A 144,179-nucleotide genomic window follows, 5' to 3' on the forward strand; every position below is an offset into this window, starting at 1 on the left:
CCACACACTAGAGAACATTCAACCCACGCCAACTTGTCAGAGGCACGTGAACCAGAGCAACTCCATCTTCAATGGGGGCTGGGTAAAGGGAGGCTGAGACCTGCTGGGCCGCATTTCCAGGAGGCTAGGCATTCTTAGTCACAGGATGAGATAGGAGGTCGGCACAAGATACAGGTTATAAAGACCTTGCTGATAAAGCAGGTTGCAGTACAGAAGCCAGCCAAAGCCCACCAAACCCAAGATGACCACGAGAGTGGCCTCTGATTGTCCTCATGGCTCATTATGTGTTAATTATAATGCATTAGCTGCTAAAAGACACTCCCACCAGCGCCATCAGTTTACAGATGCCATGGCAACATCTGGAGGTTACCCTACATGGTCTAAAAAGGAAAGGACAGAAACTCTCAGTTCTGGGAATTACTGGAACCCCTTTCCTGGAACACTCATGAATAGTCCAACCCTTGTTTAGCGTATGATCAAGAAATAACCATGAAAATGGGCAACCAGCAGCCTTTGGGGCCACTCTGCCTATGGAGCAACCATTCTTTTTTTTTTTTTTTTTGGAGGTTGCCCAGACTGGAATGCAGTGGCGTGATCTTGGCTTACTACCACCTCCGCCTCCTGGGTTCAAGCGATTCTCCTGCCTCAGCCTTCCTAGTAGCTGGGACTACAAGCACCTGCCACCACACCCAGCTAATCTTTTGTATTTTAGTGGAGACAGGGTTTTGCCATGTTGGACCAGGCTGGTCTCGAAGTTCTCACCTCAGATGATCCACCTGCCTCGGCATCCCAAAGTTATGGGGTTACAGGAGTAAGCCACTGCACCCGACCAGAGTAGCCATGCTTTTAATTCTTTTCTTTCCTAATAAACTTGCTTTCACTTTATGAACTTGCCCCGAATTCTTTCTTCTGTGAGATCCAAGAACCCTCTCTTGGGGTCTGGATCGGGACCCCTTTCCAGTAACTTACTTAACCTCTCAGACCCTTCATCTCTTCATCTGTAACCAAAGACAAAGCCTCCCCCGAGGTTCCAACAGTGAGGAGAGAACGCCTGGGAAACGAGGGGCACGGAGTTGGTGTGCAGAACCAATGTCACAGACTGGCTGTCAGGCCACTGTCATATTGGAAGTAATATCATGCTCTCGCCCACAAGTTACGAGGAACAGTATCACAGGGGGGTATGTACCTTCTCTGGTAGTGGGAGTAGCATCATCATCTCTTCCTTTACATGACAGGAACAATATCACAGGGTGGGTGTACACACCGTGTTTTTGGAAGCAATGTCATTCTCTCTTCTAGGTTTTACGATGCATACCACAGGCGGGGTGTACACCCCTTGTTATATTGGATGGAATCTCAACCTCTTTCAACCTGTATCTTTAGAACAATATCCCATGGGGGTTGTACATCTCTTCAATATTGGTAGTAACGCCATCTTCTCCTTTCCTGGATATAAGAAACAGTACCACAGGAGGGGTGTACACCCCTTGTAATATTGGTAGTAATATCACCTCCCCCCTGTGGATATTAAGGACAAAATCCCAGGGTGGCTGTAAGGTTCCTACTTTATTGGGAGTAATATCGTCCACTCACCCCCTGGATAAGAGGAACCATATCACAGAAGAATTGTCCACCCCCTTCGATATTGTCAGCTGTGTCATCTTCTTCCCGCCTGGATATTAGGAACGATGCCCCAGGGTTGGGGGCGGTGTACACCCACTGCGATATCGAAAGTAAAATCAGCCTCTTTCCCGCTGGATATTAGGAACTCTATCACAGGTGTGTGTGCACCTTCTGGGATATTGGGAGTACTATCAGCCTCCACTCCGCTGCATATTAGGAACAATATTCGGGGGCCAGTGTGGTTACACCCCCTGCGATACTGAGAGCAATATTCTTTCTCCTGTACAGTAGGAACTACATCACAGGGGTCTGTACACCTTCTGCGATATTGGGATTAATGTCATCCTCTCCCCCACTGAATGTCAAAAACAACATCCCAGAAGGGTGTACACCCCCTGCGATATGGCCAGTAATATCATCGTCTCTACCTTTGGATACTAGGAACATCATCACAGAGGGTGTGTACACTGCCCTGCAATATTGGGCATAATGTTATCCTGTCTTCCCCTGGATATTAAGAACGATATCCCTGGTGGTGGGGGGTGGATTACATTAAGAACAATATCACTGGGTGGGGGTACACCCCCTGCGATATTGGGTGTAGTATAATCCTCTCTTCCCTAGGATATTAACAATATCACAGGAGGGGTGTAGAGCCACGGCCCCTGCGATATTGGGAGTAACAGCCTCTTCGACCTGTGGCCTTTCTATGGAATCTCCTATGACGGCCTGATAAACAGTGTCTGAGCAAAAAATTGGCTGGCCGGGGTAATGCTGCACCACGTGCGGGGTGCGAGGGTGGAAGCACGTGTGGACATCTACAAGGTGCTGAAGGAGAGTGAAGCCAGTGATGACCGGACCCTAATGGCATTCAACGGACAGGAGTCAAGCGTGGGGCCCAAGGAAGTCCAGGAAACGAGCCGGTGCCAGCCTCGGCAAGGCCAGCATAGCACTAGGGAACGCAACAGGGAAAAGCCCAGGAGAGAGATGGCCCTCAGCTCAAGTGGGAGGCACAGGAGGCTTCAGCTGACCTCATGGCCCCTCTGCTCTCTTCCCTGCACTGGAACTCAGTTCTGAAGGAAGAACCCGGAGCAGAACTACTGTTTTCCGAGGTTCTGTGCCACGCTGAACTAAGGAGTCTTCAACAGGGCTGGGAGTTTTCACCGCAAACTCTGGAGGCCTTTTGGATGTGAACATCTAAGGTAAAGGCCAGCGGCTGCTCTCCAGGAGGCACCAGGCGACCAAGCCACTGATGTGACCCCAACGTGCCAAGGTGGCCGCCATCCCGTCTGCAGCTGAGTGAGGACCCTCTCTGCAGCAAAGGCCTGTGGAACTACCTGACCATAGAGGTGGATCAGCTTATCAGGGACTGGAGGGGCCACCATGCGGGTGTCAGCACCACACCCATGACCGGCAGAATCCACTCCCCCAACAGCACATGTTGGTGAAGCTGCCTGCCGAGGAGGGCATGATTTCAGCTCTCTAAAGAACCTCTCATCTCACCAGGAAGGCTATGGTTCCAGGCAGCGGCCCCCAGTGGGCACGGCTCTGTCCCAGAGCTCGTAGGTACCAGGCACTCAAACCCCTTCCTGCAGGCTCCCGCAGCTGGCCCTGCAGCCTCGCTCGTCAACGCAGGCAGGAGAGGCCGGCTCCACAGAAATGGTGCTAACGCTCCCCTCGTCTAGGTGGCATAGAAACAGGACCCCAAGGACTGGATATATCATCTCACTTTCAATCAATAAAGACAGGCTCTCCCTAAGGCAGAGAAGCTAAAAATTTACCCTGTTCTGGCCAGTATGACCGACATAAAGCCAAGCTAGCAAAGGGTTGGGGGGAAAGAGTAATAATAAATCTGGCTCATTCTTAGCACAGAAGAAACAAGTTGCTAAAATAAAGGAAAGAAAGCAATGGGAGGAAACGGGGTTCTCTTACCTGGACAACAGCATTCAGGCCAGTGTCCGTGCCCAGGCTTATTTCTGTCCCCGGGACATTGTTGCTAATCGTGGCTGGCACCACACACGGGGGATGCAAAGCTCCTGGTGGTGGCCTCATGCCTTGGCCATGTCGCACATGCTCTTGTAAGCATGAAGCAGCAGGGCCAAGCGGTTAGCGGGGGTGCTGGGTGCTCACCTGCCAGCCCCAGGGCCTGCGCTGAGGTCCAGGAAGCGACAGGAGGGGCCTGAGTCACCAGGGAAACCCGTTCATGCGGGTCAAGGGGCCCAGGGGAGCTCTGGAGGTCATGTGGGAGCAGGACAGGCCTCAGTGACACAGGGGGCTGCCTGGGCACAGCCCAGCTCCTCATGAAAGGGGAGGCCTGCAGGCAGCACAGCAGGGTGGGTGTGAGGCAAGCAGCAGAGCAGGTTGCAGGCAGTGGCGAGTTAGTCACGAGCGGGACAGCTCAGCTCTCGGCATCTCATTGTGGGTAAGGGAGGCCAGGGCGGTCAGGACGTTTAAAGGCAAAGCCAGTCCTGTAGCTTTCTGCAGGCAGGCAAGGATGAGTGGGATGGGGCCCACAGCTGTAAGGACCACACCAAGTGACCGCCATCATCGTGCAGAGGCGGCCTCCACGCGCAGGCAGGGAAGGAGGCAGGCAGCTGGATAACCGGGGGGCCACACTCAGCCCCGGGCCGCATCTCTGCTCTCCGGCGGGAAGCCGCACACAAAGCCACACATGCGAGCAAGAACCTGAGTTGCTGCTCTGGGGTTCCACTGGGAAATGGTCTCTGGTGTCAGAAATGGGAGCAGTTCCCAAGCTTGTGTGCACCGGGGTTTTTCAGACTCCACCTCAGGGTGTTAACCAAGGTAACAGCCGGACAGGTCCACACGCCCACTGTTCCCACCTCCAAGCGGCCCCACACAGCAAGGTGTTTTGTCATCCACTTGGTGGCAAAACCAACTATTTATGGACTTGGACGTGTCCCTCTTCCTGTGAATATCCCCCACATCTGCTGCAGAAATGCTACTGTTGGGACACAGGGCGGGGCCCACATCTCCCCAGGAGAGTTGGACAGTGAGCGACCCAGGCTCTGCAGCCCTGGTGCAACCCAAAGCATCCCAAGGCCAGGAGCCCGTGTGTGGGCAGAGGGCTTTGGACAGTGAGTAGAGATCCGTGGCAGGTGAGTTCACAGCGTGGTGGGTAGGAGGGTAAGGTGGGTGGGTCAGTGCTGGGTGACCACGAGGTGAGCTGTGAGCAGGGGCCCCCGTGCCCCCATGGCACAGCCTCCACATCCACCCAGGCCCAGCATATGCCCAGCTCTTGGGCTACTCTGTACAGGCTCTGGCCATGGCAGTCTCTGCAGGACTTCAATCCGAATGCCAGCCTGCTTCCCAGCCAGAAACACTCATCTGGGGATACTCACTGGCCTGGTGCCCAGGATGTGGCCCCCTCAGGACCACCACATGCGGGGCTCCTTATGCTTTTCAGACAGGTGATGTCACTCCTTTACTGTGGAACACCCTAGCTCAGGACTGACCAAGACTGGCTGGACCAAGACTGGCTGCGGGGAGCTGGCTGCTTCTTCAAGAAGCCCTTGCTGGAAGCCAGAGGGTGTGGGTGACCTGGGGCCAGGAAGGGCCTGAGGCACACAAGAGGGCAGGTGGGGGGGTCTCAGCTCCTTAACTCCACATTGAAATCTGTGGGAATGGCCACATTGCTGCAAATCCTCTCTCCCCTCTTCCCTTCCTTCAGTCTCCAAAAAAGAGCAAGGAAGCTTCAAGACAGGGGAGACCCTGCCCAGAAAAGCATAAAACTCTCAAGACCAAACACAGCCGGGCCCCTGGGTCTGTGGTGGGGCCACTATGACAAGGAATTACAAGGCTGTGGTCACCGCCACCTTCACGACACCTGACAGCAGCGTGGCACCCACCTACTGTGTTTCTGATGTGACCTGATCAAGCTTACAGGACAGAGTAATGCACCAGCCAGCGCTAAGGAATGAAAGGAGTCCAACCGCAACTCCCTGCAGCCATATCCTGAGAATGTGTAACACCTGCTCTGAGGTATTCCATTCATTCTGTTCTGCCGGGAAGACCCACTCGCCAGCACCGCATAGATTCTGAGGGGCTATGGCGTCAGCTAAGCATCAATGCTGGCAAGAAGCAAATCATCAGTGAGGATGAGGATGAGGACGCACGTGTCCAAAGCAGATGACGACTTCACCACATCAGATCCGCCCAGGACTTCTGAAGCGCAACGTGGCCACGTCCTGAGCCAGACGCCTACTATGGAGCTCGCCCTGTGCTTGGAGGAACTTTCCGCAGCGTCCCTTGTCTCCAGTCCCAGGTGCTGGAAGCATCCCTTCTCCCAGTTCTAACCAGAAACCTCCCTGGACGGTGCAAACATCCCCTGGGGCACAATCACCCCATGAGAATCACCAAATTGACTGAACAACTGGAGCCATCCACAGACCCCAAACATAAATTCTGCCCAGGGCCAGGCCAGGAGTCACGGGTCACAGAGGGTGTGTGGCCAGACAGGGAAGGGACGCTCACTCCCACACGTCCTCAGCCTCTGACGGCTTCAGGACAGTGGCTGGAGTGACCTGGAGTCACCCACGTCAAGTTGCCTCATGCCCTCATTTTTTGAGTTCGCCACCAGCTCCTGTTCTACGGCCAGACGAGCCCAGTTCAGACCCAAATTCAAACCTTCTCAGGATTCACCCTGTTTGGCCGTCAGTAAACAGGGCTCTGGAGAAAACAGCTGCCATGTCCACATCTCGGTCCCTCTCCCTTCAGGGGTCCACGGAGGGATCCTCGGCGGCTTTCTCGTCCCTGCCCCGACTCCCGAGCAGCTGCAGCATTTGCCAGGGTGACCTCGATCAGCTCAGCCGGCGTCACTCACCCATCACGAGACTAGAACCACAGCACTCCCAAGACAGCCTCATTCCTCGGAGCTCAGGATCAGAAGGGCAATGAGGACACACACAAACGCCCTAAGGTGGCTGTGCCTGGCCAACGGGAGGCTCAACTAACTACACGCTCCAGTTCTTTCTCTATTGTAATCAGTTAACTTAAGGTCCGACACAGTGGCTCATCCCTGTAACCCCCGTGCTTTGAGAGGCCAAGACAGGGGGATTGCTTGAGCCCAGAAGTTCGAGACCAGCCCAGGCAACACAGGGAAACCTCGTCTCTGTAGAAATACAAAAAATTAGCCACGCACGGTGGCATGCACGTATAGTCCCAGCTACTCAGGAGGCTGAGGTGGGAGGATCACCTAAGCCTGGGAGGTCGAGGCTGCAGTGAATCATGATTTCACCACTGCACTCCAGCCTGGGAAACAGAGTGAGGCCCTGTCTCCAAAAAAAAAAAAAAAAAAAGAAAGAAAACAAAATTATTTAACCTAGCTTTCAGAAACTCGAATGAATGAAAAACTGAATTTAAAACAATCGCATAATAAAATCACACAGTCCCTCAAAGCGGGTGGAACTGACCATTTGTGGGGTGTTTGCCTCACGTGTTTTGGTTTTCAAATTTTGACCCTACACATTTGTTACATATTTACAATCAAAAAAAAAAAAGTTATTTATAGCAGAGGACGCTGGAATTAAAGAGAGATTTTCTTCCTGAATGAAAGTGTACATCACATACCACAAGCATCTATGCTTTGTGTGGAAACTTGAAAATAAAGTGTCACAGGGAGATCAACACCAGCTTTGTCCCACATCTTCAGATGCTCAGCTAACTGCAGTGACTGCTCTCAAATTCTCCACCCATTCCCTCTGGGCAAGCGCCAATTAGGTAACGATTAGGGAAAAAAGAAGCTTCAATCCCTCCCATTGCATACCCAACTTTCACAGACTCAAAAATCCAGCTAAAGCTGGTGAAAGAGCAGTGAAAGCCATGCTGGAATCCCCCCTCTGTGAAACAGACACTCATGTTCATGTTCCCAGCGTGAAGGTCAGCCCAGAGCCAGGCTGGACCCACAGCAGCAAAGCCGTGACGCCCGTCACCAGGATTACAGAAGCAATGTCTAGGTCAGAGATTAGTGACTGCCAAAAGTAAGGTGAAAGTTGCCCCCAAAGCCAGTGAACACGGGAAAACCTGGGCAGGTTTCCTTCACAAAGAAAGTGAAGAAAGTTTAAGACACTCAGAAAAGCAAGAAATGAGTGCTAAGCATTTGTAACCATTTGAGCTGTATGTTAAAATCTTGTTATTTTAATTACCAGTGCTCAAAATAAGTTGCATGCCAAGGGTTTACAAAAAAAAAAAAACTTTGAAAAATATTCGTGAGAACTAAGTCGCACAAGAAAAATCAAAAGTTGAGAATTTCTGGAAAATTTTAGACATCAAGTTTTAAAAAAATGAAATGCTTCCTGCGTTAGGTACGGATCTTCAGATTCCCACGTGAATCACCAAGTGTGACACACAAACATGAGGATAGGCATATATTTCTTTTAGCCCAGAATAGCGGTATGTGCCTGTGGTCCCAGGTACTCGGGAGGCTGAGGTGGGAGGATCACCTGAGCCCAGGAGGTCGAGGCTGCAGTGAGCCGAGATCACACCACTGCACTCAAGCCTGGGTGACAGAGTAAGACCTTGTCTCACAAAGAAAAAAAACAAACAGAAGAGTATGTTTCAGTATTGTCTCTTGGCAAAAAAACTAAACTAGTCCCAATATTGCCTTAGATGTAATTTAACATCCCCAGTTTACAAAGGGGAAAATGAGGTCAACAGCCAAGACCAAAGAGATAACAAATGCAGTGGTGCGTTCAGGACAATGACTACAATTATAAAACATTCAGTTCAATTTCTACCCTCAGCATCAAGGTAGGGGTTCCTCATAATGGGAATTGGAGGCTCAAAGAAAATTTAGGCTCAACATTAAAAAAAAAAAAAGCGGATTTTAATGCTGGTGCAATCACAGGAGACTGCGGCCCAGCCATCCTCAGCGCTGCAGGTACTCACGGGCACATCCGGGGTCTTGGCCACGCTAAGTCCGGGCCGGTGGCCACACAGAAGAGGCGATAAAACTTTTTTGGGAGTGAGATCAAAAATGTTCAGTCTAAAAACCTACTTTTCCAGGAGGGAGAAAAGAACGAGAAGCTCTCATTCAGGGTATTTGTAAAAGGCTGTTTCTAGCGCACTGGTAGATAATAATGGCCGGGGCCATCGGGTTAGCGTCAGCGGGCGCCCACCTGTCGAGGCGCACTGGGACTTACCTCAGTGATAGTGTTCAGGGCTGTGTCTGCCCTGATGCTGAAATCGGAACGCGGCACATTGCTAGACACAGTAGCGGGAACCATGATCATAGGCACAACTCCTCGTACTTCTCCCGGACGGCCGACAGCTCCAGGAGTCCCATCTAAATTGACCCAGTATCTGCACGCTGGCTGCTCAGAGGCCATGGTGTGGAACGGCCAGGACATTGCTTAGTCATACGGGGCACAAGCACGTCACTTGCCACTCCTGTGCTTCTATTTCATCAAACCCTATTTTCTCCTAGAATATTGACCATAGCAAAGTCATTAGCCTTGGAGATGCATTTGAAACATCAACTTGCTTTGTTCAAGAGGTTTAAGACACACGTAAGTCTTTCTTGCCATGCTCATCACACACAGCCTGCGGTTTCTGAAGTCAGTGTTTCTGGAACAAAAGCCTTGGCCTGCCCCGTGAACATTCACGCCGAGCACACTGTGGCGAGGCTGCTTGGCAGCCAGCAGGGGGCAGGAGAGAGCCACAAGTGCCACGTGGGGTCCCTGCAAACTGCACCTCTCTCCCTCAATCAAGGGGGGTGACACCTGCCCATCCAGCGGCTTCCTCCAAGGCCTTCCTCTAAGGCCTCTTTAGCTGCCAGGGCACTGACTTCAGACTGCTCAGCCAATGGGGCAACAGATTCAACAGAGTTCCATGTTGTTAAAGGAAAACTTCTGTTACCAGGCAACCTTAGTATCAGATTCAAGGTAAAATAACCAACAAGATTGTTTCCAAACCAACATGCTACTAGTGCCTTATCCTTCAATGCTGCTTAAACATGGGGAAGTATGAGGAAAAAAGAGCATGGCACTTACTTCTTAAAAAATAACACCTCTTCCAGGTTCATGTTACCCAGATCATAAAGACTTAGAACTGTGGATTCCCTACAGAAACGTGTAGTGGGGGTGGATCCCCACCGCTGACCCAGCCTCCCCCCAGGTCAGTCACCCCCCTCACCACAGGGTTCACACCTCTCCAGACCCTGTCACCTCAGCAAGGAAAGGTGGCGTCTCTGAGCTCTCTTCACAGGTAGCACCCGAACGGGAGCTAGAGAGACACACAGACACACCCATAACTGCTTTAAAATCCTGAAATGCAATACATATTCAAGGACTTCATTATTAGTTTTTTTAAAACTGTAAGAACAGAGTGAGCCTGGTTTTAACCTCTCTGCCACAACAACACCGTGTACATCTGTCTTTTACTGTTTGTTCCTTCTCCAGCAGCTGCTGCCTGGCTGGCCGACTGCAGAAGAAGAGTCTCTGGTACTCCCGGTGGGCCCTCGGGAAAAGCGTAAGCACCACGATCAAGTCTCAGGACGCCGCACACGTTAGGGTCGCCCACAGACCGCCATTCCCAATGCCTAGAAGGCACTGAAGGGGCCTCCTGCTCTTTGTAAATGTCAACTCTCCTAAGCTATGCTGTGTAGAAAATTTTTAACTGCAGTCCACACATACTTTCTTCCTGTCTTGTTTTTATCCTAGAGGCATATTGTTATGGAAAATTAAGTTTGCAAGGTTGAAGGGTTTTCTGAAAGTCGACTTCTAATCCTGGAAGAAAAAAAAAAAAAAATGGGCCAGATGTGGTGCTCACGCCTGTAATCCCAGCAATTTGGGAGGCTGAGGCGGGCAGATCGCTTGAGCCCAGGAGCTCGAGACCAGCCTGGAAAACATGGCAAAACCCTGTCTCTACTAAAAATACAAAAAAAAAAAAAAAAAAAAAAATTAGCTGGGCGTGGTGACATGTGTCTATTCCCAGCTACTCAGGAAGCTGAGGTGGGAGGATCACCTGAGCCCAGGAGGTGAAGGCTGCAGTCAGCCTAGATTTGCATCACTGCACTCCAGCTTGGGTGACACAGTGAGACCCCGTCTCAAAAAAACAAAAAGCAAAAACAACTGTATAAAAAATCATTACAGAAGGGAGCTGGCTGGGCACGGTGGCTCACGCCTGTAATCCCAGCACTTTGGGAGGTCGGGGTGGGCAGATCACCTGAAGTCAGGAGTTTAAGACCAGCCTGGCCAATATGGCAAAACTCCATCTCTAATAAAAATACAAAAATTAGCTGGGCGTGGTGGCGGGTGCCTGTAGTCCCAGCTACTCAGGAGGCTGAGAGAGGAGAATCACTTCAACCTGGGAAGCAGAAATTGCAGTGGACCGAGATTGTGCCATTGCACTCCAGCCTGGGCAACGGGAGCAAGAGTCCACTTCAAAAAACAAAAAATAAAAATGGAAATAAAAGGGATCTAATGTTTTCCATTTAAGGGAAGGGAGAATAACATTCAGTATTTATACATCTCACACACACATCTGCAGTGGTAGCCTCAAGTATTCAAGATACACATTCCCACAAATATAGTTCAAAACTACCCACCAAGTTACACGCTAAGAGCACATGCATTGTAAGAATGCTACATTATATTTTTTAAAAGCATCTGTATCCAATATTTTAGCATACTGGCAGTTTTCCCTTCAGGTGCTGTATGCCTAGATTATTACATGTTTAGTCATTCATTTTAGAATTTATGGCCTCCTTTAGACAAAAGAAATATATTTAAACATAAGCTACTAAATTAATGACTTAGGGGAAAAATTACTAAATTAACTTGGAAGTTAAACTTTGCAAACTGAATTTGTTGGACCTCATGTAAGCTAGACGATCAGTTTTTTAAATTGTTGTGTGTTTCCCTCAAGGATGGAAGTCTCCTCTTGTCTCTCATCCACTGTGCACACCACTGCAGCCCGCACCTGTCCTCCACGGCGCCACAGTGCGGCCTGCAATTCACCCTGTACCACGCCTTCCACACCTTACCTGAAAGTCACTAAGTATAACCAAGAAGGCAATGAAAAGCAGATAAATGACCTCCACCCCCACATCCAGCATGCAAATGTTAAACATTCATCAAAGTAAAACCAAAAACCAAAAACCAAAAACCCATGTTAGCTCAAGATTGTAACTGGTAGAGTTATGTGCATGGCAATTTTAAAAGTCCAGTTAAGTAAAAACCTAATTGAAAGTCTCAAGAAATACGAAGTTTATACAAGAAGACATCTGCAAACATTGACAGTGAGGAGAGGACTTCACTCTGCATCCAGCCTGTCCTGGAAGCCACGGCCAAACGCCAGGTTGTATAGATCTGAAAAGCAGAAAGCAGAAAAAAACAAGCGTTGAAATGTGTACAAGTCTCAGCAAATTACAAATTCGAAGTAGGATGCTCAGAAACCTTGAATTTCCAATCAGAAAACAGGAACATGAGCAAGTTCCCCAGCAGTGCCCACCTTCTGCCTATGGCACATGTAACAGGATCGCTGGCCACCTCGGGGGGACAGAGGCTTCCTGGTCACATTCGCTCTGGCAGCCGCACAGCTGGCCCTGCCACAAACACCTGAGTAATACTGAAGAACCACCCGCTCCCTGGGCTTTGCTCACTCTAGCCGGGAGAGAGTATTTACAGAGTACATTATCGACTGAGCCCTCGTTCAATGCGTCAAGCTTGTTGAAGGCAGTGAACTGAGCAGAGCAAATGTCCCCAGTTGGACGGCACTCAGTCACGACAGCAGCAGCCACTGTTCACAGGGCACTGGCTTCGTGCCGGGAACAGTTCCAAGCGTCTTCTTTCTGTCCGAGGAATGTGCACTGCAACCCTGTGGGGCCATTTGCAACGTCCACCAGAGTTCTGAGGCAGCAGAGTCCAGGCTGTCTGTGGGCCTTGCCGCTTGGCCGTCCATGTCCCCTGCAGATCAGACCTCACTGCAGGGACTGCGGGTTCCAGGGCTGCCTTGAGGCACCTGCTCCCCCTTTGCCACCTCTTCCTGGCCCCTGACACCAACCCTCACCACTGCTGCCAACACTTTATTTTCTCATGGCTCCTGAGGGGCCTGTTCTTTCTGCCCTTCCCTGCTCCCTGCATCTGGCTTGGAGGATGCCCACATCAACGCCAACGCTCATGTAATCACCACCCCTTCCATGGGGCTTGACGTCTAGGAGTCTCAATATCAGAAAGTCAGATTCCTGTGCTTCTTGGAGAATTTCTTCCCATCGTGGAAGTGAAGGAGATTCAAATTCTAGGTGCCTGCAATCACCTCATTTCCACAGCTAAGCAACTTCAGTAGTAGCACAGAACAAAAAAGCTTTTTTAAACTTCTTTTATACAAGCTAAATACAATTTAACTTTTACATCCACATTCTCATCAGCTCCCATCTGGTGAGCAGGCAAATAGTAATTTTCAAAGAAACAAACTATTCCATAATTTTAACTTAGCATTATCACTATTAAGCAAGAATTATCCCAAAAATACACGATGATCTTGTTCTCACATTCAAAACTTGATTGTCACACAGTGAAATAGCACTTAATGCAAAGGAATGTTTCTTTTCAGGTTTCTGCTCTGGAAAAAAAAAAAAAAAGATTTCTGGCAAAGAGATAAACAATTATGTAACTATCCAAAATGCCTCCGAGAAAAATAATGTCATCAGTTAGTTCTTTAAAGTGTTACAAATGCAGCTGAGTTTTAATAGTAATTTGTTCACAATTATCAAAAGAATCTTTAAAAATCTTAATACTGAAAGAATAACCACTAATGGATATAAAACGCAAAGCAGAAGGTTAATATTTGGGATAGATTTTGGCCCATATTTTTAACATATGCATAGTTATTTACCTAGCTGAAGTATATCCCTCTCCTCTTAGGCTCTTCAACAAGGCTGATTTTCAAACATAGACTGGCTTTTGGTACATGAAGGCAGCTTTAAAAGATGTCAGGATTGGGCCGGGCACAGTGGCTCGAGCCAGTAATCCCAGCATTTTAGGAGGCCAAGGTGGGCCGATCTCTTGAGGTAAGGAGTTCGAGACCAGCCTGGCCAATACAGCAAAACCCTTCCTGTATTAGAAATTTTTGTAATTAGCCAAGCGTGGTGGCACACACCTATAATCCCAGCTACTCGGGAGGCTGAGGCAGGGAGAACTGCTTGACACAGGAGGCAAAGGTTGCAGCGAGCCAAGATCGCACCACTGCACTCCAGCCTGGGTGACAAAGTGAGACTGTCTCAAACAAGCACTTAGACCTCAGAAAAAACTTGAGCATCCCCCACCCCAATCAACCCAAGGAATCACATGGCAATGGTTATCATGTGATTTCGACACAAAAAAGTTCTGTTCTCTCTAAACACAATGGTAAACACTTGCCATCAGCCCACAGAAACTCCCAGGACCCAGTAACACCGGACTAGCAAGAATAACGGGCCACGTACGCAGCGTTCAGCCGCAGAAAGTGATGGCACCAAGAATGTGTGTGCGCTCAAACCAGATTCCTCGCTTTCAGGGTGGAGGGTCTCCCCGGGAAGATCATCCAGCGGGATGGTTTCCACTTCCACCGTGAGGAGGAAACGGGGGTTTCCTGAGGGCACTGACAGGACTTGGGTCTCTGCCCCTGTCCTCTGTCCTGTTACGGGATGAGGGTGGGCTGAAGGCAGGTTCTCCCTACATCTTCCGGGCAGGAGAGATGGAGCTGACAGGTGGACGACGGCTTTTCCAAAATGTTCCCATGTTTATAACCTGTTATCGACCTGCTTTCCCTGGAGATCAGTGAAGCCGCATCATTGCTTCTCTTGCATTAGGGACAACCCGTTGGTACGGCCTCTGGGTCAGTCTCTGCGCGGGTCTGAGTCACTCACTCGTGCCTTGGCCTCAGCATGCTCGTCTGTCAAATGGGCGGCCCCACAGACCAGTGAATTTCAACCGGAGTTCCAAGGAGGTTGCCCAAGGACAGGCAGGGATAAGAGGAGGAAGAAAGCTGTCCGAGGAAGTGGGGGAAGGGGAGGGCTGTCCAAGGGAAAGGGAGGGGCAGGGGGAGGAAGAGGAGCGTGGAGGGAGGAGCGTGGAGGGAGGAGCGTGGAGGGAGGAGCGTGGAGGGAGGAGCGTGGAGGGAGGAGCGTGGAGGGAGGAGCGTGGAGGGAGGAGCGTGGAGGGAGGAGCGTGGAGGGAGGAGCGTGGAGGGAGGAGCAGAAGCGGGGTTCTCTGAGGAAGAGGACCAAGTTGCTGAGGTGTCTTGGAATCAGAGGTGGCAGTGGCTTGGGCTCTAGGCCCTCTGTTACATAGTTTTAGGCTTTAACTATTTGTTATTTGTGGACCCTTTAAAAGATTTAATTTGAAGAAAACTGGAGTTGAGGATACCTTGCTTCTAAAACACAATTTCTCAGGCCTGAGACTAAGTGCTAGGCATTGCTCATTCTGTTACCGTCATTTCCTCCTATTTAAAATCAGCCGCACACCCCCAATCTCCCTTCAGTGTAAGCATCACCTTTTCAGAGGATCTCAAACAGCAGAGTGAGCAGCCCGTGACCCCAGCCGTGTGCACGAGGAGCGAAGAGCAGACGTGCAGTGAGGGCTGCGGACAAGGGAGGCTGCGGACAAGGGAGGCCGAGGCCCAGTACCTCCCTGCACCGCTGTGCTCTGCCAGGCCTAAAGGACACCCTTGCCTCTGGGGTGAACAAGCAGCACAAGCTATCGACACTTATTCCAAAGGAACAGGAAGAAAATTCAAACGAAGTTAACACAGTTATCCCAACACAACACTGCAACAGCCCAGAAACAGAAGGGCCAGTGAGCCTGAGATGGGTGGTTCCCACAGCGGGACTGCAACGTTGGCATTAGGGCTTTTTGGCAAAAAAAAAAAAAAAAAAAAAAAGACAAAAAAGGTAACATGGGCCACCCATTATTTCCTGCCAGTGGAAAGACACCCACAGGCCCCCAGATGCCAACAGGCCCCTGGAAATGAGCCCATGCAGTGCCTCGGGTCTTCGCACGAGCAGGCACGTGGTGTCCTCAGCACCCTCACCCGGGACACACACACACCACACTTGGCTCCCACACCTGAGGGTCCAGGGGAATGGCAGGAAGTCCCCGCAGGACAGGGCATCCTGTGAGGGCACTGCAGGGCTATGCACCTCAGAGAAGCCCCCGGGCAGGTGCTCTCTCCCCGAAGGATGAGCCAGTCCTGACCACACCCAGATCGCGGTGGCCTCCAAGCCAAGCGCCAACATCTCACGTCCAAAGGCATGCGCAGGTACCTGCTGTGTGTGGAGCCCAAGCCCCTCGCAGAGCTCAGGACGAAGCCAGTGTCTAGTCCTGGGGCCGTCACCGGCCAGGAGAGGCGTCCGGGGCCCTTCCCAGCAATGGCCATGGGAAGTAACAACTCAGGCCCATCAGGGGCTTCCTCACCATGCAGGTTTTAGAAGTGGAGACAGAGGTTCAGGTCTAGTGGCACAAACATCGACAGACCCCATGGAAATGCGGGCGCGACCCCTCCATCCCACCAGCTTTCATGGCTGCTTCTTTCTGCTCCCATCACACATGTCCCCACCCCGCCAAGCCCCTTCTCCTTTTCCACACTGGATTCATCAAATCACATCTCGCTGTCCTTGGCAAATGCACCATTAATTTATTTACAAAAGCACACTTCCAGTTAACATGACACCCCCGCTATGATAGAACAGCCTTAATTCAGACATGACGTGGAGGAACAGAGGGAGGAGGGGTCGAGGGCCGCCCTGGAATCGGCAGCTGTTTTCTGGGGAAAGCCTCCATCCCACCCGAGCCCGACATCGTGCCACACTGTCCCCATGGTGTCCGAAAGCTCCATGAAGACGGGGTCACTCTGACCCCTTTGCACCCACAACTCCAAAGAGGAGCAGGTGTTCAGGAAAAGTCTCCTGCTAGTGCTGAACACAAGAATAATTCCTCGTGGTGCCCAGAATGTCAGGAGAAAACAAGGCACCATGTGGATGCCTTCCAGGTGAATTTTGGAATGATTCTACCGAATGCCAGTCATCCTTTTTTTAGAACAAAATCCATACCAGAAAACATATGTCGCCAGCAGAGAGATGGTCCCTTTCACGGCTTACAAACACACCTACGTTACACTGAATTTATCTCAAGCCACCCTCTCTGTGCTAATGTAAAAAGTGTCCCTTATTAACCAGTAGCCTTTCTCATCTGGTGCTTTTTTAACAAGAGGATCCTGTAACACTCAGGCATTGTCTGAAACGTCAAATGGAAGTCTAAAATCCTCTTCCGTGCAGCTTCACTGCAAAGTATTTTGACGTGAGCCAAATCGTGCTCTTCCTACACCTCCATAGGAAACTCAATGCTTCATCAAGGAGAGCAGCATGATTTCTGCTAGGCACAGAAACTGGAGGGGTGGGGATAGGGTTGAGGGAACAATACATAGAAAGCACACCCCGATAATCACCTGCATGAGAGTCACACTGGCCGGCAAGCCCCGGTCGGCTCAGTCTCTGCAGTCACAGGTGTGAGGCCTGGAGGGCAGACACCTGGCACTGCTGACCACCCCAAGGTCATGGCTTCTGCCCCTTCTCTGCTGCCCATCAGTTCTAAGCTTCTGGCAACATTGCCTGCTGCCCTGCCTGACCGACTCTTCACAAAAAGCAAATGTTGCCAGGATAGCTTATGAGTACATTTACCAGGAAAACAGCTCTGATTGACGCTGAAACCCCCTTCTCACAGCCCTGGCAGCTCTCCTACCCCCGATGTGTACATGCTTGCAGCTCTGACCTCGCTCAGTGTCCACACAGGCTCTGTCCCCTGGACAGCCCAATGCAGACTCAATGTTGAGTCAGAAATACACAAAGAGGCTGACGGTTATGAACCGCCTGCCTGTCCCCCAAAACACAGGTTGAAATCCTCACCCTCAGTGCGATGCTGTCAGGAGGTCTTTGGGAGGTGATGAGTTCCCGAGGCTGGAGCCCCGTGAATGGAGTTTGTGCCTCAGACAAGGAGCCCAGCAAAGCTGTCACCCTCCCACTGTGTCAGGGCCAGAGAGAAGGTGTGTGTGAACCAGGAAGGGGCCCACACCAGAACCCACCCGTACGGCACCCTGATCCCGCCTTCCAGCCTCTAAAACTACGAGAAACAAATTTCTGTTGTTCATAAGCCACTCAGTCAATGGTGTTTCGTTGCAGCAGCCTGAGCTGCCTGAGGTGACAATGCTCACCGTCCTATAGAGACGGCTACTCCCCTCTCCCAGAAAGAGGGGTTTAATTAAAATCCCTGTCTCTCCTCGCTGCCACCACAGATCTCATTCCCCCACCCCGTAAGCCAGCAGATGCTACGATTAAAGGAAAAGGAGGATCGTTTTAGACCAGCCCCTCCATGTCGGTCTGAAGCATTTGACTTTGTCCACTTCCACGGTGGCCGTGTCACCAGATTCCCCATGCCAGCTCTGCATCTGCACCGGGTCCCAGGCTCTGCACTGACTTCTCCAGTTGCCCATCCAGCACACCTATTTCCCCTTCTCCTTTGCAGATTGTCCTTCAATCCGCAATCTTCTGGTTGCCTCTCTACAACCCAAGGCCTTCCAATCCAGCCATTCAAGGTGAGCTCAGCCGTGCACTGGAGTCCTTGGCTCAGGTAACCCAGACCCAAGCCATTGGCACCAACCACCTACTGGCTGTGGGGTCTGCACAGCCACCAGCTGCCCCAGCCACACCAGGGCCTGGGAGGGGAGGCAGAGGAAGCTGTGAAGCTGCCAACAGCCGTGCGGGGACAGGAGCCTCTGGGATGAGGATACCATGGAAGGAAATTCAGAGAAAGAGCCCCAGGGCTGGACGGGTCATGTCCAAAGTCTGCACTGCTGAGTTTTTGAGGTTTCTGAACTCAATCGCTGACCCCCCGTGGCGTTGGATACCGCAATAAAGCAAGACCCTCACCCCCACCCTCCCCCCACCACATACACGGGGCCTCTGTCCTGGCGGGAGGTCAGGCCTGGGCGCCCAGCTGGCACAGCCAGCCTGGGAAGGGGGCCATTTCAGACGGCACGCCTGAGCTCATTAGGGACAGACACTGTCGCCTGCTTATCTCCAACATTTTCTCTGCACGTCTAGTTACAAACGGACGACACAGTCTCGGAAGCACAGATCCCAGGCCTCCCCCTGCTCCTCTCCTTGGTGCCATTGACAGGGAGGGGCCCGTATGGCCGCAAGGCCGCACACCCACAGCCACACTGCCGCTGAGAGGCGGGCCTTTGACGGTTACTTCTGCCAAAGAACCCTACTCCATCTTGGAGCACACCATGGCGGGAGGGAAGCTCCACCCGGAGAAACAGCGATGCTTCTCCCCAGGGCTAATGGAGGGCACCCCCCACCCTGCATTCAGCAGCTTGCTTACCTTCTGGAAAACATCTGAATTAATGGGGAACACTAAAACGAAAAGGTCACGCAAGAAAGTTTAGCAGGCCCTGTGAAGTCTCAGCAAGTCCAAAGGTTTCTGAACCAAGACTGCTGGGGTCGACGAGCTTACAGGCAAAGTTTCCACACGGGCCTTCAACAAGCAACGCTCAGCAGAGAGCGCCACGCTCTGGGCAGAACCTCTGACACCACAAAGTCACATCAGAGCCAACAGCAACTGAAATACAGCGCTCTCCTAAGATGTGTGCGTTACCTGCAGGAAGTCACTAGACACTAAGATGGGGGAAGAAAAGGATAAGATTAAAAACAAATTTAAAGTAATTTCTGCATACAAAAAAAAATTCTATATCCACTGGCTTCCTTTCTGGGAGTAGTAACTTTTACATGAGATGCACATCCCAGTTGGAAGGAGTCTGGGTTTTCCATGGGCAGAGACAAGGGCTCTCCAGGAAATGTGAACCCTTTCTCACTGAGCCGCGTTCCCTGAGGCCATCCTGACCTGTCTGAGCACCTCCCTGCTCTGCCTCCAGCCAGCTCCTTCCAGCACTCACCCCGCTGCTCCCAGAGCCTACACTTGCCCAGGATCTACTCTTCTGCTGCTGTCAATCTTCTCCTGCCAAACTTTCACGTTAGGGTAAATAAGTTGGAAACTAAAAAGTTGTAAGACCCCTTGGTTTTTTAAAAATTTGTCTTCTCAGAAAACAAAGAACACTAATTCTACTTCCATGGTTTAATATGTTGCCCCCATCTGCATGCTCATGGATATGTGCTTATATATATATTTTAATCAAAACTTTAATACTGTTGGCTACATTCAGTTTAATTACATTTGAGGTAAGAAGTCTTAAATTCAGTGAATTCAGGCACTCAAAATTTAAGCCCTCTGACATCTATTATCCAAATGGAAATATGAGAGGTAGGTATTACAAAAATCAAGAGAAGTGCTTAATATAAATCCTGGACTTTTAGATATTTCCAGAAATGTAACGTATATATTAGTACACAAACTTGAACATTTTCACAAACCTTTGAACTCAAAATTCCATTCTTAACTTTTACAGGTAAGTCAATATCCATGTGTGATTTTAAGCAGCTCAAGCATCAGCTCTTAAAAACCACCAGAAATGCTGGGGGCAAATTCCACCGAGCAGCAAATAATGAACTGCACCCAACAACCCAGGTACCTCCCCCTGAGGCATCTGGAACATGAGAATTAGGAGCAGTCTTTGGTTTCTGAGGTGCCCGAAAGTGGGGACTCCCGACTCCCCAAGTCTAAGAAGGCCTCAGTGATAAGGAAAACTAGCCAAAAAAAAAAAAAAAAAAAATCATCCATGCCGGCTCCCTGCCATGGGCTCCTCCCTGCCACGGGCTTACAGATCTCACTTCCTCTCCGCCCCCCAAAGCCTGACTCCTGGTCCCAGCCCTGCTGCTCACTGTGGTGGGGGTGAGGCTGTGGGTGTCACTGCACCTGTAAGGGGAGAAGCTGGTCAGGATACAGGATCCTGGCTATCCTGGCAGTGCTCAAGCTGATACTGTAACTTTGTAGTGAGTTACTTAATGCAAAGGTTTAACTTCTGAGTATTCAGATATGTGTATTCTAACACGGAAATCCTGAACGTAGAACACAGGCCACACCCGCACACAGATGCTATCTGGCTAGCACTCTTTGGCTAGCATTCTTTCTTGTTTGCCTTTTCAATAGACGTTTTTAAAAGCAGTTTTCAGTTCAAAGCCAAATCAGGAGGAAAGTACAGAGTCCCCACATATCTATCTCCTTCCCCAGCACAGGCAGAGTCTCCATCATTCTCCTGCCCCCACCGGAGCAGCACACTTCTGTATGACCGACAGACCCGCATCAATGCGGCACCACCACCCAGAGTCCACAGCTCCCACGAGGGCTCGGCCTGCTGCTGCTCACTCTGTGGGTTTCACAGACATGGAACGGCATGGATCCCCCATGAAAGCCCCATCCAGAGTTGCTTCCCCAACCTACACATCCCCCTATGCTCCTCCCATTCATCCCTCCCTTCCCCAACCCCTGGCAGCCTCTGACCATTCTACTGTCTCCACAGCTTTGCCTTTTCCAGACTGTCCTGCGGTTGGACTCACACAGCAGGCAGCCTTTCCAGATTGGAGACTCACTTAGCAACATGCATTTAAGATCCGTGTCTTTTCATGGCTTAGTGGTCCAGTTCTTTTTAGTGCTGAATAATATCCCAGTTTCTGACGTAACACAGTTTATCCGTTCACTTACTGAAGCACATCTTGGTTGCTTTCTAGTTTTGGCAATTGTAAATAAAGCTATAAAGCTGCTGTCAACATCTGTGTGCACATTTCCTCGTGGAAGTAAATTTTCAGCTCCTCTGAGTGAACGTCCAGGACTGTGATTGGTCCTGTGGTCGGAGTGCTTAGTTCCATGGAAAACCGCCACGCTGCCTCCCACAGCAGCTGCCCCACTTCCCCCAGCGACGAGTGACGGTCCTGACGCCCACACATCCACCAGCTCACGGTCGTGTCGGAGTTCCAGTATTGACCAGGCTGGTGGGTGTGCAGTGGCGCCTCGCCCTATGACATAAGACACGGGCCATCTTTCCACGTGGAGATTTGCCATCTGTGTATCTTCTTTGTTGGGGTATCTGTCCAGGTCTTTTTTCCATTTTTAATCAGGTTGTTCATTTTCTTGTTTTGAGAGTTCCTTGCACGGTTTGGATAACAGCCTTTATCAGATGAGTCTTTTACAGATACGTTCTCCTCGTCTGTGGCCTGCCCTCTCATGCTCCTGAGACACTATTTTAAAAAACATTTTAGACAGAAGATGGACCTCCCAGCCCACCGCGGTTCTCATTTTGGCCGTGGTCACCACCCTCCCAGCCCTGGTTCCCACCTTTCCACGATCTGCTCGTCCTAAGGGGGTTTCTCCATACGAAGTTCCTAACATATCTCCAACGATGGCAACATAAAAGCAGGCAGTTTGCAGATAGCAGGGAGCTGATGGAGGCCGGAGCAGAGTGTGAAGGCCAGCGGCTTCATCCTTCGGGGACAGGCAGGCCTCTCAGATGTCCCTCTGGGTCACCTCCCAAATGAAGTACCTGCCTTGGCCATGGGCAGGAAGCAGGACCTGGCCCAGATCTCAGCATATGTGACCTGGCACGGCATTTACAGGTGAGCCTCCGTAACCGGAAACTCTACTCTGGAGAGAACACATTTTCATTATCAAGGCTTATTAATTAAGAAACCAAAGAGCAATGCCTGGAGCGAGGATACAGGGACTCTGTGTGACCCACACGCTCGTTTCCACCTGGCGCAAAGGACCCTGGAGTGAGGTGCAGTGCCTGCTCTGAGTCACCAGCACCCTCGTCGTTTCTACATGAAGAACCCAGTGAGTCTGTCCCAGGACTTTTTAGCCTAGACTTAAAAATTCACAGCCCAGGAAACCCTAACCATTTTAGGAACCTGAGGGGTGGGCCAAGGGGATCTCACAGTTTGGTGCTGGCTTTGGAGTCAGGAAAGGGTGGTTGGGACTTCCCGCAAGCACTCCCGGGAGGCCGTGCACTGGCCCGAGGCTGGTTCCACCTCCTGTCCTCGGTTCTCATGCCCAGCAGTGACAGGAGCGCTTCTTCCGGAGCAGTCCCTGGCTCCAGGCCCTAACATCCATGTCCAGGCCCCAACATCCATGTCCAGGCCCCTAGTGGGGCAGCTTCTACCCAGGGAGGCTTGGACTGGAGACAGCCTGGAGCTCTAGGCAATCCTGGCAACAACCTGCTTCCCGAAGTGGCTGCAGACAAACTCCTGCTTCCAAAACCTGGCACGGGCTGTGTGAGGCCTGGAACATGGGAGGCACACTTCGCAGGGTCCCTGATCAGATGCAAAAGCAAGGCTAAGAGCAGGAAAATTATTTAATTATCCTCTTGGTCATCAAATAAAGTCATAGTCACTTAGACCTCTGTGTGACTAGAAGTATACACATTATAGAAGGGTATAGAAATGTAAATACATGCATGCTTATTTTCGTTTTATATATCTTACATATATATATCCATACATGCATATATATAAAACATTGATAAACCGTAGTTAAGATTTCAAATCTCAGTCACAAAGATCTCAGAAGCAAATTACTATCCTTAAATTCTAAACAAAGACGTAACATTTTAGATTCTTGTGAACAAAAGGTTCTCTATTAGCATTTTATTTTAAAAACTAAGATTTCTATTTTAAATAATCACTTTCACTGAGAGATTCTATAACTTGCTACACACCTTGATTTCCAACAATAGCTCATTAGTTTAAGAAAAACTGCTCTACGGGACTTTTGCTCTTTTAAAGCATAATGATGTCGTTCTCTCTATACCCAAGAATAGAAAGATGCCCGTGCAGATGTTTCCAAAGCAATTCAGATGAGATGGTCTAGACACACAGTTTAAGACCATCACATTTTCAAGAAAAAAAAAAAAAGAATTACATTTTCAAGAAAAAAAAAAAAATCTCATTTTCAAGGGCAGAAGATCAAGACCAAATCCAGGATGTTCTGAAGGGGTCACCTTATATTTAAATTTCATGTATTTGTAACTTGGGTGGAACACGACATCCTTAAAGATAACCAAATAATGTACCACAGCCCTTAAAACCCGCAGTATAGTATCTCTTTTGTTTGACATACACTTAATTTTGTCACATCTTCGTTTTATAATTTCAAGATTTCTAAAGCTCCTAAAGCCTCAAATCGAGAGAGAATTTGACTTTGGCAATTCCCAAAGTCACAGGCAGGTTGTATGTCCACAGCTATTTGGCATGTGGTTTCTGATGGAAGCTTCTATGAATGCACATGAAATCCCTCTGGACTGCAAAGACTGACTCAGCGTGTCTCAGAATGAAAATATATACGTTTGTAATGGACAACAGAACAGATCCTAATTACTAAAACAACAGGAAAGTCTACAGCACTTCTCATACAGAACGAATGCAAAGTGTTTGAGGAAAAGTCTTTCCAACTGAAAATATCAGAGCCGATTGGAACAAAGAAGATTCTGAAGATGATCCTCCCTGCTTTATGAGACTTTTAGAATTTTCCTCATCTGCAAGTGAAAATGAACCTCCTGCTTGCCCACTGAGGACAGGGAGAGAACAGGGTAGGATAACAGACCTTCAAACACTTCATAGGGGGAGAAAGGAAGACAGGCCAGTCCCGTACACCCATCGGCACACCCACACCAGCTGTGCAGATAACTGTGATAGCCGGGCATCTCAATGAGACAGCTGGGCACGGGTGATCTGCCAAAAGACAAGATGGCCAAGTTTGGGCGGAATCCCTGGAGGGTGGTCACTCCAGGGCCTCTCAGGTCTGTGCCCAGGAATCTGCATTTCCAAGTAGCCCAGATGAGCTGCTACCCAGAGGCCCTCACCAGTCATGGCTCACACAGGCATCGGAACTCCACACGCCTCCTCCTTCTGCAAGGTCTGGCGTGGATTTTCCTTAATTGCCGACACCGTGCTCCTCTACACCTCCTCTCACCATTGGTCCCGAGTTTACTGAACTTACAAACAGAACAAGAGAAGGGAACTACAAGGGAAAACATCCACCTGAAACAGGACTGACCAGGGCTTGCGTCAGCGGACACAGCAAACACAGCACATATCTGTGCACGGCTCACCACTCACAAAGTCCACAGCAGTGCGGTTTCCACTCAGAACATCCGGGTGTCTGCGGGCATGGAGAAGATGCTGCACAGCTGTTTCTATGCTAAATACTTAAAGGTGTGAATTTTATTACATATAGAAAAATGTGTGTTTAGAATACAAATGTGTGCATTTATGTTAAATACATGAAAACACGTAATCCAGGTGTTTCGGTTCATACCACTGTGGAGACTTTTTGGTTTTCATACAACTGCCTAACTGGGGCCCAGAACCAACACCCACCAGCTGTGCCACTGCATCTGTTTTACTGTCACAGACCAGCCCTACCCCACAAAAAAAAAAAAAAAAAAGCCATGTCACTTATTAAAAAATTAATTTGACAACATTATTAGAGATGACTTGTGGTCCTCTTTGAAGAGATTGCAGCACATGAAGGATTTCAAATACACGTATGTTCTGGGTCTCCTGATCTTAGGACCTGTCCACACTGGTGGCTTTAACGGTGCTTCGTGGAAACCTCTGGAAAGCATGTGTGTCATGTCTAAGAGCAAACTAGAGTTCACACCTCAGCACTGTGTGCCTCTTCTTTCCTCCATCCCACAGGCACTGCCTTCTCCCAGGGAGCTGGTGCTGTGCCTCTGTCCCGCCAGTCTCCGCCAAGTCCCTGGTGCCATTGTGGAGAACCAGCCTCCGTCTGTCCAGGTGTGTTGTGCAGAAAGCAACTCATCCAAATCTGTTTAAGAAACACACATTTGAGATGCCTATAGGCCTCAGAAGGTGGAGGCAGACAGGATAAAGGCAGCTGTCGTAGGGGCTGAAGATCAAGCCTGTCTAGCGACTGATGGACGCTGTCTGCAGTGAGCCACCGCACATTTAGCGAGGCTGTCTGGCTCCTCACCTCCACCAAGCCTCCACCCGTCATGTCTGGCCTCGATTCTCTGACGCCTGCACGACCTTCACCTGGTTCATAACCCAGCTCAAAAAGGACCCCATACAAAGGCCCCCATACAAACGCCCCCGTACCGCAGCAAGGACGGCGGTGGTCGCACCTGCGGCCATTTATCCTCTCTGCATCTAGCTCCTCTCCCTGAGGCAACAGCACCTCTGGAGTCACAGCCTGGCCTCCCAACTCTCCCCCATCCAGGGCTTCTTGGTGTGTTGCTCTGCTTCACACACCTCAGCAAATACTGCTGATTAGCCAGAATCACCCAGAAATCTCTTGATTCTGGCTGCTTTTGTAATTTGTAATATTTGTACTTCTGGTGTGATTTGAGGAACAACAAATTTTAAAATTAGAGAAGATGTGGTTTTTATTCTCTCCTTTCTACTTGCAACCTTGAAAATTCTAGCAGCAGCAAGGGTTTGCTGAAAGTAACTTCCAACGAATAGAACCTATTACAAATGTACTACAGAGTGTCAAATAACCACATAGATGTAAATAGAGATGCAGACACAGATATAAAATCCAATGGTTAAACCAGATTGAGAAATGCTTGCCAGTTTGTAGGACTTCTAAAACTTGACATAAATGTTGGCTAAGGGATATAAGATGTTTTGAGATGAGTGAGATGCTTGGCCTAGAACCACAGGCTCTCTCCTCTTTATAGCAGAAAATCCATAAGAAGGTCAAATCTGAAAGAACCAGGCACCGTTGAGTGGCATGATCAGCCATCCTTCCCCATCCCTGGGCCAGCTGCAGTGAGTGCAGCCAGTCCTTCACCAACATCCGTCCTCCAGACCATGGCTACACTTTACTCCCAGCTCCCTGTCATGTAGATTAGGCAAATCATGGCCACTATCACCCTAAGCCTCACCCCCACACCCCACTCTGCCAGCTTGGCACTCACCCAGTCCCAACCACAGCAAGGACAGCCGTGTCCTTGGGAACGCAAAGCAGGAGTCTGGAAGGAACTTGGATCCCCAAATACCTCATGGAGTAGTCACCAGCCTGGAACTTCCTCCCTGAAGGGTTTGCAAGAGAGAAAACCTCCTTTGTTCCTGAAGCTACAATCCTGCAGAGTCTCCGGTCACAGCATCCTTACCTACCCTCGTCAGGAGCCGTTCATGCTCATCAAGACATGAGAACAAAACTGCAGTGGCACAGTCACACCCCCCCAGAACGCAGACCACCTGCTGCTCACATTCATCGTATTAACACCAAAAAGCCACCGCGGTGGATATCCTGGATGTGGAAACTCTGCGGCCTTTTGCTGGAGATGCGCTTTGTGCGTTTATCGCACGACCATCTTGGTATCAGGAGGGGATGCGCAGATGGCAGCTGTGCACGTCACAGGGAGTCTTACGCACTGGACTCTCGGCCAGCTCCCAGCATCAGCGCCCACAGGGTCCTCTCCTCCGGGAGGCACGAGCTTGAACGCCAGAGTGTCCTGTGGATCCACACAACTGCGCTGTGTGCCCCAGGAGCTTAGAAACTACCACTGCATCCACAGGTGACGCCGGGGGCAGAAGCCAACCTCAAGCAGTCACGGTCCTCTGTGGGGCTGGCGTCCAGGCAGGAAGGCGGCTCAGCAGCTCTCCTCTCACTGTGGAACTTCATAGGTCTCCACATGAACAGAACCTAAGCAACAAATAACAGGAACGAGAACACGACCAGCAGCTTCTAAGATGGGCAAGCTGGGCTGATCATGAGACACCTGACGGGGACGGTGCCAGAGCCCCCGCCAGTGACCCGTGAGGACAGCGCTGCCGACATCTCCCTAAAACCAGCCCAAGTCGAGTTAGACTCGAGGCTTCCCAGGAGTGGGCAGATCCATTCAATCTCCACAGTCTGAACCTTCTAGGCCATCTCATGGCCCTCATCTCACAGATGGGAACCAGGACACTGCACCATAGACCCTGCCCCAAGCCCCCGTTCCTTCCTCTATACCACACACCAGTACAGAGAACACTTAGGGACTGGCCATTCATGTAAAATACCGCTTAACTCAAACTTCTGATTTAGAAAATCTAATTCCTACTCACAGAGCTGAAAGTGTTCTGTGCTGGGAGGCGGCAGCTGTAATTAAGCATGAGAGAAGAAGGAGGGATCAGAGTGGTGCCAAGTACTAAATATTCCTCTAAATCTATTCACCACACCTACATGCTCCTCTCATCTGCTTCATTTTCTTTCCTTAAAAGACACCATAATTAGGTGTCAAAATAGACAACCTGTTTTACTGATACTTAACTATAAAGGAGGGAGCTACGTATCCAAAAGAGATATGGGAAAACAGAAAATGTCCACAAGTGATCGGGTGGGAGGGCAGCTGCAATAGCACCTGGCTCTGTTGCGTTGTGAGCCAGCTACGTGGGCTGGACAGCTCATTTAACCACTGAAATTACATCATCTAAGATTTTTGTTTCAGTTACTTTGATAAATTCTCCCTCCTGCTATGGAGAGTAAGGGTTTAGCTTGCTTTCCTTTTATGTTTTGAGTCGGAGTCTCGCTCTGTCACCCAGGCCAGAGTGCAGTATTAGTCATGACTCATCGTGGCCTTGACCTTCTGGCTGAAGCAATCCTCCTGCCTCAGCCTTCCAAGTAGCTGGGACCCACAAGCGAGTTTCATTTCTTTGCTAAACAATTCCTTTTCACCACCGTGCTGCGAGCCCATCAGGACCATCTGCCTGGATGTCCACCTTGCTGACCGGCTGTGTGGTCTCTAAGGAGGATGCACCCTGGTTGCCCAGGCTCTGCATGCAATGCTGAGTCTCCACGTCTGCCGCCGTCTAAGGGATTGACAGACCGGAGCATCCCCACATGCCACCGTAAGCCAGGCTTTATTCCACAGGGTGACTCTGCTTCCCGTGACGAGATGCAGCACGTGAGCACAGATCAAAGGGTGTGAGCAATAACACATTTCCCAGATACTAAGCAGAGGACCAAGGCTTTAGTTCCTTACTTATTTGCCATAGGCTAGATTCAAAACAGCTTTCTGGGATCCTGGGGACAAACGTCTCTAACTAGTGAGAATTCTGGGTTCAGTAACGGAAGACTCAACTAATGCCCACTTTGTAACTGCTGTTTCCATCAGAACTTGAGGCCGAAGAAAGGGAAAAATAAAAGGGGGACCAAGGTCCTGACACCCCAGTTTGTACAAGGCCAACCAGCCTGCTTGAGGGGTGAAAGGAGCAGTGTTTTTAAATTGCCGACTTTTAAAAACAAGGCTGTAGGCTGGGCGCAGTGGCTCACGACCGTAAGCCCAGCACTTTGGGAGGCTGAGATGGGAGGATTGCTTGAGACCAGTTCAAGACTAGCCTGGGCAACACAAGACCCTATCACTTTATAAAGTAAAAAAAGTCTTTTATTAAAATAGTAATAAAAAGGTTAATACAATAAATTACTATGTCAACATGGCACCCCCTGCTGTCAGACGAGGTGGATTCTCTGTGGCTACAATGAGGCCCAGAGAAAAATGTAATCGGCATCACAGAGCGGAAGGTCAGCCTCGAAGCCCCACGACACTAACTCCTGTGCAGTTTGTTAACCAGCCTGAAGTCTCCTCCGCCATCAGACAGAAGCCTGGTTTAGAGGAATGCTGCCCACGGGACCTGGGTGGACTTCCGACGCCAGCCAACCAGACAGCCCCACCCTGGGACCCTGCCGGCAGCCCCAACTGGAGAGAATGGCCTCGTGAGTGTCCTTTCCCGCCAGAAACCGCAGACTCTGAGCCAGTCCTGGCTGTGATTGAGGCTGCGCATAAACGTCTGTGCCCAACAACTCACCTTTGTACATGACACGCTGAGTCCGCCTCATTTCAAATGTTACACTAGCCCCAAGGCGAACATGGATGTTACAGGTTAACTCACTGCGCATGTGCTAGACTTTCCCTGTAAGTGTTCAGACATTCCACGAACCGGATGAAGAAACCCCACTTTCCCTGTAAACGTTCAGACATTCCATGAGCCCCATGAACACACACAGCAAACAAAAACCGGAAGGTTTAACGCCGCGGCCTCCCCCCTTCCTGAAGGATGTGTGCTTACAGCTCCCCCGAGACCACATTTCCCAAAGCACAGACTTACTCTGAAAACAAAACCTCCTTTTTTCCTTCCTCTGTACATTTCATAGGTCATATTAGCAACTATTGCTACAAATGCAAAGAAATCGGGTATCATCCGTGCTGGTCACCCAGTTCCTACCACCAAAGCTTCAGGGCCCCCCAGTCTGATGGAAGCTTCTGTCTCCCTAAAGCCAACTCTGGAGATGAAGGCCGAGCTGGGGAAAGGCTGCGTCACCCACAAATCCACACCCCGGGGCCCTCTGCAGCTGTGTGTAAGGAATTCTTGGCCTGTCCTGGGGTGTGGGGAAATCAGGATGCAAGCAGATACTGTACGCTCTGCAATAGGACCATGAAGTTCGCAGGACCTCAGAGGAACACAGACAAATGGCTGCACGAGTCCCACAGGCCGAACCTCGATGGGCACCCGTGTCAAGAACACAGACACGCCAGGAGAGGCAGCCGATGAAGGCAACGCTTGCAACCCCAGCACGCGGCAGTGTCCGAGTGTGGGGGTCTCTGGCCAGGCTCCACCACAACTGCCATATTCTGTGACAAAATTTTAAAAATAGGTTTTAGCTATTTACAACTCTAACTTGTTTTACAGATAAACAGAACACAGGGTTCCAACAGGCTCCAAAATACTTTGCCTAGAACCAAGTCTAGAATGCAGATGGCTGCTGCTCCGAGTGTCATGAGTCCCCTGTAGTGCCATAAATCCTAGATCTAGGTGACTAAGTGCTCTTCCTAAACCAGAAGGCACCCTCTGTCCCCAGACCAGTCCATCAGCCCTGGCAGAAGCTTCTAGAGTAAGAGCCTGTGGATTTGTAGTGGATGGATGTAAACCAGGCAAAGTCACTGGGGCTCATCCTGGAAGCCCATCCATTTATCCTCTCATGCCCTGAAGATCCTTGCCCCCAGCTCCACACCCTCAGTCACGCTGAAGCACAAGAACTGGCTTCTAGGCCTTAAGCCACTCCCACTCTCCCCTGGACAGACCGTTCTCAAACCATGAGGCCCAGAGTAGCCTTAACAGGTGGTCCCAGCAGACCTGGCCGCTGCATTTTCTTACTGGCAAAAGAGTCAACAGTTACCCAAGTAGAGCAACCAAACAGGATGTTTTTCCACTTAAAAGATCTCATTTTTGTCCATTTAGAATTGATACTTTGTGTATGTGTGTATGGGGATGTGTGTGGGGTATGTGTGTATGGGGACGTGTGTGTGTGGGGACGTCTGTGTGTGTGTGTGGTGGCAGGGGTTCTCGTTCTGTCACTCAGGCACAGTGCACCGTAAGTACAGTGGTGCTATCACGATTCACTGCAGCCTCAACCTCCTGAGTGGCTGGGACCACAGGTGCACACCACCACTATTTAATTTTTTGTAGTGTCAGGGTCTTGCTATGTTGCCCAGGCTGGTCTCAAACTCCTGGGCTCAAAACTGAATTTGCTCACCTCAACCTCTCAAGGTGCTGGGATTAAAGGTGTGAGCCACTATGCCCAGCCTAGGATTGATATTTCTTAAACTATTACTGAGTTTAACACATGAATTCCACTGACATAGATACCAGCACACTCTCACAGCTCAAAGGTTTTTCAGAATCTCGATTCTGTCCATTCAAGATCAACACCTAAAGAAAGGGCCAGAACTGACCCTCCCCTCAATGAAGCCTAAGGGCAAATGCAGCAGCATCTCAGGGTATGAGGAGACAAAGTAAGAAGGGTGGAAAATACACATTGAAATTCTGGTGTTAGAATCATAATCAACACTTTAAGAGACAATCTGCTTTCCAAAACATGTCGCTGCTGGATTAACCTCAAAGTCACCAGATTCCACAGGCAGGCGCTCAGAGAGGCACAGCTTTCTAAGGCCACCCACGCCGGCAGCCTAACAGCCTCGGGGCAAATAAACAAAGGCTTGTTTCTCTCAAGGAAGAAGGTGCTCAAGTCCTTCCAAATAGTTTCTTCTTCTAAATCAGTTAGAACGCCTCCTACAACACTATTTAGAGTGCCAGTGTGCTCAGAAGTGTGAAGTGAAAATACATCTCAGGACCCCGAAATCACTAAGCTAAAGTGAAGTCAAGGTGGGAAACGGCTTAGGGCAAACCTGCCTCCCATGCTCCTAACAGAGACTAGAGGAAAAAAAAAAAAAAAAAAGCCACGTACTTCCCTCACAACCGTTAGTCCACAAGGAAATTCCTCAGGGACAGAGGGTAGAACTCAAAGTCACCATCTGCACACGGAGATAAATGTGGATCTTACTGCTTTCTCTGGAAAGGCTCACCAGAAATGCATCTGTCTCTGATCTACCTGTGACCTGGAAACCCCTCCCCGCTTCGAGTCATCCCTCCTTCCTGGACCGAACCAACGAACATCTCATATATTGATGTCTCACATGTCCCTAAAAAGTGTAAGGCCAAGTTGTGCCCCACACACCTTGGGCACATGTCCAGGACCTGAGACTGTCACGGCGCATCCTCAGCCCCTCCTAAGGCTGGTGTCCCGGGTGTGTCCTCAACCCCTCCTGACGCTGTGTCTTTAACCTTGGGAAAATGAACTTTCTGAATGGGCCGAGAACTATCTCAGATGCTTCTGGTTTACAGGAAGCATTCTCTCCTGCGGGTATAATGCAATCATGTGGAATCACAAAATGCCACTTTAGTAAAGGCCGAAGGAATTAGGGTTTGATGTACTTAAAAAAAAAAAAAAAAAAAAAAAAAAAAAAAAAAAGGAAAGTTCTATTTATCAATGGACCATGAAGCCCACACCCCCTTCTGCAGTGATGTCAACTGGGACGAGGGGCCTCCTCCTGGGGATGCAGCAAAGGCTACCCTCTGACCCCACTCCCCAGAGCCCCGGCTTCCTGCTGCTCAGGGAGCAGCAACCCCAGCTTCATGGGGCTCAGGCCGCCAAACCCAACTCCCATCCATGCTGGAGAATCACCCCAGGGACTAGCGAAATGGCAAGTGCAACTCTCATCTCATCCCCTTAAAGGAGAAAAGGCACCTTCCCACTCCTCTTCCTGCTGGTGGGAACAGGAACAGGGGCAGGAGCTGGAGGGACAGGAGTCGGGCAGCAGGAGGGAAGCAGCCTGGGTCCCTGCTAGTCCCAGGTGGCAAATGCCAATCAGCCCTGACCTTCGCTTTGCAGAGAAGAAATCCTTCTCTTCTGGCAGGTCCCTGTTAGAAGTTTGCGCCCATTCCTTTAAAAAAAAACTCAGATACAACATGGGTGTTTTGCTAACAATATTTCAATTGCCTGGGGGCCTTGGGTTGAGTGACGCCAAAACAGGAACCTGAACCCTGTTATTCAGGAAACCACCTTCCAGCCCCATCTACCCTCCCAGGCTGTCACCTTATGGTATTTGTCTGCTGGATGATTATTTTTAACAATAACTGCTCTTAAGAGCGAGGTGTACAGAACAGACAAGAAGTCAGCTCAGGTTGAGGGGAAGCAGGAACAGACCCCTCTCCCTGCAGGACAGTGAAGGGACCTTCAGCACCTGGGTTTGCAAGATGCTGGATCTCTGAGAGCATCGCTCACAGTTCAAGTACAGCCAGACCCTCCTCTGCCACAGCCTGTTCAGGAGAAGGCAGCACCTACCCTAGAGACCCACAGCCCTGTGTGGGGTTCAGCTGGAGCTGAACTTTCCTCCCTTGGTAAGAGCCAGAGCCAGAGCCAGAGCCAGAGCCAGGGCCAGGAGTGAGGAGAGGAGGGAAGCAGCAGGTGTGAGGGGCACTGTGGCAACTCCACACCACGCTAACTCTCATCTGACGTGCTCCAGCCAAAGCCACGCTTCTCGGAGGGCATTTCCCTTCACATGTCCAGAAATCATCAACATCTAGTCTCCCCACAGAACAGATTCTTCCCCAGGAGGCAGGGGCTTGGCTGTAACGTGTGGTAATGAGGGGCGCGCCTTCGTGCCCATTCCATAGTGTTTCCTGTTACCTATTTTACTTTAAAGCTAAAAATGATCCCCGTTTACACTCTGTAGTGACACAGACAGCAAAACACACGAGATTCAGTGTGATCCCATACCCGTCACTGCTGACCTCAAGATCTTTATTTGTTCATTTTGCTTCTAGAGTTTGTACTCTATCCCCGAGTTCCAGGCCTGTGGATTCAACCAAACATAGACCTAGAATACTTTTTTAAGGTGTCTGTACTAAGCATTCAGACTATTATTCATTAAGCAATATCGTTTAACTACTACTCGCATGGCATGTCCATGGTATAGGTGTTATGAGCAACCCTGACATGACTGAAAGTCTGCGGGAGGATGTGTGTATGTCATATGTAAACACGATGCCTTTTATACCAGGGACCTGAGCGCCCACAGACCTTGGTGTCCATAGGCAGTCCTGCAGCCCACCCCCGTGGGCACTGTGGAATGGCTATAATAGAAAACAGAGATTTTAAACAGTTATGTACCAAATCTAATCTTTTGTTAAGAAATTCCTGTGTATCACGTGTATTATTTGCAAGTCCTTCCTGGCCCAGAGACTTGACATGTTCTTATCATCTTTTCTTCCACTGATCTAACGAGTCATTCCAGTAAGTTTATTGAACACGAATCAATTTTACAATTAAATTCTTATGGGAATCACACTCATACTCTAAGCTGCTTTGGTTTTTAAAGTGAAATAACCAATAGTTTTGAAAACCAGCTATATCATAGAATAACAGGATAAAGCAACCCCATGACATGCAGAAACATGGGGTTTCAAAGCTAACCAGTATAAAACACGTTACAATCCCCTAAATTGAAAACGTTTTACACCACAACAAATATTCCAGAAAAAAACAAGATGTTCAAAAAAGACTTATGTAGAAAACCACTTTCCCCCTTCATTTTTCACACGGTTTCCAGAAGCTTGTGTTTGGCAATAACCATGAACCAGAAGTAGCGTCCGCTGCAACTGCTGCTACTGCAACACAGAATATTAAAGAGAAAAAAAAAAAGGACACAGTAGATTTCCTATTGATGAGAACAGGTAGAGTGTTATAAGAATGAGTGTGTTCTAAAGTCAACAATGTTCCATTTCTAGGTCTCTTGCAGACACTAGACGGCAACCACCAAAGCTTATGTACTTGGCAACGTTGGAGGAGACCAAGTTCAGAGCTGTCACAATACAGCACCATCCTCACACGATTATCTCAGGAGGGTTTGAGGGCAAGTGCCCCCATCACAGCGGGAAAGCTGCCCAGCCCAGCACTTCCTGAGATCACAGACCTTCGCCTTCCCACGTCTTCAATAGCTCCTTTACACTGGGAACCAGAGAGCAAAACCTAAAACACTTCCTCAAATCTCAAGAGTTTTGAGAGCTCTTCTCCTCGCCCCTTCTCTTACTGAAAAAGCCTCTTTTGCAAGCAATCTGTGGTGCTCACCAGAGCTGCAGCAGGAGGAGAGCTAGTGTTCGGTAGACCGAGTTTCAAGCATGGGGAGACCAGGAAGCTCTGGAGATGGATGGTGGTGATCGCGGCATGACAGTGTGAACACACTTAATGCCCCCAAACCATACACTTAAAAATGGTTCAAGTGCTATATAACTTTACCACAATCAAAAGACTGAGAAAAGTCATCTGTAATTACTGTCTCCACTATCTTGCATCCTGTAAGATGCATTTGCTTTTGGAAATCCTCAGAGCAATCATGAAAGATTAATACCCTGTCGTCTCTGAAACACAGGCAAAGTCAAGGCTTTTGATTATAGGAAAGTAGCTGGAGAGCACAGCGTCCGTTAGACACGGCATCCGTGGTAGGACAAACACATGGTAGGAAGGTGGTGGTCATGCTACACGCAGATGGGAAGGCTGTGGGGAGCCACAACACCCGATGCTTGGGAGGCACCTGGGCAGGAGCTGAGAATGTACCAAACACGTTCGATCACGCAACTTTCATGGACCCTGAGTCCAGCCACGGCCGCTGACATCCACTGTGCCCGGGGTGTCCTCTACCACAGAGATACGCAACCCGTGGAGGATAGTGCACAGATTACATGCCAAAGCACAGAAATGCTCAGGTCCACCTTCTCAGATAGAAGCAAAAACACATTTCCCAGACCACAGCAGCATGACTCTCCACCTACATGTACCCCCGTCCCATTTATTCTCGAACCCGTCTCTTCCGGACCCCACAGCATGACTCTCCACCTGACTGTACACCGTCCCGTGCATCCCTGCACCTGTGTCTCGGCCCTCACTCACTCCCCCTCGTTGGATCAGGCACCAACAGTCCACTGTGTGCCTGGTGCACTGAGCCTTGTCAGGAGCCTCTGGGCCGTGTACCAGGACACGCACCTGGAAACTCCCAGTGCACACGTTGGCCTCCTGCAGGACGCTTGGCTCTTCTATCTGCGGGAGCCGGCACCCACCCCTGACTGAGCCCTCTGCAACCTCCACCTCCCAAGATTCAAGCAATTCTCCTGCCTCAGCCTCCTGAATAGCTGGGATTACAGGTGCACGCCACCACACCCAGCTAGCTTTTATATTTTTAGTAGAGATGAGGTTTCACCATGTTGGTCAGGCTGCTCTCCAGCTCCTGGGTCTTGTGATCTACCCGCCTCGGCCTCCCAAAGACAGGCATCTGTTTTAACAGCCACCCCTGCTCCCAGCCACAACACTGCTGAAAGTTGGCAGAGGATTAACTGAATTGTTGATTCTCTTAATCAGAAAAGACTTCCTAAATCTGAGTATTTCTGCCAAACAAACATTCTCTCCTCTGCTTACAAAGCCGTGAGCATGATATAAAGAAGTTTCGTTTTGTTTTTCTGTGATAGAGTCTTGCTGTCATCCAGGCTGGAATGCAGTGGTGTGATCTCTGCTCACTACAGCCTCCACCTCCCAGGTTCAAGGGATCCTCCTGCCTCAGCCTCCAGAGTAGCTGGGACTATAGGTGGGCACCACCTCACCTGGCTAATTTTTAGTTGAGACAGGGTCTTACCATGTTGGCCAAGATGGTCTCCAACTCCTGACCTCAGGTGATCTGCCTGCCCCGGCCTCCCAAAGCACTGGGATTACAGGCATGAGCCACCACACCTGGCTGAGAAGTGTTTCACAGAGGCTGAGGGGAGGCTCCTGTCGCACCCTGGGACATCCACATCCCACCCAGCTTCCCACACCGACTACAACACTCAAAGCGTCACAACAAAGGCAGCTACATCCCTGCGGTTCTCTGCACTAACGCCACAGCTGTGTGAGCTGCCACAGCCCTGGAGCTGCCACTCAGCCTTATCATGCTGGCACAAGCACAGCAGAAACTACTGAGCTCCAAGAGGGAGGAGTGCAGTCCAGGGGAGTGAACCCGGAGGGAGGAGTACAGTCCAGGGGAGTGAACCCGGAGGGAGGAGTGCGGTCCAGGGGAGTGAACCAGGAGGGAGGAGTACAGTCCAGGGGAGTGAACCAGGAGGCAGGGGTGGCGGTCCAGGGGAGTGAACCAGGAGGGAGGAGTGCGGTCCAGGGGAGTGAACCAGGAGGGAGGAGTGCGGTCCAGGGGAGTGAACCAGGAGGGAGGAGTGCGGTCCAGGGGAGTGAACCAGGAGGGAGGAGTGCGGTCCAGGGGAGTGAACCAGGAGGGAGGAGTACAGTCCAGGGGAGTGAACCAGGAGGCAGGGGTGCGGTCCAGGGGAGTGAACCAGGAGGGAGGAGTGCGGTGCAGGGGAGTGAACCAGGAGGGAGGAGTGCGGTCCAGGGGAGTGAACCAGGAGGGAGGAGTGCGGTCCAGGGGAGTGAACCAGGAGGGAGGAGTGCGGTCCAGGGGAGTGAACCAGGAGGGAGGATTGCGGTCCAGGGGAGTGAACCAGGAGGGAGGAGTACAGTCCAGGGGAGTGAACCTGGAGGCTCTAGGGGTAGCAAGTTCACACACCTCAAATAACTCCCACATCCATCCGCGTGCAGGGAAGAGACGGAAGCCACGCAGGACCTGCAGCACTTTCTCATCGCAAATGAGAAGTGAGGATACCTACTCATGCATGAAATCAGAGCTAAAGTTCTACCGTGGTGGGGAGACGCTGTTCAACAAGTTTCATAGACCCAAATGGGAACAAAAAGAAACCAATCATACAAGATCAGTGGATGGAAAGGGATCAGAAATTTAAGCCTGTAACAAACTTTCAGAAAAAACCTCACTTGATCTGCAAGATGGCTGCGGCTCTGCCTGATCATTTCTGAAAATGTCTAACCCTCGATAAGCCATCTCAGAACCGTTAAAGAGGAGTAACAAAATCAAAACGCCAAGGCACGCTCCGTATTTTAGATGACCTGCAACAGTACGGAAATGAGCAGCGGTGCCAGAGCTTTCAAGTTTGTTTGAAGCAAACTCCAGCATGAGGGCAGCATCTTTCTAGCTGAACCAATGAGGTGGGCTCCTACTCACCTCATTGAGCAGGGAGATCAGCTTTCAGGAAAGGTGCTGTCAAGGGTCTGCAAACCATGATCACCGAACCAGCCTTGGCCAGGGAACCAGAAGTGATTTTTACACTTTGAAGTTTTAACAAAAGAAAAATATGCAGAGAATTCTGTGACCCACAAAGCATAACATGTTGCCTACCTCGCCCTTTACAACAGCTTCTAAAGCTTTGTTGTCAGGTACAAAGTGTTTCTATAAAATAATGTCACTGATTCTCAAGCATGCCAAGAAAAGTCACACTTCAGAACAACCCTCAATGGAGATGCACCATCCTGTGTTTCACACAAATTTTAGTTTTGTAAAAGCCAAAATAAGGAATGTAATTCTGTGAGAAAATAAACTAGCTCAAAGTCAAACACAAAATAACAAACCAAAGCATGTTTTGGCCTCTCAAAGTGATCAGTGAAATTGGGAAGAACACTCACATAAATCATACTTCAAAAAAAAAAAAAGAAAAAAGACAAAGGCAAAAACAAAACAAATTCCACTTCACCATCATTCCTTAAATTTATTTAACTACTGCTGCAAAATAAAGTGGAGAGACTTCTTACTGCAGGGTAATAATCAGCCATCATCACCATGAAACAGACCACTGTGCAGGCTCAGGCCCTCCTGCCCACAAAGGCGAGGGGAGGGAGGAGAAACGATGGTAAGAAAGAAAGGGACAGGACAACCATGACCTAGTCAACAATTGTACCCTCCCACCTTTCTTCTGGACTTGAAATTTTGGAGCCATCTGGGTTTACCTTCCTGTGTCTGTAAGTCAACAAGTTCTCGAAGCCAGAAATCTACAATACTTCTGGCAGCCAACTCCTCTTGACCTTCCCCCAAGTTTTAGGGTCCCATCAGCTCACCCCTGGATAGTATCAATGGCCTCGGAGCTCCAGCCAACCTTGCACTCTACAGACTGAAATCTGCCAAGAGCCACTCGAGGCTGCCACTGCCATGACCAAAGGCTTTCAGAGACAGTCACAAGCACTGCACAAATCCATGTGGCTTCACCAGATGCAAAGCGGCTCCAGCATTCCATCCAGCCTGTCACTGCCACCATAGCTGTGAGCCTATGATGTCAGAAAGGGAAGGAAGACACCATGTAGATCATCTCATTTAAGCTTCAGTGTCACAAGGTGGATTTTGTAGTGCCCATTTTATGGATCAGGAAACAGTTCTAAAGAGGCCATGCACAGGGCCCTGCTGACACAGCAGCAAGCCCTGCAGCGGTCTGGGCATGACCCCCACCCCATGCTCCCTGGGTCCTAAAGTCCACTCCTCCCCCGTGGGAGCCTCATCCTGGGTCTGCCTGAATTGCTACCATTCCTAAGACATGACCCACGTGTGCGCACCTCCTCCTCCGTCTGTTTCCCGCAGCCTAGAGGCATGTGCTCTTCCATTAAGCCAGACATCACACTTCAGCACCCGCACCTGACACCACTTCAGCCAAAAGCTTTTCTCAAACCTCCCCCCACACCTGCCGGTCACACAGGTCTGCACCTATCACCTTTCTCACTCGAATTCTCACATATTCCTGTGTAGCACCATCCAACTGATTATAGTCTGTTGAGAGAAGGAAGTTCTGTAGGTAAGTCCACATGCTAGTTTGCTCCCAAGCACACTGTCTTGCATGAGGCAACCGATTAACAGCAAATTCATTTCAGCACAACATTTCCATTGAAGAAATGCAGAGCATAGAGCTCTGGTCATAATTAAAAGGGCATTTCATTTGTCATTGAAATTTCATGTACTGCTGCAACAGCAGCACCCCCTCCTAGCCAGGCTCTGGCTCAAGGGACATAATTCTTCCAGTGCACGACTCCCAGAGGAGCCCCGGCAGCAAGAGCCCCACAGGCTTCCCAGCGCCTCAGGCTGAAGCTCCCACGCTGGGCCAGCACTGGCCTAACGACAGGTCACGACAGGATCGGAAGCTGGCCGACTGCTCTGTAGAATGGAGACATGTTAGTAATCCCTGACATTTCCACTGACAGGCTGCTCCGCTAAACTGGGAAAAATCCACAATAGAAAGAACTCATGGGGACGAGCACTTCTCTCTCCAACCTGACGGCAAATGGTGGCTGTGCAGACGACCTCTTACCTCTTCGGGATAACTGTCAACTGCATCTCAGGTCAGCAACAGCCCCACTGAGCGCCAAAAAATCAGCTCCCCCCGGCACTCACTTCCTAAGGGGCAGCCTTCCCGGGCCGCCTCTCCTGGAAGATCAGCTCTGACGCACCCACGAGGGTCAGGAACCGGTTCTGGGGCTCATTTCCCAGGCTCCTGCCCACCGCCCTCTCTTCCTTCTCCTCCATCTCCCTCTTCACTCCCATCCTCCCTCTCGCTTTCACTTCTCTTCTCTCCTTTCCTCTCCCTCCCTCATTTCCTCTCAGCCCTCACCTTCTTCACTGCACTTCCCCATCCAACTCAGCTGACGCATTCTCAGGTCAGTAGAGGGTTTTCTTTCACTCCATGTTTTTATTGCAATGATCATTCTTAATGAACAGAAACCTGTTTCAGACCATGTGGATGCCACCTCATGACCAACTGCTGCCCCATGGCTCCATGTCCACTCAGTGTCCTCACGGTGCAGGTGCCCAGCAGTATGGCTGTGACCAGGGGCAGCAACATGGGAGAGGTATCCCAGCCAAGAGGCCCTGCAAAGCCTCCCCAGCAAACCGGAGCAAGGCCCAGGGCGGTAGGGAGAGCGCCGTGTTCATGAGGTAGGCAGTTCGGCTTCCGCAAACTGTCCATCGACTGCAAATTACTTTCTTTCCATGGTTACAAAAGAACCATAAGCATTCTGAAATATGTTCTTGGTTTCATGTTTGTGAAATCTAAGCAACATAATAATAAAAATCACCGAATTCTGCCAGAGGCTCTAGGGCTGTTTTCCTCTCTGAAAGGAGCCCCTTCCGGGACTGGGGATTGAGTGACAGCCTTCAATCACGGTTATCCTGGTGGTAACAGGGAACTCCTCACCCTGCCGGGAGCTGGGGCCCTCGATAGCCTCACAGCTCCACACGCCAGTGTTCTAAGGATCACACGCGTGCACATGGCAAAGCTTGCTGCACACACGTCAGGTGCTAACAAGCCCCAAATGTCTCACTCATACTTGCTAACCACATCTCTTCTCTCAGCCTCCACGGCGTTTCACGCTCTGCCTTTATATAGAGATGAACCGCGCATCCTGAGCGCCACCAAAATTCACCTCCTTCTGGGCAGAGGGTTGCATCTTTCCATCACGGGGGCCTCACTCCAGCTGGTACAGAATTTGCAGAGTGGGCGAGTCTAACGTTGATACTTTCTCAATATTCCCTTCACACCCCTCCAAAAACAAGAGTACTGCCAGCTTCTTACCGAGGTTGTAATGAGAAAAATATTTTTCTCTTGTGAAGAACGTGACTCTGTATGTACACTGTTAGCACCTACACCGTGAACATTCTGCTCTCCCGTGACTGTATTCACAGGTCACAGGGACAAAACTTCTCCATAGTAGCCAAAAAAAAAAAAAAAAAAAAAAATACCATGACTCCCACTCATCTGAAAGACACAGATGTGGTTTTTCCTTCATAAAAAGATCCAAATGATCCACAAGCCAGGTTTAATAAACACGTTGGTCCAAGTGGGAAAATGACCCCTCAATCTCCCTCCCCTCAAAGACCAGGGCAGCCAGGAAACTGCGTTCTCCAGTAAATGACAGCCGGCAGGATTCCCTAAATAAGCAGCTGGAAAATTCCCATCTCACAGAGGGCGCCTTTCAAGACTCAAGATTTCCCCACACTCCCTGAATGTCCTACCAAGAACAGGGCTACCCAACTGAGGACTGAGGCAGTAAACAAACATGTTTTCGGCTAGGTGTGGTGGCTCACACTTGTAATCCTAGCACTTTGGGAGGACGAGGCAGGCGGATCACAGGGTCAGGCAATCGAGACCACCCTGGCTAAGACGGTGAAACACCCGTGTCTACTAAAAATACAAAAAATTAGCCAGGCATGGTGGCGGGCACCTGTAGTCCCAGCTACTCGGGAGCCTGAGGCAGGAGAATGGCGTGAAGCCGGGAGGCGGAGTTTGCAGTGAGCTGAGATCATGCCACTGCACTCCAGCCTGGGCAACAGGGCAAGACTCCGTCTCAAAACAAACAAAGTAAAATTTAACAAGTTTTCAGCAAATAGCATCATCGACCCACAAATGAGAGGTACCTGTTTTCATTTTAGGAGGGAAACACTACAAAGCATATACATTTTAGCCCATAAGTGAATTCTTTGGGTGTTCCTGGGTCTGCTGTCAAATGCAGCACATCACCTCAAAAGGCAAAGTTCTGTAAGTCACATTCAAAGCAGGGAAAAATCATTCTAAGTTTTAGCAATTCAGTAAGAACCTGATCAAGAGAAACCTACTTGTTCCAGACTCTAAGCAGCAATATATTGCTACAATGTAATGAAAACAAAGAGATGATTTAGAAAATTTCAATGCTAATAAAAGACAAAAATGTAATTGGATTTATTCTACTCTAGACAGAGAGCAGCCAAGCAGTTCACCCATAAGTTATTATTGTTGCTGTTTTTCAGACAGGATCCCAACTCTGTCAACAAGGCTTGAAAGCAGGGGGGTGATCCCCATTCACTGCAAGGTCCGCGTCCCAGGCTCAAGTGATTCTCCTTCAGCCTCTGGAGTAGCTGGAACTACAGGTGTGCAGCCATCACATTGAGCTAATTTGTGTGTTTTCAGTAGAGATGGTATTTCACCAGGTTGCCCAGGCTGGTTTCCTGGGTCTCAAGCTCCCGGGCTCAAACAATCAGCCTGCCTTGGCCTCCCAAAGCACTGGGATTTCAGGCGTGAGCCATCACGCCCCGCCTTTTTTTTTTTTTTTTTCTTTTCTTTTTAAGTGATTAATGTGCTTCAGAGTCTTGTAGACATTTAGAAAAAAAAAAAGAAGAGCAAGAAGCAAATTCTGTAAGGGAAAGAAACCATTAACAAGTTTTACACATCTCAAAACTCAAAACTGAAATGCTAAGAATAAAATGTATTTTTATTCGCAGAAGCAGCATTCTTAAAGTTCTGTAAAAGTGATACCATGAACACCACCCACATCACAGACGCGCGTGGCAGGACTGCTCAGGTTCCGAACACATTCTGAACAGTCCTCCTGCAAACTTTCCTCAATGGGAATACTTTATTCTGTCTTTTATTCAAATTAAGTATCTTGCAAGGGAGTTGAAGAAAACTGCATAGCAGATTTTAAAACTTCAATGTTTTCTCAATTTTCGCCACATTCTGATGCATTTTACTGACTACACGGCCAATAAGTTTAAAGCTTTTTGCATCGATAAAGACAACGCTCCTTTTAGCAATAGGCTTTTTCTTTTCATACAACGATCTATAACTTAAGCTAGTACACTGGGCATTTCACAAAGATTTCGCACAATTCCTAGCACAGATTTTAGCAAAATAAAACCGTTATCTTTCCACAATTAAATAACCAAGCATAAGAAACTGCACAGTTAAAGTAACTGTTCCATTATTTTATATAAACCCAAATGATAAAGTAGAGTATGCTTTGGAAAACAGTATTTCCATATGCTAACGATGAAGCAGAAGACAGTTCATCAGCCTCATATGACATTTGACAGCCGAAGTACTCTGGCCCAAACCCAGCCCGGTTAAACGGAAATGAGGTAAACGTGTGAGTGACTGTGCTGGGGCACTCGGATAGCCACAGTCCGGGAAAGAACAGCTAACATCTTTCTTCTTCATGGGAAAACCGAAACATACTCAACAGACCATGATTATTTAAAACAGTCTGCCCCAGTACTAACCTTAAGCTCCCATTGATAAAGACTGCGATACCCACAGAGGTGTTTATCCAGGCCCTCGAAAATCACGGACATGGTACATACACAATGTTTTCAAACACTCAATGCTGCCAGTATGTTAAATGCGCTGTGATACCGCAGGTCTTGGGCAGGACCAGAAGCGTCACAGCCTGGTTACCTGTCCTGGTGTTCAATGCTTTGTATGTGCAAAGCCTGCTGTTACAATTTACTGGGCCTAATATGATTCAGTTCATCACAGAAGAGAGCTATGACATTTACTTAATTCCACACAGGGATTCTCAGGTTCACCTTCCAAGAGTGACTGCTCTGTCCACGAGACAGCGGAGGGAAGACCAGGAAAGGCCTGGGAGATGCCTGGTGCTCACAAACTGGTATCAGTCTGCTGCTTTTGGCTTAAAGGAAAACAGACATAGAAGGAACTAAAAGGGCTCACTACACCTAATATCACAACGTTCTCAACTTTACCTTAGCCAAAAATAAAAGCGGAAAAGCGAAACTACTCACTCCAGGGCATGATTCCAGTGCTAATCTGAAACATGGAATATTTAGAAGACAAAGCTTATTGTGAGTGCAATTATAATACGCACATAAAACACTGGTTTCACAAAACCCAGTCTTTGTGATTGCTTTTATAAAAAGTAAAATTCTCATGAGGATCGCATACATTAACTGATTTTCAAATGAAGGGACTGGTAAACTTCAGGGCATATGATTTCTGCCACACACGAGGGGAGCAGTGAGAGAGGAGAGCTAGGATCAAGTGTGCTCAAGCTGTCCTAGGACTGACATTCAGTTTCTGCCAAAACAAAAACCCAGGAGTCTGTCAACTTCGATAGCAAGCTCTGCTTGAGAGCGTCAAGATGTTAAAGTTGCAAAGGGGCTTCTCCCGGCTACGGGTACGTGTGATCCTTGCAAAAACATAGCACAGCATCATCAAAAACCAGGAAAGAAGAAAAGCCTTCCAGACATGAAATCCAAGAGCAGAAGGGAGCAGAGTCCAAGCTTGCTCAACAGAACTGTTCCCGGAGGAGAACAGCACGGAGGACGTCACAGGGAGCACAGGGCAAGCAACAGCGGCTTCCGTCTCACTGCAAGCAGGGCCTGAGCCAGGGGCGCAGTCTCCTCCAACCTGACAAGGAGGCACGAGGAGCCACAGAGAAGCCAATTCAGGGTCCTTTTCGGAAAGGGGCAACAATGAGAAAATCTGGTCTTTCCCACCCTCCCCCCCCACCCCACGGTAAGAGCTGAGCTCGTCTGTCACGTTCCCCACCCCTCATGCAGATGCTTTTCCTGCACCAGAGTGCCCGTCTCCATGCTGCTCCTGAGGCCACACCTGTTGCCATCCAGTAGTGACCAGGAATTCACCTTTGTCCGGGAGAAGCAAACGCAGAGTTCACACACTCCTGTACGGGTTTGCTGGCTGAGAATCTAACCGCGCTGTCCGATTCCAGATGTGCTGGTACCAAGCAGAAGGTTCCATGTCCGGCATTTATAAACGGTATCAGTGGGTTCTCCTGGGACTCCCAGGCAGCCACAAGAGGGAGGGAGCTCTTGCCCTGTTACCCCGAGCCAAAGTCACGCTGTGAGGCAAACACCACGGGCCACATCACACTCAAGCACTGACTCTTGACAACTGCTTGGTTCGTGTGTTAAGAAGAGTTCGGGTACAGGCGTCAGACAGGCCTGATCTCAGCCATGGGACAGCAGTGACTGCCCACAAGTCCCGTATCTAAGCCCCGACTTACCCATCTGGCCTTCCTTCAGGAACAATGCCCAACTCACAGTGCTGCCATGAACGCTAAGTCAGCATGTACATACACAACCAAATTCATTTCAATTGTGCATTCTACCCCAATTTAATACAACCAGGCGCTATCATCGAGACTGAATAACCAATATTAGAACAGAAGGTCAGGCCAGGGATGGTGGCTCAGACCTGTAATCCCAGCACTTTGGAAAGCTGAGGTGGGTGGATCGCTTGAGGTCAGGAGTTGGAGACCAGCCTGGCCAACATGGCAAAACTCCACCTCTACTAAAAATAAATTATCCGGGCATGGTGGCACACACCCTGTAACCCCAGCTACTAGGGAGGCTGAAACATAAGAATCGCTTGAACCTGGGAGGTAGAGGTTGCAGTGAACGGAGATCGTACTACTGTGCACCACCCTTCCAGCCTGGATGACAGAGCAAGATTCTAGCAAAAAAGTAAAAGGTCAAGATGAAAACTGATTGCCAAGGTCCACGTTCCATGTACTTAAAATATAAAATTCGTTAGCTGATACTTGATCAAGTTGTTGTTTACTTCATTACAATCTTGTATATCCTAACACAGCTCAGAATGTTTACATTTGAGTACACCTCACGTATAACAAAAAAAAAGTGCCGATATTTCATAAGAGAGCAAGTTCCAGAAGGGCTGCATCCTGCCGTAGTTAATCCTTTGACAACATAAAACTGAGCCATCCTGACATAGCACTGACAGATGGTATAAGAAGAATGACCTGCAATTAAGTCGCTAGATTTAGAGGACACATAAATATAGTTTATCACTAATTCACTAGCGATTAGCAAGATGGTAAAGGAAGAAAAAGTATCAGGACCGTAACTAGGAATAAAGGCAAATATAAACATGAGAAATTAGTCACGTTTAAATCAATACCCTTTCAGTGGGGCCGTAAGAGTTTGCACACCTGTTGTGTATACTTTATCATGCTAAGCTGTCACCAAGCTCTCTATGAAGGAGGTAAGAGCGTACCAAGTCGCAGAGCCTCGTATTCCTATTTAAACCCTAAACAGCCAACACCACACTCAGCACGCAGTGAGAACTCTGGAAGCTCAGGGGAACGCATGATGGGATGAAGGGCCCTAGCCCTGCCATCACCCTGCTGCTCATTAAAAATATAAAACAAAGCCTTGTCTTCAAGGTGCTCAGATCTAACTAGTACAAGCTTTTGCTTTCAACAAGTTAACTACAAATGATGAAAACTCAACAGCTGTGAGAAATGTAAGGCAACCTGATAAGAGGAACTTGGCTGAGACTAAACCCAGAGATGGTTTTTTTTTTTTTTTTTTTTTTGAGATGGAGTCACGCTCTGTCGCCCAGGCTGGAGTGCAGTGGTGTGATCTCAGCTCACTGCAAGCTCCGCCTCCCGGGTTCACGCCATTCTCCTGCCTCAGCCTCCCGAGTAGCTGGAACTACAGGCGCCCGCCACCACACCCGGCTAGTTTTTTGTATTTTTAGTAGAGACGGGGTTTCACCGTGTTAGCCAGGATGGTCTTGATCTCCTGACCTCGTGATCCACCCACCTCAGTCTCCCAAAGTGCTGGGATTACAGGCGTGAGCCACCGCACCCAGCCCCAGAGATGGTTTTTTAACCACAGAAGAGGAAAGAACTGAAGAACCTTACAGAAAATTGGCAGCAATTTCTATTTCTCTATGGTAGAACCTGGAATTTACCTTTAGAGACAGACTGTCCCTTCTGTTCTGAAAAATCAGATTATTCTTGCAGTCCTCCATCAGGAGGAAAATTCCCAAAGGCATGGAAAACCAAGTACTAATGTTAAAAACCCAAAAAACTACCTGCGATCTTAGATGTGAGATTTATTATTCTCAAATTCCAAATTTGGAAATATTTTGCACTAAGCCCTTATTTTCCCTGTTTACTTGAAAGCTCTCTATTCTTTTGTCCTAAATATCTTCTTTCTCATCCTTCCAAACAGTACCTGAAGATGAACTTACATATCATTTTCAATGTTAACAAAGAATATACTACATTTCTCATGAACTGTTTATATTCACAACTCTAGAAGGGATTTTGCTACATCGTGAGGAATAACACAAGGCAGTAAATATGCCACGAATAAAGAACAGTAGAAAATGGACACATTTCCTGATGAGTGGCGATTTCTCAGTGAGCTGCTGACAAAGTTATAATGTGGAAAGCTAGACAGCTGCTATGTTCATTCTACCTCACTTCAGTGACCGAGTCCTTGTTGTTTCGGTTCCCTCTCTCATCTGGGAATGAGACACACCTCACAGAGCTGTTTGTGATTTCAGGAACACACACATCAATGAAGTGATTGTTCCTTAATCGTTACAAAGGGTATAGGAACCTGCCAAATTTCAACTCGGTTGCAACAAACAACTGTTTTCATCCTACACTCTGGTGCCAGAGAGATGGTGCGTTCTTGGATCCCTGCGGGAGCCCTATTCCTGGTGCCATAGAACGCACACACATTTACACTCACATAGTATACGTATATGGTACACTGTACCACGTGTACATGCGGAGAGCGTACACACATCCAAATACGTATGGTGTACATAAGTGCACTACATGCGTACAGAGTGCACACACATCCAGATCCATGGAGTGTACCTGCATAGTGTACACATCCACATATGTATAGTGTACAAGAGTTCACTACGTGTGCAAGCATAGAGCATACACACATCCCTATCCATATAGCATGTGTACGTAGGTATGCTAACATGTATGCACATGCATAGCATGTACACACATCTATATGTAAAAAGTATACACAGATATACTATAACCTGTATGTACATGCATATGGCATACACATGCACATCCGTGTGTACACAGGTATGCTATTTGCTATATGTATACGCATGCATATAGCGTACATTCTTATCCAATGTATGTAGGTGCACTACAGCACGCATACACATGCACAGTGTACACATATGCACATGTATACAATGTACATCAGTACACTAACGTATAAAGTCTAAAGTATACACATATGCAACAGTGTACATACATATGCAGCATGTATATGTATTAGTGTGTACATATCCAGAACTTTAGTGTGCGTAGTGTACATGCATGCTTGTGTGCACATATGTATATATACATGTGTACAAATAATGTGCACATAACCACATGGTGTACGTACACAGGTATGTATATGGCATTAAACACATGCATGTATGTACACATGCAGAACAGATAAGTGTCCAAGTAGTGTGCATATAACCATAGTGCCCAGTTACACACATACACGTGTACATGCATGCCTACAGCATGTACGTGTGTAGGACATATGTAGTGTACATACCTATACACTGTCAATACATGCAGTGAAATACACTTAGTATGCATACACCACATACACACATGTACATTTATACAGTACACATATACCGAGACCCAGAACGGGTCATGAGTATTAACACTGCGGAAACGCTTCCAGTTCTACCTATGTGAATTTTTTTCCAAACTATAATAGAACTCATACAAAAAGGGTTTTAAGGAAATTAATGAATAAAACTAGTGACAGAAACAGTGGGAAGGGCACAACCACTTTCACTCAGAGCTCTGGGCCTGACCGTGGAAGTTCAGAGGTTTCCTAATGCAGTACACGTCAGGACTGACTCACGATGAAGCGCTCCTTAAAAATTAGAAGTATGTCCTCATGTTTTGGCCTTTGAGACAAAGCCTCTTTTATTTAATCGAGTTTTGACTGAATTTGACTCACGGTACTCTGGCAGATTCTTCATTTTCTGGTGAGACAGACGAATGTCCCAGAGTGAGGGCAATGCCAGCCCTTTCAGGGTCAGCTTTTTGAGGAGCAATGTCTGGCAGAACACAATGCAACACCATAGTAGGATCCCCCACCCAGCCACTTAGATGCTTTCTGGTACTTACTCTAGTCTACTTGTTTCCCTTTCTTGAATTCAGCTCGGGGGGAGGGGGAACAAAAAAAAATCAAAACCAAAAACAAACAGCCCATGTGTTTGTATGTCTGAGAAGTTAATACATCCACATCCAACTTTCTAAATGAGACGACAGGTATGATGGTCACAAAACAGTGGCCACTGTTGACAAAATACAAAGTCTTCTGCAAATATGAACGAGTTTCTAGGAATACAGAAGTCAAGGGAATTTACTTCACATATTAAAGCTGTCAAGGACGCTCATCAAAAATGTACTTAGAGGTTTTCTTTTCAAGTTATTTTTGAAGATTTTTAAGTTGCAATATTTAAAAGCCCCTGGGGAAAAAAAAAAAAAGGATACGGGTGTCTGGAAGATTTATACTCAATGATTTTAATTTTTTTTGATAAAGTTAAATCAGGTCAGCCTTGAAGTAATGGGTTCCACTACTCTGAGGCTGTGGATGGAATCCACCACACGACGAGACAATTGAATAAACAGCAAGGCTGCATACACAGGATGCAGGCAGTGAGCTAGCCTGACTAATCATCAGGTTCTGGGTCAGTTCTACCCAGTTCTGCCCAGGCCCCACTGGAGATGAAAACCTGCCCTTTAGAAGCCTTCAATCCCCCACCTTTCAAAATCTAATCCTCTCCAACTGCGGCCCGAGTCCAAAAATCTACTGACATCATCCACGCGTTAGGCCAGCTGTCCCCCAGCCTTTTTAGCACCAGGGATGGGTTTCGTGGAAGACAATTTTTCTGGGGGGGTGGTTTTGAAATGCAACTGTCCCACCTCAGGGTCAGGCATTGGATCCTCATAAGGAGAACCTCCGAGATCCCTCACATCCAGTTTACAATAGGGCCCCAACGCCTATGAAAACATACAGCTTATGATTGGACCCCAGCACCTAGGAGAACACGCAGCTTACGAGAGGGTCCCAGCATCTAGGAGGATCTAATGCTGCCGCTGATCCAAGAGGAGGCAGAGCTCAAGCGGACATGCTCACTTTGCCCACCACTCACCTCCTGCTATAACCCCGGTTCCTAACAGACCATGGACCAGTACCAGTCTGCAGTCCAGGACTAAGCCCTACTGGCCAGCACACACACCAGCCCAGGTGGAGACATCACTCGTGACCCTGCTGGGCAGGAAGGAAGCCTGAGGGCAGCTTCCTGACCAGGATGCCACACACCCAACCCAAATACAGAGGTTCTCCATAAAAACCTACTGTACACTCAACAGAAAACAGAGCCACACCTGGGCAACATAACAAGACCCCATCCCTACAACAAAGAAAGGAAAATTAGCCAGGCACGCTGGTGCGTGCCTGAGGTCCCAGCTGCTCGGGCGACTGAGGTGGGAGGATCGCCTGAGCCAGGGAGGTCTAGGCTGCAGTGAGCCGGGATTACGCCACAGCATGCCAACCTGGGTGACAGAGCAAGAGGCTGTCTCAGAAAACACAAATAAACTAAAAACCAACAGAAACTGGGTGCATTTAGGGTGGAAGAAACCCCGCAGGAGACTAAAGAATGGCATGATAGGGTTTCTATCAAGAAGAACAGCGTGTCTCCAAACCAAGTGTTCATGCCCTTATGAGACCCTGTGCTTGGGTAGCACCAGTGAGGCCACATGGCTGGTCTCTTCCTGCTTTAAATAAAGTGGAACCAGACACTGTAATGACACAAAGGGACTATGACAAAACCTGGAAGTTCTAACTGGAGAAAACAATTACATGTGTGAGTTCCTATGACATAGTCTCATAACAATGGAAAGAAGGTATCATTTTCAAATAAGACAATTTTTGGTGTCTATTCAAGTGTTACCTCTTGGGAAAATAGGGAAGACTAATTTTCTCCACAGACAGAACACACAGACCACTTTGCCACACATAATACAAGGGGATTTATGGCAGTTGCCGCATATTTTCACATGTATCAACTTTTGGGCATCTTCTAGGTTTGCAAAAGCCAGTGACTACTTTTATTCCCCACAAAACACACAAATGCATGAGAATATCTCCTCCAATGGAGCATCTACACTAATAGGAAGAGGAATGTTGTACTCCAAGTGTATCTGCAAACACGGTTTCTTCTGAAAATCCAAGCACATGCAAAGCAAACACAGGATATCACTAAAGCGCACAGGAGAGGAGCACCTCTTAGTAGAAAGAATGTATAGGACAGCTGGTTGGGAACATTACTTTAAAAAGTTTGTATGGAATGAGTTATCCCAGGGAGCCTGTTTGGTACCTGCATTAAAAGGCCATTCATTATTCTACAGCGAACCTTTACAGAAGGTCCACAGTAAGATCCCTGGAAATGGCATTCCTCTAGCGAATTTTCAATGCGCAGATTTCATTATCGATACAGCTTTGTAAGCAGTCAGGAGAGGGGTGGCTCAGAGGCCGAAAGCACACAGGTCAGGGCCCTCCTGTGTCCGACACAGCCTCGCCTGCGCCTTGCTTTCTGCACCGCCCAGGACTGCTCTTGAGATTGTGCCGAAATGGATCTGTGCACGCCAAACAGCTCTTAGCAGGCGCTCAACAGCTGGAAGCAGTTCCACCACCTTCATCCCCCTTCTAACCAAATAGAGAACACTTGATACAGAAACAGGAGAAACAGATATTAAATGAGTTGGCAAAGCCAAAATCCACCCGATCTACCACTCCAAAACAAACGTACACCACTGTCCAGTATTGATGTGAGCCAAAAACATGGAAGTCCTGAGGGCCCACACTGACCACAGCCAGACACCACTTCTGCAAGAACCAAGCACACGCCAAGAGATCACCCGTGATGACCTAGGAGAGCAGCTTTGAGCAGAGGCAAACGTGAAGGAGAGGCACAGGGGCGAGGGTGCTGGGTGTGCCCGTCTTTGTGACCTCACTGAGATTGCTGACCTCTGGCCCTTGGTGTCCATCCTATGAAGGAGGTAGCCCCCCAATCCCTGCCTCCCTTCATCACTGACTGAGGCTGCCCTGAAGTCTCCCCAGGGCTGAGACTGCTTCTAAATCCAGTTAACTGCACACCCACATATAAAACAAAAAACGAAATATCAAGTATGCAGACAGGAAAAGAAAAATATGTGAATCTTCCCCTATTCAACAGGCATTTAAAAAGTAACAGGAAAATTGTGATAGTCTTTGAACCACCACCAGCTATCACATCCTGTTGAAATGTTTTAGCTAATCAGGAACATCTTTACCAGGCACCTGTGTTTTTAGGAAATCAGCTGACAGATTCCAAATAACCTCGCAGCCTGTGACCTGACCCCCACTCATGAGCATCACCTCTCCAGCGGAACAGGCCCTGGACACCATTCAAATGGTGAGGAACAGGAACAAGGGTAGCTTTCCCTCAACACCACAAAACAAGCTCGACCCCGAGGAGCCAGGAGAACAGCAACGTTTGTTTAGACACTTTCCCACTGACCTTGTCAGAGCGAACATTCCCATCCCACGGCGCCCAGTGTTTTACTCTCCCTGGCATACCAGCAGCCGTCAACCCTCACAAACTCAAAACAGAGGCCAAGCTGACAGGAGGCCTCTCTCCATTCCCTACTGAATTCGCTCAGGACACGGATGTTCCCAAACACACACGGCCCTGAGTATTCCACACCTGGAGAACATTCAAACAGACGCTGCAAAGACGTTCCCCTAAAGAGAAACTCAGTTTCTAACTTCCCTTAGGGAAAAATATGAGGCCCAGAACTTTCCAGAAAATCAAGTCTGGAAGGAAACCACTCACCTCTGGCACTTCCTAAACCTGCCTCCCCCACAGGTGCTCAGGGATGTCCCCGCGCCAGCCCCATCCACCCAGGACGGCAGCAGGGCTCAGGCAGCCAGCACCTGGGCAGCTGGTGAAGCAACCCCAGGGTGAAAACGTCATCCCAGGCACTGCTTCTCGGAGCCCCTCAGCAAGAAAAACAGAGGCAGGACAGAATTGAGGGCTGACTCGAGGCTGGGGAGCCACAGACCCGCACAGCTCAATCATCAGACACGCTCTGCTGTGCACAGAGCCCAGGGAGAGGCCAGCACAGAGACCCTCATGCCAGCTCCACGGGCCGGCGTCCTCCAGGGCTGCAAGTTTGTGATCACAGCTTCAGAATCTGGTTCCAGAATCTTCCAGAATCAAAGACACACCAAACTGTAAAGCTGCCAGGACAGCAGGGCCCAGGACCAGGCTCAGGGGAGGACCAGGTAGAAACCCCACACACAGCATACACGTGTGCATGCTTACTCCACACATGCCACCCCTTCACCCAATACTATACACACAAACACATGTATGCACTCCATACACACCCTCAAATACACTCACCAAATGTGATGCGTGTACACGCTCCACACACACCCTCAAATACGACACACATGAACATGCTCACTCCACCCACACCTGCTAAATACACTCACCACACACGCACAAACGTGACACACGTGCACACTCATTCCAGACATCACACCCCTCACCAAGTACACAGGGGCACACACCCCCCAGTCCAGAACCTGCAGACTCCACAAGCTTTGGTTTCTCCCACTGTTTCATCACATGAGATCGACACACAGGTGTCATTTACTGACATCTAACACCCAGGGAGGCCCTTAGAACTGCAGTCACAAGTCGGCTTCATTCAGGCATTCATCACCAGTCTCCTGAAGCCACCTCCTGTCCCCAAGGGGAGCGGGGGCTGAGACCGGAGACGTCACTGGGCTTACAGATCCCCAGGCTGGAAACCCAGCGAAATCAGGAGGGCTCGGCCACGGCCCTGGAGGGAGACGGGTACTGGCCCAGGTATGCGGAACATGAGTCCTCATTTCCATACAGTGCCACCTACGACAGCATCAAGTGAAAGCCAGTGGTTTGGCATTCCTGGGACAGACAGTCCTGGAATTACAAGGGAAGCTTTTTACTCCCCTTCCCTCTGAACACATGAGGTCCATGGTTCCCTCACTTCTAACCCTGGGAATCGGAATCAGTGACTCCTTGTCCACCTGACCACCCAAGAGGATCCACACACCTGCTGCAACAGCAGCACTGCACCTGGTCCGCACGGGAGCAAAGCAAATCCCACCTTTTAACTAAAACTGGATTATCCCGACACTGTCAGCCTGCAGTGTATATATCGTCAAGCCCTCACAACTGCGCCACCTGCAAGAGGAACACAAGCCCTTAGTCCCAGGTTCTCAGGACGGCCTGTGAGGTGGATGCTGGCACCTTCTCATCTCCCAGTGGAGAGGAGAGGAGAGAAGGCCAGGGTCAGGGCTGGCGTATCAGGAGGGTCAGGGTTCAAAACCCCATCTGCCTCACGAAGAAGCCCTTACTGTTCAAGTGACTTCTATCATCAGCCTTAAAAATGTACCACAGTTACCAGCAATTCTGAGTGCTGTTCCCTGGGACATCATAAGCAAACATTTTGTTAGAAAGGTTTTGCCAAATCTGCTTTCAAAATCCTGTTATGAAATGACTAATGAAAATTTGAGCTATGAAATAAAGCACATATTTAAATGAATCCCAAAATGACTATCACGAAGGAAGTTTTAACTTGATGTGAAAAATATCCTCTAAATGACATCAGCCAGAATTATCTTCTATCATTACTGATCCCATATGCTTAATGAATTATACAACATCATCTCAGATATGAACTTAAAACCATTAGCTGAATGCACGTTTTAGCACAACCAAAGTTCTGCTCTAATAAGCAGCACAGGCGCTCTACAGAGGATTTTAATTGGGACTACAATGTGCACGATCATGGTAAGAGGTTTCATGATGGCTGTTCTCCAAGGTGCAACACAGAGAAACACCACTAACCTCGAAGACACCTGCTGATTTGTAACGAGATGACGAGAGACCATGTGGACAGAATACTCTAAATACTTGAAAAGGAGAAACAATGCAAGGAAAGAATCTTATCAGTTACTCTTGACATTCTTAGAAAAAACCGATTTCTCTTTTGGGATGATTAAAAAAGAAAATGATATTTCTGGATTTTTTTTTTTTTCTTTCTGAGACAGGGTCTTGGCTGTGTCGCCAAGACTGGAGTACAGTGGAGCAATCGCAGCTCACTGTAGCCTTAAGTGATCTTCCCACCTCAGCCTCCAGAGTAGCAGGGACCACAGGCATGCACCACCACACTCAGCTAATTTTTCTGTTATAGAGATTGTTATAGAGACGGGGTCTTGCTATGTTGTCCAGGCTGGTCTTGAACTCCTTGGCCTCAAGTGATCCTCCTGCCTTGGCATCCCAAAGAGCTGCCATTACAAGCATAAGTCAGCATGCCCAATCTTTTTCTTAATTCTATAACAATTGTGCCACATTCAGAGAAAGTATAACTATAATAAGAAACTTGGTGAAGCAATATGTTGATACAAAAACAAAATGGTAACAATTCATTTTTAAATTTGAGTTTGAATATTTGTTCCATTCATTCTACGCCACGTTAAATAAAAAAATGAAATTGTTTATACAAAGCAAAAGTGATAGCTCAAATCAGGTTTTACAAAGAAGTCCAATAGATTATGATTCCAAGTGTATGTTTATTTCTAGATTTTAGAAAGTCAGTCATAGCCAGCTTCTACAGTTTTGTTGCCATAGGCTCAAGATTAAATCAAAATGTGCGAACGTGCCTCAGGGTGCGGCAGGGAACCCCATGCCCACCAAGCACGCATACGCGGAAATATTTTGCCCAAATCTATTTTCCAACATATAATTACAGAGGTCCCAGATATACTTTTCTCTCTCTCCCCACAAAGTATGTGAGGTCAAGTTTATCCTAGTATTCGGTAAAAAGGCTCAAGTGAAAAAGGTAACAGCAATGCTCAGGCGACTCACGCAGGCCCCAGCAGACGCTCTAGCAGAAGGGATGCGGCACAGGCGGGGCTGTGAGTGCACCCAAGCTAACCTGGTTAACCTCATGGTGCAAAAGCACCCGAGGCTCTACAGATTCCATTCCCAGAGTTAGTGGAAAACTCCGTCCTAGCATCGGGATGCTCTGTGTTCCTAGATCTACCTGCTTTAAGATATGCGTGAACTGTTCTTACTCTACACACGAGACTCACTAGGAGACACTTTCAGATTTCGCCTAAGCGTACGATGTTTTATCGGAAAATAGACATTCCAGCAAATGCATTTCTATAAGATTTTCTACCTCTTTTCACTGTGGGGGAATAAAAGGTAACTTGCCTCCAAGGGTTGGAGACAAAGCTGTTACTGCACACAAGAGCGCTGTGCACCCCGGGAACTGCTGCGCCACGAGGAATCCGTGCACCCTGGATGCAGGAGTAGCACACGAGGCTAGCACAGGCTGATGCCGGCCCTCTCCAGAAGCAGGCCTATCATCCTTCCTCCTCCCTCAGCCCCCAGCTCCCCTCCAGGCCTCAGTGGCTGCTGACAGGGCAGAGGCCACAACTAAAGGAGGCTCTCAGCTCCAACAGGGACAGGAGCTCCAGACGCTGGGGACTCCGCTGCTGCCCTCCGTGCCCACCCCCTTCTGGTCCGCCCTTCTCAGGAGTCAGGCATGGCCACTTTGAGCCTCTTTCCTTCTGTGGCTCCTACAAAACCAGTCCAGGGAGCCCAGGCTGCCACGCACGCCAGGGATGCCTGGCACAGGCCACATGTCCTCATCCAAGCTCCTGGGACAAGAAGGGTCTTGCAATATTTCACTTTCTGGTTGAGCATCCCCAGCCTGAAATCCAAAGTGCTCCGAAGAGCATTTCCTTCGAGTGTCATGAGGGAGCTCGGAATGTTTGTTTCAGAGCATTTTGGAGTAGGGACGCTCAGCCTTAATTTGAACCTCTTCAAGGAAGCCACACACTGAAGCCCCCGATGTCCGCCCCACACAATCCCAGCGCACCATCTGAAGTCCTCAGCAACAACAGATTTTCTTTCTTCAAAAATAACCACAAGTCACATAAACTCACACGCAACCACAGAAGGGATTATGGACACCTGCACAGACTGGATGAAATTGAACTGTCACATTTTTACCTGGGTAATTTAAAGTCATTCCTCAAAACATACCTGTTTTACTGAGTTGCATTTTAAGGTGAACACACACAAATCATTTCAGGGAAACAAATGTCACTTTGGGCTGTGTGTGGTCTCTTGACTCCTGTGAATAACTCGGCGTTCACCCTCACTTCTGGATAAGGGAGAAGATGCCAAGAAATCTGTTAAAACAAAGACATGAAAACAAGATTAAGAAGGGTTTGAAAGGTTCCTCCTGACTCCCTGGAGGGGAGAGGAGGACACCTGGAAGGCTCACAGGGGACAGGAGCACAGCCTCCTCAGTGCTTTCTACACTCAGCAGCGTCAGAAATTCCCGTAGAAGCAGAACACGTGAGAACCGAGACGGGAACACCCCAAAGAAAGGGGATGAGGGATCAAAAAAAAAGCATTCGTTCCTTAACAAGTAACACGGGCAAGAAGCCGCTTCAAAGAACGTGTGAAAAGTCACTCACAGGCATTTCAAAAAATAAGGGTAGCATGAGATTGCTTGATCAGCTCAAACAGGCTGCCGTCCCTCAGGCCATGAAGTCCCTGAGATGAGCCTCTCAGTGAACAGAAGTCACTCGCATCTCTCTGCCAGAGAAATTCCTGCAAGCCGACATGTGACCTCACGAAACCTGGGCTTCAGCCCATCGACAACAGTGAGTCTGACATGGTACATCCCTCCAGATGGTTAAAGACCCCAGGGGGTCAGACAACCTCAAAGGACTGTGTCTGACCAGCCCCTTTCCAAGTTCTGGACGATTTTTCTTAATGTACTATAAGCAGCATGTTCCAGTAGAGACGTCATTAACTAGCTCTGGGTCCTCTTAATTTTGAAATTAGAAACATGCTTGGCCAAGCACGGTGGCTCATGCCTGTGATCTCAGTATTTTGGGAGGCTGAGGAAGCTGGACTGCTTAAGTCCAGGAGTTCGAGTCCAGCCTGGGCAACATTGCAAAGCTCCATCTCTACAAAAAACAAAACAAAACAAAACAAAAATAAGCCAGGCATGGGGACATGTGCCTGTGGGTCCTGGCTACTCAGGAGGCTGAGGAAGGAGGATTGCTTGAGCCTTGGAGGTCGAGGCTGCAGTAAGCTGTGCTCACACCACTGCCTGGGCAACAAAAGTGAGACCTTGTCTCGAAAAAACCAAAGAGAAAAAGAATTATATACATGGCTAGGCCAAAATAAGAGGCCTGGTGGGACCACCTGAAACACAGCTGCAAATTCTGGCAGGGCCTCCCCGGCTTGATTTGTGGTGGGCGTGGGACCGCTCTGAAGGATAGGACCCCAGGCACCTTCCGAGACTAGACCTTATAGTACAACTTGCCCTTACTGGAAGGAACACTGGTCTTGGAGCCTGGGACACCCTGGGGCAGTGACACCATCTCGAGGCCACCATGGCACAAGGAGGCCCTAGCATCATGGAGCCTGAGATGTCCATCGGAGCAGGGCCCCCGACATGAGGCCGCCATGCCAGGGGAGCCTGGACATCATGAAGCCTGGGACATCCTGGGGCAGTGCTACCAACCCGAGGTCGCTGTGACACACGGGGGCCCTGGTGCCCCTGAGAGGCTGCACAGCAGGTCCAAGCCCAGGCCAGGAGTGAAGAGGCTCCACATCCTTTCCATCCCTCCAGCTGAGGCCACAGACGTCTCAGAGCAGAAGTGCATCACCCTCAATGTCCATGGGTAAGTTTTTGGCAACAGAATCTGGAAGCATAAAAGATGGCTCTGGGTTGGTTGGTTGCTGGCTCGGACCAGGGCTCAGGCTTCTGCTTATGACCTGTCCTCTTTCCACACAAAACCTGGCTCACACCAAGCAACGTCTAAGTCCTGGAAGACCTGCTACACACAAGTGCAGTTACAAAGCGGAGAAACAGGGATGCCTGGAGGGGGCGGGGCCGGGCCGGGCTGTGCTCCAGTGCACCGGGGTTTCTCAGGAAGACCCTGGGCATTACAGGGTCCAGGGCACAGGCTTCCTGGGATCCAGGACATGGAACAAGCACCCATTCCCCGGTCCTGTTGAATATGAATCGGCTAAGGGCCGATTCCCTCGGAGGACTGAGCACCGCTCCACAACCCATACCAAGGTAATAACAAGCCCAGTACGAGCAGAAGGCTGATGATGAAGACACGAGGACCAGATGAGCACGAGGCATCCTGACAAATCAGCCCTGGCACAGAACAAGGAGCGGACAGCCCCGCCTGTTCCTGACGCATCAGCCCTGGCACTGAGCGAGGGGTGGCAGCACGACCTGTGCCCCTGCAGATGCAGAGGGATGTGAGGGGGGCGCAGACCCAGCTTGGAGGCTAATCAACCACCTCCGCTTGCACTTCTGTTCCTCGTGGCGGGGAGGCCAGGCACAGGCAGCATTAGTGCTCACCTTGCCCCCGGGCTGCATTTTTTTTCTGCTTATGAGTCGTGTTCACTTTACGTGGACAGACATAGCCATAATAACGGTTCCCTGAGTATTTTGCTGCCTAAAGGGCTTTCAGAATTCACTTCCATCCTTAGGAAAGGCGGCCAACACCAGGTTGTCTCCCTTAAGATGCCATGTCTCATATGGGGAAAAAAAAATCAAGAGAAATCAAATAAAGGTCATAAAATACAACAGTTTCAACATTAAAATTTAATAGTATGCTTTAAATTGAAGATGAGTTAAGTCACATTTCCAAACCTCTGAAAGAAAAGTTACTGGGAGGGAGTGGTTTGCAACACACAGTTACAGGGAGGGAGTGGTAGAGGGGCCCAGGCTGGACCAGGTCTCAAACGTCAGTGCAAGGAGAAAGTCTGAACAAACGCTCTCCTGCCCTGCAGCTGTCCTCTTCCAAAACACACCAGTTATCTGTCAGTTTAGAACAAGGCCTGGGGAGGCAGGAGGTGGGCCTGGGAGGATCACCTAACAAAACCAAGCTCCTCACCCGCACCACGCTGAGCTGAGCAGCACACACAAACACCACTAATTCTCCCCAGAGAGAAGACGGAAGGCAGCACACTGCCACACCAGGCGAGAAGACCGAGGGGAGCCAGAGGCACGTTTAATCTTGCTTGCATGGCGGAGGGAGGGGAATAACGCCGCTCTCACTCAAGTGTTGCACAATTCTTTCTAGCACTGAGCAGCAGAAAACAAAAATTATAGATGCTTCCTCAGAGAAATGTTTCCCAAGAACTGCACATAAATTACGTTCAAGAAATAGCATTTGAATGCCTCAAAGAGCTTTTATTTTTAATAATCCCCAAGTAATTCTATAAAACCAGGAATCACAGTCTCACCCAGCTCCAGGATCACGGCCCAGGTGACGTGGGCGCACACATCCTGAAGATCCAATGTTCAACTAAAGTGGGGGGAGTGAAAATGATCCTGGGTATAATTTACACTGACACAGGAAGGTGGCTGAGCCCGAAACCCCTAAACCAGGAAGACTGGCGTCCTGCAGAGGCTTCACCTCTGTCCTTTCCCAGCCTCTGGGAACCACCACTCTCCTCTCTACTGCCACAAACGCCGCTCCAAGGTACAACCAGGAAGATCATTCAAAACTGAGGAACGTGGCAGAACAGAGCTGTCAGGAGACTTGAACCACCAACAACGCTGGTTACATGACCCAAAGATGATTAAAACCCCAGGCCCTTCAAGACTGAATGTTATCTATACTTAAATGCATTTAATCACCCCATTGGGGGGTTATGTGTTTTGCTGCAAATATATCCAACGGCTGTAAAAGGAAAAGGCAATTTGTTAAAGAAGCTTCTTGGAGTGTCTCAACGGGCCTCAGAGGCAGGATAAAAGGCAGGAATTCCTGGCAGAAACGCTCAGCCCAGGGCAGGCGGAGTTCTTGAGCACCAACCCAAGGCAAAACAAGGTCGAAGACCACACCACACTCTCTTCAATCACGTCCTTCATTCCACGTGTCCTTCTATTTCTCGAGACTTCTCTGGGAGAGAGAATTCAATTGTGCTGAGCCTCTGAAAGAAAATGGAAAAACACACCCGGCAAAGTCCCTGCAGATGCTGAGAATGGGTGCAGCCGTCACAGCCCGAATGTCCTTTCAGGACCATCTGACCTGGCTGCGATCCAAGTATCCAAAGTGCAGGAATGTATGTCGGACCCGTGAAGCCAGGATTACAGCCACTGAAGGGCAGTTTTCCATCCCACCGCAACCGGCCTTGTTAGGGGCTTCCTCAGGGACCACCGACCTCACGCCACCACCCCTCAACTACTTCAACTAACTTACATCATGCCAGAGGCCTCTCCAGGCCGACCAGCCCTGCCCAAGTACTGCTTCACGGCAAACCCTCCAGGCAAACGTCCTCGGCCTCCTCCAGGAGGCTGTGCTCTGAAGGTGCCCTCATTTACTTCTGTGGCTCTGAGACATTTAACTAGAGCCCAACACACCTCTTCCTGTTCACAGTATTGAGTTAACAGATTTTTATGGTGAACTTTCACTGGGAAGAACACCATTTCAGGAGCCCCAATGACCACAGTGAAAATGCTTTTTACCTCCCCTTACGTGACATCCGCAAGGCCAGGTCCAAGGAATGTTCTGGATCTCAGAGAATGGCATATCCACTCGTAGTAAGTCTTGGTTTTGTTTCACAAGCTATCAAACGCTGCCCCGAAGCAGGAAAAACCCCACAACGTGGCAGGGAGGGGCAACCAGCGTGAGTTCCAAGGCCAGATCACGCGGGTCTGCTGACAGCGTGGCGGGGGTAAACAATGCAGGGTCTAAGGTCAGACCACCCGGGTCCCACTGACAGTGTGGCTTCAGGAGTTTCTTAAACCCTTTGCTCTCCAAGTTTCATGTCAGAAAAATGCGGTGATAACTGTGGCCACCTCGTGGGATGATGGGAACACACACAGTAACAGTGTCAGCAGGTGACTTGCTGGGCACGTGGCGAGGCCACACTGCTGTAGGTTGCCCCACATGAAATCCAATTCGTTTAAAAAAAAAATACCCCAAACCTACAATCCTATAAAGGTCATTAATCCTAGCTATCCCTCAAGGCATTGAACGAACAATAATGAGCCATCCATCCCCCTGCTGCTGACCTGCCTCAGCCCCACCCTCCGGAAACTGAAATCCCACGGCAGCCACTGCCTCAGCCCCACCCTCCAGAAACCCCGCATCCACACAGGATGAGGGCAGGAAAGGAGCAGGACTGTGTCTTGGGAACTTAAACTCTGGAAGCTGAGTTAAATCAGTGCCACTCAAATCTTGTCACCAACGATCTTGTTAAATTGGAAGATTCTGTCTGGGCATCTCGAGGGAACCTGAGGCTCTGCACTGAGTGAGGTGAGCACTCGTGCTGGAATGAGACGTCAGGGAAAGCAACCGAATCTGGGGTCGCAGTTGCCCGAGGCTTGGGTCCCACTGGAAAAGTGGCACCAGTGCCCTCGGGACAGTGGCGGAGGTCCCAGGAAGCAAGTCCAGGTGCAGAGACTCGTGGACCCAAGGCTTGCTCCAGGGCCAGGAGGGGCTGCTCCGCTGGCAGCCACGAGGCAGGCAGCCTTCGAGCTCCTCCACCTGCCGTCCTGCAGGCAGGGAGGACAGTGCCCAGACCACCCCAGGGCTCCCCCAGCCTGCCAGGCTGGTACTCTTACTCCTGCCACTGACAAGAGTCCCCATGTTCCAAGCTAGGTTGAAACAGTGCCCCAGGCCTCAGGGCACACGCACCCCTGCAGGGCCACTCCTACCCAACACCTGGGGATGGTTATTCCCACACATCCCCAACTCACAGCAAAACTTAAAAATGAAAGTCGGAACATATAGCCAGGAAACAAATGCTCAAGAAGCAACTCCAGGGTGACTACTCCTAGAGCTATTGCTACTGAACATCTTTAAAAACATTTCCAGGGTGACTTCCTAGAGCTATTGCTGCTGAAAATCTTTCAAATTCTTCATTTCAAAATTAGCTTTTATTACACTGTCTCCCTATTCTACCCAGACTCTAGAAAACAAAATCATTACAAATTCCAATTCTATCTTATGGCAAGTTAGAAACACACATGTTTCCTCAAAGGATTCTACGTATTTCCACGTCTTTAGTGGCTGTCTCTTTGTGAAAAAAGTAATTCTGTCTGGAAGCAAAAACCACATTAGAAATGCTCTAAATAAGTTTCTTCCTCTTGTCAGGAGAGCAAAGCCACCGCCCTAAGCAGAGGTGAGGGCTCAACAGCTCCCAGGCAAAACCTTAACACACAATGGGGAAGGCAATTCATTTCAAGATAGTTACCAAGGGCCACAACGTGAGACCAGCATAGCCATGAAAACTGCAATCATTTCACAACAGAATGAAATTCATAAAGAACTGCTGAGAGGCATGTGATAAGTTACATAAATCACCGTTCCTTAAATTCTGACGGTTGACTAGAACAGAAGTAGCTTCACGGTACAGTTCAAACAGGAGAAAGGCAGGGAGGGGTGGTTTCCACACCACACAGGGCCTTGCAGGAAAGGGACACTCTTCCTGTAAATGGGAGATCCTGGGAGTGATGTGATAAACCACGGTGACAGGCACAGAACTGTGCAAGCCGGAGTCGCGGCCTGGGCCCCACCACGGAGCTTCTGTCCGTGAACGATGAGGCTCGAATGTCAGGCCGGGGGCAACCGAGGCAGTTATCAGGGAAAAAGAAAACGAGAGCACGGTGCGAGGCAAAGGTCTGAAACTGCGCAGCAACTTCGAGTCAAGTGGGACAAACTGACTCAAAATACAGGTTCTAAAAACACCACAGCGAGCTGTTCCTCGGCTCTGGAAAGGCTAAGTGACTATTGCCCACACTGAGCATCTGCTCCCAGAGACGACCCTGGTGACAAGTAAGGCCCAGCTCCTCCGAACCTGTGCCGAACCTCAGCAAGGAACTTTGCTGGTATCTTACGGCATATCGACATGTTCCTTTAAAATCTGATATTTCATCAACAATGCAGGCACCAGCTTTGACTCATTTACATTTCGATTAAACAAGATAATTTACACCCTGACCATGCCAGCTAAGAGTTTCCTACAATCTTGAAACAGAGCCAGAGGCTACAGTCTGCTCCTACACAACACTACGTCTCTACAAATTCGATGGGTTTTTACTTTCCATGTCTTCACTTGCCTAGTGCTAGAAAGCAGATTAAAAACAGAAGCAGCTCTGAAACACTATTGAATGAGACTCAAATATCTTGCAGTCATCATGCTGATGCGATGTTTATTCAAGAGAAATGTTCTCACCTGTAGAAAGCAGCACACATCAACACGCACCGGTAACTGTCACCAGCATTCCAGATCATCTTCCCTTCCACGGCCACCTGCAGACCCACGGAAAGCGGGGTGACACGGCCGATTCTTGCAGCGAGCAGGCCAGGGTGCACTCAAAGTGCATCTCTTTCCAGAGGGCCGCCACAGAAAGTTACACATTTATTCCATGAATTAATGGCGCTGCACCAAACATTTCTGTAAGATTCTCTAAGCAAGCTTTTCCTTCTGCCTAAAATGGCCCGACACAAACTGAAAAAGCTCTTGGAGCTGGCAAAGACTTCAGTATCTCCTTAACTATTGTCATGCGAGCCCGTGTGAAGAGACCACCAAACAGGCTTTGTGTGAGCAACACGGCTATTTCACCTGGGTGCAGGCGGGCTGAGTCTGAAAAGAGTCAGCGAAGGGAGGTAAGGGTGGGGCCGTTTTATAGGATTTGGATAGGTAAAGGAAAATTAGTCAAAGGGGGGTTTTTCTCTGGCGGGCAGCAGTGGGGGTCACAAGGTGCTCAGTGGGGGAGCTTTTTGAGGCAGGGTGAGCCACGAAAAGGAATTTCACAAAATAATATCATTGCTTAAGGCAAGGACCGGCCATTTTCACTTCTTTTGTGGTGGAATGTCATCAGTTAAGTCCAGGCAGGGCATTTGCACTTCTTTTGTGATTCTTCAGTTACTTCAAGCCATCTGGGCATATACGTGCAAATCACAGGGGATGCGATGGCTTGGCTTGGGCTCAGAGGCCTGACAATGATAATCTTCAATTTTAAGGTGTGGGGTAAGATCATATAATCCCCAACTCGGCTCCCGATGCTGCGTGTGGCATCCAGCAACAGCACGTTCCATTCCTGGATTACATTTGAGTCAAGAGTCCACAGTGAGAACGATTTCTGGTGAATGAAACACCAGGCAGGAGGGCGATTCCGATGGGCAGCTCTTCACACACAGCCCAGGAGCTGGGGGGAGGGGGAGAGGAAGAGGCCGACGCGCGTCCACCATGCTCACGCCCCCTTCGATGCCCCCCACTCCTAGAGGCCCGGACCCAAGGGAAATCTGACCTGAAAATGGGCAAACCCTCACTTTGGCAGAGGGACAGGGACTCGGGGCCACACCTTGACCTCAGAGCAACACAAGTGCAGACACAGTACCCCAGGACACCCTCCCCACCCAAATTCAAGGAAGAAAACCATCGCCCCGCACCTTTGCGGAAACCCCGGCTGCTGGAGCAGATGCCTGCCGCCCGGTGTGTGCAGCCTCTCCGGTCCCACGTTCCGGGCTCAGCACCTGTGCCTCAGCCCTGGCACTGCTCGCCACACCCACAGGTGTGCCAGGAGGGGCAGGTCCTAAGGCCTCGAAAACCTGCAAGGCGAAGGGGCCGCTCACTCCAGCAGGAGTCCAGAAGCAGTGACTGCAACAGCGTCAGGGGGTGAGAATTCTCCCCTCGGTCTCCGAGTCTCCAGTCTGTTGCCCGCCAGAGTCTTCTGCCAACCGCGAGGCCCAAGCTGGGGGGCACATTTGGTTCTGACCATTTCACTTGTCAAGATCAATACTGCAAACATATCCAATTCATCCTGTCACTAAAAGTGAAATAATCCGCTATCTCCATCACAGATGACGCAGTCAGGTTTCCATTACCGGGTTGTTTTTCCTTTTTTTTTTTTTTTTTTTTGAGATAGAGTTTGTTCTGTCGCCCCAGGGTGGAGTGCAGTGGCGTGATCTCGGCTCACTGCAACCTCTGCCTCCCGGGTACAAGTGATTCTCCTGCCTCAGCCCCCCAAGTAGCTGGGATTACAGGTCCCCGTCACCGTGCCTGGCTAATTTTCGTATTTTCAGTACAGACGGGGTTTCACCATGTTGGCCGGGCTGGTCTCCAACTCCTGATCTCAGGTGAGCCACCTGCCTCATCCTCTCAAAGTGCTGGAATTACAGGCGTAAGCATCCACGCCCTGTCATTACTGGTGTAATTTCTAAGCCACTCTCTCACACCCACTCCCATTTTTTTTTTTAAACCAGCTTTATGGCTATCTTTTCCAAGAGAACCAGTTACCCATTTGAAGTACAAATAAGACACCATATTTAAAAACCAAAAATGCCAATTTGCACAGAAGTCTCCAAATACCCAGTCGATTTGAGCCTTGAGAGTAAGATCAAGCTGTTGGCTGAACACAACTTTCCTATCCATCTGTCTGCCTGTGAGTTAGACACAAGGATGAAGCCACGAGCTAGGGACATAAAGGCAGGAACCACTAAGGCAGCCGAGACTCCAAATAAAAGCTTGAAGGACCAACACAAAGGGGATATTATTTTGAAGCTTGTCACAGGAACAGTTGGGAAGATGTTCACATTTTTAGAATTTTCATAGTAATAGTTATAATTTACAAAGAATTTAAAATTGTGTAGTCATTATTTTGCTTTTTTCTAGATGTGCCCCTCAACAGGGTTGCTAGCTATAATTCTACATCACAGGATTCAGAACAGTACCCTTTTGGAGCAGATGCCTGTAATCAAAGAATTCCGCCTGGTCAGTTCACTTTAAGCGTGAGACGCCCTCCTCTCCTCCTTCCTTTTCAGAACTTCCAGAGGATGAAACAGGGACCTTCTCAGACGTCCCACGGTGCAGGGGGCCAGAGGGGAAGGCAGCGGCAGCCTGAATGAGGCGACCGGGAAATCACATTCCACAAACAGAAATTCTCCATGTGCTTTACATGCGCTGTCTCTGAAGAACTATGTCAGTCTAACAGTCACTGGAAAACTGTATTCAAGTGTCATTTCACATTTCAAGCAAAGAAAACAGTGGTGGGGCATGAGGGAAAAACATAGCCATGTGTTCCGGGATATTAAATAAGCTTTTTTCTGTTATAAACGTATAATTATACATTCTCAGATTTCTGTATAATTGATATGCTTCCTAATTAGCAGACATAGTAATAAAAAGTGAATTCCAAGTGTAAGATCGGAGGACAAGTTCACATGACTTCAGGATCTGCTACTGGGTTTCAACTTAAACTGGTTCTGTGTACTGGTAACAAGGCATGAGAGTCTGTGTGAGAGTCTGTGTGGCTGTTATCAGGGTTCGTTTGGCTCCGTAGCAGAGGATGTTACACTGTTATATTATCTTCTACAAAAAATCCTGAAAAAATGAAGGCTGAATAGACATACACACTCTCCCAAAATAATCCGGATGTCCACCGATATCAAAAACAGATGAATTACTGTTTCCATCATGGAATATTCCATAGCAGTGAAAACAAACTATAGCCCCAGGTGCCAACTAGGATAAAGAAAATCTTTTAAATACGCTAAAAGTGAACTGACTAGGCGGAATTCCTCGATTACCGGCATCTGATCCAAAAGGGTACTGTTCTGAATCCTGTGACGTAGAATTATAGCTAGCAACCCTGTTTAGGGGCACATCTAGCAAAAAGCAAAATGATGACTACACAATTTTAAATACTTTGTAAATTATAACTATTACTATGAAAATTCTGAAAATGTGAACATTTTCCCAACTGTTCCTTTGACAAGCTTCAAAATAAATACCTGGCATTGCTCCCCACACCCACAGGTGTGCCAAAATAAATGAAAATATAGTCCAAGATAGTAGAATCGAAACCTGAAGATGTACGAGCTGTCCCTGCCTCGCTATCTATACATCGTGTAGAAATTTAAGAGCAGGTAGTGACACTGCAAGGCTCAAACCAGCTGGGTATTTGGAAACTTCTGTGCAAATTGACATTTTTGGTTTTTAAACAGGTGTTATTTGTACTTCAAACAGGTAACTGTTTTCTTGGAAAAAATACAGCAATAAACCTGGTTTAAAAACAAAAAAATACGGGAGTGGGTATCAGAGAGAGCTGCTTAGAAATTTTACTAGTATCATCAGGGAGCAGTGGCTCATGCCTGTAAAATCCCAGCACTTTGAGAGGCAGGCTCCACAGGGCCTTTGAGGGCACTGGTGTCCTCTGCTGCCTTCCTGCTGGACTGACTCCAAGACATTCACTGGGTTTCCACCCCTGTCTCATTCAACATCCCCCCAAGGGTGGTCTTCATCCTCGTCTGGGGCTCAGCTCTGCCCCAATTTCCTAAATCTCTGCCTTCAGAGCCTGAAAACACCCATGCCCAGGATAACCTTAAGTCCAAGTTTACCCCAGAGAGTCCCGATTTTATCTGTTAACCCAGCATCGCCTTAGTGATAATTTATCCTGTAAATTCCAACTGCCTTCACACCTCACCCCTGCTGTGTCCCAGCAGACCCCACTCAGATGCACCTGCCCCAGACCCCACAGCCAGGTCTGTGCATGCTGCCCTGCTCCGCCCATGTGGGGACCACCTCTCTTTCTTGAGGAATCAGCTGGCGATCATCTCCTTGTGGAGGGCTGCCCTGACTTCCAACCCTCTCCGGCAAAGACAGAAGCCGTCCTCGGTACTTCCCCCAAAACTCAGGCCAAGTATGAAGATGGCGCAGATGCTAACTGTGCCTGGGATGCCATGGGCAGGGTCCCCAGATGCTCTGCACATGGCCCGGGACACCACCTGAACACAGTAAGTGCTGAAGAAATAAAACCGATGTGTGCTGACCTCTCATAGGGCCTCCTTCACCATCCACATCTGTCTCCCCCTCTGGACAGTAAAATCCACAAGACGGGGAGGGCTTGTCTCACTCATCTTCAAACTCCCAGGGTCACCCTGGCAGGTAAAGGGGTCTCAAATGTCTTCTGAAGGCAACAGCTGGTTAGCTGCCGAGTTAAAGGGTCTCTGGAATTCAGAGCTCTGCGTAGGAGTCCAGCACACTTTAATATGAATGACTCCAACCATGGCAGAAGTGGCCGTGGAACCAGTGCTAACCAATTCAGGGTTTGTTCACTGTTTCTCAGTTCATTATCACAACTCACTCTAACAGAGCAGCCGCGCACAGATCCTCAGACATCTACAGAGTGGGACAATGGCGCCGAGTCACGTGAACATCCCGTTGCAGACTGGGAGACACCGGTCACACGAGGACCCAGGGAGAGCGCAGACCTCTCGTTAAATTGGTTACGTGTAACCAGCACTCCCTGCCAGGCCCTTTCCTATCTGTACAGCTTCTACAAATTCAACTCTCGCACCTGACACCAAGAATAGTGTATACCCCCATGTGAACGCCACACTTACCTCCCAAAATGACCCAGCATGGCCCAGTACAAACCATTTCAACATAAGGGAACTGGAGGGCATGTGGGGCTTTCTCGAGTCCCTGCTGCCTCCTGATGGGAAGGTCCAATGCTTCACACCCCTAGTGAAGAGAGGGTCTCTTCGGCCCCCTCAGAATCAAGAAAACCCATGTTCACTTTCTCAAGACCACACACAACCGAGTCACAAAGCAGGGCGGAACCTCGACTCTCTGGGTTCAAGTCATGTCGAGTTTACAACCTGCTGCTGTGAACACTGCAGGAAATGATGAGCCTGATTCCGGCTTTGACCTCGAGCTCATCAGCATTAACTAATTTCACTTTCCAGGACCAACTTCAAAGGCCTGCAAAGCCAGACAAGGGAGAGGAGATGGAACACGCCCTCAACCCCAGACCTGCTGCAAAAGCACACACTTGTCAGATGCGTCCCAAGGTGCACAGCATGTCCGATGTCTGTTCACGTTCAGCGACCTGCAGGTCTTCTAGGTGGCATCAGCCTCCTGGGCACTGGGGACATGAAGTGTAATGGCAAGTCCCCTCTGCAGCAAAGGTGAGGTACAGGGACCCAACAGAATAGAACTGACCTTTTTCCGACAGTCTCAAAACAGAAGAAAATACTGTACAGCCAACCTCCCCTCACACAGGTTTATTTACCTGTGACTCACAGGCCATGACAGACAACTTCAGGTTTTTACCGATTCCTATTCTCCCCATCCAGGAAGGCTTTGCTTTTAATATTGTACGAACTTGCCATTTTGTAGGCCAAAAAGAGCAAATATTGGCAGTTTGCTACAGTTCAACCAAATAAAATATGATCATGACCTTCTGTGAAACCATGAAGAAAACGTGGATATCTCAATATGTGTTTCCAGACTGGCTTTGTTCCTGAAGCACCAACTCTTTTCACTCAGGATTTTAGACACTGAAGAATAAACATCAATATCCCACCAAGGAAACCAAAAGAATGAAATAATTTTGCATCCACCTTGGAGCCTTTTTAGGACAAGGCAGGACACAAACTTTTAAAAAGCTGCAGTTGTCCCTCTGTATACACAGGGACATGGATTCCAGAACACTCCCCGAGTTTACCTAAATCTATGTATCCACAGGACCCGCGGCCACCCTATGGAACCGCATGTAGGAAACGTCGGCCCTCCACAAAGCCAGGGTTTCTCAGTAAGGGTTAGGTTGGAAAAAAAAATTAACAGAAGTGATCCTTCGAAGCTCAAAACCCATGTCGTTCAGGGTCAGCTGCATTTACTACTTGTGTCATATCTGAGGCCTGAAAGCCATCATTCTCGATACCTTAACGTGACGGTTAACAAACTAACTGTTCATTCTGATAAGAGGAAGCAGCTTATTTTTACAAGCTGACAATGACAGTGGACGCTGCTACGGTGAATGGAGAACAGACCTAAGCAAGCACCAAGGCTGGGGTGACTGCCTGTGCTCAGACCCACTAGGGCCTGTTCCTCCATCTCTCTCTGCTGAAAGGGATAACTCCTTCTCCCCCACAATGAAAGGGCTTTTTTAAAATATTCACACGAGAAGTGCTATGAAATGCTGAAAGGTCACAGATAACATTTTTAAAAATAAACATTGATGTAAGCATTTCACAAGCCCATTATGAATAAAAAAAACAAAACCAAAAACGGTATTAAGTTGCTGGGTGCAGCGGCTCATGGCCATAATCCCAGCACTTTGGGTGGCCGAGGTGGGTGCATCACCTGAGGTCAAGGGTTTAAGACCAGCCTGGCCATCATGGTGAAACCCCGTCTCTAATGAAAATACTAAAATTAGCCAGGCATGGTGGCAGACGCCTGTAACCCCAGCTACTTGGGAGGCTGAGGGAGGAGAATCACTTGAACCCAGAAGGGAGAGGTTGCAATGAGCCGAGATCATACCATTGCACTTCAGCCTGGGCGTTGAGTGTGTAACATCATCTCAAAAAGAAAAAAAGTGTCAAGTTTTCCTTCCAATGAACCTATCATTCAGCCACCGAGGTATCCTATAGCTACTTATTCAGCCATGAGATACACCACAGGAGACATAGGCGAACAGGACACAGTTCCTCCCTGAAGGAAGGCTGCACCCCAACAGAAGGCAGGCACACACTGCGAATGGAATCGGCGTAGGGAACACAGATGCTGCTGCAGGTGGAACTGGCTGCACAGAGCACCCGCTCAAGTGTCTGAGAAATAAGGACCCGTTGGTGGCATCACCTTCCGCACCTCAGCTGGGGCAGTGGGGAGCCTGTCACCACCATCACCCGGGGCAAAGACCCCCAGAACCGCATGAGCTTACAAACTCACCGAGGCGATGAGCGAGCAATGCGCGTGGAGTGATGCGAACACGCAGACGTCAGGGCCACGCGCAGCGTTCGTTTTGTGCCTCGACCTGAGCGTGCCTTGGGTGCCCAGATGGCTGGTTCTGCATTATTTATGTGTGAGATGCATGTTTGCCTCTGGACTGAGTGGAGACCCATCCTCGCCGGTGTAGGGGGCACCACCCTATCCACCCAGGGCTCGAGTAAAACAGCAAGGCAGGGAAGACTGGGCTCACTCCACCTGTCTGGCTGATGGGCCAGTGACATCCGTCTTTTGCCACCCGTGCTCCTGGGTCTCAGCTCCTCAGACCCAGGTGGGATCTGCACCCTCTACTCCTCAAGTCTTCAAGCCACACCGTCCCAGGACTCTAGCTTGCAGGCTGTGGGTCCTGGGACTTCTTGGACTCCGTAGCCCCTGCAGCAAGCCTTCCCCTGGAGACACACGCACACGTGGCTGGCTGTCTCTCTGGAGAGCCCTGACTAAAAGCTGCCCCTAAAACAAGTGGTCTTCAGAGTTTCTTTCATAGCCCTAAGATCCCAGCGCCCCTCCTACAATTCTAAACGGAAAGATGAACGGAGACCAGTGGACAGAGGTGTGTGCCGAGGACAGCGGCGCTGGGCAGGAGGGCACTAACGCTCTCGCTAAGCAAAGAATCAATGTTGCTTTCCACAAAAAAAGAGATCAGTAAAGATTTCTTCAAACAGAAATGAGTTTCATGATTTGCTCTTAATACATAAGAAATCATGAAAGTAGGCCTATTAGCAATTACGTAAGTCTTTAGAGGCCCTTGAACTACTTCTGTCCCTTTGTGTTTTTATACAAAATAAGCCTGAGGTTAAAGAGAATAACGTCACTGGCCACAGCTGGGGCCACGCGAGGACACAGCTTATACCCATGAGGTCCCTGGGTGCCCCGAGTCCTTCCCTTGCTATTTATGGAATTATGGGAGAAACCAGGAGGGTCTGAGCATGGACCTGGCCATGCCCCCAGGGGCCGAGGAAAGCATCCATCTGTCCAGTCTTCCCTCCACCCCGCGGTTCCCTCCTACCCGGACTCTTGGGCTGACGTGGCTCATGCACTCAGCAGCGCATTCATTAAGTGTTTAGCTTTGCATCACGAGGGCCTCCTCTGGCCTCCTCTGACCACCCCTGGACCTGCAGTCAGCACTAGTCTGCAGGATACGCGTGGACAAGGTTGATGGATCACGGCCTCCAACGAGGAAGGTGCCAGGCAAGGAGTCGGAGACGCCGGGGATGGGGCAGCACTCACCCGGGGAGGCGAAGGCCGGCAGCGGCCACCACTGAGGACCTCCCTTCCCACCCTGAGGGCAGTTCACCCAGGGAGGCTAAGGCCTGCTGGCACCGGCCACCACGGAGGACCTCCCTTCCCACTCTGAAGGCAGCTCACCCAGGGAAGTGAAGGCCAGCACCGGCCACCACTGAGGACCCTTCCCACCCCGAAGGCGGCTGTGATCACGTTTCCCATCGCACTAAGAGACCCCTGTATTGAGCACAAACCTTTTCAACCTTCGAATCAATAAAGAATCACAACACGGACATTCCCTCAATCCAAATGACCAACCCACAAAACAGACACGCAATCATACACATTTCCTGTGGGAAAGTCAGTCCCTCCCTGGGGCCTCGCGCCAGGGGTGGGGGAGCATCATGAGGAGACGCCCCAGCCCCAGCCTGGCTCCTCCCCCTACAACTCCTTTTCCCTCTGCCACCGCCCCTCCCCACCCCCTCCCTAGCTTCAGAGGCTCCTTCCTCAAATTCTTTCCCCTTGATGAAGTCATTCATTCCCAAAATACAAAGCAAAGGCACGGGGGCTCAAGAGAAAACCCACACCGTGGCCTGTATTTTAGATTCTCATAAGTTTGAGAATAACCAAGCAAGAATCTTTGGCATCTGAATGTGGTCTGAAGGCATCTCAGCACAATGCCCGGCACTGGCCCGGAGTGGATCATGGGTGCCTCGGACGTCTTCGTAACTCTACACCAATTATTTTGAAACATCACTAGCAGAATAGAACCGTGTGAATAGTTACTTCTCTATTAAAAGTAGCAAAAGACTCCAAGCTGCCCTCAGGGAACATCCTTCCCACCAGGAGTTTTGCATCGAGCCTTTCCGGCACAGGCCTCGCCCCCGGGCCCAACTCCCTCATCCCTTCTCATAAAGTAGCAAAGACCGCGGCAAATAAAGCCAGTGAAGGAGTCGGTCCCACACAAAACGAGCTCCAGAAGCCACAGCCACTCTCCCAGTGTGGGAGCCAAGTCCAGAGACCTGGAAACCCCAGCGTTCCCAGCGAGGAAGGCAGAACAATGCCATTTCCCCCTAGTTTAGGAAGACAGCACCCCACGTCCTCTGGCCGTAATAGAAGAGAGACTTCACATAAATGATTAGAATGAATCCACCACACACAGAAAGTGGGCTAAGGGCTAAGACACCCATGTACATGCTCAGCAAAAACACATTAAAGGAACACACAGATAAGCAAAGTTGTCCTGTTATCCACGAAATATTCAGAAACAAATCCAGCAAGCAATCTCTTTGCAATCAAAAGAGCAATTCAGAGGTGCAGATTAAAAATCAAGATACAACTGAACCCCGAATACACCAAGAACCAAGCTCCACGGAAGTGAAATCACATCACCACCTCCCAGCTGAAGGAAGCAGCCCTGGCCACTGGCCAGCTGTTCACTCGTGGGTCAGTGAACGAAAGGCAATGCTGTCCAGGACAACGAGGAGATGTTAACCTGAAAAGGGCAAAATCGCAGAGGCTGGAGGGACTTTCCAGGTAACCCGGCCCCCTCAGTGGACAGAGGACCCCCGTGGGGCCACAGAGCCCAGAGCTCCAGTGTGTACGGGGCAAGCACTCAACTGTAACCCTGATGATGTCCGAACGCCTTCTACGTCTCTGCCCCATTAACAGGGAATCCGTGAATGCTAAGGAAATCTAATCCATTTCACAATACATTTAGATTTTTAACAAATTAAAGATAAACAGTGAGAAACTTTGGGAATTAACCAAAATATAGTTCACTGAATGCCCAAACTCAAAGTTAGTCTCCAAGAGGTGATAAGCTGTGTGTGGTGGTTCATGCCTGTAAATCCCAGCAGTTGGAGAGGTTGAGGCAGGAGAATCACTTGAGCCTGGGGTTGAAGGATGGGGTTGCAGTGAGCTGTCATTGCACTACTGCACCCAGCCTAGGAAACAGAGTGAGACTGTCCAAAAAAAAAAAAAAAAAAAAAAAAAAAAAAAAAAAAAATTTTAAAGGAGTTCAAACGAATTTGCCCATACCCTTTAAATTTTCACTTGGATACATGGGGTGATCTAGTTCCTTTTTCCCTTGCAATACATGAATAATCTAACAAATAATTAAATATAATCTAACAATTAAATGGAAAAATTTATTTTCCCATTTCATTCTTCCCTATTTCAGGGAAAAACTTAAAATTATTCCCTCTTTCAGGGAAAAGCTAAAAATCATTTTAAACCTTCCTTCCACAAAACAGTATATTCAGTCATCTCTATCTGCTTTATAATGTGGAATTCTGCTTCACATGTCTACAATACAGTTTTTGTTAAACAGCGTTTATGTAGACAGGCAAGAGAGAAATACTTGGTCTATGTAGAAGCAGCAGAAGACACGTTATAACAGAAAAGGGAGAAGATACCACCGTGTGGATCATCCGGAAATTCTATCCTAATCTTGTCCACACACACAGAAAACACCCAAGCACGTGCCTAGTGTCCAACAGGAGCACAGAAAGGACAGGGATCGCTCCAGTTGTTTCATGACCAGCCCCACTTGTCACTGCCACATAACAAAATCCGCGTGGCAACTTCAGCACGTTTCCTTCACGATTCCACAGAAATCAGGCTGAAGAACTGAGAGATGTTTTGCCCACCTTTAAAACCCAAGTGTGGGACTCAGAAATAAATCCATTATGGGTTCACTTAACTTTTCCAAATTTTTACTTGGGGAAACATATAAAGTTCTTGTCAGTTACATTAAGTTTTTCAATAATTTTTAAATGCAAAGGTCGGGCAAGACTTGTAAAGAAGTACACACATATGGCCCGGGACAGTGGCTCACACCTGTAATCCCAGCACTTTGGGAGGCCGAGGCGGGCGGATCACGAGGTCAGGAGATCGAGACCATCCTGGCTAACACAGTGAAATCCCGTCTCCACTAAAAGTACAAAAAATTAGCCAGGCATAGTGGTGGGCGCCTGTAGTCCCAGCTACCCGGGAGGGAGGCTGAGGCAGGAGAATGGTGTGAACCCGGGAGGCGGAGCTTGCAGTGAGCTGAGATCACACCACTGCACTCCAGCCTGGGCGACAGAGGGAGACTGTCTTGAAAAAAAAAAAAAAAAAAAAAAGAGGTACACACACACATGCCAAGTTCTTCTCTCAAAGAGACGGGCCCTTTTATAAGATTCCAGATGTAAATGTGGTTGTCACCCTTCTTTTGAGAGGATGGGCTGTTTTAAGCATGAACACTTTTCCTCCATGCTCCCAGGATGCACCATGGGGGACAGTACTGCCGCCGCCTCCCCAGTCTCTGCTCAGGGCGGGGCAAGGGGAGCTCATCTGTCTCCCATGTACACCGTCTACAGGGCCAGGTGCTCAGGAGGGAGCTTCCAGGACTAGCTGTAGGCATTCATCAGCAGGGCAGGCAGTGCCTCGTGCTGATGGGCATCCAGCAGTAAGGGGGTCTTGCACTTCACTACACCTAGGCCCAGCCCCAGAGGGGAAAGAGACACCTGTATCGTAATTAATGTGTATTTATAGACACACAGAGATTCTGCAGTGCATGGCGCAGAACTAGAAGGAATCGTGGAAATAAGAGGAAAGACATTTGGTTACGACTGGCAGAGCCACCTCAAGCCTCGGCACTTCCTGCTGGAGCCCTCACTGACCAGACTCCTTCCGGGGTCACTGCCGCTGCCTTGCCCAGCTCACGACAGGGCAGACGGTGACAGAGCCTCAGAACAAACTCCCACTACATCCTCACCAGCCCAGGGGGATGAGCTGCTCATGAGTGTCCCAAAGCCTGAATGCGGGAACCCAGAGGTGACTGAGCAGAAAGGGGGACAGCCACAATGGCCACGGGTGTGCAGATATTGCTGGGCACCCCAGCAGCCCTTTCCACCTTAAAGAGGACAGCCACAGATGTGCGGATGCTCCCGCGTGACCCAGCCATCCTTTCCAACTTAAAGGAGAATGGTCACGGGTGTGCGGATATTCCCGGATGCCCCAGAGCCCTTTTCACCTTAAGGAGATGTTCGCAGTCTCATTTCAGTCTCCAAACTATTCAGTGAGGTGGGAGGAGTATCACTGTGGACCAACACTGATGGGCACCAAGTAAGGGCAATTTTACAACCACGTCTCGACCATGAGACAATCAGGTCTTTGGTCATCTTGGTCAAAGCTTTTTCTGTAACAAAGTCGGATAATTAAGTTGAACTTTGGATTTCCAAAGCTTCTTACAGAAACCACATCTTCCTAGGTGTGGCTCCATGGTGTCACGTGCACACATCAGTAGGCAGGCTTGTCAAGACTCACGGCACGTTACACGTTCACCTGAGAAGGCTGCTCAATCGTTGATGGCTCTGGCGTGCTCTGAAATGAATTTGCCACTTCAGCCTACACTCTACTCCCTTGTTTGGTTCAAGAAAACCAAAAGGCAGAATTTGTTTTGGCCAATCGCCTGCTGCACCCAACTGCAGAGGTTTTAATTATACTACTTTCATTGCATCAGAGAAAGCAGAGTCATATAGATCAACTTATTACCACTCCAAAGGTTTAGTAAATCTCCAGATAATCAGGCAAACATTTTAAGAAGCTACATTAAGGTTTACAATACCCCAAATTTAAAATTCTATCCATGCTTCAAAAACCACCATTCCCATTTTAGAAGGCCAAATGCATAGGAGAAACAAAGAAACGTGCCGAGTGCATTTTTTTGGTAATCTTACGGAGAAACTGCCACTTTAAAAACGGCTCTAGTTCCTGGTTCCAGATGTGTGCTGGGCTGCCTCACTCAATTTCAACTCCACCTGAAGCTGGGACACTAGAAATCCATTCCCAGACTGCAGGGCATGAGAATTCCCACTTCTGGAAACAGCCTGGAATGCAGACTTGCAGCAGAGAATTCTTTCCTGCCCACCCTAACCGTCCTCTGTGGAAGGCAACAGTCAAAGACAAGTCCACCCCCCTAGGCGCAACCGCACCACGAAGAACCATTTCAAGGTGGGAGGTGCCCACTGCTCCAACGGCAGGCCTGCCGGCATCTCAGAGCAGCCAGAACTGCTCCCTCCTTCACAGGGAAGGGGAAACAAGGCCAGGAGGAAGCGATTGGGGAAGCCAAGGGGTGGCTGATTGGGGATCAGAGGTTTCCTCAGAGGGGCCTCAGGCTCGGGTAAGGAGAGAAGAGGAGGAACCAAGATTTGGCTAACAAGTGTTTTGTTCCGATTCATCAGTGGGAACAGGCAGTTTAGCTAATCACTTATAAGGCAGAGAAGGGGGATTTGAAGGCCTGTGTCTCGCCCTGTCCTCGGTAAATGGTCATCTGAAAGTCAGCCTAAGCCACATGGGAAGGGGCTTCTTGCAGTAAACAAAGTGGGGGCGCAGTTGTGGGGAGGGGGAATGTCTTAACCATCAGTTTTACAGGATCACAAGGCTCAGGCAATGTTCAGTATTGTCACACACCAAGGTTTTAACAGTCTGAAGAAAACTACAGTCCTAAGGTGTCAGTTCTCAAAGCCCTTAGGTTCCTCCTGCTAAAACTCCCAGAGGGTCTCCACTTCTTGCACCGAACCCCAACTTGCACAGGCACCTGCATCTTCCTCCTGCAGCAAATGCAGATGAGAAGCTGTGGCTCTGATGCAGTAGTGATTGGAAACTAAGAGGTGGGGAGGGTCTTTGGGAGGCCCCGCTCTCAGAACTGGGGTTGGTGTCCTTGTTGGGAGGCCTGAAGGAGCCCTCCTGCTCCTCCACCACATGAGGCCCGAGGAGACGCCTGCTGCCACGCGAGACCCGGCGAGATGCTGCCATCTGTGACCCACAGGTCCTGGGGCAGCAGATCTGCAAGTGCCTTGACCTTGGACCTCCCAGCATCCAGAACTGTGAGCAATAAATGTCTGTTTACAAATCACCCAATCGACAGCAGCCGGACAGAGAGACAGTCATGTTACAATATGAATCACATTCTCAGTGGGCCAGAGGCCTCCCCGTGAGCCACCACCGTAAAGCAAGAACTCCCTGGAGGATGGAAAGGGGTTCCCAAGGAATTCTACCCAGCATCAGGGCATCTATCCTTTCTTGCAGGAAGATAACTGAGCCATGGCAGGAAACTACAGGGTGGGTGGGTTTGGACAGTAACGTGTCACCTGCTCATCTAAGCCTCAGTCTCCCACCTGTCAACACGACAGCGGGGGTAGCACCCCTCACCTGAGCTGTTGGGGGAGGTAAGAGTGCTGGGTGATTAACAATTGTTAGCTCTGCAGAAATTAGGCAAAGAATCTACCGCTACGTCTTATAAAACCAAACCAGCCCAGAATTCCACATCACTACTAATTTGCATGGGAAAATGCTGGATTCTCATAAGTTCTGGCATGTCATTTGTATTAATAAAGTTTGCAGAGTTTTCATATACTAAGTATATAAAACAGGAAAATAAATCATGCAATTTGGAGGCTGAGGCAGGAGAATCACTTGAGCACAGGCGGCAGAGGTTGCAGTGAGCCAAGACCGCGCCACTGTACTCCAGGCTGGGTGACAGAATGAAACTCCAGCTCAAAAAAAAAAAAGAAAGATTTTGCTGCTTCATACTAGTAAAGTGGGCAGATTCTACACGCCAACTCTTACTTGAAGGTCACCTAACACTGACTCAGGAACTCTGTCCCTGATGTGCTTGAAGCTTTAATCCTAACAGTGTTAAAGACCACTCCCCCAGGAGCTCTGAACAAGTATTCCAGGTATACGCTGAACAAGACCACACACTCTCTGACCGAAATCTAACTTCACAGACCCAAACTACAGAACCACAGAAGACACTGCTTCTGTCCAACTTTCTGTTCTGCCATCGTTTGTGTCCATTATTTCCTACAAACCATCTCATTAGAATTTAGGGCACACAAAAGTCCGATACAACACGGTTACTTTTCAAAGGTTTGGAGGTGAAGAACAGATACAATGCATTAACTTCCTATTGCTGCTGCAACAAATTACCACAAATGCAAACCTCCTCTCAGCCCTGGAAGTCAGGAGTCCCAGGGCTGAAGCCAAGGGGTCAGTAGGTTGTGTTCCTGCCTGGAGTCTCCCAATTCATAGAGGCCACCATGCAGCTTGGCTCACAGCCACACACCCCTCCGACCACTGCCCCAGCCTCAGCCCTGCACCCCCGTCCGGCCTCTGCCCCACCCTTGTCCCCATGCCCCTCCGGCCCCTGCCCCACCCCTGCCCTCAGCCCCACAGCCCTCTGGCCCCTATCTCATCCTCAGGTCTCCTCCTGAGGCGGACTCTCATACTCCCTCTCATCAAGGCACATGTGAGGACACTGGACCACTCCTGGACAACCCAGGGTCCTCCCCCATCTCACTGTCCGTTACAGTCACATCTGCAAAGCCTCTTTTGCCATGTAAACTTCATTATACTAACATAATCATTTAATAAGTCCATTATAATGATGTAAAAATTGGCATTGTTTTCCTAATGAACAGATCAGTCACCCATATAACCTATAAAATATTTGACTATTAAATACACAGTACTGTAGGAGACAAAGAAGAGGAAGATGACTGGACCCTAGATAGAAGGATGATCATTCTGAACAGAATCAATGTAACTCGACATTTGAGTCAGAGAGGCCAAGCAGTAAGACTTTCAAAAAAGCAACCAGAAAGTATGTAATGTGCCTGTAGTTCACAGCTGAGCCTGGCCTCATGAGCACGAGCGTGCTGACACACACACCGGGCCCAAGTTTAAGATCTAATACAAGGAGCTTTCAACTGTAGTATTTAACTAGATCTTATTACAAAATAGCTTCTTGGGGGGCGGAGCAAGATGGCCGAATAGGAGCAGCTCCAGTCTCCAACTCCCAGCGCGAGCGACACAGAAGACCGGTGATTTCTGCATTTTCAACTGAGGTACTGGGTTCATCTCACTGGGGAGTGCCGGACGATCGGAGCTGGTCAGCTGCTGCAGCCCGACCAGCGAGAGCTGAAGCAGGGCGAGGCATTGCCTCACCTGGGAAGCGCAAGGGGGAAGGGAGTCCCTTTTCCTAGCCAGGGGAACTGAGACACACAACACCTGGAAAATCGGGTAACTCCCACCCCAATACTGCGCTTTAGGAAACAGGCACACCAGGAGATCATATCCCACACCTGGCCGGGAGGGTCCCACACCCACGGAGCCTCCCTCGTTGCTAGCGCAGCAGTCTGTGATCTACCGGCAAGGCAGCAGCAAGGCTGGGGGAGGGGCGCCCGCCATTGCTGAGGCTTAAGTAGGTAAACAAAGCTGCTGGGAAGCTCGAACTGGGTGGAGCTCACAGCAGCTCAAGGAAACCTGCCTGTCTCTGTAGACTCCACCTCTGGGGACAGGGCACAGTAAACTAAGACACACAGACACCTCTGCACAGACGCAAACGACTCTGTCTGACAGCTTTGAAGAGAGCAGTGGATCTCCCAACACGGAGGCTGAGATCTGAGAAGCGACAGACTCCCTGCTCAAGCGGGTCCCTGACCCCTGAGTAGCCTAACTGGGAGACATCCCCCACTAGGGGCAGTCTGACACCCCACACCTCACAGGGAGGAGTATACCCCTGAGAGGAAGCTTCCAAAGCAAGAATCAGACAGGTACACTCGCTGTTCAGAAATATTCTATCTTCTGCAGCCTCTGCTGCTGATACCCAGGCAAACAGGGTCTGGAGTGGACCTCAAGCAATCTCCAACAGACCTACAGCTGAGGGTCCTGACTGTTAGAAGGAAAACTATCAAACAGGAAGGACACCTACACCAAAACCCCATCAGTACATCACCATCATCAAAGACCAGAGGCAGATAAAACCACAAAGATGGGGAAAAAGCAGGGCAGAAAAGCTGGAAATTCAAAAAATAAGAGCGCATCTCCCCCGGCAAAGGAGCGCAGCTCATCGCCAGCAACGGATCAAAGCTGGACGGAGAATGACTTTGACGAGATGAGAGAAGAAGGCTTCAGTCCATCAAATTTCTCAGAGCTAAAGGAGGAATTACGTACCCAGCGCAAAGAAACTAAAAATCTTGAAAAAAAAGTGGAAGAATTGATGGCTAGAGTAATTAATGCAGAGAAGGTCCTAAACGAAATGAGAGAGATGAAAACCATGACACGAGAAATACGTGACAAATGCACAAGCTTCAGTAACCGACTCGATCAACTGGAAGAAAGAGTATCAGCGATTGAGGATCAAATGAATGAAATGAAGCGAGAAGAGAAACCAAAAGAAAAAAGAAGAAAAAGAAATGAACAAAGCCTGCAAGAAGTATGGGATTATGTAAAAAGACCAAATCTACGTCTGATTGGGGTGCCTGAAAGTGAGGGGGAAAATGGAACCAACTTGGAAAACACTCTTCAGGATATCATCCAGGAGAACTTCCCCAACCTAGTAGGGCAGGCCAACATTCAAATCCAGGAAATACAGAGAACGCCACAAAGATACTCCTCGAGAAGAGCAACTCCAAGACACATAATTGCCAGATTCACCAAAGTTGAAATGAAGGAAAAAATCTTAAGGGCAGCCAGAGAGAAAGGTCGGGTTACCCACAAAGGGAAGCCCATCAGACTAACAGCAGATCTCTCCGCAGAAACTCTACAAGCCAGAAGAGAGTGGGGGCCAATATTCAACATTCTTAAAGAAAAGAATTTTAAACCCAGAATTTCATATCCAGCCAAACTAAGTTTCATAAGTGAAGGAGAAATAAAATCCTTTACAGATAAGCAAATGCTTAGAGATTTTGTCACCACTAGGCCTGCCTTACAAGAGATCCTGAAGGAAGCACTCAACATGGAAAGGAACAACCGGTACCAGCCATTGCAAAAACATGCCAAAATGTAAAGACCATTGAGGCTAGGAAGAAACTGCATCAACTAATGAGCAAAATAACCAGTTAATATCATAATGGCAGGATCAAGTTCACACATTACAATATTAACCTTAAATGTAAATGGACTAAATGCTCCAATTAAAAGACACAGACTGGCAAACTGGATAAAGAGTCAAGACCCATCAGTCTGCTGTATTCAGGAGACCCATCTCACACGCAGAGACATACATAGGCTCAAAATAAAGGGATGGAGGAAGATTTACCAAGCAAATGGAGAACAAAAAAAAGCAGGGGTTGCAATACTAGTCTCTGATAAAACAGACTTTAAACCATCAAAGATCAAAAGAGACAAAGAAGGCCATTACATAATGGTAAAGGGATCAATTCAACAGGAAGAGCTAACTATCCTAAATATATATGCACCCAATACAGGAGCACCCAGATTCATAAAGCAAGTCCTTAGAGACTTACAAAGAGACTTAGACTCCCATACAATAATAATGGGAGACTTCAACACTCCACTGTCAACATTAGACAGATCAACGAGACAGAAAGTTAACAAGGATATCCAGGAATTGAACTCATCTCTGCAACAAGCAGACCTAATAGACATCTATAGAACTCTCCACCCTAAATCAACAGAATATACATTCTTCTCAGCACCACATCATACTTACTCCAAAATTGACCACGTAATTGGAAGTAAAGCACTCCTCAGCAAATGTACAAGAACAGAAATTATAACAAACTGTCTCTCAGACCACAGTGCAATCAAACTAGAACTCAGGACTAAGAAACTCACTCAAAACCGCTCAACTACATGGAAACTGAACAACCTGCTCCTGAATGACTACTGGGTACATAACGAAATGAAGGCAGAAATAAAGATGTTCTTTGAAACCAATGAGAACAAAGATACAACATACCAGAATCTCTGGGACACATTTAAAGCAGTGTGTAGAGGGAAATTTATAGCACTAAATGCCCACAAGAGAAAGCAGGAAAGATGTAAAATTGACACTCTAACATCGCAATTAAAAGAACTAGAGAAGCAAGAGCAAACACATTCGAAAGCTAGCAGAAGGCAAGAAATAACTAAGATCAGAGCAGAACTGAAGGAGATAGAGACACAAAAAACCCTCCAAAAAATCAATGAATCCAGGAGTTGGTTTTTTGAAAAGATCAACAAAATTGACAGACCACTAGCCAGACTAATAAAGAAGAAAAGAGAGAAGAATCAAATCGACGCAATTAAAAATGATCAAGGGGATATCACCACCGACCCCACAGAAATACAAACTACCATCAGAGAATACTATAAACACCTCTACGCAAATAAACTGGAAAATCTAGAAGAAATGGATAATTTCCTGGACACTTACACTCTTCCAAGACTAAACCAGGAAGAAGTTGAATCCCTGAATAGGCCAATAGCAGGCTCTGAAATTGAGGCAACAATTAATAGCCTACCAACCAAAAAAAGTCCAGGACCAGATGGATTCACAGCTGAATTCTACCAGAGGTACAAAGAGGAGTTGGTACCATTCCTTCTGAAACTATTCCAATCAATAGAAAAAGAGGGAATCCTCCCTAACTCATTTTATGAGGCCAACATCATCCTGATACCAAAGCCTGCCAGAGACACAACAAAAAAAGAGAATTTTAGACCAATATCCCTGATGAACATCGATGCAAAAATCCTCAGTAAAATACTGGCAAACCGGATTCAGCAACACATCAAAAAGCTTATCCACCATGATCAAGTGGGCTTCATCCCTGGGATGCAAGGCTGGTTCAACATTCGCAAATCAATAAACATAATCCAGCATATAAACAGAACCAAAGACAAGAACCACATGATTATCTCAATTGATGCAGAAAAGGCTTTTGACAAAATTCAACAGCCCTTCATGCTGAAAACGCTCAATAAATTCGGTATTGATGGAACGTACCTCAAAATAATAAGAGCTGTTTATGACAAACCCACAGCCAATATCATACTGAATGGGCAAAAACTGGAAAAATTCCCTTTGAAAACTGGCACAAGACAGGGATGCCCTCTCTCACCACTCCTATTCAACATAGTGTTGGAAGTTCTGGCTAGGGCAATCAGGCAAGAGAAAGAAATCAAGGGTATTCAGTTAGGAAAAGAAGAAGTCAAACTGTCCCTGTTTGCAGATGACATGATTGTATATTTAGAAAACCCCATTGTCTCAGCCCAAAATCTCCTTAAGCTGATAAGCAACTTCAGCAAAGTCTCAGGATACAAAATTAATGTGCAAAAATCACAAGCATTCTTATACACCAGTAACAGACAAACAGAGAGCCAAATCAGGAATGAACTTCCATTCACAATTGCTTCAAAGAGAATAAAATACCTAGGAATCCAACTTACAAGGGATGTAAAGGACCTCTTCAAGGAGAACTACAAACCACTGCTCAGTGAAATCAAAGAGGACACAAACAAATGGAAGAACATACCATGCTCATGGATAGGAAGAATCAATATCGTGAAAATGGCCATACTGCCCAAGGAAATTTATAGATTCAATGCCATCCCCATCAAGCTACCAATGAGTTTCTTCACAGAATTGGAAAAAACTGCTTTAAAGTTCATATGGAACCAAAAAAGAGCCCGCATCTCCAAGACAATCCTAAGTCAAAAGAACAAAGCTGGAGGCATCACGCTACCTGACTTCAAACTATACTACAAGGCTACAGTAACCAAAACAGCATGGTACTGGTACCAAAACAGAGATATAGACCAATGGAACAGAACAGAGTCCTCAGAAATAATACCACACATCTACAGCCATTTGATCTTTGACAAACCTGAGAGAAACAAGAAATGGGGAAAGGATTCCCTATTTAATAAATGGTGCTGGGAAAATTGGCTAGCCATAAGTAGAAAGCTGAAACTGGATCCTTTCCTTACTCCTTATACGAAAATTAATTCAAGATGGATTAGAGACTTAAATGTTAGACCTAGTACCATAAAAATCCTAGAGGAAAACCTAGGTAGTACCATTCAGGACATAGGCATGGGCAAAGATTTCATGTCTAAAACACCAAAAGCAAGGGCAGCAAAAGCCAAAATTGACAAATGGGATCTCATTAAACTAAAGAGCTTCTGCACAGCAAAAGACACTACCATCAGAGTGAACAGGCAACCTACAGAATGGGAGAACATTTTTGCAATCTACTCATCTGACAAAGGGCTAATATCCAGAACCTACAAAGAACTCAAACAAATTTACAAGAAAAAAACAAACAACCCCATCAAAAAGTGGGCAAAGGACATGAACAGACATTTCTCAAAAGAAGACATTCATACAGCCAACAGACACATGAAAAAATGCTCATCATCACTGGCCATCAGAGAAATGCAAATCAAAACCACAATGAGATACCATCTCACACCAGTTAGAATGGCGATCGTTAAAAAGTCAGGAAACAACAGGTGCTGGAGAGGATGTGGAGAAATAGGAACACTTTTACACTGTTGGTGGGATTGTAAACTAGTTCAACCATTATGGAAAACAGTATGGCGATTCCTCAAGGATCTAGAACTAGATGTACCGTATGACCCAGCCATCCCATTACTGGGTATATACCCAAAGGATTATAAATTATGCTGCTATAAAGACACATGCACACGTATGTTTATTGCAGCACTATTCACAATAGCAAAGACTTGGAATCAACCCAAATGTCCATCAGTGACAGATTGGATTAAGAAAATGTGGCACATATACACCATGGAATACTATGCAGCCATAAAAAAGGATGAGTTTGAGTCCTTTGTAGGGACTTGGATGCAGCTGGAATCCATCATTCTTAGCAAACTATCACAAGAACAGAAAACCAAACACCGCATGTTCTCACTCATAGGTGGGAACTGAACAATGAGATCACTCGGACTCAGGAAGGGGAACATCACACACCGGGGCCTATCATGGGGAGGGGGGAGGGGGGAGGGATTGCATTGGGAGTGATACCTGATGTAAATGACGAGTTGATGGGTGCAGCACAGCAACATGGCACAAGTATACATATGTAACAAACCTGCACGTTATGCACATGTACCCTACAACTTAAAGTATAATAATAATAAATAAATTTAAAAAAAAAAAAAAAAAAAAACAAAATAGCTTCTTGATTGCAGTTTTTAATCCAAAAAGTTCTCTGTGATTAAAGAAATTTTCCCCTAAAAAGACATTTCTCTATCTATCATTCACATATAAACTAAATGAGTATATTAAAGAAAAAAGACAAATGTTTGACTAAGGGGGTTTTCCTACGACTTGGATAAGCATGATTTTCTTCTGGCCAAGCAGGGAGCAGCTGGACCAGACTGGAGGGAAGGAAAAACAAATTTCCACTCTGACCTCAGTTGGGCACCAGAGTCTTCCCTGTCAGAATGTGGGTGTGGTGCTTCCCACACACCAGCCTCTGACAAAACTCAGCACAAGGGTGTGGGAAAAGGCCGTCTACTTCGGAAAAATCTGTAAGGTGCAGACACCTCAAAAGCTTCAGAAGACTGTAAAGCGCCAAGGAGACCACTGCACCCTTGGAGTTTACAGAAAATGGTCAGCAGCACACGTGCCTGAGGTCCAGGGTCAGCTCCCAGCTGCTGCGACGTCGTGAGCGCAGCCCTGGCTTCCCCTCTGATGCAGAGGGCTGGTCACTCCGCCAGCAGCACTCAGAGCTCAGAACATTCTAGATGAAAGCAACGTGTTCCTTTTAAAATGGGGAAACTGGGGCAGCACAACTGAAGCTCTACGACTGTCTCAACTACTGGGTTTTGGGGTAGCATTAGGAAATCATGAGAATCCAAATCTCAATTTCAAACAGATTCCAGATTCACTGCAGGTTCCAGAATTTCCTGAAACATTCTTCCAATTTATTGCTCAGGATTCCCTTGCCAAAGCTAATAAAGTCTAAATTCCTTACGGAAAATCCACCAATAAGCACCACCACAAATAAGATCAAATGACGCCCGCCCTTCGCACCAAACATACAAACTGTTACTCACACAGGACTGTGCTGGAGGCAGCTCTCAGCTGACGCCGAATCCGTGAGACTTCATTATCCCCATTTTGGATGGAGTGTGAAGACTGTCAGTGAACCAGGGCCCCAGTGTAAAGCAGAGAACAGATCCTCTGACGCCTGCCTGAACATTTCCTTCCCACCTCTGTCTTGGATAGTGAACACCCTCAGAGCTATTGAGTCACCCGCATTTGCAGGTCATTTACCCAGCCACCAGGATAACATAATTATGCCATAAAAATGCCCTCTCAGGGCTTTGTCATACTTAACAAGGAAGCTCAGAAGGCGAGGAAAGCCCAAGAAAAGGGGAAGCGTCCTCCAAACAGACAAAAACCAAGGAAAACTGTGCAGAGACTCTCAAGAGCTCTCAAACACAGCCCGCTGTAGCCTTTCAGGTCCTGCTGGCCACAGCCCAGCATTAGGTGGCACCATTTCCACAGATGCATCCTGCTGGGCCCATTTGAAAGGTCCTGTGAGAGACACTCACCCCCACCTTCCGGCTCCTGCAAGACCCGCTGCAGCCCCACTCCACCCCGGGGCCGACTGTGCAAGTCTCCCTGGCGAGACCCCTCAGAGCCTGCGCAGCCTCTGAGACTGGGAAGCACCAAGGATCCAGAAACGCACAAACCTGTTCTCCTCAGTGCTGCTTTCTGGGTTCCAAATTGTCTTCAGAAGGAGTCCTGCACAAACCCCGGGCTGGGGAGCCAGCCACGGCCCAGCAGCACCCGGCTCATGCGCTCCACCCACCCCACAGAGGACTAGGGAGGCCCCAGCACGCTCTGTCCGCGGGGGCAAGACACCAGAAACAGCCACAGTTCAGGGTTCCGCCACCCGCCCCGCTGCCCTAATTACCTGCTGTGATCTGAATTCTCATTGGTTGGGAAGGTGATCTCGCAGCTCCGCTGCCGTAATTACCTACTCTGATCTGAAATCGCATTGGTTGGGAAGGGGATCTCACTGCTCAAGCTCTCCCTGCTGCCTCCTCGGAAACAAAAAATCCAAAAACCCCTCTTAAAGAACGTTTACTATAACCTCAAAACAAGACCCATTTCGAGACCAGGGAAGATACACAAGCACATCTGACATCTGGTGGGCACCGAGTGACTGACGCCACGGCTTCCTTGTGGCCTGTGAAACGGGAGGCCTGTCACGGTAACTCAGGCTGGGGTCTGAATAGGGGTCTTCCAAGCAACTAGGCAACCAGGACACACACCCCAAAACCCAAGTCCCCGCATTCATGTACCTGCCAGAAATGCTGTGTGGCCATCACACCAGTTGTGAGCCAAGACCGATCTGTGTCCTGTGGCCCTCACAACGTCCGTACATTCCTGGGCCCTGCACAGGCCTGCAGGGCACCCTGCTCGCCTCCAGTGGGGCTCTCTCCTGCCAAGGGGATGGCTCTGAAGTCCGTTGAGATTTCCAAAGCTCTCCAAAGTCGTGCTTCCTCCCGCTTGTTCCGAAGGCCTAAAGCCCTGAAGACACCAGTGAGAACTGACCTAGCCTCTTAAGGCAGCTCAAACACCTAAACACAGGAACACTGGACCTCTCTGCCCTGGAGAGCAGTCGATAACCCACTGGACTAAGCAGAAGGCAAAGACCTCACATCCACAAGCCAGTGGCGCCCACGTTTGAATTCCAGGAGCCACCCATGTGAGTCAGTCCCTCCAAGGCTTCCAAGTCCCACTTGATTGTTTTCATCGTATCTCGATAACATCAGAGACATTGTATCTCATGGTATCTATGAGATCGTCTCTACTTTTATGAGCACATATGCTCCCTGACTTACCATGGGATGAAACTGTTCCAATAAACCCAGTGTAAGCTGAAAATATCCTAAATAGAAAGTGCATTTGATGTAATAGTTTCAACTTACAACGGGTTCATCCAGAGGCAGCCCATCTCGGGTCGAACAATTCACTGACTGTGACTAGTTCACACCATCACAAGGTTGAAAAAAAAAAAAAAACTCACAAATGTAACCATTGTGAGCCAGGGACCATCTGTATTGTGGCTCCTGTCTTCAGAGACAATAGAAACACCTTCTTAGACAAGAATCATAATTTATAATCCTCAAAATGTTAAACTAAAATTAGTTTAACAATCTACAGGTTCAAGCAAACCCAAAGTAGGCCCACAAGGCCATTTGTGCCATTCACTAAGACACACCACTCTGTAATAACCCTCACCACAGCCCCTCAGTGTGGTTCCCAGAGGCGGCTGAGGCTTGTGGCTATGGACACTAATGAAACCAAAATCAGAGTACGCAAGTGCAGTCAAGTCATATGACTTCTCCACTAGAATATGCACAAATGTTCTTCAGCAAATCTGATCTTTGCTTTACCTCCCTCCCATGACCTCAAAAGGAGTCCACCCCCCGCCCCCACACACACCCCACTTCAAAAGCATAATTGTTACTTGCATTCAATTCTGGGCATTTGGAATAGACCTAATGGGGGATTAAACCTCTCCTCCAACCCATTGCTTAGTCTTAGAGGATGAAGGATTTTGTATAACACAAGTCAGTATATAAAAGATCTTGTATAGAAACATACTTTCAAGTGGTCCTCATTATACTGATTCAAAATGCAAAGGACCCAACATACAGCGCAATGTCTATTAGAATGATTAATTTGTTCCCCTAAAAATCCTAATATCTACACAGAAAAAATAACCTATACACATTTTATCATTCTTTACCATATAGTTATACAAACAAAGGAGTATCACAAAAGCAAAAGAACACATTTGGTTTGACTCGCAGTTCTAAAATATAAAATTGCTAAAACCAAGACAAACATGACTATGAAATATTTAACGGTCTTCACCTAAATTCAAGTCACCATTCAACCACCAATACCTCTGCTCTCCTTACAGGAACTTTCCAAAAGTAAATTCTGGAATTAACAGGACACATTTTTCTGGTGATAGAAATTAGGAAGAAATTGGTTGAAGGCTGTTCCTTGGCTGTCAAACTTTTTCTCGATATTTTGTAAAATAAAAGCATCAAACAGCTCTTTACAATAACTTACAATCTATCAAGCAATACTGGAGCAAGCTTTAAATAGCCGCATTCTATCAGGGCTGACTAACATTAAATCAGCCTCAGTCTCATGTCTTGCAGCATCCACAGTTTGTCTTCTCAAAACCACTTAAGATTTCATCATTAACTCAAACTATGTAAGTAATCTCCTTCATCTTTGACATGAAGGGGTGATTTTCCCCCAAAATAGTACCTCTTTCCTTGACATGATTTAATCTGTGGTTAGAGTATTTAACAGGATTTTTTTCCTTCTTAGAAAATAAAATATACATCTTTTCAATATGAAAAACACTGATAATGCTATAGCTTAACCAGGTCAAAAGTTTTTTTTTTTTTTTTTTTTTTCTAAAGTTAAAAAAAGAACCTAACTGCATCTTTGGACCTTATGTGAGGCAGTGTCCAGGGTCACTGGGACCCCTACTTGGTCAGTGCCATCAGGTACCAGTTAAAGACAGAAACCCAAGCGTTCACTCAAAGTCCCTTCCCAGCGGTTCATCCTAGTGGAAGCCATGGGCACAAAGGAATGCGGCATTCCATGGAGGATTTTGGGGATAGGCTGCTTGAGAACATCAAAGTGGCTCACGTCCCCCGAGTATAAAGCCAGTGACTGCTCCCGGCTTCAATGCAGCACCATCCACAGCAGCCAAGGTCCGAAATCACCTGAGTGCCCATCAACAGGGGATGAAGGGAATGTGGCCTGATCATACACAGGAGCAATACTCCACCACAGTGGAGAGCCCTGTCATCCGCGACAGCATGGATGGAGCTGGAGGACATGACGTTAAGCAAACGAGCCAAACAAAGAAACGGCGCATGTTCTCACTCATAAGCAGGAGCTGAGAGCAGATCTCATGGAGGCCAAGAGTAGGTGACCAACAGGGCCCAGCAGAGCCCACTCATAAGCAGGATGGGCAGAGGCTGGTAACAGGCACAAACACACAGCCTAACGGGAGCACAAGACCTACTATTGATAAATCAGCAGGGGGATGGCAGTGGGTCATCTACTGTGTATTTCAAAACAGCTAGGAGAGAATAACTTGAACATTACCAGCACAAGGAAAAGAAAGTATTTCAAGTGAAAGACATCCCAAGTACCCAGATTTGATCAATATAGGGATGAATCAAGATATCACATGCACTCTGAAAATGTGTACATATATTATGTATCAACAAAAACCAAAACAAGTGACAGAAGCATTTGCCAAGCACATGCAGAAGAATGGGAAGCCTGACATGGTGTGGCTGTGTGTCCCCACCCAAATCTCATGCTGAACTGTAACTCTGTGTTGGAAGTGGGCCCTGATGGGAGGTGATTGATTCATGGGGGTGGTTTCTACTGGTTTAGCACAATCCTCCACGTGCTGTCCTCATGATAGTTCTCCTGAGATCTAGTTGTTTGGAGGTGCATGGCACCTTCCCCTTCACTCTGTCTCCCCTTCCAGCCATGTGAAGACATACCTGCCTCCCCTTCACCTTCCACCCTGATTGTCAGTTTCCCCAGATGTAGAAGCCTGTCAGCCCACAGAACTGTATGCCGATTAAACCTTATTTTCCTTATTACCCAGCCTCAAGTAGCTCTTTATAGCAGTTGAACAGTACAGTCCTCAGGACCAGCAATGTTTTCCTTCTACCCAGCGGCCAACAAGGTCCCACACCCTAGCTGGTTTTCCGAAGCCTTTTCCAGAATGCTGAGGCTGTTTTGGGGATACTAACTTTTCCCATCTCTGGCAAACCAGATGGGGCATCCTATTTGCCTCTTACCACCTTTCTCAGAGAGATCCCACCTCTGAAACAGCCTCCGCCAGGGGCCTCTTTTTGTAGCAGCAAATCTGAGTATTCCTTGCACTTCCCTTCTTCTAAATAAGTCAACATCTTAAGCTTGTTTTTCCATCTTCCCAGTTCATTGAAAAAAATCTCTTATGCTTTCTATTTTCCTAAGACACACACACACAGAAGAGAAGAACCATGAGGACAGGGGCTCATTTTCCCAGATCTGAGCCTGGCCCTCAAACACTAGTCGAATTCATACTAGCACGATATCCAGAGGCAGAAATGCAAATATCCCCACGACTTCAAATACCCTAAGGATCTAACAGGCCGAATGGCCCATGTAACTATGGTTTGTTTTGGGCCACTCCACTGGTGTCCAAATCCGTGTCCAAGTGAGCTCTTTAATTTTGGGACTTTTCAGACAGCTGGGTTTTTTGTTGTTGTTGTTCTGTTTTGTTTTTATTAAAGGGATCTGTTACAGTTACAATCAAGAATATCCCAGGCCGAGTGTGGTGGCTCTTGCCTGTAATCCCGGCACTTTGGGAGGCCAAGGTGAGTGAATCACCTGAGGTCAGGAGTTCAAGACCAGCCTGACCAACATGTTGAAACCCCATCTTTACTAATACAAAAATGAACCAGCCATGGTGGCAGGCACTTACAATCCTAGCTACTCAGGAGGCTGAGGCAGGAGAATGGCGTGAACCAGGAGGTGAGGCTGCAGTGAGCCAAGATCATGCCACTGCATTCCAGCCTGGGCACCACAGCAAGACTCTCACAAAAAAGTAAAAATAAACCAACACGCCCACTTAGTTCTTCACCAATGTCAGATACATCGGTTAAAAGAAAAATAGTATGAAACCATGTTTTTAAATTTCAGTGTTGAATTTAACACTATCTTTTAAGAAGATATGAAGATAGAAGGTCCCCAAGGACCGGGGGAGAAAAAAGCACAGTTAAGAAAATTTTAAAACCTCAGGAGAAAAACAAGTATGGGGCAAGAACTCAAAGCAAACTTTTTGCACTTTGATTTCAAAAGAACAGAGATGCCCAAAATATAAACTCTTGCGTCTGCATTTTATATTCCTCTACGTCCTTTGAAAGGCTGGAGATGGGATCCCAGGTTCCAAAGTGCCTGGCCATGGTTCACATCAGGCGGCATCTTTCACAACCGTTTACTCCCCTGACTGTGCCTAGAGAGCTCTGTGGCCCAATTTACACAAAAATGTCCTAATTTACACACGTTCATCACTTTGAACAAAGTCTCAAGAAATGAGACAAATATTGACACTCCACAGACACAAGTATTCTCTTCCAAAAAGTGTCAGGTTCCCATGAGCCAGGCAGCTTGGTTACAGAAAGCACTGGCTGACTTGCTGGTTTAATGTTAAATGCATTTAAAATGTTAAGTGGTCCGGCCCCCCTCCCAGTGGGTGTGCATTGAGCTGGCTGCAGTAGTGATGCACAATGACCACGTTCTTTCCTTTGGTTTTGCTTCAAGCAGAGCACCCCACACCCAGGAAGAGGCCATAGGACAGCATCGAGGTCTAGGACAGTTCTCAGGAGAGCTGCAGGCTAAGTGCCTTGTCCACAAATAGTCTCTCATTTCAGAGGAAATCACTGAAGAAAGTTCATAACACGTGAATTTAAAAAATTCGTATTTCTAATTTCATCCCATTAGAACTGTTGAATAACAGATGTGCACCTGCTCCAATGAGAGGACACTCGGACACGAGGACAGTCCCTCACAGGTCCTTGGCCTCCACCTCCCACCTAGAAAATGTCAGCTCAAGCCAATCACAGCGCAGTGCGATTTTCTATAAATAATATGCACACCCGCATCTGACTGAGATGTGAATGTCTGGAACGTGCCTGCCACGCCCAGGGGGAACTGCAGCAGCTGTGGAGACACAAGCCGCTAAGGAATCTGATTTGGAGGGAACTCAAGGCAACTAAAACCAGTTCCACTGTTTTTCTTGGCAAGGCTTGACCAGGCAAGCTGTTATCACTGTTGCTAATTCACGGTAATTGGGATGGGGACTTAACAGTAAGTAGTTAGAGCAATTACAGAATTTGCTACTCATTTACAATGGCACCGATTCCTGAGAATGGAAGAACTGTTGCCCAGGAATAGAGTTCAACAGGTCCTCCCCACGCCCCAGGAAACATGGCATTTCCACGCACCCCTGCTTTGGTCCCCCGGCCACCACCCTCCCGATCTCGGCCATCTGATGGCATCACTCCCCACAGCTGGAAACACCTCACCGCTTATCACCCTCCCATCTGCCCTGCCTTCCTCCAGCCCGGGATATTCAGGGATGCCCACATACAGGACCAGGATACCAGGGTTATCCTAAACCAGTGCCAGCATTCAAAGTCTTCCACGGAGGACAATCACCAACGGTCAATACTCCCAGAACCTTCCACCTCAAAACGGGAGCATATCTGGATTCAAGCTGACAATGCTGCATTCTCTTTGCCATGTACACACGGAGGCATGTCAGGTTCCACCTAAAGGTATCATCAGGTTCCACGCTGGTCAGGAGCCCAAGCCTAGTCACTCTGCATGATCTCAATTCACCATCCACAGAGAAGCCTGCAGTTTTCCTCTGGTGCACGGTGTGGATGGTGGATGCATTTCCCATGAAGACTCGGAGACAGGAGCCTGGCCAAAGAGGCCAGTCACCCCAGCCCCTGCAAGGCCTGGACCTGCCCCTCTGGTGTCTGCACACAGTACCACAAGTCTAGCAGTGCTGGCTCTGTGGTGGGATCCATCTGGGCCTGCAGAGGACCCGGGGCACAGGAACCGTGCAGCCTGGCTGCAGCCAGATGCCTAAGGGATCCCCACAAGGGTCTCCAGCTGAGGTGCCCTCACCACAGGCAGAGCCATGCAAGAGAACTGCCTGCTGAACTGGAAACGTCCCAAACTGCTCAGCCAACTCGAAGGCAACAGCCACCTACAGCTGCTGAGCCCTGAAACGTGGCCACTAGACCCAAAGGGCTGAATCTGGAATTTAACCTGTGAAGTTCTTTTCCAGTGTGATTAGCTATGTAATCAAATCTTTATTCTAATTAAAGGAGTCTCAGGCTATGGGCTCCCTTGTCGGGCATCACAGCTCCAGGGAGTAAGAATGGGAAGGAGAGGCCCAGAGCCTCTCTGTATTCTCCACGCTAATTCAACACGTCATCATAAGGACAGGCACTCCAGCAGGAGAGGTGTGCATGGGAAGAACTGGGTTGGCCCTGACACAAGCATGACTCCCATGGCATCACCGCTGCCTCAGCCAACAGGCAAAAGACAATGATGCCCACCTGGACAGGCCACCGGATGTAATGAGGCACCCCAAGCCCTAGTCCCACAGCAGCCAGAGACCACCCGCTGCTCATCCCAGGTGAAACAGGCAGAGCTGCCTGAGCCCTCAAAAGCAAGAATTGAGGCAATTCCCGCGATTCCCGCGACACACGTGACACTCCTCAGAGACAGACACAAGCTTCGCTGTGAAAGTGCAGAGGATGGTGCAGTCCCTAGGCAGGCTGCTTCTTCCAACGATTGGGGAAGAAATCAGATCCATTTCCTTGTAGGAGAATCATTTAGTACCGTGATTAGACAGAAGACAGAAGGTAGCTGATGTTGTCAAATCACCAAGCACCGCATGGCTGCTTCTCCAAGGAGGGCCTGGAAACTTGCAGCCACCTGCCTAGGGGCCGCAGTGTTTACAATGGAGATACATGTGACTGAGGTCTGGCTTCCTCAGGGAAGCTAAATTTGAACCTTCACCACTGAGGAATCGGTCATTTACAGTCACTCACCCTCAATGCAGAAGAGGGCTCAAGACACTGCACCAGACTTCAACACTCAGGGTTAGGGTCAGGGTCAAATTCACAAGTTTTACAAAATGTATTTACTTGGGATGCCAGAAAAGATGTAACTTCACACACCACCCCCCCACCCCCCAGGGTTTGCTTAGCCCCTTCACCAGTGGATCTCACCAACAGATGACACATCCAGGCCTCGTCCACGGCAGCACAGAAAAGCACTTGGAAGACAGCCACTCCCACCAAGCTTCCTGGCTTTGGTGTTTAAATTCTGCATCTCATATGTGAGATTACACTCCTCCGAACAGACATTGCGACTGTCATTCCACCCAAAAGGGCTTTAGGAAATGACACGCGGTCCAAACACCAGAGGCCGCTGGCTGCCTTACTCTAGCCTAATTCCTTTGTGCCTCTATGGAGGCTTCACAGATATAGCCCGGTCACATTAATGACCGTATGAGAAGCTCAGGGCATAGACGAACTCAGTGCTGAATTTTTCCTTTTATCGCCCCTTTGTTTTATCGAGAAGACAGCTGAGAAAGGCTGGGGCAGATCATCTCCTCCAGGGTAATGACTCCCCACTTCTCTTCACCCCAGGTCACCCCCTCAGTCACACACTTTTGAGAAATCAAAGCAATTCTGTTCTCTTCACTCTGGGTTCCAAGTACTAAATTCCTCCATTTTCTCAATTAGATTATCAAGCAGCCGTTTGTAATCTGGACTGCAATCTGATACAAAATGTAAAGCTAATTTAGGTTGTGGTAATAGCTCCTATTTACATTATAGACAAGGCATGAATGATAACTTTAATCTGTTTGCTCATAGGATCAATTTTGTAAACAAACCAACTATTCAAGCACTGATTGTCTTCAGTCAGATGCAAATTTGCTCATAAAAGATTTTCCAGTAGGAATTTTTAAATCCATGGTCTGTATTCCCTGAGCCTGTCTCTGCACCTTCCCCCGAGTGCACAGCAGGACTTCCCAGGGCATCCCATCAGCAGGCCCACTGAAGAGAACAAGCCCGCAGCCCCCAGCCCAGGAATCAAGTCCGAGCCCCAGCAGCCCCTCGTTCAACTGAGGCTTCCTCACCAGCACAGCAACCAGAGATCTTCCAGGCTTAATGCCACGTGTGTGTGGAGAGTGCTGGAAGGACCACAGTGGACATTCTGCAAATGCAAATTCCCTCCTACAACAGCCCAACAACCCTCTGTACTTTACTCAAAGTACCCATGTCAGGCAGGCGTAGAGTCTAATGGGGTGCCTAGGAATCAGCATTTAACACAACTCTGATGAATAAACAAGTTTGAGAGGCCGGTCAGTGAGAGGCTGCCGTGGCCTCCACTCATTTGCAGGCTCTGAAGAGGCAGATTCAGGTAACAGGCCGGATAGGACAAGGATGGGGAGGTGGAAGGCAAATTACAGGGACCACCAACCACCCTGCCACCCCCACTGAGACTCCGTGATTTAAGGAGAGGCAAAGCCAGGGAGAAAAGATGCCCACACCACGCGAGGGACTGAGATTTCACGTAAAGTGTGCAGCATGTGGCTGAGGGCCAAGGTTGGGCAAGCCAGGAGCACAGAATGGGGTTCACAGGCCCAGAGGTGCCCCCCCCACACCCAGACCCCACGCAGACCTCCCAAGCACTGCCTGTGTCTCCTGCCTGGTTTATTTCCTGCCCCCCCCTTCTACTGTTTTGGTTTCTCAGCCGCCCATCACCACCACCACACACCCCTCTCAAGATTGGTGGACTGAAAAGAGCAGGTGGGGTAAGAGCTGGGCTCTGGGACCAATCCTGCCTGAGACATGAGTTCTAACCCACCCAGCTGTGATGTGAGCCTGTGAGATTTCTCAACTGAGAAATGGAAAGGTAACTGAACCCACGTCCCAGGGTGACTGTGGAGACTGAGATCACATATAGCCACACCTCGGCGTCCAGTACACGTGGGACACCAGCCGTGTTGCCCCTGATGGGAATCCCTCTATGCCCCCTTTGCTACCAGAGTCAACTCCCAGAAGTAGCTGTGGAGGGTGCGTCCTCCATTCCCACTCCACTCACCTCCCATGGCTCCACGCAGTGACCTGCCATGCAGCGGCCACCAGCAAACGCGGTCCCACTGGATAACTGACCATCTCCCCCCCCCCCCCACTTTGGGACGTCTTCCATTTGCAGTTCTGAAGCAGGCCGAGAAATTGCCTTCAAGGGCACTCACTTGTTCCTTATTGCACGTAATGACCTGCCACGCAGGACCACCAGCAAACCCGGCGCCACCATCCAGGCTCCAGGGAATAACTGACCCCCCACCCCCCACCTTGGGTCTTCTTCCACTTGCGGTTCCCAAGAGGGCTGAGAAACCGCCCTCAAGGGCGCTCACTTGTTCCTTATTGCACGTAATGACCTGCCACGTAGGGCCACCTGCAAACCCGGCTCCACCGTCCAGGTTCTGGTGGGTAACTGCACCCCTCCCCTACTTCCCCCTGGGGTGTCTGGGAGGCTCAGAAACTGCCCTCCAAGGACACTCATCTGTTCCTTATTGCACTAATACCTCGTTTACAGAAATCCACTTTGACTTCCAGCACTGCAGGTGTGACAATTTAGGAATCCTGCTTGCTTGCAAGCTCCAAGAGCTTGAGGTCACGTCCACCTCACCAGCATCCCAGAGACCCAGTACTGTCTCACTCTGTTTAAAATTCCAAAACACTCTTTCAAAATGCTATTGGCATTTGGTTTGTGCATAAAATGCTAAAAACCTTCAAGTGAAACAAGTATCTTCAACAGTTTGATTCAATCATAACATGTGAGTTACATATCTGCCAAGTTGTAAAGCCTCATGCATTTATAACATTTTATGTATGGTCAAATGGTTCATTAATATAAATTATGAGAATCTCTAAGAAACAGTTTTTTTTCTGGCATTAGATGACCAAAGGAAAACTGGGTTCTGGCTGGCTTGCTGGACCGTAGAGGCAGACATATCTGCTGACACAACCAAGCTCCTTGCCACTGACGTGGCCTCATCCCAGGCCCCTCACCCGGATGCCTGCACGCACCTGGAGGAGCAAGCTGCCCTGCCCACATCTCTCAACTGCACAGCTGTTGCTCACACCGCAGATGGCGCTCAAGGCACGAGCAAGCCACCACACTAAAAATACCGTGCAGCGTCCACGCCAGGTGACGGTGCTTTTCACTTCATCCCAAAGCCCCATGTGTGAGTTTACAGCCATGACTACTAAATGGATTTTTGGACCCTCAAGACATACTTTGTTTCCTTTATATGCAACAAAGTTACAAGACAATCCCTCACATATAGGCTCTGAAACTGTGGAATTATTTGGGAACAGAGCCTCTGCCAGATCAGGATAAGCACTTGGGACAACACCCCACGCCCTCGGTCCACACAAACCCATCCAGACCAGAGGCCTCCCGCACTGCTCTGGAATTTCTGTGGATTTCTATAAATGAGGTATTAGTGCAATAAGGAACAGATGAGTGCCCTTGGAGGGCAGTTTCTGAGTCTCCCAGCCACATGGCCACGTTCAGGCTGAAGCCACACCACCTCCAGAAACACTGTCCCTCGCCGAGGTGTGTCTAGCTTCTCCCTTTTTCCAGAACTTAAAACTTGAAAGGACAGGTCTGTGTAGAAAAACACAAACTACTTGCCACTCCTCTTCCCAGTTCAGGCTGTAGGAAGCTCATTTCAGCCCTCACCGTGTTCTGACTGTGGCTTGGTTCCCATAAGAAATAAAGTCCGAATTCTAGTCCCTGTCTCCTGGGCGGTGTGGCAGGCATACATACCTTCAGTTACATGAGGAAAGGCGTGGCGAGCTCCCTTCCTTCAGTAAAACTGCACGGTTCCCAGAACCCTGATGCCATCCCCCTCACGCCACTGTGAACACCTGGACAGAGCACATTTCAATGCGTGCACCTTCGTGGACTAGTTTTCTATTTCTCCACTAAATCACCCCAAATTTAGCGCCCTAAACACTGACTTATTTTCTCACATTTCTGGAAGCTGGAGTCCAAAACAGGTCCCACCACCTAACATCGAGGTGTCGGCAGGGCTGGCTCTGGGAAAGCGACCGTCTCCTTGCCTCCCGCAACCTCTAGAGGCTTGCGCACCCCCTGGTCCATATGGCACCCACTGTCTTCAGGACCCACAGCGGCCCTGACGGCCCCTCAACAGGAAGACACAGAACGTCAGGAGCCCAGACTCTAACGCTAGGACCATGCCTCCCCACCCTCCTAGCTCCTCACGTACTCCTGTATGAGCTAATATAGATTCCACTTCAACTAGAGTCACCTGTGTAAGGGGTAAGTGCCCAGCTGTGAACTGGTTACTCTCGCCCACACAGACCCCGGGAATAAACTCACAGGCCATGGACCACTTCATAAGCAACAAATGACCACCTGCTCGGGGACCTCCATGGCCCAGCGGAGTCCTGTGGTGCCTCCCCGTGGGCTCAAGGGACCGGTGGCTGGGGTCTGCAGCGCCAGAGGGCCCTGGATAAAAAAGAAAGCTCCCATGTTGGGAGGCACCCACCTGCGGTTGGGTTCCCGGTACTTTAAGGAGCCCAGGTGGACAAGCTGTGAAGCGTGCAACTCCATCACCAGAATAGTGGCTGCACGTGGCGAGTGCACGGGTGGCCACCCCTCAGCCCAGCTGGCCGCGCTAAGCACATCACCGCCGTGACGCCCAATCAGACTCTGCTGCTGGCACAGTCCAGGCATCCGCCCCCAAGAACATTTTGGATCACGATTCACAGTAGTGATTGTGATCAGGGCCACACGTAGCTGAATGTATTTACAGGAGGACGCCACAGCCGATCTGGGTGGACTGAGAGCATTTCCCACTGTACCTTCTTACAACACCATTTTATTTGCCCTTTATTAAACTTTTATGGCTTTTTTCTGTTTATCTACTTTATGGGAGTGTTTCTTATTCTTATGACTGCAGCGATACTTCAAGCTACAACTATCAATGTGTAAAATTAGTTTGGAAGGCGCCTTATCATTACACATTTCACAAGCAAGCAGTCAGAGGCACCCAACCCGGAGGCCTGTTTTCTTCTCTGAGCCAAACCTACATTGGACTCAAAGAAAACGGCACACGGAGAGGGGCTGGATCTCCAGCTCCCATTCCTGGGGGGCCTCCTGGGGAGCAGATATGGAAGGAGAAGCCCTGGGCTATGGCACCGTCTTACTAAAGAAAAGTCCATTTGGGTAAATGTAAGCACCAAACTGAAGAGATTAAGCAAACCATGAAAAGAGACCACTAACCACAGCTTCTCTAAAACAGAACTAAACTCCCTTTAGTTTGAATTGGAAAAGCAGAAGTGATGATCAGGATACAAAGAAAAAATGACAAAGTATCTGAACACAGGAGAATAAACAAGGACCACTGTCTCTTCCTGTGTCAGTGGGAGCCTCGCATCTAAACTGGATTTAGAAGGTTGCTACTTTGAATGAAAGTTATCTTCAACCCTAGTTTGTAAGCAAGCGGAGCAGAACGCTTCAATTATTTCAAGGTTTAGCGATAAAGCTCTGCAACTCTCACAACCATTTTAATTGGTGTGAATTTTAAAGTGACTCAATCTGTTGGCTGGAGCATCTAACGGCTTAACCACGGGGTCGTGTTGGAAAATTATTCCAATTGCTTTTGTTTTTCCTACTGAAGATGCATTTGAACGTTCTTGTAGTTTGCAGTTGGCTGGTTCTGATGCTTGGTCCTGAGGAGGCCCAAGTACCCGGAGAGGAAGAATCTGAAACCTCAAGACACTCGAGTGCTGTCTGGGGAGATGGAGGCCCCAACCCGAGGGCCACTGTTGGACTCAGCACGGTCGCAGGGCCGCCGTAGGCAACGGGCCACGTATTTGCCGCTTACAAAACAACATAAGCACACACCCCCAGGTGTGCACACACGCTCTGTACACGCTCACGTCTGTCCGTGCCAGCACCAGCAAACACTCCCAGGTGTGCACACATTCTCTCTACACGCTCACGTCTGTCCGTGCCAACACCAACACACAACCCCGAGACGTGCACACACGCTCTGTACATATCTGTCCCTGCCAATGCCACCACATATCCCCAAGGTGTGCACACACATTGTGTACGTGCTCAAGTCTGTCCATGCCAATGACAGCACACACCCCCGAGGTGTGCACACACGCTCTGTACACATCTGTCCCTGCCAACGCCAGCACACATCCCCAAGGTGTGCACACACATTCTGTACGTGCTCACATCTGTCCCTGCCAACGCCAGCACATACCCCCAAGGTGTGCACACATGCTCTGTACACGCTCACATCCCTCCCAGCCAATATGAGCACACACCCCAGGAGTGCACACACACTCTGCACATACTCACGTCTGTCCCTGCATCCTGAGTCAAACAGTCACAGAGAAGCATAGGAGGAGGAGGAAGGACGCGATGGGCACTGAGGTCCTGGGCCGGTTCCCCTCTCTACCTCGGGAGAGACCCCTCATGTGATCCTGCCGTCACTCAGCCTTCCACTTCCATCCTCTACCCTCCCACATGGATCAGGAGGATGCCCACTGCACAGAGCTGTGATGAGCATGAACAGAAGACGGCAGGAACTCACGCCAAGGTGCTGAGCACGAGGCCTACGGAGTGCTTCTTTCTGCTGTGGCTGACATCATCAAACAAGAGACTGACACGGCTTCTGTAGAGAATGTCACTCGCTGAGAAACTGAAACGTGTGACGTAGGAGCCTGTGAAGGTCTAAGAACAAACTAACAAACCAAATGGCTTTGTTTGTTTTTCAAACACCATAGCCTGTTTTTACCTTTTTTTTTTTAATGCTCTACCTTGGGTATCATTTAGTTTAATTTCAAAGTAAGTCCAATAAATACACAAAATCGCAGCACTGAGCATGGAGCATTGTTTCACTTCATGTCCTCCAGCCTTTAGGACACATTAAGGAAAGACATGATTCCAGGATTCCCATTAGAAAGGCTGCCCTGAGGCACCTGCTGGGGCAGCCAAATTGTAGCATTTGATGCTGCCCCCAAGCTGCTTGGATGAAGCAGAAGATTCCGGAGGTCTCTTCTCTTCTGCCCCTCGCCCAGGAGAGAAGGTTGGGGGAGAAAGGTGACAGAAGACAGGAAGAAGGAGGGGGGAGGGAGGGAGAGAGGAGGGGGGAGGGAGGGAGGAGGGGCATGTTCCATCCACCAAGGCAGCCGCACTGCAGAGAGAATGGAGGGTGTGTTGCCTCTCAGGACAGCAAGTTCAAGCTGTTTATAATTGGTAGCGTAAACAGGGACCAGCAGAGGACAGGGCTGTAATTGGAGGTGACAATGTTTTATTTTCATAGTTGATATTGGGGACTTGGACCTAAAGCACTGTGCCTTGCCCTTTCACCAGATGGGCCATGCCTCTCTATACTTGAGTCTATTTGACTAAATACCCGATATTGACTAGGAATTATGACGTGTAGGACACCCCTTACCACAGTAACATCGAATTCACGTTCGAAATGCAATTTGCTCAGGGACTGGCTTCTAACTCTGGGTGGGAATGTTAAGCTCAGTCCCGTTCAATTCAATAAGCATTTGTCAAGAAACTCCTAGACCAAGAGCTGTGTTAGACACTGGCTATGGGGTGATGGAGATACGAAGATGTGGAATTAGAGCTCGAGAAGCTCAAATGCTTTCATTTAATTCCCTAATGCAATTACCTAGCTTCAACCTGATGGCTGTAATGTCTAAATTCACTTTTTCTTTATTCCAGTTCTACATGACAAAGCATAAATAATCACAGAGGAATGATTCTGTGTTGGACTATTCAGTGGACAGAGAAGAGCATTCTGACCTGCGTAAGACACTGTCTCCGTTCCTGGGGAGCCCGTGAGGTGGCTGCACGGAGCACACGCTTGAAGATTCGGGAGTAGGAGCGTCAGGTGATGGGAGGGGCACGGAGGCAGCACCAGGCAGATGCTTGCTGAGGGGCCACTGCAGCCGGGCTGGCCGGGAAGGTCACGGGAGCGGGCACAGGCATCTCCCTCCAGCTGCACTTGGTTTTCATGAGGACGCGTGCAGGGAAGGGGATGACACTGAAATGCTGTGGCGCTGAGGGGAGGAGGGGAGGGACGCAGGGCTGAGGGCTGGCCACCACCCCTTTCGTCCATGCCCCTATGAACACTGCCAAAATCAGCCCCAATGGGGAGAAGTGAGGTGGGTGAAAGAGGTGGACAGACTTGGCTTCCATGGAATTCACAGATTCCAGTCATTAAAAATCCCATCTGAGTTTTCATCTGGAAAACTTTGCAAATGCATTTAGGGACAAGAGGCAGAAGATGAAGCCAACACAGTTGGGCTCAAAACGTCGCCCTTCTCCTTCTCTCTGCAGCCAGGACCCGCCCCGAGCCCCTGAGTGTGAGGACCTGGAGCTGCCCAGCTCAAGGGCGCGGCCCCTGACCAGAGGAAGGAGGCGCACAGCAGGGCCTCCAGCAGTGGATGGCAGGATCTGTGCTATCTCAGTCCCAGGGCCCCAAGCAGAGAAGGCCTGGGGCTCCCAGCTGAAGTTTTGCTGTCTCCTCTGTCACCAAAGTCGAGAAGGACTGAGTGGGACCAACGCCGGACCTGCCGGCTCCTCGGTGGCTGCTGATGTGGCCCTCAGGCTGCGGGTGAGACCGTCTAGGGGAGCCCAGACAGCGGCGGGAATCACAGCCACCAGTGCTCCAGGAGCCCCCAAACACAAGCGCAGCCTGAGGAAGGCAGCGCCCGCTCAGATCCCCGTCCAGGCTTGTGTGCCACACTGGAGAGGCACACGGCACCAGAACATGGAGCTTTAAGTGTCTTTGTGGGGTGTAGGAACACAAAGTGGGGCCTCGAGTGGCTCAGAAGTCACTCCCACCAGCCCGCGGGGACCTGGGCGGCCCCTCTGGACGTGGCTGGTGTCTCTCCAGGGCGGGCTCCAAAGTCCCCTGGAGGAGGTGAGCTTGGGTCTTGCTGTGACCTGAGAGAGCCCCTGACAAGTATCCTGAACATGCAGGCACACAGCTGGCTGACTCATCTGAAGGGACCTGCTGAACCACGAGCCAGGGAAGGCTGGAGAGAACTCAACTAACACACGAACCCTGCCCAGGCACCCACCTATGGCGCCCACGAGAAAACTAGGGAAGCTGTGAAGACGGAGGTGTGCATGGGGCTGGGAGAACCCAGGGAGGAGCTGCACTGGGGACCGGGAGGGATGGAGGGCTGGGCCCCACAAGCAAATGAGGGAGGCACTCAGTGCCCTGAAGATACCACTGCACCCACAGTAGCAGGCCTGGCTGGCAGCAAGACCTTGACTGCAGGGGCCCAGGAGCACGTGTGTTTGGCAGGAGCTGCCCTCCTGAAGCCGCACTACGGGTACCGTCACTTTAGAGGCAGGTACCTGATACCAACGATGACAATCAAACATGCCACCCTGAATTACAGCCGTGTCCTCAGCGGGTCACTGTTTACACTGACAATTACAAAGAGCTTGAACTCGCTGTCCCAAGAGGCAACAAGCCCTTCATTATCATGGTGGCAAGCCTCTGTGCAGACCTCCTCCCCCGCGGCTTCCTGTCGGGGCAACGTGAAGTCCCATGACAGTGACTCAGAGCCAGCCCAGTAGCTTCAGTGCAGGAAAAATCACAAAAACTCAGACACATCCTAAACATGGGCAGTTGGTAGGAGCCGATTCCTCAATTAAACCTGTTCGGAGGCTTTCTGGGCTAGCACAGCTCTGATCACAGGCTTGTGCTTTCTGCTCCCTGTGAAGGGCGGCAAGGAGGCTGGGCTCTGCCATTCTGCAGGCTCCGCTACGTGGAGTCTGCCTTGTGGTCTCGGTGGCCTGTGCCAGACAGTGTGACCATCGCCCGCAGTGAACACTTGGCACAGCAGAGCAGGCTTGGGGAAGAACAGAAAGTGACCTCTAAGCCTGCAGAAGACGCTAAGCCACGCACGGCCTCACGCGCACTGCGTGTCAATCGCGGCGGAAGCAGGAACGAGCTCTTAATAGTTCCAGGAAATGCAAAGGTCGCCCTGGAAAACTGCGTGAACCTTTCTGGCTACTCACAGGTGGGGAGCCACTGCCTGAGACACAAAGGTAAAGAATTAACCTGAAACTGCATATTATAAAACTTATTTTTAAATGACGGCGCTTAATTTAAAAGACTCCCAAAGAATACTGCATTAAAAGTGACAGAGTGAAACCGTGAGGCTGACCACAGGAGTCTCTGGAAATTTTCCAAATGTTGTGTCAAAACTGGGAAACAGAAGAACCGCACCTGATGAAACATTCGATTAATCACTCGAGTCCTCCCCACATACAAAGCTCTGTTAAAAAGTGTTCCAAAGGTGGAGAGGATGATATTTCTTCCGATTTCGCAGGGGGTGTACACCACCCCTGTGATACGATTCCTAATATGCATGGGGAGAGAGGGTGATATTAGTCTCATTATTGTGGGAGGTGTACACTCCCTAGTGATATGGTTCCTAATATCCAGGCAAGGAGAGGACGATATCACTCCCAATAGAGCAGGGGGTGTACACCCTTTCTGTGACATTGTTCCTAATAGCCAGCGGGGTAGAGGAAGATATTACTCCCAATATTGCAGGGGGTGTACAGCCTCTTGTGATATTCTTCCCTATATCCTGGGAGGGAGACGATGATACTAGTGGTAATATCGCAGGGGGTGTACACACCCACTGTGATATTGTTCCAAATATCCAGAGGGAGAGAAAATGATATGACTCCCAGTATCACAGGGGGTGTACATCCTCCTGTGATATTGTTTCTTATATTCAGGGGGAGAGGATGATATTACTCCCAATATCGCAGTGGTTGTACACACCTCCTGCGATATTGTTCCTGATATCCCGAAGGGGAGAACATAATATTTCTCTCAATATGGCAGGGGGTGTACACCTCCTTTGTAATATTGTTCTTAATATCCATGATGGGAGAGGATGATATGACTCCCAATATCACAAGAAGTGTACAGCTGCCTGTGATGCAGCTCCTAACATCTAAGTGGGGAGAGGATGATATTACTGCCCATATCACACGAGTTGTAAAACCCTTTCGATATTTTGCCTACAATCCTGAGGGGAGAGGATGATATTGCTCCCAATATCGAAGAAGGCATACACCCCCCTGTGACACTATGCCCAATATCCACGTTGGGAGACGATGACATTACGCCCAATATTGCAGGGGATGTACACCCACCCTGGGATATTGTTCCTTATATAGAGAGGGGGAGAAGATGCTATTGCTCCCAATCACACAGGGGCCGTGGCTCTACACCTGTCCTGTGATATTGTTCTTAATATCCTACGGAAGAGAGGATGATGCTACACCCAATATCGCAGGAGGTGTACACCCACCCAGTGATATTGTTCTTAATGTAATCCACCCCCCACCACCAGGGATATCGTTCCTAATATCCAGGGAAAGAGAGGATAACATTATACCCAATATTGCAGGGCAGTGTACACACCCTCTGTGATGTTGTTCCTCCTATCCAAAGGTAGAGACGATGATATTACTGGCCATATCGCAGGGAGTGTACACCCTTCTGTGATATTGTTTTTGATATTCAGTGGGGGAGAAGATAACATTAATCCCAATATCGCAGAAGGTGTACAGACCCCTGTGATGTAGTCCCTAATGTACAGGGGAAAGAGAAGAATATTACTTTCAATATTGCAGGGGCTGTAACCACCCTGCCCCCTGAATATTGGTCTTAATATGCAGCGGGGTGGAGGCTGATAGTACTCCCAATATCCTAGAAGGTGCACACACACCATTGATATAGTTCTTAATATCCAGCGGGAAAGAGGCTGATTTTACTTTCGATACCACAGTGGGTGTACACTGCCCCCAACCCTGGGGTATCATTCCTAATATCCAGGCGGGAAGAAGATGACACGACTGACAATATCGAAGGGGGTGGACACCTCTTCAGTGATATGGTTCCTCTTATCCAGGGGGTGAGTGGATGACATTACTCCCAGTAAAGTAGGAACCTTACAGCCACCCTGGGATTTTGTCCTTAATAACCACAGGGGAGAGGGATATTATTACCAGTATTGCAAGGGGTGTACACCCCTCCTGTGATATTGTTTCTTATATCCAGGAAAGGAGAAGATGATATTAGTACCAATATTGAAGGGATGGACAGTCCCCATGGGATATTGTTCTAAAGATACAGGTTGAAAGAGGATGAGATTCCATCCAATACAACAAGGGGTATATACCCAGCCTGTGATATTAATCGTAAAACCTAGAAGAAGAGAGAATGACATTGCTTCCAAAAACACACAGGGTGTACACCCACCCTGTGATATTGTTCCTGTCATCTAAAGGAAGAGATGGTGATGCTACTCCCACTACTGGAGAAGGTGCACACCCCCTGTGATATTGTTCCTCATAACTTGTGGGGGAGAGCATGATTTAACTTCCCATACGACAGTGGCTTGAAAGCCAGTCTGTGATATTGCTCCTAATTTCCAGTAGGTAAAGTATGATGTTCCTGCCAAGAGAGTAGTGGGTGTACAGCCGCCCTGTGATATGTCTCCGAATATTCAGGGAAACACAGGATGACATTATCCCAAATCTCCCAAAAAGTGTATACCCATTGTGTGATATGGTTCCTAATATCCAGAGGTGCAAATTGTGGTATTCATTCTCCAATCGCAGGCTGTGTACACACAACCTGTGAAATTGTTCCTAATATCCTGAAAAAAAGAGACTACTAATAATGGACACACATTGTGGTGGGGATTAATTGGCTATTAAGATCCCCATCGCAGGGGAGTGAGGCACCCTCCGCGATGTGGGGAGTAATAGCCCCCTCTCCCCCGCTGGCTATTATGATCTACATCGCACGGCGGTTCAGGACACCAGCCCTGCCCCAACCTTGACCCAGACAGTGGGTGTCATGGGACCACCTCAGGGTGGGTGTCAGCTCAGCTCTAAGGTATCCCTGCTGCCAAAGACCAACAGTTCCTGCTTGTTTGAATCTGGCCACAGGGTCTCTGTTGGTGAGACAGATGACCATGAGGCAGACACCCTGAAATCTAGCACGAAAGAGCTCAATGCCCCCATGAGAGGCACCATAGCACTCAAACTTTGCAGACATACTAGCGAAGGCCACAGCATGCCCTGAGTGAGGAACAATCTGACCAAGATCCTGGGGTCCTGCCACACAGCCCTTAAACCAGGGACTGGAAACTGTTTCCCTAAAGAGCCAGGAGTCAGTATTTTCAGCTTTGCCAAGTGATCTTTGCCTCAAGAATGCAACTCTGCCATGGCTGCATGACAGCAGCTTCTGCAGGTGGCCTGTGAAGAGATGGGCATGACTGCACCCCCATAAAACTTTACTTATGGACATGGAAACGTCTCAGTGTCATGAAGTGTTATTTTTTTTATTTGTTCAACCATTTGGAAATGTAAAATCCATTCTTGATTTACGGGCCAGAAGAGCAGGCAGGGAGGGACAGGCTGCCCCTTGCCGACCTCTGGAATGAGCTTAGAGAAGGAAAGGACAGGGTGGGCCAGTGCAGCCTACTCACAGCAGATTCGCTGCAGGAGGGGTCCTTCTTAGCAACCACTTCTCATCCTTCATCTTGGCTTCAAGTGCAGTTCAGGTAGAGAAAGAGAGAACAGAATTGGCCTCAGGAACAAGAAGGAAGGAGATGCAGGGTCAAGCAGCCGTGTGGATCGGTCACACTCAACATTCACACCAAGCGGAGCACAGGCAGGACCAGCCCGGGGGTGCTGAATGGAGGCTCTCTGGGGTGGCGGACCTCTGGGTGGGCAAGATTCTCTACCTAAAACTCATATAGAGGTTCTACACAGCAGTAGTTACAGAAAACACACACTAAGAAAAAGGCCAAAATAAAAATAGGACACCAAGTTTGGCCAACTGGGTCTCACAAGCCAGTAGGTAAGAAAGCCCAGGAGGGCCCACCAGAGGAGCTGGGGGTGGGTTCCTGCCTGCAGGGTCCCTGGGACACCCCATTCCCACAGATGAGGACCCAAGCTTTGGGGAGGAAGCTGTCAGAGTCACCAAGTGAGCTAATCAGAACTGGAGCCACAGAGCAGGTGAGGAGCCCTGGCCACATCCCCGTATGGGCTGAGAAGTTGGGGCGGGGGCAAACCCCCAGGGGCAGATGCAAACAGTGGACCGCAAGCCTTCCTCCTGCCCAGAGGATGCTCAGCTCCCAAGGGACCACCAAGGCCTGGAACCCAGGGACACACCACCTGACCATCATGCCCAGGCCTCCCGGACCAGGCAATGTCCAGTACAGGCAGGCAGTCTGGGCTTGGGACCGGGATAGGGGTGGATGGTCCTGCTAGGCAGGTCTCCTTCTCCCTACCAGCTGGGCTGGTTGCACTGTAGTTTTGGTTCTGGCAACATATTGCTGCCCACTTTGGCCACACCAGTCCCTGGTTCCCTGGCTAGACCCAGTGCTGTCCAACCCACCTACACAGACCCCACACACCCTGTGCCCACCAGGCTCCCGTCAGCCAGAAGGACCCATGCTCATCCCCTGAAGTATCCGTGGGAGCCCGCATCCCACAGGGACCCACAGCTCGGGGCCAACCTCCATGGGGGCCTCTTGGTTGTGGTGGTAGGGGCAGGGTGGGGGAGTTGACCTCCAGCCCTCCCATCCTGGCCACTGGGTTTTGTGGGGATCATTCAGTCCTGGGAGCTTCCTGGGGACCCCAGAAGGAAGAGAACAGGGTGGTCATGGCAGCCTCAGCCCCAGGCTCTGGGCCCAAGTGCAACAGTCTTTAGGTTCTGGTTTGATTTGGGCAGTAACAACAGGTCTTGTCATTTACACAAGGATTGGCTTCAATGTAATGCATCAAGTGACTGTGGAGGACACAGATCAGCCTCCAGCCCAGTTATACCTGGTGACTTAGGCAGTGCAGGCTGGGGAGTGGAAAAGCTGACCCTTGACCTCCCCACCTACCCTGCCCACCAGATGCCAGTAGCGGCCAGGGATCCCCGACTTCAGGCAGAGGCAGGCAGCACAGTCGCTGCCTCCTTTGATCCCATCCCAGGGCCCACAGCCCCTGGAGAAACCTGGCAGGGGCTGAGTTGGGAGAATCAGGCAGGGGGATGCCAAGTGAAGAATGTGAGGGACTGGGTATGAGGGGCACTAAGGGCACAGGGTCTCCTTCCCCTGGGGAGGTGGCAGTGAGACATATAGTAGCCAAGCCTCCGCAGGCACCACCCTGCTGCCAGGCACACGTGGTGTCCATACCCACCCCAACGGCTGCGGGAAGGTTCTTCATCAACAAAAGGGGAGGACGCACCCACACCCACATAGGCATTGGTGCCCACACACATCAGAGAAGAAAATTGCTGCTGTGCCCAAGTTGTGGGGAAAGGGGCATTGTCCCCTTCCTGCCCATGGTGGCTCCAAAATTACCTGCTCCTGCCAGCACTCCCACCCCCAACTCCACAAGCTGTTGACCTCCACCACAGTGCCATGCCATGTGCCAAGAACAGCTCAGCAATACATCTCAAAGGGTACTATCCTGGAGCGGTTGTGCTGGGCAAGGGACATGTTTCCTAGTCACAGAGGTTTTCCTTCTTTACCGCTCACCGGACCTGTGCCTCGGTTTCCCCCACCGTGGCACAGTGTAAAAATCCCATCTTGAAGGCTAGGAACCAAGAAAGGTCACCACACCTGGTGAAACGGGCGGTGAATCTCCCTGCCTTGGACCTCTTGCTCCAGGACTGATGTGCATTGGGACATGGCCATGCCAGCATCCTGGGGAGGGCTGCATTCCTTGCCTAGGGAACATTGCCCCCGGTTAGAGATCACTAAGTTGAGGCCCCTAATGGATTGGGGGAGGCACAGGGGTAGAATAGAGGTAGCCCCATCATATGGGCCTATGTAGACCCCAGAAAGCAAGCATAGAGTTCAGACTCTTGTCTGAAGCTGGCCACCTGAAAGTATTTGCGCTTTGGGGTGTGATGAGGGCCTGGGGTCAGGGAACAAAGTGTGCTGCTTTGGACATGCAGGAGGTTCTCTGCAGCTCTCTCAGGTACAGGGTATGTTGCCAAGTATATGCTTTTAAAAACCCTAGGAGGAGGGGGCACCCAGATGGGGCCCTGAAGTCAAGGGCAAGGTCCAGCCTTTCTACCTCCCCAGCTGAAGACAGGCTGGAGGACAATTCTCCAGAGTTTCATAACAAAGAAGAGAAAAAAGAAATCAAAAAGACCTGGAGGACAGGCAAGCTAATGAGGGCCTACAGGGATCACCCTGCCTTATCCTCAAAACAAGCCTTCCCTATCTGTCCTCTGGGCCAGGTGAGGAAACAGGTCACAGTAGGACATTCAGACCCTGGGCAGGCAGCTGGCAGCCTGGAGCCCAGGAGGTGCAAACACATTTTCACTAAGGCACATCCTGCACAGCCGTAAATCCATTCAACCTGGAGTCAACACAGCACATGCTTCTGTGAGCACAGGGTTGGGGCTGGGGTTACAGATGAACAGCATCTCAAGGCAGAAGAATTTTTCCCAGTACAGATCAAAATGGACTTTCTTATGTCTTCGTCTTTCTACATAGACACAATAACAGTCTGATCTCTCTTTCTTTCCCCCACACAGACAGTGTCACCCTGTATGTCAGCCACTGGGGGACAGGTTTCAGCTTACGCCCACCTTCCAGATTCCACCCTCTCATCTTGGCAGAAGCTGGCCAGGAATTGGGGCTAATGGATGGGTGGGGTCTGCAGACCACACCATGTTCAGGTCCCCATGATGGCCTCACACATGAGTGGTGGCCCTGCAGTTCCAGGTGCCACACACACGCCAGCCTCTGCTCAGACACTGATATTTGAGGAGGAGGAGCAGCAGAACCCGGGAACTGACCCCACAGTGCCACTCACACCCACAGACGACTCTCCACATAGGCATCAGGTCTCGGTCCTGGCCACCTCCCCCTGCAGGGCCTCAGCTCTTTCCCGGGACTCACGTGGTCCTTCCTCATATGCAGCTCTGGTAGGATGCATTGCTCTGTACTCAGGGGCTCTGAGGTGACAATGGCCACGCTCAAGTAGAGTGCAAGGGCACAGGCTGGGTGTCCATTGTGGGGACCCTGACTGCAGCACTCCCAGGCTATCATCGGGCATGCTGTCCCCCAGGCTTAGCTAGGGCACCAGCAGTAGGAGTGCACTGCTCTGGACTCTGCAGAAGGAGGACAACTATCACTGCATCTTCATGTTCTCCTGCTGGTGTCACTCTGTGCTTCTCATCTCCTGGTTGTAGGATTCAGGGCAAACTTTCTGAAGACCTTGTGGGAAACAGCAGAGTCCAGCAGAGAAGAGGAGAAAAGCCCAGCTGCAAAGATGAAAAAATGGCAGGTGTGACATGGGCCCCCAATCAGATTCTGTATTTAAATGAGGTCTTCCGGAACACCTGCTCTCATTGGATAATACTTCAAATATATATATATATAAATATACATATACATATATATATATTTTTTTTGAGACAAAGTCTCGTTCTGTAGCCCATGCTGGGGTGCAGTGGCATGATCTCGGCTCACTGCAACCCCCGCCTGCCGGGTCCCGGTTCAAGCAATTCTCCTGCCTCAGCCTCCCAAATAGCTGAGATTACAGGCATGCATCATAATGCCGGGTAATTTTTTGCACTTTTAATAGAGACAGAGTTTCACCATGTTGGCAAGGTTGGTCTTGAACCCCTGGCCTCGGGTGATTCACCCACCTTGGCTTCCTAAAGTGCTAACATTACAGGCAAGAGCCACCATGCCAAGCCCATTGTGGCATCTTAATCACAGAGGAAAAGAAGTCCTGGACCCAGCATGAAGATGATGGAAAGGGGGAGTAAAACCTACCAAAATGCATCTTTGTAAGTGCATTACTGAGCTGGCATTGAAGGATGGAATCCACAGCAGTCAATAAGCAATTGGCAGGAACCAAAGTGGAATTTTTTTTTCTGTTTAGACAGTTGCACAGAGGATGGGGCATCAGAAACAAAACCGGATGTCTCTCCAAAATGAGGTCAGAAATCTGACATCTTAGACTTAAAATAAAAGCCCACCTCAGAGCAGGAGCAGCAAGGAGAGCAGCTGTCCCTGCATTGGTGCTGGGTGGGGGGGAAAACCACTGACCCTGAGAACTGATGAGAAGCAGTCCTCCAAGAGTTTGTGCTGGAAGACCTCGAGAGCATGTGTCAAATCGACGCGGCACCAGGCGGCTGCTCACTTCACCCCTACCCCATGTGAGTGAACATCTTTGCTGAAACAATGCAACCCTGTCCTCAAAATATCTCCCCACGTAAAATTCTAAGGAAGATAAGTCCGCGTGCAAAACGTTACAAAACTTAAGTAAACAAAGTACTGTGGATACATCCAGTAATTCAAGAAACAAATTCAGCAGAGCCACAAAAATCCAAAAGGTGGAAAAGATCAACTGCTGGCAAAGTATCCACTGCTGTTGCTCCTGTTAAGAGACTGTATTTCATAAAAAGCTAGACACGCCCCTCTGTGGCCTCACACTTGCCTTCTCCGGCATGTCTGCCCTAGAAATGCCCTTGCACGGTCTTCTCCAAGAGACATATACGGGGCAAGAATATTTAGGCAGTGATTGTAGACATAGAAAACACCTGAAAGCCATCCAAACACACCTCTATCAAGGGAAAAAGCTGCCCTAGTCACATTGTGGAATATGATACCGAAGTGAAAATGAACGGCACTTAGAAGCATCAACAATGAAAAATTACAGTGAACAAAGGAAATTTCTGAAAAATACACTGCTATTCCCTATACAGTTCACACACCATAGTATGTGCTATTGCTTAATAATATACACAGAAATGATAAACCTTATGAAAAGCAAGACAAACATTAACACATTAGTCCTATGTCTGGGTGAAGAAGGGAGACCCAGGTTATCAAAGAAGGGCATATTGTAGCCTTTCAAGACCCTCGATGCTAATGGATGATGACATCAGCGCAATTATTAATCTATCGGATTATACATTCAGTTTTTGTTTGTTTGTTTTTGAGGTGGAGTTTTGCTCATGTAGCCCGGGCTAGAGTGTAATGGCACGATCTCGGCTCACTGCAACTTCTGTCTCCTGGGTTCAAACAACTCTCCCACCTCAGCCTCCCGAGTAGCTGCGATCACAGGTGCCTGCCATGATGCTCAGCTAACTTTTTGTATTTTTTTAGTAGAGACGGGTTTCACCAGGTTGGCCAGGCTGGTCTCGAACACCTGACCTCAAATGATCCGCCTGCTTCAGCCTCCGAAAGTGCTGGGATTACAGGCATGAGCCACCGTGCCCACCCAAATTTTATAGACTCCTTTGTGTCATATATTTCATAATTAAACATAAAAAATAAAATATTTACTGTAGTATGTAAATGAAAGAGCAATAAAAAATGCTGCAAACTTTTAAACATCAAACTTGTTGTATAGCTCATAGTGACCCCCGTATTAAGCTGTGGTAAGTTCCAAGTTGTATTTTACTGTAATTTTCTAAAAACTAGGTGAACAGATGAAAAACAGAATTCAGTTTTAAAACAAGATATTAAGATAATGTTACTGGTCGACGGTGTCCAGGTTCTTGGTGTCTTGAACCAAGACTTGGACACAATGCAAAAATGGAGCAAGGAAAGAATGAAGCAGCAAATTAGAGATTTACAGAAAATGAAAGCACACTCCACAGAGTGGGAGCACCTGAGCACAGGGAGCCCGTTACTGAAGTTTCTGGGGTTCAAATCCCCTTTAGAGGTTTCCATTGGTTACTTGATGTGTACCCTATGTAAATGAAGAGGATGAAGTAAAATTACAAAGTCATGTACTCAGTGTATGCCCTGTGTAAATGGAGAGGATATTTCCTGTCATAGCCCAAAAGTTTCCATTTGATTAATTCTCCGAAGTCAGGGTGAATCGGACTTTTGTTCCTGCCTCCAGACCCTTTTCTCCTGCCTCCGTGGAATGGAGGGCAGACATGGAAAAGTGTTTTGTCCAAATGACATGTCCCAGGGTACACTGGCAGCTGAGGACAAGAGGGAACCAGGTGGTGCCACTGAGGAACGCTCACCCGCATCTCCACACCGCACAGAACAAAGTGAGTGTCCTTGTCCTGAACCCTCTAAAGTGAATATCTCGTCTCAGGGCTTTCATGAAACCCTTTTTTGGAGAGGCTCCTTCTCTCTCCTTCTGCAGCCACAAGGCAGCAGGGATAGCCCCTCTCACGCTGAAATTCTTCTTAAAAAAACAAAGAGAATAAAATAATAGAATTAATGTAATGAATAATAAAATAATGAAAATGAAACTTTTTTTTACAGAAGCAGATCTAGAATTTCATGGATTGGTGGCATTAAAAGCAGAAAATGGACCTATAAGCCTGGTGGGGTGGCTCAAGCCTGTAATCCCAGCACTTTGGAAGGTCAAAGCGGGCGGATCACGGGGTCAGGAGATCAAGACCATCCTGGCTAACATGGTGAAACCCCGTCTCTACTAAAAATACAAAAAATTAGCCAGGCATGGTGGCAGGTGCCTGTAGTCCCAGCTACTCAGGAGGCTGAGGCAGGAGAATGGCGTGAAGCCGGGAGGTGTAGCTTGTAGTGAGCAGAGATCGCATCACTGCACTCCAGTCTGGGCAAGAGAGCAAGACTCTGTCTAAAAAGGAAAGAAAAGAAAAGAAAAGAGAATGGACCGATAGAGCTCAACTTAATGGCAAAAAATTAAGGAAAGAATAAAAAGACTCTGCTAATAATGGTGACATGAGTTGCTCATATTGTCATTTTCTCTGGGACCTAATATTGGGAGGAGGTGGGACCACCTGCCACCAGGCTCCAGGTGATTTTCAGGCTGTTCCCCCAAATCACTGCAGCCTCTTCCCTGCTGGTCCCTTGATGCTGCTGCCGTGCCGGGCGTCCTGTGTGCCAGGAGGCACCTCGGCAGCTTCCAGTGGGATAGGCCTGCGGCATTCTGAGCCTGAATGCCGTGATCTCTAGGAAGTAAGGAGACACAAGCAGGAAGTGTTCAGGGATGGAGCGGCCACTTCTCAGAGATCAGTCTCAGGCCCGAGCTGGGAAGAATCCCCTTTCAGGGCAATGGCTCCAGGCTGAGGTCAGCGCTGTTTCTGTGCATTATGATGACTGACCTGCATCCACAGGGAAGCGTATCCGGGCGATGCTGGGAACACCTTGAAATGGGCACTGGTGGATTTCAATTCCAGCCTTCCAGAAGCCACTCCAAATGGAAATTGAGCTAAGGGATGTAGCTGGAGGAAGTTAACAACTCTGGGTCCCGAACAACAATTTTCACACACAACATAGTGTGCAGGGAAAATAAAGCCGCGGCACCCCAATTCACAGCCAAAAAGGAAGAAAACATTAAGCTGGAAGCTGAATCATACGAGAAACTGCCTTTCCTTTTGTTCCTAAGCAGATAGCTACAGATAAAGGGTTACGTATCTCCATAGGAAGCTGTTCTATGTTCACCTTATCTTATGTAAAGGACTGATTTATTGCATGTGAGATGAAGACGTAACTGACCATTCCCCACCTGCTCTCTTTCTCTTGCAACCTGAGGACGACCACAGACTCCCTCTTTCCCCTCCAGCCCACCCTTTTCCTCCAGCCCACCCTTCCCCTCCAGCCCACCCTTCCCTCCAGCCCACCCTTCCCTCCAGCCCACCCTTCCCTTCCAGCCCACCCTTCCCTCCAGCCCACCCTTCCCTCCAGCCCACCCTTCCCCTTTAACTACTGAAACCCTCAAAATCGTCTTGGGAGGAAGACACAGACCACAGACTGTTTCTGTGATTCCATGTTTTTTTCTCCCAAGCACGTCCTTAACCTTGGCAGAATTAACTTTTAAATGGATTGAGATCGGTCTCAGGTACCTTTTGGTTTACAATCGCATGCCTCAGCCATCGCTCAGCTCTCTGCTCTTTGTCCTCTTTTACCAGAGGAGGAGGGTGGATTCCATGACCCTAAAACCCCTTCAGCTCTCCATAGGTTTCTGGGGGGACACAATTACCTAAGAGATTAGAGAGAGCGTCATAAAATATGAGTAGACGGTGTGTGGCAGTTAGGGTTAAGTTTGGCTGCATAAAACAGAAGACTCAAGCTGACAGAGGTTCACACCTATAAAGGTCTGTCTTTTCACATGAACGGAATCTGAAAGCAGGCAGTCCTCCCCTGTGCACTGGATCTGTGATCTTATCAGAGAGCCCAGCTTCTCCTATCATTCCCTCAGGCACTTTGACTGAAGGTGGTTGTATCTTCTAGATCACCTCATGCCCCAAGATAGCAGCTTTGTTCCTGCAATCACAGCTGCATTCAAAGCAGCAGGAAAAAGAAAAAATAAGAAAGAGCCATACCCAGTAGCTTGGCTCCTTTTAAGGAGTCCTTTTGGACGTCCTGCTCAACAATTCTACTTATATCACATGGGCCAGAATGGACCCACATGGCCGCATGGGTGCACAAAGACAGCTGGGGAATGAAGCATTTAGTGCAGAGCCTTGGTCACAAGAGGAGGAGGAAATGGATACTGAAGCAACTGTTTCTGTCACATAGCGTGTTAGTTGAGCTTGGAAGGATGAGTGGGTTATTCACAGAGAGGTTTGGAGAGAGACACAAGCAAGGATCATGTGTGGAAGAAGTACGCCAGGAATTCGCAGGATAAAAAGAGTCTTCCCCTCACTGCAGATTCTTCTCATTAAAAACTCAAGGGCTTCTGAATGATTTCCATATTCTTTCTTTCTGAATTTAGAAGATTTACAACTCAAGTATATGTAATGCTAAGATGTCGTCTTCTTGGGGATTGTTTAAAAACAAGTCTGTTTGGATTTGGAAAGAGAAACCTAAGACCCATGTAGAGGGAGAGGGAGTTTCAAGGTTCCTGGAACACAATGCTGGAAGGAATTCAGGCAAAATGTTCCATGGTCTTCTGACTGCTCTCTGGTGCCTGTTGTGAAGTTTAAAAGCTGTGATGCTCCCCGGGAATGGCTATGTTCTGAGAGCTTTTCCAGGAAAGTGTCTTGAGCTGGTCTACATTGTTAGCTCTCTGGTTCACAGAAAGAGCCTTCTCGAAGTCCAGAGAGCACTTAGATAAGACAGACTACATGGCATTCAAGGTTTCCTCCGTGGTTTTCTTCCAGACATCTCTGAGGCATCAGTAGCAAGGGTTAACAGCTCAGTGTAATAGAAATTTTAAAATGAATCAAATATTTGGATGGGAGGAGAAACCTTCAAAGTTATGCCTATTATTTAGCATTGTATCTTCCACAAAGCAAAACAAAGCTATAAACTTCTTACTGCAACTGTGAGGGAAGAGGATCCTAAAACATTTTGTCTTAGCCTGTTTTCTGCTTCTCTTAGCAGAGTGTCTGAGACTGGGTAATTTACAAAAACAAAGATTCACTTCTCACAGTCCTGGAAGTGGGAAGTACAAGGTTAAGGGGTGGTGGACATCTGGCAAGGATCTTTGTGCTGTGTCAGCCCACAGGAAGGTGGAAGGGCAAGAGAGCATGAAGGAGTAAGAGGGGTCAAACTCACTTTTGTAACAGACCAACTCTTGTGATAAGGAACCCATTACACCAATAACAACATTAGTCCACTCACGAGGGTGAAACCCTCATGACCTGATCACCCCTTAAAGATCCCTCCCCTCGGCACTACTACATGGGGGATTCAGTTTCCAACACTTGAAATTTGGGGGACACTTTCAAACCATAGTAAGAAACAAATGGCAAAAATAAATTACTTATACAGTGTATATCACTAAAAATAAGGTATGCACAAAACATCATTTATAGTCTATATTCACTATGATATGTTGTGCTCTATCTCGATGTTAATTCATGCAAAGAAATAAAAAACAGAGAGAAAGATTTTCGAGAGAGGTATTAAGAAACAGCACCATAACCTTTAGCAAAACTGAGAAAGAGGTGGAAGTAATTGTTTTAAAAACCTTTTTTATTTGCTGGTGGTTTGGAAGTCAGCGGTGACATTTCAAGGAGGAGTTGTCATTGGGAAGGCAGATTTCAGGAGGCTTTAGTAAGAGGGCATGAGGAAGATGGGGAAGGAAGGAGGACAGGTGACATAGAAAGATTCTTGGTGGTGACTGAAAGTGCAGAAATAGAATGTTGACTTCAGGGAGAAGCAATTCAACGAATGTTGTGCTTTTGCTTCTGTCTTTCTGTCCCTCTCCCCATCTCTCTTTCCATCTCTCTCTGCCTCTCACTTTGTCTGTCTCTGTTTCTCCCTGTGTGCGTCTCTCTCCTGGTTGCACTGTCTCTCTCTGTATCCTTTTAAGACTCTGTGTATATCTCTGTTTCTCTCTTCCCCTCATCTCTTTCTCCATGTTTCTATGTCTCTCTGTGTCTCTGCTTCTCTGACTTTTTCTATCTCTCTCGGTTTCTCTCACTCTCCCTGTTTCTTTCTTTCTTTCTCTCTCTCTCTCTCTCTGTGTGTGTGTATGTGTGTGTGTGTGTGTGTGTGTGTGTGTGTGTGTGACTCACTCTCTTTGTTTCGCACTCTCACTCTGCACCTCGCAGCTTTCTTTGGTGAGGCGCGCCCGTGATCTGGCTCCCAACAGCCACTCCGCCTCGCCCCTTGGCTATTGGGAGGCACAGAGGACTCACAGCCTGTTTCCGCTATTGTGAGTGAAATCATCTCTCCATCTGGGAATTACGCCCTCTTTCACAGATGGGTGTATACCCGCAATGTGTCCACCCTCAGAGGGTGTATCGGGAGTCATATCATCCTCTTCCTCCCTGAATATTAAGAACACTATCCCAGGAGAGTTACTACTCCCTGCGATAATGGGTATCATATCATCCCCTCCCACACGGAAATTCATAGTACTATCACTGGGGGCATGTCCACCTTCTGTGACATTGAAAGTAATATCATCTTCTCCCCGGAAGATGGAACAAGTCTATTACTTATTAATATTAATAAATGTAATAAAATTATTAGTAATTATCGATATTAATGATCACAGTAAACTTAGTGAAAATTAATACTGGTTTAAAACATTAATGATTTGTCATAATAATTAATAGTAATATCACTATTAATAATAAAATAATGATAACAGCAATTAATCTTCCTTGAATCAATACAAAGTGATGCTGGTAATAAAATAAACATTAGTGTTAGGGACTAATAATATTGTTCAATGACATTAATATAAGTAATTAATTTCAAGCATGCATAATCATGTATTTAAAAGAATTATACATAATTAATAATGGTATCCAATTAATTATTAGTATCATTGATAATTATTGAAATCGATCATTGATGTTTAATAACCATATTATTACTCCTAATACCAGTGGGAATGTACACCTACCTGTGATATGGTTCCTGATATCCAGGGACGGAGAGCAAGATTTTAGTTTTAATATCGCAGTAGGTGTACACTCACCCCGTGACACTGATCCTAATATCCAGGGGTGTACAGTATGACATGACTCCCAACATAGCAATGAATGGACAGCCACACAGTAATATTGCACCTAATATTCCCAGAAGAAGTCTAGGCTATTTCAACCAATATCGCAGGGAGTGTACAGCTCTTCTGTGATATTGTTCCTAGTACCCGGAGGGAAGGAGGATGATAATAATTCACAGGCTGTGTTCACACGCCCAGGGATATTGTTATTAATATCGGGGAAGGGAGAGGGTGATATTACACTCTGTACAGCAGGAGGGGTACACCCAGCCTGGGATATTGTTCCTAATATCCATAGAGGGGGATGTTGATATTACTCCCAACATGGCAGAGGGTGTACATCCACCCTGGAACATTCTACTTAATATTCCAAGGCCGACAGCTCCATGTTACTCCCTGTATGGCAGACACAGTAGTACAACCTGTGATATTCTTCTAGATATCAGGAAGGGGAGAGGATGCTACCAATCCCCTTATGGTAACAGGTGAACATAAATTCTGTGATATCTGCGAGGCAACCCTAGTGATCTCAAAACCAACAGCTGCCACACCCATTGCCCCTGGCTGTAGGGGGCCCCATCGCCGGTGGGGGGGGGTGGGCCACGCTCCCCGAACGGCCTCCCAGCAGCTGCCCCCACCCGATCCCCCGGCTGCTGGGGGCCATAGTGCCCTCACATCCTGTTTCTGATATTGTAGTTATGAGTTATAGCATCCCCTCTGCAAATTATGATCTCTTTCACAGACAGGTGTAGACCCTCAATGTGTCCACCCTCACCAGGTGTATCGGGTGTCATATCAACCTCTTCCTCCCTGAATATTGAGAACACTATCCGGGGAGAGTTTCTGCTCCCTGCGATATTGGGTATCATATCATCCCCTCCCACACGGAAATTGGTAGTACTATCACAGGGGGCGTGTACACCTTCTGTGATATTGAAAGTAATATCATCTTCTCCCCAGTGGATATCAGGAACAAGTCTATTAATTATAAATATTAATAAATGTAATAAAAATTATTAGTAGTTATCAATATTAATGATCACAGGAAACTTAGTAAAAATTAATACTGGTTTAATATGTTAAGGATTTGTCATAATAATTAATAATAATATAACTACTAATAACTAAATAATGATATCAGCAACTAATGTTCCTTAAATCAATACACATTGATGCAGGTAATGAAATAATAATTAGTATTAGAGACTAATAATATTGTTCAATGACCTTAATATTAATAATTAATTTCAGGCGTGCATAATCATGTGTTTAAAAGAATTATCCATAATTAATAATTGTATCCAATTAATAATTAGAATCATTGATAATTATTAAAATCGATCATTGATGATTAATAACCATATTATTACTCCTAATACCACGGGGAGCATACACCTACCTGTGATATGGTTCCTGATATCCAGGGACGGAGAGCAAGACTTTAGTTTTAATATCACAGTAGGTGTACACTCACCCCGTGACACTGATCCTAATATCCAGGGGTGTAGAGTATGACATGACTCCCAACATAGCAATGAATGGACAGCCTCCCGGTAATATTACTCCTAGTATTCCCGGAAGATGTCTAGGCTATTCCTCCAGGTATCGCAGGAAGTGTACAGATCTGTGATATTGTTTCCAGCACCTGGAGAGGTGGAGGATGATAATAATGCACAGGCTGTGTTCACCCCCCTGGCGATATTATTATTAATATCATGGAAGGGAGAGGGTGTTATTACACTCTGTATAGCAGGAGGGGAACACCCAGCCTGGGATATTGTTCCTAATATCCATGGAGGGGAGAGGTTGATGTAACTCCCAACATGGCAGAGGGTGTACATCCACCTTGGAACATTCTAATTAATATTCCAAGGCCGACAGCTCCATCTTACTGCCAGTATGGCAGACACAGTAGTACAACCTGTGATATTCTTCCAGATATCAGGAAGGGGAGAGGATGCTACCAATCCCCTTACGGTAACAGGTGAACATAAATTCTGTGATATCTGCAAGGCACCCCTAGTGATCTCAAAACCAACAGTTGCCACCCATTGCCCCCGGCTGCTGGGGGACCCATCACCGGGGGGTGGGCCACGCCCCCCGACAGGCCTCCCAGCAGCCGCCCCCACATGACCCCCCGGCTGCTGGGGGACCCATTGACGGAGGGTGGGACACGCCCCCCGATCGGCCTCCCAGCAGCTGCCCCCAACCGATTCCCCGGCTGCTGGGGACCCCATCGCCGGGGCGTCGGCCACCCCCCGCAATCGGCCTCCCAGCAGCTGCTCCCACCAGCCCCCCCAACTGCTGCAGGCCATAGTGCCCTCACATCCTGTTTCTGATATTGTGAGTTATGAGTTATAGCATCCCCTCTGCAAATTATGATGTCTTTCACAGACAGGTGTAGACCCTCAATGTGTCCACCCTCACCAGGTGTATCAGATGTCATATCAACCTCTTCCTCCCTGATTATTCAGAACACTATCCCGGGAGAGTACCTGCTCCCTGTTATATTGGGTATCATATCATCCCCTCCCACACGGAAATTGGTAGTACTATCACAGGGGGCGTGTACACGTTCTGTGATATTGAAAGTAATATCATCTTCTCCCCAGTGGATATCAGGAACAAGTCTATTAATTATTAATATTAATAAATATTATAAAAATTATTAGTAGTTATCAATATTAATGATCACAGAAAACATAGTAAAAATTAATACTGGTTTCATATATTAAGGATTTGTCATAATAATTAATAATAATATGACTATTAATAATTAAATAATGATATCAAAAACTAATGTTCCTTAAATCAATACACATTGATGCAGGTAATGAAATAATAATTAGTATTAGAGACTAATAATATTGTTCAATGACATTAATATTAATAATTAATTTCAGGCACGCCTAATCATGTGTTTAAAAGAATTATCCACAATTAATAATTGTATCCAATTAATAATTAGAATCATTGATAATTATTAAAATCGATCATTGATGATTAACAACCATATTATTACTCCTAATACCACGAGGAGTGTATACCTACCTGTGATATGGTTCCTGATATCCAGGGACGGAGAGCAAGACTTTAGTTTTAATATCGCAGTAGGTGTACACTCACCCCGTGACACTGATACTAATATCAAGGGATGTAGAGTATGACATGACTCCCAACATAGCAATGAATGGACAGCCACACGGTAATATTACTCATAATATTCCCGAAAGACGTCTAGGCTATTCCTCCAGGTATCGCAGGAACTGTACAGATCTTCTGTGATATTGTTACCAGTACCAGAAGAGGTGGAGGATGATAATAATGCACAGGCTGTGTTCACCACCCCGGCGATATCATTATTAATATCGTGGAAGGGAGAGTGTGTTATTACATACCGTATAGCAGGAGGGGAACACCCAGCCTGGGATATTGTTCCTAATATCCATGGAGGGGACAGGTTATTATAACTCCCAACATGGCAGAGGGTGTACAGCCACCCTGGAACATTCTACTTAATATTCCAAGGCAGACAGCTCCATCTTACTCCCAGAATGGAAGACACAGTGGTACAACCAGTGATATTCTTCCAGATATCGGGAAAGGGAGAGGACGCCACCAATCCCCTTATGGTAACAGGAGAACATAAATTCTGTGATATCTGCAAGGCACCCCTAGTAATCTCAAAACCAACAGCTGACACCCATTGCCCCCGGCTGCCACCGATCGACGGGGTGGGACACGCCCCCCGATCGGCCCCCCGGCAGCCGCCCCCACCCGCCCCCACGGCTGCGGGGGGACGCATCGACGGGGGGTGGGACACGCCCCGCGATCGGCCCCCCGGCAGCCGCCCCCACCCGCCCCCACGGCTGCCGGGGGACCCATCGACGGGGGGTGGGACACGCCCCCCGATCGGCCCCCCGGCAGCCGCCCCCACCCGCCCCCACGGCTGCCGGGGGACCCATCGACGGGGGGAGGGACACGCCCCCCGATCGGCCCCCCGGCAGCCGCCCCCACCCGCCCCCACGGCTGCCGGGGGACCCATCGACGGGGGGTGGGACACGCCCCGCGATCGGCCCCCCGGCAGCCGCCCCCACCCGCCCCCACGGCTGCCGGGGGACCCATCGACGGGGGGTGGGACACCCCCCGCGATCGGCCCCCCGGCAGCCGCCCCCACCCGCCCCCACGGCTGCCGGGGGACCCATCGACGGGGGGTGGGACACCCCCCGCGATCGGCCCCCCGGCAGCCGCCCCCACCCGCCCCCACGGCTGCCGGGGGACCCATCGACGGGGGGTGGGACACCCCCCGCGATCGGCCCCCCGGCAGCCGCCCCCACCCGCCCCCACGGCTGCCGGGGGACCCATCGACGGGGGGTGGGACACCCCCCGCGATCGGCCCCCCGGCAGCCGCCCCCACCCGCCCCCACGGCTGCCGGGGGACCCATCGACGGGGGGTGGGACACCCCCCGCGATCGGCCCCCCGGCAGCCGCCCCCACCCGCCCCCACGGCTGCCGGGGGACCCATCGACGGGGGGTGGGACACCCCCCGCGATCGGCCCCCCGGCAGCCGCCCCCACCCGCCCCCACGGCTGCCGGGGGACCCATCGACGGGGGGTGGGACACCCCCCGCGATCGGCCCCCCGGCAGCCGCCCCCACCCGCCCCCACGGCTGCCGGGGGACCCATCGACGGGGGGTGGGACACCCCCCGCGATCGGCCCCCCGGCAGCCGCCCCCACCCGCCCCCACGGCTGCCGGGGGACCCATCGACGGGGGGTGGGACACCCCCCGCGATCGGCCCCCCGGCAGCCGCCCCCACCCGCCCCCACGGCTGCCGGGGGACCCATCGACGGGGGGTGGGACACCCCCCGCGATCGGCCCCCCGGCAGCCGCCCCCACCCGCCCCCACGGCTGCCGGGGGACCCATCGACGGGGGGTGGGACACCCCCCGCGATCGGCCCCCCGGCAGCCGCCCCCACCCGCCCCCACGGCTGCCGGGGGACCCATCGACGGGGGGTGGGACACCCCCCGCGATCGGCCCCCCGGCAGCCGCCCCCACCCGCCCCCACGGCTGCCGGGGGACCCATCGACGGGGGGTGGGACACCCCCCGCGATCGGCCCCCCGGCAGCCGCCCCCACCCGCCCCCACGGCTGCCGGGGGACCCATCGACGGGGGGTGGGACACCCCCCGCGATCGGCCCCCCGGCAGCCGCCCCCACCCGCCCCCACGGCTGCCGGGGGACCCATCGACGGGGGGTGGGACACCCCCCGCGATCGGCCCCCCGGCAGCCGCCCCCACCCGCCCCCACGGCTGCCGGGGGACCCATCGACGGGGGGTGGGACACCCCCCGCGATCGGCCCCCCGGCAGCCGCCCCCACCCGCCCCCACGGCTGCCGGGGGACCCATCGACGGGGGGTGGGACACCCCCCGCGATCGGCCCCCCGGCAGCCGCCCCCACCCGCCCCCACGGCTGCCGGGGGACCCATCGACGGGGGGTGGGACACCCCCCGCGATCGGCCCCCCGGCAGCCGCCCCCACCCGCCCCCACGGCTGCCGGGGGACCCATCGACGGGGGGTGGGACACCCCCCGCGATCGGCCCCCCGGCAGCCGCCCCCACCCGCCCCCACGGCTGCCGGGGGACCCATCGACGGGGGGTGGGACACCCCCCGCGATCGGCCCCCCGGCAGCCGCCCCCACCCGCCCCCACGGCTGCCGGGGGACCCATCGACGGGGGGTGGGACACCCCCCGCGATCGGCCCCCCGGCAGCCGCCCCCACCCGCCCCCACGGCTGCCGGGGGACCCATCGACGGGGGGTGGGACACCCCCCGCGATCGGCCCCCCGGCAGCCGCCCCCACCCGCCCCCACGGCTGCCGGGGGACCCATCGACGGGGGGTGGGACACCCCCCGCGATCGGCCCCCCGGCAGCCGCCCCCACCCGCCCCCACGGCTGCCGGGGGACCCATCGACGGGGGGTGGGACACCCCCCGCGATCGGCCCCCCGGCAGCCGCCCCCACCCGCCCCCACGGCTGCCGGGGGACCCATCGACGGGGGGTGGGACACCCCCCGCGATCGGCCCCCCGGCAGCCGCCCCCACCCGCCCCCACGGCTGCCGGGGGACCCATCGACGGGGGGTGGGACACCCCCCGCGATCGGCCCCCCGGCAGCCGCCCCCACCCGCCCCCACGGCTGCCGGGGGACCCATCGACGGGGGGTGGGACACCCCCCGCGATCGGCCCCCCGGCAGCCGCCCCCACCCGCCCCCACGGCTGCCGGGGGACCCATCGACGGGGGGTGGGACACCCCCCGCGATCGGCCCCCCGGCAGCCGCCCCCACCCGCCCCCACGGCTGCCGGGGGACCCATCGACGGGGGGTGGGACACCCCCCGCGATCGGCCCCCCGGCAGCCGCCCCCACCCGCCCCCACGGCTGCCGGGGGACCCATCGACGGGGGGTGGGACACCCCCCGCGATCGGCCCCCCGGCAGCCGCCCCCACCCGCCCCCACGGCTGCCGGGGGACCCATCGACGGGGGGTGGGACACCCCCCGCGATCGGCCCCCCGGCAGCCGCCCCCACCCGCCCCCACGGCTGCCGGGGGACCCATCGACGGGGGGTGGGACACCCCCCGCGATCGGCCCCCCGGCAGCCGCCCCCACCCGCCCCCACGGCTGCCGGGGGACCCATCGACGGGGGGTGGGACACCCCCCGCGATCGGCCCCCCGGCAGCCGCCCCCACCCGCCCCCACGGCTGCCGGGGGACCCATCGACGGGGGGTGGGACACCCCCCGCGATCGGCCCCCCGGCAGCCGCCCCCACCCGCCCCCACGGCTGCCGGGGGACCCATCGACGGGGGGTGGGACACCCCCCGCGATCGGCCCCCCGGCAGCCGCCCCCACCCGCCCCCACGGCTGCCGGGGGACCCATCGACGGGGGGTGGGACACCCCCCGCGATCGGCCCCCCGGCAGCCGCCCCCACCCGCCCCCACGGCTGCCGGGGGACCCATCGACGGGGGGTGGGACACCCCCCGCGATCGGCCCCCCGGCAGCCGCCCCCACCCGCCCCCACGGCTGCCGGGGGACCCATCGACGGGGGGTGGGACACCCCCCGCGATCGGCCCCCCGGCAGCCGCCCCCACCCGCCCCCACGGCTGCCGGGGGACCCATCGACGGGGGGTGGGACACCCCCCGCGATCGGCCCCCCGGCAGCCGCCCCCACCCGCCCCCACGGCTGCCGGGGGACCCATCGACGGGGGGTGGGACACCCCCCGCGATCGGCCCCCCGGCAGCCGCCCCCACCCGCCCCCACGGCTGCCGGGGGACCCATCGACGGGGGGTGGGACACCCCCCGCGATCGGCCCCCCGGCAGCCGCCCCCACCCGCCCCCACGGCTGCCGGGGGACCCATCGACGGGGGGTGGGACACCCCCCGCGATCGGCCCCCCGGCAGCCGCCCCCACCCGCCCCCACGGCTGCCGGGGGACCCATCGACGGGGGGTGGGACACCCCCCGCGATCGGCCCCCCGGCAGCCGCCCCCACCCGCCCCCACGGCTGCCGGGGGACCCATCGACGGGGGGTGGGACACCCCCCGCGATCGGCCCCCCGGCAGCCGCCCCCACCCGCCCCCACGGCTGCCGGGGGACCCATCGACGGGGGGTGGGACACCCCCCGCGATCGGCCCCCCGGCAGCCGCCCCCACCCGCCCCCACGGCTGCCGGGGGACCCATCGACGGGGGGTGGGACACCCCCCGCGATCGGCCCCCCGGCAGCCGCCCCCACCCGCCCCCACGGCTGCCGGGGGACCCATCGACGGGGGGTGGGACACCCCCCGCGATCGGCCCCCCGGCAGCCGCCCCCACCCGCCCCCACGGCTGCCGGGGGACCCATCGACGGGGGGTGGGACACCCCCCGCGATCGGCCCCCCGGCAGCCGCCCCCACCCGCCCCCACGGCTGCCGGGGGACCCATCGACGGGGGGTGGGACACCCCCCGCGATCGGCCCCCCGGCAGCCGCCCCCACCCGCCCCCACGGCTGCCGGGGGACCCATCGACGGGGGGTGGGACACCCCCCGCGATCGGCCCCCCGGCAGCCGCCCCCACCCGCCCCCACGGCTGCCGGGGGACCCATCGACGGGGGGTGGGACACCCCCCGCGATCGGCCCCCCGGCAGCCGCCCCCACCCGCCCCCACGGCTGCCGGGGGACCCATCGACGGGGGGTGGGACACCCCCCGCGATCGGCCCCCCGGCAGCCGCCCCCACCCGCCCCCACGGCTGCCGGGGGACCCATCGACGGGGGGTGGGACACCCCCCGCGATCGGCCCCCCGGCAGCCGCCCCCACCCGCCCCCACGGCTGCCGGGGGACCCATCGACGGGGGGTGGGACAGAGGAGCTGCATTGGGGATGCCAAGGGACAGAGGGCTGTGCCCCACAAGCAAAGATACAGGTGCTCAGTACCATGAAGACCCCGCTGTACCTACAGCTGTAGGCCTCCCTGCCAGCAAGACCTTGGATGCATTGGCCCAGGGGCATGCGTGTTTGGCAGGAGCTGCCCTCCTGGAGCAGGACTATGGGTACCGTCACTTTAGAGGCAGGTACCTGATACTAACGATGACAATCAATCATGCCACCCTGAATTACAGCCGTGTTCTCAGCGGGTCACTGTTTACGCTGACAATTACAAAGAGCTTGAACTCGCTGTCCCAAGAGGCAACAAGCCCTTCATTATCACTGCCGCAAGACTCTATGTGGCCCACCTCCCCCGCCGCTTCCTGTCGGAGCAACGTGAAGTCCCATGACGGTGACTCAGAGCCAGCCCAGTTGCTTCAGTGCAGGAAAAATCACAAAAACTCAGACTTATCCTAAACATGGGCTGTTGGTAGGAGCCGATTGCTCGGTTAAACCTGTTTGCAGGCTTTCTGGGCTAGCACAGCTCTGATCACAGGCTTGCGCTTTCTACTCCCTGTGTAGGGCGGCGAGGGGGCCGGGCTCTGCCATTCTGCAGGCTCCTCTACGTGGAGTCTGCCCTGTGGCCTTGGTGGCCTGTGCCAGACAGTGTGACCGTCACCCGCAGTGAACACTTGGCACAGCAGAGCAGGCTTGGGGAAGAACAGAAAGTGACCTCTAAGCCTGCAGAAGACGCTAAGCCACGCAAGGCCTCACGTACACTGCGTGCCAATCACCGCGGAAGCCGGAACGCGCTCTTAATAGTTCCAGGAAATGCAAAGGCCGCCCTGGAAAACTGCGTGAACCTTTCTGACTACTCACAGGTGGGGAGCCACCGCCTGAGACACAAAGTTAAAGAATTAACCTGAAACTGCATATTATAAAACTTATTTTTAAATGACGGCGCTTAATTTAAAAGACTCCCAAAGAATACTGCATTAGAAAGTGACAGAGTGAAACCGTGAGGCTGACCACAGGAGTCTGGAAATTTCACCAAATGTTGTGTCAAAACTGGAACACAGAAGAACCGCACCTGATGAAACATTCGATTAATCACTCGAGTCTTCCCCACATACAAAGCTCTGTTAAAAAGTGTTCCAAAGGTGGAAAGGATGATATTTCTTCCGATTTCGCAGGGGGTGTACACCACCCCCGTGATATGGTTCCTAATATCCAGGGGCGAGAAGATGATATTAGTCTCAATATTGCAGGGGGAGTACTCTCCCTAGTGATGTGGTTCCTAATATCCAGGCACGGAGAGGACGATATCACTCGCAACAGAGCAGGGGGTGTACACCCCTTCTGTGACATTGCTCCTAATAGCCAGCGGGGGAGAGGAAGATATTACTCCCAATAGTGCAGGGGGTTTACAGCCCCTTGTGATATTGTTCCATATATCCTGGGAGGGAGACGATGATACTAGCGGTAATATCGTAGGGGGTGTACACACCCACTGTGATATTGTTCTGAATATCCAGAGGGAGAGAAAATGATATAACTCCCAATATCACAAGGGGTGTACATCCTCCTGTGATATTGTTTCTTATATTCAGGGGGAGAGGATGATATTACTCCCAATATCGCAGTGCTTGTACACACCTCCTGCGATATTGTTCTTAATATCCCGAAGGGGAGAGCATAATATTTCTCTCAATATGCAGGGGGTGTACACCACCTTTGTAATATTGTTCTTAATATCCATGATGGGAGAGGATGATATGACTCCCAATATCGCAAGACATGTACAGCCGCCTGTGATATAGTTCCTGACATCTAGGTGGGGAGAGGATGATATTACTGCCCATATCGCATGAGTTGTAAAGCCCCTTCGGTATTTTGCCTACAATCCTGAGGGGAGACGATGATATTGCTCCCAATATCGAAGAAGGCATACACCCCCCTGTGACACTATGCCCAATATCCATATTGTGAGACGATGACATTATGCCCAGTGTCGCAGGGGATGTACACCCACCCTGGGATATTGTTCCTTATATCGAGAGTGGAGAAGATGCTATTGCTCTCAATAATGCAGGGGCTGTGGCTGTACACCCCTCCTGTGATATTGTGCTTAATATCCTAGGGAACAGAGGATGATACTGCACCCAATATCACAGGGGGTGTACACCCACCCAGTGATATTGTTCTTAATGTACTCCACCTCCCACCACCAAGGATATCGTTCCTAATATCCAGGGGAAGAGAGGATAACATTATACCCAATATTGCAGGGCAGTGTACATACCCTCTGTGATGTTGTTCCTAGTATCCAAAGGTAGAGACGATGACATTACTGGCCATATCCCGAGGAGTGTACACCCTCCTGTGATACTGTTTTTGACATTCAGTGGGGGAGAGGATAACATTAATCCCAATATCGCAGAAGGTGTACAGACCCCTGTGATGTAGTTCCTACTGTACAGGGGAAAGAGAAGAATATTGCTCTCAATATCGCAGGGGCTGTAACCTCCCTGCCCCCCGTATATTGTTTCTAATATGCAGCGGGGTGGAGGCTGATAGTACTCCCAATATCCCAGAAGGTGCACACACACCTGTGATATACTTCCTAATATCCAGCGGGAAAGAGGCTGATTTTACTTTCGATATGGCAGTGGGTGTACACCGCCCCCAACCCTGGGGTATCATTCCTAATATCCAGGTGGGAAGAACATGACATGGCTGATAATATCAAAGAGGGTGGACACTTCTTCAGTGATATGGCTCCTCTTATCCAGGGGGTGAGTGGATGATATTACTCCCAATAAAGTAGGAACCTTACAGCCACCCTGGGATTTTGTCCTTAATAACCACAGGGTAGAGGTGATATTATTACCAGTATTGCAAGGGGTGTACACCCCTCCTGTGATATTGTTTCTTATATCCAGGAAAGGAGAAGATGGTAGTAGTACAAATATTGAAGGGATGGACAGCCCCTATGGGATATTCTTCTAAAGATACAGGTTGAAAGAGAATGAGACTCCATCCAATATAACAAGGGGTATACACCCCACCTGTGATATGAATCGTAAAACCTAGAAGAAGAGATAATGGCATTGCTTCCAAAAACACACGGGGTGTACACTCACCCTGTGATATTGTTCCTGTCATCTAAAGGAAGAAAGGATGATACTACTCCCACTACCAGAGAAGGTACACACCCGCCTGTGATATTGTTCCTCATAACGTGTGGGGAAGAGCATGATATTACTTCCAATATGACAGTGGCTTGACACCCAGTCTGTGATATTGCTCCTAATTTCCAGTAGGTAAAGTATGATGTTCCTGCCAAGAGAGTGGTGGGTATACAGCCGCCCTGTGATGTGTCTCCGAATATTCAGGGAAACACAGGACGACATTACCCCAAATCTCCCAAAAAGTGTACACCCATTGTGTGATATGGTTCCTAATATCCGGAGGTGCAGATTATGGTATTTGTTCTCCAATCGCAGGCTGTGTACACACAACCTGTGAAATTGTTCCTAATATCCTGAACAAAAGAGACTGCTAATAATGGACACACATTGCAAGGGGGAGTGATTGGCTATTACGATCCACATCGCAGGGGGGTGAGGCACCCCCCGCGATATGGGGAGTAATAGCAGCCCCCTCTCCCCCCCTGGCTATTACGATCCACATCGCACAGCAGCTCAGGACACTAGCCCTGCCCCAACCTTGACCCAGACAGTGGGTGTCATGGGACCACCTCAGGGTGGGTGGCAGCTCAGCTCTAAGGTATCCCTGCTGCCAAAGACCAACTGTTCCTGCTAGTTTGAATCTAGCCACAGGGTCTCTGTTGGTGAGACATGACCATGAGGCAGACATCCTTAAATCTAGCACGACAGAGCTCAACGCCCCCATGAGAGGCACCATAGCACTCAAACTTTGCAGACATACTAGCGAAGGCCACAGCAGGCTCTGAATGAGGAACAATCTGACCAAGATCCTGGTTTCCTGCCACACAGCCTTTAAACCAGGGACTGGAAACTGTTTCCCTAAAGAGCCAGGAGTCAGTATTTTCAGCTTTGCTAACTGATCTTTGTCTCAGGAATGCATCTCTGCCCTGGCTGAACGACAGCAGCTTCTGCAGGTGGCCTGTGAAGAGATGGGCATGACTGCACCCCCATCAAGCTTTACTTATGGACATGGAAACGTCTCAATGTCATGAAGTGTTATTTTTTTATTTGTTCAACCATTTGGAAATATAAAATCCATTCTTGATTTACGGGCCAGAAGAGCAGGCAGGGACAGGCTGCCCCTTGCCGACCTCTGGAATGAGCTTAGAGAAGGAAAGGACAGGCTGGGCCAGTGCAGCCTCCTCACGGTGGATTCGCTGCAGGAGGATCCTTCTTAGCAACCACTTCTCATCCTTCATCTTACCTTCAAATGCAGTTCAGGTGGAGAAAGAGAGAACAGAACTGGCCTCAGCAACAAGAAAGAAGGAGATGCAGGGTCAAACAGCTATGTGGATCAGTCACACTCAACATTCACACCAAGCGGAGCACAGGCAGGACCAGCCCGGGGGTGCTGAATGGAGGCTCTCTGGTGTGGGGGACCTCTGGATGGGCAAGATTCTCTACCTAAAACTCATATAGAGGTTCTACACAGCAGTAGTTATAGAAAACACACACTGAGAAAAAGGCCAAAATAAAAATAGGACAGCAAGCTTGGCCAGCTGGGTCTCAGACGCCAGTAGGTAAGAAAGCCCAGGAGGGCCCACCAGAGGAGCTGGGGGTGGGTTCCTGCCTGCAGGGGGCCTGGGACACCCCATTCCCACAGATGAGGACCCAAGCTTTGGGGAGGAAGCTTTCAGAGTCACCAAGTGAGCTAATCAGACCTGGAGCCACAGAGCAGGTGAGGAGCCCTGGCCACGTCCCCATGTGGGCTGAGAAGCTGAGGTGGGGGCAAACCCCCAGGGGCAGATGCAAACAGTGGACCACAGACCCTCCTTCTGCCCAGAGGATGCTCAGCTCCCAAGGGAACACCCAGGCCTGTAACCCAGGGACACACCACCTGACCATCATACCCAGGCCTCCTGGACCAGGCAATGTCCAGTACAGGCAGGCAGTCTGGGCTTGGGACCGGGACAGGAGTGGATGGTCCTGCTAGGCAGGCCTCCTTCTCCCTACCAGCTGGGCTGGTTGCACTGTAGTTTTGGTTCTGGCAACATATTGCTGCCCACTTTGGCCACACTAGTCCCTGGCTCCCTGGTTAGGCCCAGTGCTGTCCAACCCACCTACACAGACCCCACACGCCGAGTGCCCACCAGGCTCCTGTCAGTCAGGAGGACCCATGCGCATCCCCTGAAGTATCCGTGGGAGCCTGCATCCCACAGGGACCCACAGCTCAGGGCCAACCTCCATGGGGGCCTCTTGGTTGTGGTGGTAGGGGCGGGGGGGCAGTTGATCTCCAGCCCTCCCATCCTGGCCACTGTGTTTTGTGGGGATCATTCAGTCCTGGGAGCTTCCTGGGGACCCCAGAAGGAAGAGAACAGGGTGGTCATGGCAGCCTCAGCCCCAGGCTCTGGGCCCAAGTGCAACAGTCTTTCGGTTCTGGTTTCATCCGGGTGGTAACAACAGGTCTTGTCATTCACACAAGGGCTGGCTTCAATATAATGCATCAAGGGACTGTGGAGGACACAGATCAGCCTCCAGGCCAGTTACACCTAGTGACTTAGGCACTGCCGGCTGGGGAGTGGAAAAACTGACCCCTGACCTCCCCACCTACCCTGCCCACCACATGCCAGTAGCGGGATTACAGGCGTGAGCCACCGCACCCGGCCGAGCATGCTCCTTTGTTCCTACAGGAGGATGTGATTGGCTTGTCTGTTGGCTGGTAGGGAACTGAATCATGTGACACTGACTGGTAAGACTGTAATACTATAAAATACAGTATATAAATTATAATACCATAATGGTGTAATACTATCTACTACAATACCAAAGGCATCGATGAAAAGCCCAACACTATCATATGTGACTGAGAGACTGAATGTTTCTTCCCTCTGATTGGTTGCAACATATTGTCCTATTTCAATTCTCTCTCCTTCATTCAAAGTGAACGATCCAAATAACGACAGAAATCATAAAGAATAAAGGGCAACAGATGCAAAGAACTCACGAGATGATACTCTATGGTAAAGTTTATGTACTTAGGAATTAATACCAACTCATTATTAGCAAAAAATAAACATCTTTACATCAAGAGTAGTTTTTCCTTTAATAAAAAATGGTGGAATATGTGTAATGGACAAGGGATAACCAAAATTTGCCAAATGAGGCTAGTAAGACAATCCTAACAATTCACAATCATTGTTCACTGGTCCATTAATCAGAGGACAATACATACAAATGAAACTTATCTGGTCGGGTGCGGTGGCTCATGCCTGCAATCCCAGCACTTTGGGAGGCCAAGGCGGGCAAATCATGAGGTCAGGAGTTCAAGATCAGCATAGCCAACATGGCGAAACCCTGTCTCTACTAAAAATACAAAGAATTAGCTGGACGTAGTGGTGGGCACCTGTAGTCCCAGCTACTCAGGAGGCTGAGGCAGGAGAATCACTTAAACCCAGGAGGCGGAGGTTGTAGTGAGCCAAGATCACACCACCACACTTCAGCCTGGGCAACAGAGTGAGACTCCATCTCAAAAAAAAAAAAAATTAAACTTATTTACATATTAGAAAAACATCAAAATTCAACCATGAATCCAGCACATTATCAAATGAAGAGACAAACATTCTACCAACAAACTTAAGAAAATATCATTATCTCTGAAATTCAAGTACTACTGCTTAAAGAGCATTGACAGAACTCTCACCTCAAGGTTTCCCTGCAAAACAAGGTGAAATGCATACTCAAGACTCTTTAAGAATAAGCCACTGATAAAAACAATACACTTGTAACTTGTGTTAAATTTCATACATTTTTTTCAAGCACTGCACGATAATTAATTTGCATCAGGCTTTCCAAATTAGAAAAGCTTCACTTATAGAACTTCTTTCCAGTGGGAGTTTTCACATGACTTTTCAAGTAAATCTGAAAACTGAAAATATTCTTGCCGTTTCTAAACTATTAGAGTTTTAATCCTGTATACGTTCTTGTATTTACAAGGTCCAGCCAGCTACAGTGTGCATTTTCATATGTCCTTCAGTGGGTATGAGGGAAATGAAACATTCCCACATTCGGGACATTCATAGGGTTTTTCTCAGGAATGAGCTGATGTCTTCAAATGGAACTAACACAACTGAAGGCCTTACCACAAATTTAAATTTTTAAAATTTTTAAAATTAAAAAGGCTTTTCTCCACTCTGAGTCCTCCCAAATCTTCAAAAACAGGAAAATCTGAAGGCTTGACCACATTTCCTACATTCTTAAGGTTTCTCTGCAGTGTGAGCTCTTTCATGTTTTTGAGGCAATGGGAAAGAGTAAATGTTTTACCACATTTCTTACATTCAAGGGGCTTTATTTATTTATTTATTTATTTATTTATTTATTTATTTATTTTTGAGATGGGGTCTCACTCTGTCGCCAGGCAGGAGTGCCATGGCACAATCTCGGCTCACTGCAACCTCCGCCTCCTGGGTTCAAGTGATTCTCCCGCCTCAGTCTCCTGAGTAGCTGGGATTGTAAGCATATGCTACCACACCTAGCTAATTTTTGTATTTTTAGCAGAGACGAGGTTTCACCATGTTGGCCAGGATGGTCTCGATCTCCTGACCCCGTGATCGGCATGCACAGGATTTCCCCCAACCCCCCGTAGCTTTTTATGTCCTTGAAAAAGAACTAAGACAACTGAAATGTGCCACCATGCCCAGCTAATTATTTTCTTTCTTTCTTTCTTTCTTTCTTTCTTTCTTTCTTTCTTTCTTTCTTTCTTTCTTTCTTTCTTTCTTTCTTTCTTTCTTTCTTTCTTTCTTTCTTTCGAGATGGAGTCTCGCTCTGTTGCCCAGGCTGGAGTGCAGTGGTGCAATCTCGGCTCACTGCAAGCTCCACCTCCTGGATTCACGCCATTCTTCTGCCTCAGCCTCCTGAGTACCTGGAGTGAGCTGCCGTGCCCGGCATTATTTTATTTTTTGTAGAGACAGGGTTTCACCATGTTGCCCAGGTTGTTTCACATTGTTTTAATCCAGGCTAGTTATGAACTCCTGGGCTCCAGCAATACACACACCTTACCTTCCCAAATTGCTGGGATTATAGGCTGAGTCACTACACGCAGCCTCTGTATCATGACTCCTTTCATGGCGAGTATGGTGACTGGAACGACTGTAGGCTTTACCGCACCTCTTACATTCATAGGGTTTTTCTCCAGTATGAATTCTTTCCTGGAGGTGAAGGGAACTGAGGCGACTGAAGGCTTGGTCACACTGTTTACATTCATAGGCTTTCTCTCCAGTATGAGTACTTCTATGGTTATAAAGGGAACTCAATCGATTAAAGGCTTTGCCACATTGTTTACATTCCTAGGGTCTCTCTCCAGTATGAATGCTTCCATGGTAACAAAGGGAAGTGGAACAGCTGAAGGCTTTATCACATTTGGTACATTTATGGGGTGTTTCTCCAGTGTGAGTCCTTTCATGCATCTTAAAAGAACAAGAAAATCTGAATGTTTTCCCACATTCCTTACATTCGTAGGGTTTCTCTCCAGTGTGAGTTCATTCATGTATTAGACAAGAACCGGAAACAGTGAACGCTTTACCACACTATTTACATTTATAGGGTTTTTCTCCTGTGTGAGTTCTCTGATGTCTTTCAACTGAATTGAGAAAATGAAAAGCTTTCCCACATATCGTACATTTATAAGCTAGATTTCCACTATACATTATCATGTGTCTTCTAACACCTGGAACAGAAACGAAGAATTTCCCACACTGTTCACATTTATATTGCTTCTCCCCATATGGTTTGTATCCTGAGTGAGCTAGGATGTGCCTATTAAGGAGGGAATGACGTACAAAGACTTTTCCACAAATACTACATTCACATTGCTTTCATCCAGTAGAAATGTTCTCATTCAGATCAAGATTTGGAATTTGGCTGACAACTTGTCCATCATACTGACTACCTTCTTTGCTTTCACACAGTCTCTGTGACATATGATTTCTGTAAAAAAATGACAAGCACATTTTTATTGCTTGGTTTAGTAACTTTCTACTTATTAATAGGTCTTGGACTTACACTGCTGCCAATACCAGGGAAAATGCATTTTTTTTTTTTTTTTTTTTTTTTTTTTTTTGCCATGACCGAATTATTTGAAAGTAAATGGGTTACTACTGAAAACACACCTACCACCTGCATGGCTATGACCAACATAGTAAGATTCAAATACACAATTTTGTAGTACTATTTTCAAGTAAACTGTTTTCCAAACACTGACTGCTACACTGAAGTACGTTACATTTTGGGTGAAATTTTTCTAAAAAGAAATAAATTTACAGTGACTCTTATTTGTTTTGATTGCTTGTTTTTAAGTTCATGACATGCTAAGATTCTTTCAGAGGACTTTATTTCCTCTTCTCAGTGCAAATTATCTTATATCTTTCCCAGGTTTTTCAAAGTGATCTTCAATATACTGGTCTTTCCATTTGTTTCCTAAAATGCAGACCCACAAAATTATCATGAATTATTACAAACTGTAGAAACATTACTAGATTTCATGTTCATTGTACACAGTGCCCATGTCTGATTTCTTCACCAAATCATTCCCTTGCCACATTCCAAATCACAAATAGCACTGATGATAGGGAAATACTTCTGTAATTAAGTGAAATGTGTTGTCATTCTCACCTACAGAAGCCAGATTCCTGCAGATTTCCTGCATCATTTCTCTGTAGAGATTCTTCTAAGAAGAATCTAGCAAAGCCCATTCCTTCTGGGTAAAGTTCACAGCCACATCCTCAAAAGCCACGGAGTCCTAGAACATTCCACACATATGTATAGAAGGATAGGTGAGACTGACAGCCCTGGGAACCTATACTCAATTCATAAGCTATGTACATGATTCTAAAATTTCCAAGCATATATTCTATGACTTGATTGTCACAACTCTTACTCTGTTCACACATACTCCCTCCCACACGGCAGTACTAATGCTAGAATTGAACTCTTCAAAAAGACAACAGCAAAGTAGAAACACCCATCTCATTAGAGAATCCAGGGAGTAAGATGTGCTGCCAGGAGTTACCTTGTAACTTCACTTTGTACATTTCTAGTATGTGCCATAATAAAGTCCTACCTGATGTGCATAAGTGAGTTAATATTATCAGTCCTGAGACTACTTATTCTTAAAAATGCCTGCTCACAAAGTTCAATCTTCGTTTGTATTAGTAACTTACATTTTGAAAGGGATTCCACCAACCCAAGTAATAAGAATAAGAATTACTTATGCAATATATTTGCCAGAACTTTTTCTGCTGAAGATCTATTATTTTGTGTCACTGCAGTGGTGCTTAGGGAACCAGACGCCAAAACACAGTCTGAACAGTAAGTGTTCAATGACTTTCCCTGGTAGACAATATTTTACATGTGCTGTCGCTTGTTAACTGGGCAGTTGAGCCCATTCCCTGTGATTACACCAAGAGAGAATAGGCTTATTAAATTCAATTGAGAAGAAAATAAAACCAATAGTTGATATTTAATAATACTAATACAATAATTTTTAAAATTTCTATTGCACAATGTCAAGGCAGAAAGGAATAAGAGGAAATATGACACATGTTTTTTAAAATGACATTAATGTCACCACTTCCAGATGTTAATCCTATGAAATCACATAAATTCCCAAATCAGGTTGTTTTAGGCAAGAAAAACTACTTTTTCATACAGAGTAAAAATGACAAATGTCTAATGATTTTTAGTCATCTAAAAAAAGAGTGATTGCTTGTCTAACATACTTCTAAGATTTTCAAACGAAAATATTCAGGACAGCACAGTATTAGCAGAGAGATGAGCAAGCAGACCAAGGGAAGAGAAAGTCTTAATGACCCAGCATTTATATGGAAAGTTGATGAATGAGAGAATAGGCACTGTAGAATAGAAAAAGAAATCACATGCACATTAAAATATGAGGCAAACCAGGCTAGCATCTACTTGGGAAAATGCATTGCATTCTTCTCTATTCCATGAACAATAGTCAACTTATTATATATTCAAATATGAAAGATAAAAAAAACCAAAACACTTTCAGAAGTCACAGCAACATTTTTTTTTTTTTATGAAGGATTAGGCAGAATTTTTTTTATGTAAGAAAAAAGTGATAAAGGAACAGACAAACTCAAACATATTAAAATTTAGGGAATAAAAAGAAAATGGAATGGGCCGGGAGTGGTGGCTCACGCTTGTAATCCCAGCACCTTGGGAGGCTGAGGCGGACGATCACCTGAGGTCAGGAGGTTGAGACCAGCCTGGCCAACATGGCAAAATCCCGTCTTTTTGTTGTTCGTTTGTTTGTTTGTTTTTTGAGACAGAGTCTCGCATTGTCGCATTGTTGTTTGGGCTGGGGTGCAGTGGCAAGATCTTGGCTCATTGCAACCTCCACCTCCCGGGTTCAAGCAATTCTCTTGCCTCAGCCTCCTGAGTAGCTGGGATTACAGGTGCCTGTCACCATGCTCAGCTAATTTTTTTGTATTTTTAGTAGAGACAGGTTTTCACCATGTTGGCCAGGCTGGTCTGGAACTCCTGACCTCGTGATCCACCCACCTTGGCCTCCCAAAGTGCTGGGATTATACGCATGAGCCACTGTGCCGGGCCTAAAACCCCGTGTTTACTAAAAATACAAAAATTAGCTAGGTGTGGTAGTGGGTGCCTATAATCCCAGTTCCTTGGGAGGCTGACACAGGAGAATCACTTGAACCTGGGAGGCGGAGGTTGCAGTAAGCAGAGATGGGGCCACTGCACTCTAGCTGGGCTACAGAGAAAGACAGCATCTCCAAAAAAACAAACAACGACAACAACAGCAACAACAAAAACCCTCAGAGGCCGGGCACAGTGGCTCACACCTGTAATCCCAGCACTAAGGGAGGCCAAGGCGGTTGGATTACCTGAGGTCAGGAGTTCAAGACCAGCCTGGCCAACATGGTGAAACCCCGTCTCCACTAAAAATATGAAAAATTATCCATGTGTGATGGTGGGCGCCTGTAATCCCACCTTCTTGGGAGGCTGAGGCAGGAGAATTGCTTGAACCCGGGAGACAGAGGATGCAGTGAGCTGAGATCATGCCACTGCACTCCAGGCTGGGTGACTGAATGAGGCTCTGTCTCAAAAAAACAAAACAAAACAAAACAAAAACCCTCATATATCCAGATAAGAGGATACAGATGTGTCCACTCTTATAAATTCTTCACCACGCTACAAGAGGGGAAGTGACATTTTGGTGAATCTTTGTAAATCATCAATTTATCTATCACACTTTTATTTCACTAGTAGCATTTACAAAGCTAAGTAATACAATTCCATTTGAAATTATCCATAAATAGAACAGACCTTTAAAACTTACTACACTCACTCTGGGGGAGAAATAAATATGAATTTTCAGCAAATAAAATATATCATTTTACCTTGCTTCTTTGGAAATAGTATTTTTATCTTTCAAGCTGTACTGACAAAATGTATCTTACAGTCAATGAAAAACTGAAACTCAAATAAGCGGACAAGCCTTTTCAAGGTAACAAACTCAGGGAGAGGCAGTGCTGACTCCAACGCAGACCTTTCTAAGTGTCACGGCAGGCCATTCTATCCCTCGGGACACCCATCCTGTTCAGTAAAGTACTCAGTGACCACCTAGGAGGCACTGGCACTGCTCTTTGTCCTCCTGTGTGCCTTAAGTGCATTTGAATATTCAGGTTCTTGTACATCCTCTCTGGGGTGGGTTTTCCTTGTCCTTTGGGACAGTTTTTCTCTCTTCACAAGTCTGGGACAATCTAGAGAGCAGAAATCATTTCTGCCTTTTCCTCTCAATGTCAGCATCCGATTGGCAGACCATCAACGTGTCTCCGAGGAATAAAAACTCGGGCTGGAGGAACAACTTTAAAGACCTAACTTTAATGACATTACATTGTATTGTCCATAATTTTAAAGTCCTCAAATTTTAATGACCCTAAGGGGTCACCACTGTAGATGAAACTATACCAGGAGATTCCTCTAAGGCCAAGAGCATCCAGCTGCTCCCCTGAGAGACTCTACCCCCTACCTCAGGCTGTCCTTGGCGATGAGATGACCCCGGGGCTGATACTCATACTCACTAG

The 144,179-nt window shown here is 49.3% G+C and overlaps 1 long non-coding RNA gene and 2 pseudogenes across 5 annotated transcripts; 1 reads left to right on the forward strand and 2 right to left on the reverse strand.

Annotated features, from left to right (window-relative positions):
• The window catches only part of LOC135966165 (SH3 domain and tetratricopeptide repeat-containing protein 1-like), an 18,388-nt pseudogene extending 17,503 nt beyond the window's left edge, over positions 1–885 (forward strand).
• A 10,326-nt stretch (positions 886–11,211) lies between these two features.
• Positions 11,212–101,287, reverse strand: LOC102143918 (uncharacterized). Of its 5 annotated transcripts, XR_012420028.1 has the most exons (5): positions 26,794–26,907; positions 26,500–26,614; positions 25,218–25,385; positions 12,091–24,716; positions 11,212–11,948 (listed from the first exon to the last, which is right to left on the reverse strand). It is a non-coding gene; the product is annotated as an uncharacterized lncRNA (long non-coding RNA). The 5 variants fall into 5 exon arrangements; XR_012420027.1 differs by having other exon boundaries at positions 12,091–25,385; XR_012420030.1 differs by lacking the exons at positions 12,091–24,716; positions 26,500–26,614; positions 26,794–26,907 and adding an exon at positions 100,839–101,287.
• A 37,774-nt stretch (positions 101,288–139,061) lies between these two features.
• Positions 139,062–141,143, reverse strand: LOC141407998 (uncharacterized; annotated as a pseudogene).
• Between the last annotated feature and the right edge of the window lie 3,036 nt (positions 141,144–144,179).

Source organism: Macaca fascicularis, chromosome 11 (genome assembly GCF_037993035.2).
Source record: "Macaca fascicularis isolate 582-1 chromosome 11, T2T-MFA8v1.1".
NCBI lineage: Eukaryota > Metazoa > Chordata > Mammalia > Primates > Cercopithecidae > Macaca > Macaca fascicularis.